The sequence below is a fragment of the Alosa pseudoharengus genome, unplaced genomic scaffold (genome assembly GCF_046254945.1).
Source record: "Alosa pseudoharengus isolate Yale_2024_CS ecotype anadromous, Long Island Sound unplaced genomic scaffold, YU_APseudo_1.1 YU_APseudo_1.1_scf_2, whole genome shotgun sequence".
Taxonomy (NCBI): domain Eukaryota; kingdom Metazoa; phylum Chordata; class Actinopteri; order Clupeiformes; family Clupeidae; genus Alosa; species Alosa pseudoharengus.
Window position 1 is genome coordinate 22,084,431 of NW_027468663.1, and position 143,881 is coordinate 22,228,311.

Below are 143,881 nucleotides of genomic sequence, written 5' to 3' on the forward strand. Positions count from 1 at the left end.
TAACAGGGGCCCTAGTACTGAGCCTTGAGGCACCCCATATTTTACCATAGTCTGGGTAGATGGTTCATTGTGAACCTGTACAAATTGTCTGCGGTTGGAAAGGTATGATCTAAACCAAGCGAGTGCTGAGTCTTTAATGCCTATCGAATGTTCAAGCCTGTGGAGTAGTATGTTGTGGTCTATGGTGTCAAAGGCAGCACTGAGGTCCAGGAGGACCAATATTGATATATGTCCATTATCGGCAGCGATGAGGAGGTCATTAAAAACTTTAACTAAGGCTGATTCAGTACTGTGGTGAGCTCTGAAACCAGACTGATATAATTCTTGGATTTTATTCATATGCAAGAAAGTACCAATTTGTTTCGACACTATTTTACAGGACATTACATCACATCTGGGTCTGCAGCTTCACTGCAACACCAAAGAACCAGGCCTGGTGCGTGGTATGGCAGTCAGAGTGCATACTTAAGCATAGGCACCCTGTCACACTCTCCTCTCCTTTGGAAAGATTGTGCATGTGCTCCAAGCACACTGGCGTCCCTCACACATCCACCAGTAGTGTTCTTGCATCCCGGGGCACCCCACACCAGTGCTTCACCCATTTCTGGGATCCCTCACACGGGGGTCAACCTATCCTGGGGGGTCCTTCATACAGCTCACACAATGGACACGCCTCTAATGGCCTCACGGCAAGCGAAGGAGGAAGATAGCAGTCACCCCACCCGGTCTCAAACCCGGATCTCCAGGGTGCCAAATCTGCAGCTTGATCACAGCTTGAGCCAAACCAGTAGCTTGAGCCAGGGTCTTTGGTATGGCAGTCAGAGTGCATACTCAACTACAGTCATGGCACCCCGTCACGGTCACAATCACCAGTGATTATACTGAACCATATGATCACATCAAAATCACTACTTTTAAAACACTAAGAAGGCTCAACACAACATGAAACTTTGCTCAACGTATCACCAAGGTCTCTACTCATGAACTTGACCCTTTAGAACATTGTTTGTGTACACAGAGTTTACTAAAAAGAAAGGTTTTGAACAACTCACTTGAGCAGTTGTTTTTTCCGCTCGCTGCCATTTTGCTAAAACCTTCCTGCCCAAAAGGATAGATGCCATACTTATTCTATTTGGTTTGCAAAACAGGTGTTGGCTCATGTGTATGGGCATGCAATTCTCTTAACTCTTAAATGAATGTTTGATGGTTTGCCGGAGCTATAATTTGGATGAGATGTATGTCCATTTACAGGGGAGTTGATAAGCTCTTTCTGACTAGCTGGTATGAAATTATATATTGGGTCATTTGGACCAGGTTGGTTGTTCTGCTACTGGCTGCTTGGCTGATAAGTAATGTGTGCACACACAGACTCCTCAGTTGGCATAGGCTCAGCCCAGCCCATCCACCTGTAGGCAGATCTGCGCAAGGCCCATGAAATTAGCTCTCTTGTCAACCTGGGTCCGAAGTGGTGGCGCTAGCCAGGCTACTGGGTCCTTAGATCACACATCCCTTTCTTTCCCCGTACTCACCATATAGGCTACCACCTTCTCTATTGCAGTTGCACACATGACAGTGCTAAAAAGTAAAGTACCACAGTGATTACAGGATAATGCCTTTACCAGCCTGACAGCTTCTGAAGGCTGAGAAATGAAAACAAAGATTTCTGTGTGTGCAGGATCACCCCGGAGTCCAACCTGCCCACTCTGAGGGTGTACGACATGAGTGATAGGCTATATAAACTGCTTTTTTTTTTACACACTTGCACATGAACTGTACACACTGCACTTTTTATTATCTCTTGCTACTTATTAAAATATTTCTCGATCTTTCTTTCTTCACACTTGCACAGAAAAAGCTAAACACCAAACGAAGTTTGCTTTACTGCTAAGTAGCCTATGTGTATCCTTGTGTGCTGGCGGGGCTGGGCCCATCTCAGATGGTGCTGGTGGACCTGCAGGCCAGCCTGCCTGAGCACAGCTTCACGCTGGTGGTGAGGACAATTTCTTAATACTTTGGGTGTCCTTTCTCTCTAATGAGCATGAATAATGGCACAGTATTTTGCTGATTAGCCATGTTGTCAATCACCTGTAGTAGCCTAGCTTTATGAATGTCTTTACCCCCGGTTTATTTCTGACCAAGTCAAAAACAAACATGACAACGTTTCGGGCATTGGAGCAAGAATGAAGGTCATTACTTTTGTATGTGGGTATGGGTATAGGCTACTGACAGATGACTGGTTTTAAGAATCACGTGGTTATTAACTCTCTAAGATCACATAAACGGATGTTCTAGCAATATGCCACAAAATAGAAATATAGGTGAAATGCTAATGTAGCCTGTAAAACATGACAAGATGTTGCCCGATTTTTGGAGGAGTTCGGATCATGTCACGTGATAATGTTATCCAATGAAGTGAAATTGCAGTCGGGAAGCATTTCAACTTAATGCTGGTATAATGAGAAGAGTATAATTATTCTCATTTTTTTTTTGTTGTTTTTTTTGTTTACTACTTTGAATTAATATAAGCCTAGACTTTATGACGTTCATGGTATTACACACTCCTGTACAGTTGGTGGCGGTATACTTCAAAAAAGTAATCTGCCAAGAAACAGAAGAAGAAGAAGAAGAAGAAGCATTTCAACTCGCGGAAACACTCTGCTTTAACAGCTCGAAATCTGTTGTGTCAGGCATCAAACTGTCATCTTAGGCACAGATTTGAGGGGATAGCCTTGGCCTATCTTGGACTACACAAGGTAAGGCAGTAGGCTATCCTTCGTTCTACAGTCTATACAGTCAATGTTCGTAGCTAAAATCAAACAACTAGCTAGCTAGGCTATAGGCCGACCTATGACATGCTCTTTAGCGTTTTATCTCTAACGAAAAATTACTTCTGTAACTTAGCCCAGCTATGTTTCAATAATGTTCTGTTACAATGTCTTTCCACTCAGTGAGTCTAGGTTAAAGAAGCAGCCTACTTCGGTATTTGTAGGAGCCTAACCAGCCAGACCAGATTGACTATATATTGTTGTGTAATCATATCATTTGATGTAATATTAGGCCTGTCCATGTCCAAAGTCCTTTACTTTAGCATGCAATAGGCTAACGTTCTGTGCAAGATCGTGCAAACCAAGCCTTTTCAACACCGTAGCCCAATATATCAACTCAGCTGGACAATAGCCTACTACTGCCCGGAGGTGGCAATCCTTCTCATTGAAAGAAGGCTACGCGAGTGCTCAGGTTATGTCACTCGTGCTACAGTCAACACTCTCTGTAGGGGACCACAGTTATGATTGGTAAATTAACCATGTTTAACCATCTTCTCTGGCTTTATTCGGCAGATGGCCTTGGCTCTGACCGACAGAGTCATTGGGGCAATCATAGGGTCCGCTGTTGCAGATGCAGCAGGTAAGCATTTTTTGACAGAATGAAAATGTGTCAACAGTGTAGCCTATTTTGCACAGCCTGATGGCATACTGATTTTTTTTTTTGAGACTCTGAACAAAGTCTCTTAAGTGTGAGGGTCTGGGGAAGTTGTTGCTACATGCATGATTGGGGTCTCATCCCCACTGGGTAGGATACTGGTGCTATGAGCATGATGTGACTCCTGAGTGTGCTGGGTCAGCCCTTCATGAGCCATGCAGGAGTCACAGAACAGACAGGAGAACAGTCGACAGGGTAGTCAGACTCACGATACCACTATCAAATCTATTATGGAAGTATCTTGTTATCTTGATGCTCTGATTTCTTTGCCAGCACAACCCCTACACTGGGTGTATGACCAGCAGAAGCTCAGTAGCCTTTTGTCCCAAGATAGTCCCCCAGAATTCCGCCCGGAGTCTGCAAATCCCTTCTACAGAAGGGCAACTGGCAATCAAAGTTGCTATGGAGATCAAGCTTATGTTCTCCTTGAATCGTTGTCAGAGTGCAAAGGTAATGTATGTTTTCATTTTGTGGACAAGTTTCTAGTCATTCATTCATTCATTCATTCATTCATTCATTCACAGTTCCTACACCCCAGCAGTTTTCATGGACCACTAAAAGTTACAGCACACTCTATTTTACTTCTACCACTTCACTGGCACAGACAAAGATATTTTATTTCCTCATAGCTGTGCTGGTATTGCAGTTAGGGTTGCTTTTAGATAGAGCGTTTAAAGCCAGTTGATGACACCCCACATGCCGACACACAACTGTGTGCCATGTTCATATTAATAGTTTGCTATTTCATAGATTTAAGCCATAGATAGATAGATAGATACTTTATTGATCTATCTATCTATTGATTGGGAAATTCAAGGTCAATAAAGTATCTATCTATCTATCTATCTATGGCTAAAATCTATAAAATAGCAAACTATTAATATGAACATGGCACACAGTTGTGTGTCGGCATGTGGGGTGCCAAAGACATTTAAAATGTGAAGACAGACAGGTGTCTTTTTCAACAGTGTAAGCATATTTGCATTTTATTTTACATACTAAACTTCTCACCACTCTTAAAGGTTTGAACACTGATGATCTGAAGCAGCGCACATACAAATTCTTTGGGCCAGGATCAGAGTATGATACCCCTGTCAATGATCCATACAGAGAAAAAGGAGGTAAATCGTTTCACTGAATCAGTTCAGTTTCATGTTTCTTTTGCAATTCATTGAGTGACTTGGAAGCTCCTTTCTTTGTAAATGTTGAAGATGGTTGTATAATGGATCATAATGGTGTATAGATACAATCTGTATAACCAATTGCTCTGTATTTAATTGTTTGTGCTACTGACGCTTTTAAGGTCCAAGACCACAGCTGCCCATTGAAGGACCATGGAGACATGCAAGTATTAAAGGTTTCATTAAGAATGTGGACGCTGGAAAAGAAAACACAGGTGATTCATAATGTTCTAGTTTGATTCCTTATCTGCAATGTAACTATCCCTCCTATAGATTTCAGTACTGGATCAGTATTAGCAATCTGGTGTGCATGCATAGAAAGGGAAAGTATGGCATTTGATTTTCTGCCTGTCTTTTAGGTTGTGAGGAAGACAACCAGATTGATGGAATTGCCAAGCTTGCTCCCATTGTAGCTCTGTATGCTGGGAAACCAGACATGCTGGAAAAAGTAGAAGATGCAGTCCGTGTTACCCAGAACAACGATCTGTGTGTGGCCGAGACACTCGCAGCAGCCAGGTGTGTATGTCATGCCGATGTGTGTATGCAATGCTTCTGATCTGTATATTCATAATGCAGAAATAAAAGACCACTGAGAACATCTTAATCATATTTTAGGTTCTTGGAGCATTTCATTTTGAAGGGTGCAGATCCAGCTGCCTTTGATTGTGTGATTGCGCAACTTAATGACCCCAAGCGTAAGAACTCCCAGGAACTGGATAAAGCTGTAGCCGGTATGTCCAGACCTCACTGTTTCTTCTTTAACATATCTTGTATCATTCAAAGTCAGAGAGAAATAGAGTTGAAGTTTTAAAAAGGTTTGTTGGATTCATAGGACACCTCTATCAAGTGAAAGAACAGCTTTCTAAGACACCTAAGGAGCTGATTCCCACTGTTTTCACAAATGCCTGAGGTATGGATGATAATGTTTGTCTCCTAAAAGTGACCAATAATTTCCATCACTTATAATAAAATCCTTGTTCCCTCCTTCTTATGATGGTCATAGTCTACTGCTGCCACTTCACCTTGTGTTTCATGTGTTCAGGTTTGCCTGGTGCATTCCAAGCAGCTCTGCATGGGGTTCTGACAGCCACAAGTTTTGAACAGGCTGTGAGAGAGACCATGAGCTGTGGGGGTTGCACCTGTAGCAGGAGCTCCTTCATTGGGGCTTGTATTGGTGCTCAGGTATGTCCTGGGAGGAAATGCAATCGTATGTACTTGTAATGTGTAGTAAATGCGTGAGTCACATGAGAGGTTTACTGTTCTTTTTTAGGTTGGACCTGAAGGGATCCCAAATGCATGGAAGACCAAGACACTGCGATACAACTCCTTGATTGAACATGCAAAGAAGATTGCTGAACTGCACCAGGCATAAATGTGCCATTCTTCATATGTGTGGATTTGACTGAAATGCTATTGTAAGGGAATGTTACGGTTTTACAGTACACTTAATGAAAGCTCCAGCTCAAACATTTGAAAGGTTGGAACTTGATGCCTTGTGTGATGTTAAGTCAAGACATGCCCAAATAACTTTCATTAAATCAGTTTGGATTATTTTTCAGTTATCACTCTTTGTTTTGTAAATGGTTATGGGATTTGGCAGATGCCTTTGTCCAAAGAGATATACAAATACAAAACAATATAATACTTAAATTTAACAGGGAACAATTTAAAATGTTGGTCAGACTATTAAGGAGAATAGCAATAATAAACAACAATGTAAATTCAATCAATAGCCTAATGGAATAATGAAGGAAAATAGCAACAATAAACAATAATGTCCATTCAATCAATAATATAATAACAATAACAATAGCATGGTAAGACTACATTAAGCAAACTACAATGTCTATTAACAGCCTAATGAAAATAAACAATACTATACAAACCATAATGCAGAAGTGCTTAATGAACTAGGTGCATGTTGAACATAAAATGGTAAATGGTTAAGGATAATCTCAAAATAGACATGCACACACACCTCCACCCTGCTGGGAAAAATATCACTGGTAATTAGATGGTTTCTGTAACCTATCCACTAGCTAGTTTTGTGGACAGACTGAGAAATCCCATATAAATGTAAGATCAGGTTTTTCAACATGTCTCCTAGTAAAAACATCAAGTGTGTTGTTTGCTAGTTAACTTCTATACATGTCTGCCGTGTTGCTGTTGCCTAGTGACGTGGACTTATTCATAATTTGCATTTGATGTCAAATGTCAGAAATACAGATTTTTTAAAAGGTTGCCAAGTAAAAAACAGCAACAACTTGCTTTGGACAGCAAGACCTAACCCAACCCTGATTTTCCACGCCAATCGGATAGAGCGTTTGACTAATTTGTTTTTTCTTACGTTCTGATATCCATCCTTATCCTGAACTGCTTTTGGGCTAAGCAAACAAACTTAAGATGATGGCGAAAGTTGAACCAACACTTTCATTATTTTTTACATCCCGCACTTTGACGTTGAAATGGGGTGTAATAAATCAATCTTGACGGCAACGCAAAACAAACAGCGCTGTCTGTGGTCCTGAAAAGCAGCACACAATTCAGAACCATCGCCTATAGTTATTTTGTGCAATGGGAAAAGAGATTTGGAAATATAGGATCTAGGCTAAAACGTGACATTGGTTTTATATAATTATGGTGGGTTAAATTGTGAAGGCTCTTAGTATATTAAAATAAAAAGAAAAACACTAATTTAAACGAGGTCTTACGGGTCTAATCTTCACATAAGGATCGGGTAGTCCATCTGAGCGGTCGACGTCCCTTTACGACCCCTCGTGGCGTGAGACCGAAAGTACAACCATGACTCATTCGAGACAACTCGGAACGGGAGTTCGAGCTAAAACACATTTGGCCAATTAGATCGTTTTACTGTCTATGATTAGACCTCTGAAGTTCACCTACAAAAAAGAACCAATCTACAATTTTTGCTCATATAAGGAGATCCGGGTCTTAATCGAAACTAACTAGGCTACCTAGGGCAAGTTGCATTGCAAGTTAGATAGATAGATAGATACTTTATTGATCCCCAGGGGAAATTCAAGGAAAGTAACAGGAAAATAACAGGAGCCACTCAAAGGCAGAGACAAAAGTGTGTTAAGCAAAACGTCTGCATTTCAGACTTCATCGTCCCCGAGAGTTTAACAGGTGCGATAGTTCAAAACCCCTATGTTATTTTCTTATAGGAAAAATCGCAACCGGATCTCAAATATGGCAGCTTTTTTGTAGGCGAACTTCAGAGGTCTATTTCACTCACTGCTTCGTCCGAATCTTCGATGCCGAGGGATCTTTTACACATTCCTTAATACAAGTGGCTCTCTAGTGCAATTTATCGAGTTGGGCGGACACATCAGAATTACGAGTTGTCTCGAACGCGGCATAATGTCTTCCTTGTGCGCATCATGGTTGAACGATGTCGCCAAAGGAGTGACAACCAATGAAGTCGCATGTAGCTGACTGACGTCCAACCCCATAACAGATGATGACAGAGAACAGTGTTAGTGTTAAACATTGATGCACAACACTGATTGTTTCTAACGTTTTCAATCGGTACTGCAAAGTGTATGGATTGCTTGTAGACATTCCACGTTCAGAGGATCAGGCCTAGCCGTTGCGAACAATCGAGGTCCCAGTCGTAAACAAACATGGATTTCGATGTCAGAAGATTGGCAGCAGACGCTGGTACTTTACTCAGCCGTGCAGTTCAGGTAGCACTATAAATTCTGATACCAAGACCCTCTGACCTTTATGCGGTTTTAAAAGGAGACAGGCTCTATATAGCGCTGTATTTAGGCTACTTTGGGTATGTTTGCGTAATGTAAGCTACACAGGCTGATAAGATGTTGGGTTAACGCTGTAATAACAGTATGTGTAAGACCACTTCAGCATGTAGTGAACCAAGCCATAACGACCTCACATTGTACAGTTCACAGAGGAGGTTCTTGGACAGGCTGAAAGAACTGAACTGGATGGCCACTTGGAGAACCTTCTTACTAAGGCAGAGGCGACCCAGCAATGGACAGAGAAAATAATGAAACAAACTGAAGTTTTATTACAACCTAATCCAAGTAAGAGTAGTCTGATCTTCCTAAAGTTTACACTTGACACGTCGCTGACATTTCTTGTATATAGCCTACTTCGACATAGTTATACGAATTCATAATGTTAAATTATACATACTACCTTGCCGTAAATGCTTAGCTGTGGCAGAAACAGGCTACCTTTAAGCTATACTGACCCAATGGCGTCATCCCAGCTAAGTGTTAAGTAGGGACTAGCGGGGCTAGCCATCTGCTCTTAAACTCGGGCACTTTGAATAGATCCACTCCAAGCAGGTCTTGTGCCATGTTGTATGTTCTCTCTAAATTGAGCCTAAATTGAACCTTTGTGAACACAGATGTCAGAATAGAGGAGTTCCTGTATGAGAAACTGGAGAAAATGCCTCCTGTGAGGCCAAACAACCTTGAGCTGCTTGGAGAATGCATGATCGACTCTGGACATGAGTTGGGTCCTGGAACAGCATATGGTGAGAGGACTGGTGCGCCGCAGGTTCTTAGATTACACTGTGCAAGTTGAGAGCGGAGAAGTTGGAAAGACATGGTCTCCAAAATGAACCATAATGTGCAAGTGTATACTGTATGCACTCTGTAGTAGTCCAGGGCAGCAACAAGTCCTTTTGAAACTAGGTGGGCAGAAACATCCATAATATTTCCAACATTTCATAATATGACAGAATGATACATGCACAAACATAAAGCAACCATCAGCCATTTAATCAAGCAGGAAGATATGGAAAAGCTAACAGATTCATGTTCATTGTAGGCTGTCAAACATGACATGAAACCTCAGTGTAAATCTGAGCTAGCTGCAGATTTTAGATAAAGGCATTCTCACAGTGATGTCCCAAACATGGTCTGTTTGTGCTGATTCTTCTGAAACTGGTTTTGATTTATGCCAGTTATTTTGCTTTTGCCTTTGAAATATTGTTTCACTACAGGAAATGCTTTAGTCAAGTGTGGTGAGGTTGAGAAGCAACTGGGGAGTGCTGAGCGAGAATATAGCCAGTCATTGGCCATCAACTTCATCACACCTCTGAGGAACTTCATCGAAGGGGACTGTAAAATTCTTGCAGTAAGACAAGGTTATGCTATCATAGAACTATATTCAAAATAGTTTTCGTTTCATGGTGTGTTTATATTGGTTACTGTTTTTGGCAATAACAACCTAAATATGCTAAACATTTTGTGCTTCATGAAATTGCACAGCACTTTTTACAGCACAGTCACCAAATATATTGCCGATCAGTATCACAGTCAGCCAGCTGTTTAGTGTTATTTGTATGTATGTATCATAACTGTTTAGAAAGCCATTGCATGTTCAATTGGAGTTATGCTTGACTTACTTATTGATCTACAATTTCACTCCCCACTAAAGAGGGAGCGCAAGCTTCTGCAGAATAAACGCTTGGATTTGGATGCTGCTAAAACACGTCTGAAGAAGGCCAAAGAAGCAGATACCCGGTCTACAGTGAGTGTTACATTTGAGTATAAGATACCCTGTCTACAGTGAGTTTCACATTTGAATATAAGGATGTTGTTGATGTACTAAAGGTAAAATGGTTCTTTTTATCCAAACTGTTCCATGATGTTTTCACAGTATTTTGTATTCCGTGCTATTGTGATTTAACATTTTACCTTAATTGAACATGACTGTTACAAAAGGCATATCTAAACAGATTTGTAGATAACAGTGATTTCTTTTAACTCAGTGAACCAGTGTCCCAAAGCTTTCATGGTCTGAAACATCAGCGTTAAATATTTTGGTAGACAACATATCTTTTCATAATTTGCTTAATTCTGCTTGTCTCTTCCCATCACTGGGGTGGTCACATTTTCCATGCTGGAATTTAACATATTTAAAGAATTCATTATGTTGATTTTATGTGATCTTTCTGGGCAGTATGGGGCACCAATTTCTGAATACCAGTTTAGACATGAAAGAGACCTTTTGCAGTTTTTATATTTTCATGCATCTCAAACTCTCCTACTCTCTATCTCCTGTCTCCTTGCGACTGGATGCCGTCCTAAAAGCAACTTAACTCCACCCCTCCACTGGGAGAGGAGTATGTGGCACACTTTTCCTACATGTTCAGCTTCTTGCATGTCAGATGGCTTAAGGTTTGTCTACTCTGCACTGGTTCCTCCACCCAGAACACATGTGCGCTGGCTCTATTGTTAGTTGTAGCTTAGCCTCATGAAGACGAGGATTTCAAAGTATGGTCATCACTGTGTCATGCTTTTACATACACAAATAGCTATAAGAGGAAAGACATTTTTTAATTGAATCACATGAGAAATGAGTATTTTTCTTTGCTCATCATTATGCTGCAGTCAGCCACTAGGAGTACTAGAGGCGAGTGAGATGACACTCTTTATACCTTTTACAGACTGAAGATTACGGTGATAAACTAAATGTGGGTAGTAAGGATTACTGTGTGGAGGGCAGTTACAATGTCAGAATCAATCCAAACACATCTTGAATATATAATTTGATTGGGATGTTGAAAAACCTTCAGATTTGCGCAGAGGTCTGGGGTGAGTCATCCCCAAAGAGCCTGAATCAAGCAAGTCTGTTTTGTGATGCACAGTCCATGTTATTGGTCTAGTCTAACATAAGTAAATGCATACATTTTCAGTAGTTGGAATTTTGAAATTCAAATGATTCTCTTGTTATATTGATCCTGCTGTCCTCAACCAGGGAACTGTTTTCTAAATGTTGGACACAGCAAAAGCTACTATTTGGTTGAGTTGTAGTTGTAGGTAAAAATGGAGTCCGTGTAATGTGTAATAATGGACTCAGTACTGTGACTGAAAAGATCCCATGTGCTTCATTTAGTCCTGTTATATGATGTGTTAACAGCCTAACAGTATGTGTGGTTTGTATCCACATCCTTTGTATGCATGCTTTGGTGCTGCACGTACCGTCTGGTTGTGTCAGGCTGCGTATCATAAAGCAGAATTGTTTGGAGTTGATATTTGAACTGGTGTTGCAGCACTTGCTATGCCAAATGTTAGAATGACATGCTCAGAGTCTTGGAGAACAGCAGCACTATACATTGATTCATCTTGTCTGTCTCTTGTAGCCTATGTGTGGCAATGAATCAAAGTAATATCCCACTTTGTGACTGTGAAGTGAGTTTGTGGTGTTTGTGTATTGTTGTTGATGTGAATGACAAGATATCCCTTCTCTCACTTGGCACTGCTCTGCTTACATGAGGCTACTTTGAGGTTGATGTAGTTAAAGTGTGGTAATGGAAGTTGCTTTTTTTAACTTGTGTCTGTCTTTATCTAAAATGCGCATCAGATGTGGGCTGAGGAGGTGTCACAGGTAAGTGATTTTAGGAGTGTCTCTAGACTTTGTTGCTTTTCTCTTTAAACTCCTTGGACCCAAACAGTCAAAGCAGTTTGAGAGAGTGAGAGCTATTTTCTTTAGTTCTGGTGATGATGGGGTGTCTATCGGGAGCTCATAGGGCAAAGTAACACAAAAATAAAAATATCTCTGACTTCTCTCACTTCTGCACCTATGGAGACATATTCTTTGTGCAGATATTTTGCAGAGGAGATGCCTCTATACATTCATTACATTCTATAACAATATTGTTATTCACTGTAGTAATAATACTGCAGGGGAATGACACGCCTTTCTACTATGACCATTTTCATTTGTAGAACACTTTCCTGTGCTTTTTCTAGCCATTAAAATATAGGGTCTGGGCAGTGGGCACTCACCGTTGGCAGTGCTCAGTCCGAGGGGCATGATAATCGGTTGTCTTTCAAATTCCCTCTGCATGCTATAGGACAGCCTGAGTCCCATGCGTTTTCCCACCAGCAGAGCTAGTTGGCTAGTTCAAACTTTTGCCAACTTAAAAAAAGCTTAACTCGTGTCACGCTGTTCGCCAACAGCAACATCCATCTTCTTTGTTTTCAAGTAGCAGGGAATTCAAGCCAAACCGTTGCAACTCTGCCATCAATCATTATGTTAAGCCCGCCTAACATCTCTATACACGATTTGATTGGCCTGATAGAAGTTTAATTTTTCCAGCTCACAAGCCAACGGAGAGTTGCTAGACTAGACCTGGCAGCAAATGTCTAGCCGCTAGGGTGCGTCTAGATTTCTAGGCTAGTGCTTTTCACTTTCTGCTATGTGCAACGCTTAACATTGACAAATGACATTATACTCTATAAAGGTGCTAGGTGTAAGAAGTGGTTACCGTTCAAGAACTGCCAATGGGCTAAATTAGTCCCTGTGCCTCATGCCTATTGTAGGCATTAATAATGCAGTTCCTTAAAAAGTGTATTTGATTAGAATTCTGAATGGTGCCTTTGAAATAGGGAATCATTTGTGGCTGTCCACTTTTGGTCTTGGTCGTCACTGGGTGTTATTTTGTGTTGAATTCTACCAACTTGTAAATGTGGATCCGCTGAAAGTTGCTCTTTTGAGATGTGCTTGGATAGGATATGCTAATGGATACTACTGACAGCCAAACAATGAGAGTTTTCTAGGCTGTAGCCCACTGATGGGAGAGTAGATAGTAAAGCAGATAGGACGCAAGTGGGAGACAGAGATTAGAAGTAGGTTTGGGAAATGACCTGAGGCTTGACACAAACCTGGGTTCCCATGGACACTAGACCCATAAGGGGTGTAGTATGCCAACGCTCCGCTTCACATCTACAATTCTGTTGGCTGTTACTGTTTCAGTCTTGCTTACTCTGTTGGTTTGTTCATGCATGTGTCAGGCAGAGACAGAGCTGAGGATTTCCCAGAGTGAGTTTGATCGACAGGCTGAGATGACCCGGCTGCTCCTGGAGGGACTCAGCAGCACTCATGTAAGTGACCGGAGTCAGCAGATACATCACTGGCTGTCCATACTGGCTCTTAAAACTTTCAAACTTAAGTGAACATTTTCCAAACTTTGGTAACCGTTTTAGATATGCCTCCTTATATTCAACCCATAATAAGGCTAATTGGGTTTATCAAATCTTTCTAACAGACACACCATCTTCGCTGTTTAACTGACTTTGTGGACACTCAGACAACATACTATGAACAGTGCCACCTGTACATGGGCAACCTGCAGAAACAATTGGGAAGGTGACTGAGTATTCATTCAACAGTGAAGTTGCATATCCACTGTGGTAGTCTTATGTACTTTATATACCATATACCAAATCTACTATAATTTTGAAATAGTCTACGTCACTGCAGTATCCCTTTTCTATGGATCCTTGTTCTATGAATTAATTCATGAAATTTCCTGAAAAAAATCTCTCATTCATGTTTCTAGTTTTTCGTCTGTGTTCTGTGCCAACAACAATCAACCCTCCGTGAATGCTGCCCTGGATGGTTCCTCTCCACCCTTAACCTCCACAGAATCAGGGGCCACTGTTCTGCCACCTCCTGTCTCTGGCCACTCCTCCCCTTCTGTTAGGGAGCTGCACCTCTCCAATGGCACATGTAAGGCCCGTGTGCTCTACAATTACAGTGCTGCATCCAACTCGGAGCTCTCTCTGTTGGCCGATGAGGTTAGTTCAACTTCCTACATTTTAAGCAAAGATGTGGTGTTCAAAGATGATCCTCCTTTCAAGTCAGCTTGTTAGGCCACTCTGGTGTGTATCTCATTAAGCCAGAACAGTATTTGCACACCCTGACAGTGCGTAATATACTTATATTTAAGTGTAAACAGGGCCCAATTGTTTTGAATGCATGGTTCAGCATGATGGCTGTTCAAGTAAGGTCAAATACATTTCCCTTTCCATTTATCTGTACTAAGGGCCAGATGTACTGTAAAGAGTACAGCCACGACTTTCTGGCTACCGATTGCAAGTCCAGTTCCTTAGCCACTATACCACCATAGCCCACATGGATTTAGGAATTTAGGATTATACTTGTCTGTTTTTTTTCTATATGTTTGTTCTTTTTTTCTTTTATTTGCGCTATACAAATAAAACTGACTTGACTTGACTTGACTTGACTTTTTAGGTGATAACTGTGAGCAGTGTGCCTGACATGGATTCTGACTGGTTGATGGGAGAGCGAGATAACAAGAAAGGAAAAGTACCAATCACCTACCTCCAGCTGCAGAGCTGAAGCACTGCCTGTTGCAGAATTGAAACTTTCCATCAATGTGATGGACAAAAGCAATAGGACTCACCTGTAGCACTGCCATATCTTATGAATGAGAAGTATCAGTATTTAGATATTGTTGGTCTGTTTTTTGTCAATGTGCCAAAACATTTTTAAAAATAAAAATATAATCTTTGAACAGACAACTGCCATGCAGTGATGTGCCTAAAATCAGTGGTGGATTTACAATTTTCCTTATACGCTGTGGCTAAAGAAAAGTTACTTTGAATCATGATTAGTAATGTAGGTTGCAGTTTATAGGATTGTTGTATGTTTAAGGGGTTCAAGAATAATATAAAAGGATATAATACTTTGCATTCATGTATCAGCAGTAATTCTGTATAATCAGGTAATCAACATTGTGACTAGTTTGTTGTTCTAAACATTCATTATTATGCAAACGCATATCATTTTATGAAAATCCAAGCTAGAACCGGCACTGCCTAAAATAAATATTTGAAAACTGTTGATGCCTACTTTGCCTGTCTTGTGCCACAGGGAGTATAAGAATTGGTTGCGTTGAACAGAAATCATACAGAAAATGACAGGAAATAGATGGACACTCAGAGCAGACATCTACCAAGGCCAAACACCGTGTCTCACAACTTTAGTGAAACCAAAACTAAACTTTGTGTTTTGGCCCTGTGATGTAGATCCTAAACGTAATGGATTCTTCCATGGCCCATAATAACAATAATAACTTGGACTTATACAGTGCCAGGCCTTCATGGTACCCATGCTACACCTCTCTACGAGATTCATGAAAATCATGAATCATTCATTTTCATCCAGAATAGGATTTTTTTTTTTTTTTGCCAAGATCTCGTATTGATGATAGTCAAAGCACTCAGTAAAATCTTATGCATCACATCCCAATGAATTTCAGTGAGGTTAAAGTCGGGACTCTGTGTTGGCCCGTGTATAATTCTTCATTCTACCTGATCCACATCCCACAATTTGAGCCTGATAAATTCTGTCGTTGTCAGACCTGGAATATACCCTTGCCAGTAGGGAAGGGGGGAAATCAATGATGGGATAACCTAGTCATTCTGTATTCTGGTAGTCAGCTGACATAATGCTGCTGCTGTGCCTAGCTGTAATAGGCCAGAAGCACTGTCAATGACCAGAAGCGAGTGCCCTCCCTCTTCCGCGAGCGTGATCAGAGTGCACTCCGTAGTGAGTCAGTGTAAGTGACAGGACCTACCGGTGAATGAACTATAGCGTTACACGCACAAGGTGTGTGAACGGCCTTTCTTGTACGTCTTCACTGAATACCAGTGCGCCAATCAGTACCAAACATTATTTGTAAAGAAAGTAAACGATATGGAGAACGATCTGCCAACCACGGGGAACATTAGCCTGGACGATGCTGTCAAACAATGGCTGCAATTTGACAAGGTAGGATATGGCATGGTAGAGTTTATGCTATTGCTGCTAGGTCTGATAACGTTAACTAAAAAAAGAAAACTAACATGTTAACGTTAGCTAGGTGATGCTTGGTAACTTCTACCCAGCTGATGATAAAGTGCAACAACACATGTTTATTAGCGGTTATTTGTTTACCTGCAACAAGCTAGCAAAGAGGCAACTCTGTGTTAAGGTTAACGTGAGTCGCTAGCTAGATGTCGCCTTGTGACGTAAGTCAAAACTTATCTGCTTGACTTGAGAGCGAAGCAGGTAACGCTAACTGTTCAACTATAGTAACGTTAAGGAGATACTGTTATTACTAGGTTAAGGAGTTCACTAAGTTACACCTTATTTGCAAGCAACTCGGTCGGTCCGATGTTGTACGTCTGAGTTAACGTTACTTCACCAGATTCTGCACTATGCGTTGTGTAATAGCCGACAAAGTCTGCTGAAGTGGCATGACTGTGGGGTTGGAAATAAGGGTACATGGCTTTTGATGACCCCCGATATGGAAACGTAATTTGGCCTTATTAGGCTTAATGCTAGTCAGAATGTTGGCAGGTTGCCAGCATATAAAAAGAAAAAGAAAAAATACGTTAATAATAGCCTATTCAGCGTCCTGTGCGTTCGGCATGTCTGATAGTAAAGCATGGAAAAGCTGAAGTCTAGCTGGTAGCCTATTACTACCACATGAGCATGTTACAATGTCTTAATTGAAGTAACGTGCTGTGTTGGCATCTGATCCTCTTGGACACATGAAAGACATTCTCAGAGCCTAAAGGGAAGTAGGAGGTTGCTGATTAACTAAAATTGGAAAGCAAATAAGATGATTTCCCCCCTTTGGCTGTGATGAGGTTAGGTGGGTTCCACACACTCAATGCTCTGTCAGTGGTAAATTGAGGTCTGTGTGTGAATGGAGGTGAGGAGGCTAAAGAGACCTCACATGCCTTCAGTTACATTGCACTACAATGAGGCATATTTTTCTGTCACGAGAAAAGCTTTGGGGGCTGGCAGAAAGATGATGACAGTGAATGAGGAGAATTTTCCATTGTTTTCTGAATTTGTCATTCCTTCATTTCTCATAGGTTTTTAGGACCACCTACATCCATAACCAAAACCAATACCAAACATGACATTCATCACACCACACTCAGCGGAGACAACCGTGTACCTTTAGCACATTTATTAGCAAAATGCTGATTTCCTTACATGCTATATTCACCCCAATGACTAATGTCTGATTTTTCTTCTAAAAGATATATATATATATATTTTGTCAACTTGCTTCTTATTGAATCAGAATCCAAAGACCATTGCTGCCGTCAGGGGCTTGCTAAAAGAGGGGGCTGTTTCAGAGCTTCAGACTTGCTTTGGGGCTCGGATGGAGTTCGGCACGGCTGGCCTGAGGGCCCCCATGGGACCTGGTGTCTCCCGCATGAACGACCTCACCATCATCCAAACCACTCAGGTGATTGATATGATGTCACCATCATTTGCACCAAACAGGTTATTTATTATATTACATTAGTATTAGTATGCTAAGTTAGTTTAGTGTGAATCAAAGATAATTGAATTACTAGGCAAAATCATTTTGCTAATTTAAAGCCATGTGCATGATCCTACTGGGAGATATGGGTACTGTAGGTCATTGTTACGGATTTCATATGTGAAAGGGGCCAAAGTTTGTTTAAATTTAGTCCTCCTTACCTCACAGTATATCCCCCAAAAACGGGGAAAATGTGAAGAAACTGCCTTAGGAAGATAGCAACCTTTTTACAGTTCCTATTTTTGTGGTATGCATGTTACAATATACACAAAATGTACCTCTGTAGAAACTGCTAGACTGTTGCTCATGTCTTGTGCTTTTCTTAGGGGTTCTGCAGCTATCTGGAGGGAAGTCTTCCAGACCTGAAGGAGAAAGGGGTAGTAATAGGGTTCGATGCCCGCGCTCATCCCCCAAGTGGTGGCAGTAGCAAGAGGTTTGCCACTCTCGCTGCTACGGTTTTCATCAACAGAGGAGTGCCCGTTTACCTATTTTCTGACATAACACCCACACCTTTTGTGGTAAGTATTTTTTGTACTGTAGAATTGCTCTAGAGTTTTTAACAGAGGTTTTTATCATGGCTGCAATTTTAGCCAACAGATCCATGTGTGATTTCAGTATAGCAAAAGCTCTTGACAGACAAGACTTTGATCCTGCTAATGCATCTTGGGAAAATCTAGGGTCGAGTCACTTTTATTAAAAACATTTTAGTCTGTGATAGTTTTAAAGAATGCGTACAAGTTAATGTTAAAAAAGTTTCTAGCAATAACGTTAGACGCAAAATTGCCGAGAAGATACTAAATCACTTTCTCACTTTTAACTGTGAGGTGGGGAGGGGCAGTTTGATGTTCCGGACCTGTTTTGGAGCAGCATGTATCGAACAGCACTTTACAGTGGCTTTGCAAATTGTATCTGAAGATTGTGAAATGTTAAGTAAAGTAAATGTTAAGGTAAAGTGTTTCTAGTGGAATTGCCTTCCTTCCTAGTCATATGATCTTAACCTGACAGAGTTGCTATAGAATAAACTGGATCACATGTGTGATAAGTAGCCTTTTTGAGTCATCTATAGGCAGTCCTTCAAGAGGCTTGATGTAGTTACAAACACTAAAGCATGACAACATTTACAAACTTTGCAGTGCTCCATGACTGAATTGGCTTCAGTCAAGTGCTGTCCACTGGCTATAGCATGGCGGTGGAATTATTAATCCATAGCCCTCCAGCCAGGCTCCCAGTACCTCCTGACCAGCACATTTCCTCTACTGTGCTTTAGAGGTTGTTATTTGTTTTCTTTCAGCCATTCACTGTGTCTCATCTCGGTCTTTGTGCTGGGATCATGGTGACAGCCTCCCACAACCCCAAGCAGGATAATGGCTACAAGGTGCTCAATATTTTTATATTTTGATTACATTTAGAATTGATTAATAGATAGATAGATAGATAGATAGATAGATTGATAGATAGATACTTTATTGATCCCCAAGGGGAAATTCAGGAATTGTCAAGTCAAGTCAAGTCAAGTCAAGTCAAGTTTATTTATATAGCGCATTTCATACACAGAGGTCATTCAATGTGCTTTACATAAACAAAACCAAACAATAAAAACAAATAAAAGCATAGAAGGGCAATATAGTCAAAGAATAGTTAAAAGGTAAAGATCATAATAAAAAGAAAACATAAAACAAGGTAAAATCATTTAAAAAATAAAGAATAATTAGTAAGCAAAACAAAGGCAAAAGTAGTAAAAAAAAGTAATAAAAGACAAAGTAGAATAATTATCAAGGCAGATTCAGAATTTGTAACTCGGCACAGTTAGCAGAAAGCATCTGAGAACAGTTTGGTCTTAAGTCTAGATTTAAAACTGGCTACAGTTGGGGCCTTTTTGATGTCATCCGAAAGTTGGTTCCACAGCTGAGCCGCATAGCAGCTAAAAGCTGCTTCACCATGTTTAGTTCTAACTGAATTGTGTTCCTGTTTATGCACATAAACAGAGGGATAGAGAAATGTGACAGATTATTGTCAAATAAATTGAATTCAGATCAGTCTGATACTACATTGAGCTATTTCTCTGTGTTAGGTGTACTGGAATAATGGTGCCCAGATCATCCCACCCCATGATAAGGGAATCTCCACTGCAATAGAAAAGAGCCTGGAGCCATGGTCCAAGTCCTGGAACACAGAAGAAGCCATGAAGAACCCATTACTAAAAGATCCTTACCAGGACATCCACAGCGAGTATTTCAGTGCAATACAGAAACACTGCTTTCACAGGTAAACACAAAAAGATAACCCCATCACCTGTCTTTTCCCTATCTGATTCATCAATATTAGAGTTGTTTTCTGTTATGAATAAAACCTCATTTTCTTCCCATACACAGAGAAATCAATCAAAAGTCAGAGGTGAAGATTGTGCACACCTCGGTGCATGGTGTTGGCCACACATTTGTGCAGGCAGCCTTTAAGGCATTTGACCTTCAACCTCCATTTGCAGTTCAGGAGCAAAAGGACCCAGACCCTGAGTTTCCCACTGTTAAATACCCCAACCCAGAGGAAGGAGAAGGGGTTTTAGTGAGTAGAAATGTGCTCTCCCCATAGAGAGCTGTATATTGCACTGGCTTTATGGCTGTACATATATATACACCCCTTGCTCTCGGTGTGGTACTTGATCATATCCGTCTTTTAAAGGTCCAACAAGTTGCTGTAAATTGATCATGACCCGTTTTACTGTTTGTTTGTGTGCATGCGCAGACTCTGTCGTTTGCTCTAGCTGACAAGGAGGGTGCCACCGTTGTGCTGGCCAATGATCCTGATGCAGATCGCCTGGCTGTGGCTGAGAAGCAGACAAGGTGTGTGTGTTTTTGCATGTGTGTGTGTGTGTGTGTGTGTGAGTGTTTGTGCGCATGTGCGTGTGTCTGTCTGTCTGTATAGGCTGAACTGAGTACAGAAAAGCAAACAGGGATTTTGATGTTGTAATGTATCATTGTATGTAATCATGTAATCGTCAACTAAAAAACTTTTTTGGCTTTCAGATTTTTAGGGTTTCAATACACATTTCAATGAATATGTCTGCACATTTTTATTTCCCTTTGTCCTTTTCTCAATTTGTCAGTGGCCATTGGAGAGTGTTTTCAGGAAATGAGCTGGGAGCTCTTTTGGGCTGGTGGGTTTTTCAGTGCTGGAAGAAGCAACAGAAAGCAGCCCAGTTGAAAGAGACTGTGAAGGACGTCTACATGCTGGCCAGCACAGTTTCCTCTAAGATTCTAAGAGCCATCGCCATTAAAGAAGGCTTCCATTTTGAGGTACAGTGTAAGAAGTTCCGATGTCTACTAGCTAATTGTGTACTAACATATTTTCTTCATTGCTTATGTGAAGGAGCTGCTTTCTTTAAACACAGGATAAAACAAATTAAATGACCAACTGGATATACTTGAATTATACATTTATTTACATGTCAATATCACACAAATATTAGTGTGTTTCTGTTGTTGGCATGTACCACTGATTTGTAGGTTTATGGTCATTTTTAGCTGTCATAATATGATGTGTGGTGGTACTTTTTAAGAAACATTCCCCAGCATCCCACATCGTTTTCATTTCTCTATTATTGCTCTACCCCCTGTTGGTCTTTTAACTTTCTTCCTCTTTGATTCACTTGTTCAGGAGACTCTCACCGGATTTAAATGGATGGGGAACAGAGCCAAGGAGCTGCTGGAGCAGGAGAAAACGGTGCTTTTTGCATTTGAAGAGGCCATAGGTACAAAACTGTACATAACCTGAACCTCCACACAAGACAGGCCACATATACTGTGCAGCATCTTGTCATTCTCACTAGGTGCTTGTAAGACCAATAGTAGACTATTTGTTTTTAAATACACATTAGATTTAACTACGTGGTTGTGGTTCTATTTGTTATTCTATTTCTCTGGGCTCTTAGATTTGAAGGGGGGATGGTAAATATAATACCAAACATAACTTCTTGGAAAAAGGGTACCCAATCTTTAAAGTCCTTATGCAACAAATTGTAAGAGTATTTAAAGGAAAATCTTTACTGTTCATGGTGAAATATTATTTCATGTTTGTAAATATTTCAGTTTTAAGTTTGTATTAAATGGTTATCGGCAGGTTACATGTGCAGCCCCGCAGTGCTCGATAAAGATGGTGTGAGTGCAGCAGCCATCGCAGGAGAGTTCATCTCCTACCTGGCAACCCAGAACACCACACTCTCTCAACAGCTCAAGGCTATCTATGAGGAGTGAGTATTTATCTTGTCTTTTTGTTTTATAATGATTGACGTGACACACTACATCTGAAATGTATTTTATCCCTCATGTGTTCCTCCTCTCAATGTGTGATTTCTTGTCCACTCATGCCAGCTGTCAAGTTCTGATTTTACATGGTCATCCATACGTACATACAATATAGAACAAGCTATTTCTGATTTTACATGGTCATCCATATGTACATATACTGTAGAACGAGCTAGTTCTGATTTTACATGGTCATCCATACAGTACGTACATATAGAACGAGCTAGTTCTGATTTTACATGGTCATCCATACGTACATATTGAACGAGCTAGTTCTGATTTTACATGGTCATCCATACGTACATATACAGTAAACCAGGCTAGTTCTGATTTTACATGGTCATCCATACAGTACAGAACAAGATGTTCATTTGAGGTATGGGCTAGGTAGCCATGCTTTTTTTTTTTGCCGCTGAGAAAGAAACTTTTCAGCACTCTGAGAAACAAGATATTTTTCCAAACACATTTTCAATATTTCAGTAATTATTTCAGTAAATATTATTTATTTTGTGTGTGTGTGTGTTAATCCTTTTAGGTACGGTTATCACATCACCAAAAACTCCTACTTCATCTGCCATGATCAGAAGACTATTAGTCAGCTTTTTGAGCGGCTGAGGAACTTCAGCGGTCCCAACACGTATCCTAAGGAATGTGGGGGCATATCTGTCACTGCAGTGCGAGACCTGACCACAGGGTTTGACAGCAGCCAGCCCAGCAACACAGCTGTGAGCTTTCATTTGTCACTCCAATGTGCAGTTAGTTGCCTTGAGGAGGTTTTATCATTATTAGATCTTCTTTTGTTCCTTCCTACAATGCTTTCTTGTCTTTATCCATAAGCTATCTTTAAAGAATAAAAGTAAAATATTAAGATCTTCAATGAATACAAAAATCCACCTGCCTTCTCCACGATTACATTACATACTTCCCTCCTGATCTTAGGGTCAAATCTCTGATAGAGCATATGCCTTTATTAAACATATCAAATGTATTGTTTTGTCATCCCTCTCTGTCTGTCAGGTTCTGCCCACCAGTAAGAGCAGTCAGATGGTCACCTTCACATTTGCTAATGGTGGGGTAGCCACCATGCGCACCAGTGGAACTGAACCGAAGATCAAATACTACACTGAGCTGTGTGCTGCTCCAGGGAATAGGTGTGTGTGTGTGGGTGTGGGTGTGGATATGTGTGGGTGGGTGGGGTGCGATTTGCCAGGGGAGATTTGGTTTTGGGCCCATTCATGATATACACAAGGTTCTAGAGACAGTGCAGCAACAACCTTATCTGATTTGACACGGAATGACCAATGTGCTTATTGCATACTACAGTCCAAACAGTACTACCATGTTTTTCTGTTGTCTCAAATGTGTCCAAGTATAATGTAATTAATGAAGTCTTCAGCTTCTGCCTTAGATGTTGAAAACATATTATAGCAATAATTCTCACTTTTTCTCTTCTATTTTTCAGTGATGTGGAACAGCTAAAGGCAGAGCTGGATAGGCTTGTTGATGCCATTGTAGAGAACTTCTTCCAGCCCACGAAGAACAACCTGATCTCACGGTCAGACTGAGGATGAAAAAGAGAGCAAATCACAAAGGACTGTAATGTTGTTAACATTGCCCTGCCATTCTGCTACTTTTATACCACTAAAAAAAAAGAATAAAAAAAAAAATTACCCATTTTGAGAGTACACCAGTGGTTCCCCGACATGTCATGGCAGCCCCCTTAAACAAAAAATAAGAAAATAATTGTTTAATTTCTACACAATAATAATAATCCAGATTTAATCCAGAAGAGAATAATGAGTGTGTGGAGATCCAAAGGTGGAAGCAGTTTGAGGGCTGATACTGAATTGCTTCACAATAGTTTGTTGAAGAGACTAGTAAATAATTCTTAATTTATTTGGAGACGCAATGTGATTCCCCACAAGGTAATCAGTGTGAGTTTCCAATGAATTTGGATGTAGTTCAGCTTTGACCAGTACCCTACTTGGTTATTTAGGGTTGATGTCCCGGCTCCACAGGTTGGGAACCACTGGAGTATAGTGAGCTCACTTAATATATTGTCCTCTGGACAATGTTATTTATTATTAATTATGTTTTTTCTAATTTGTGATGATGCTGGATTTTCTGTGAGTAATTATCTAATTACTGTTTTAAGTCTTAAAGCAACCAAAAGAGCCTTTGACCTTGACACTGTTATTGCATAAGGGATCAGTTCTATATGACTCTGCTCTGAACTACTATACATGTTTATAATGAGCAATCTCTCGGGCATGAACATGGTTGATGTGCCAGTAGATCTAGAGCAAGATTACGGTTGTTGGATTTCATTACTTGCTGACTTGATATATGATTAATATAGATACACTTAAGTGTGCTTTTGTTTTGTGTTTTGTCTTGGGCACAATTGTCATTGCTATTTTATCACCAGTAGTTTTCTGTGGTATGTATCGATAAGTGTTTTTGTTTATGGATTTAAAAAAAAAAAAAATATTATTCCTGGTATGGCTTGATGTATTCCAGACATACGCAAACATTTCATGAGAGGCTTGTAAGGACATGTTTCATATCCAGTTCATTCCATATACATATACTCCCAAGAATCTAAAATATGGTGTCTTAACTCATGAAATGGCCATTCCAGAAAGTAGCCCAAGTGTGTGTTCATGTTCCCCTAAGGATGGACACTGATCTTCCAGAAATTCGAGAAATGTGCATTGCCTAGTCATCTGGTAGACACTGTACCGTGCACAACAAGCAGTAATATAGTCAATCTAAACTGTAAACTTTTCATTTTGAGTGTATGTCAGTGTAACATTTTTTACTTTTCATCCTCACAGTAATGCAATTGATGCATAGTGAAACAACTTTTAGTCAAGTGATATTCTAGAAGAATACCTCCACCTAGTGGCGATTTTATTAATGTGTGAAATCAACAGGTGCTACTGTAGATCAATGGGCCTACAGTACAGGCCGACCAGCATACTGCACTCTATGCTTTAACCCCATTTAAGTTAATGTCATTGCTTGAAGCAACTGAACTGCTAACCAAAAACTACAAGTAGGCTACTGATCCGAACCAGGTTACAAAAAACAAAATAACCACTTTTAGCCCAATAGACTTAGGCTAACTAACTTTGCATACTGCACACTGCAGCCTTGGCCAATAAACAGTATTAACAAAAGTGACTATTGGTTTTCTTTCTCTATTGGTTAGAATTATTCTTATAACTGAGATATCAAATTAGTTATTATAAAGAAATAGGTTCTTACTAGTGCTATTAAAGCATGATATAGAAAGGTCAACTAGATGTGTGTAGGGTATAGCCTACCAGCTCATTCAAGATATTTTCAGACAATCTAGACCCAGTGATCTATTGAATGCCTTCTCCCATTGCCTCGAGTTATTTTTATTCTGCCAGGCGGAGTGGCTCCTTACCCATGTGTTATGTTTGGGGAGGGAGGGGAGAGTAGTAGGCTGTTAAGAAGCAGTCATGTCCTTGAGGTCAGGAGACACCTGCTCCGTTAGCACAAGCAGGGTAGTGGAGCTGTAAACAAAAAAAGGTAAGCTATAGCTTTATTTTCTTGTTGCTATTGTGGAAGCTATTCTTGTAAGGGCACAGTCAATATTAGCAATTGGGATTTAAATATGATCCCGCTTTAACTAGACCATTTACAAATAGCTCACATTAAAACAAGGATTACAGAGCCAGTTTATCTCAATAATTAATTTCGTTTAGTTCAGGGCGTAGGCTACTTGACTGTCAAAGTATTTCGAACAATGGTAACTTGCTTGAGATCGTCTCATAAGGACGCATACGCTCATACTCTCTACACTACAGATCATAGAATGCCGGGTTCATTTTTCGCACATTAGGCTACTGTAAAACCATTTCATTGTTGTAGCTATTTTTAAAGATGTGATTCTAAAAGACCGAAAAAACACCGACTTAAAACGGCTTTTAATGGGCCCAAATGTGAGAGACAGTGACCGAAGATCCTGCCTGCCTGCCATTCTAAGAAAAGAAGGGGGGGGGGGGGGAAAGATAACGATCACTGTTTTTACCAACTGCTAACCATAGTATGCAGGCTACTGCGATTGCTCTTGCTGTCAGTATTAGCTACTTTTTGACAGCATGTTTATGGTGTAGAACTTGCACTTAATCTGCTGTCACCCTGTGAGGAATGAACCAAAGTAAATTATGGCCAAGATGGAGGACTGCCCCTGCATGTAACTCAAATTTCTGCATGTTTTCATCTTCACATACTTCAATGGACAATACATGGTCGTTTGAATTGTAAGTAAAATTCTCTAACTTAGGTCCATCCCTGTTTGGACTCATGGGTTCACATGCTAACAGTTCCACAAGCTGAGAGGTCATGGAGGAAGTTTGCTTCAAAGTCAAGCAGAGCAAGTCAACCCTTGTCTCTACACTGGCCCAGGTAAGACAGTCAATTTTCAAGAAGAGTTTGATATTTTCATCTTTTATTAAAATAAGTATTTTTGGAGTATAGGCCTACTTATTACCACCAAATGCAAAAAATGTGATATAGATCTGATAATTTGTTTTCAATTTGGTTCTCAGCATCATTGCTATTTTTTGTAATCTTGAAGTTTGAGTAGTCTATCATGTTCAACTTTCGTTAGATTGTGTCTATGGTTGATCAGAAATGCTGTTTCCCTTATTAACGTCTATGGCTAGAGGAAGGGGAGAATCAGCCTGTACAAGACTACAGTGAACGGGAAAGTGAAGATTCAAGAATCTGTATGTGCCTCTTTGTCTGTACAGCTTGAGTCTGAAGAAGTCCAATACCGCCTGTGTATGGTCGGCTCGCTCCCTGTCCACCCTCTTACCACCATGCCCATGTTGCCATGGATTCTAGCTGAAATAAGAAAGCCACAAACTGTGGAGAAAAATCGATCAACATCTCCTTCATGGCCCTACTCAGGATCACCCATTTTGGACCAACCAGTGATGCTCCACATTACAGCCACTTCTGTGTGGTGTGTTCTTGACATCGCGGGCCCTGGGAAACCATGGGATCCATTGCAGCATGCACTTCTGTGGCGGCACCAGCCACATCAAATCACTAAACTCATTCACAACAGCCAGGATCCCAGCTACTTCTGCTGCCTTGCACGACAGGAGGGACATGCTACCTGCCATGTCTTCCACTGTGAGGACCAGCATAAGGTGAGGAGAAATATATATATATATATATATATATACAGTACAGGCCAAAAGTTTGGACACACCTTCTTATTCAATGCGTTTCCTTTATTTTCATGACTATTTACATTGTAGATTCATCAAAACTATTAATGAACACGTGGAATTATGTAGGCTACTTAACAAAATAGTGTGAAATGACTGAAAACATGTCATATATTGTAGTTTTTCAAAGTTGCTTTTTTATTTATTTAATACCATATTCAGCAAGCCATAACTTGGCAAATATTCATCTGTGGGCCAAATCACTTTGCATTCATAGTTGTGATGCCTTCAGTGAGAATCTACAATGTAAATAGTCATGAAAATAAAGAAAACACATTGAAATGAGAAGGTGTGTCCAAACGTTTGGCCTGTACTGTATATATAAATGACACAGAATCAACAACCCTTCCTCTGGTCTTGCAGTAACCTCTGGCTGGATGTCTCTGTGCATGACCTCTATAGTGTTTGTTTTGTGTACCGATCCAGTGACATGATTAAGAGACCTTGGAATGTAGTGACGTGTGGCACCATAATAAGCTCTGTGTGTGTGTGTGTGTGTATGTTGTATATTGTAGCTGGAATGAAACTAGAGTATCATGTTTATTTCTATTATTTTGCATATGATCTTTTTGATCATGAACTATTATGACTGTTGCACTGCAATGTTCAATGCAATAGTGCTTCAGCCAATGTCTTGTTCTGTCAAGTTCCAGACATCACACAATTTTACAGTGTATCACTGCTACATTCATTGGAAGCATGACACATTTTGTGAACATTTGTTCTTAAAGTGTGCTGCAACATTTTAATAGCTCGAAAACTGCAAAAACAAGTTGGCCACTAGGAGGTGCATTAACCCCTCATTATAATCCATTTGTGGATTAGTGCCACCACCTACTGATTAATAATGTTCAATGCAAACATCTACCACTTTTGATATTTGCCACTCGATATTTACCAATATATAGAGATGTAAAGGTTTAAACTTCCTGAAATTTGACACATTGCATTATCACCACATTGCATAGGGGATGCTACAACTGACAAATTTCAATATCATAACATTTTGAAATGTGGTATGCTTATACTTGCCTTTGTTTGTCCAAGAGTTCAATGCGATACAATTCAGAAGCCAATACATGCTTGCCAATGTCAATACTCTACTGCACGCTACATGAGTATTTTCATTTTCGCTACTATTTTTCATGAGTGTATAGAAGACTCTTCTTCATTCTGCATCCAAGCCAAGCTCCTCAGCAGAAAAGCTCCTCTGTCCTTTCCTATGAAGTGTATTTACATTGTCAGATCAATTATGATTCTGATGAATGCCAAGGTACTTAGGATTTTACCATCTCTGTGACATCCCAAGATGTTGACCGATAATAGGACATTTTCCCTATGGGCAACCACAATAACCCAATTTGATTAATATAACCTAGTGCTGTATTAGACCACTATTTAACCAGTGGTTGGATTCAAGTTGGGTTGTTTTTAACCCAAAATCTTTTAGAGTGTAGCCAATCAATTTCAGACAGCAAAAACTGAAGGCAGAGATATGGTCTGTTTAGAACCTTTGAAACCATGCCTCACAGTCTGCTCCTTTTGAGGTCCCTGAGAAGATCTGGCATTGGTTAGGGCATATTTTGAGGACATATTTTGAAGTCAAAATAACTATTTATTTTGATGCGACTCCCATTCCCGCTGCTAAAAACTATAAACCATTGTGTTGCTAATGCAAACAACGGTCTCGCTCTGAACTCCTGCGATTAATGTAATTTTGTAATTAATGTAACTTTGAACTCACTTATTACTCATTGATGCTAACCACATTAAATTCCTTGTAGGAGCCACTATGATGTTCTTCAGAGCACAGTGGTGCTGTTGTTGTAGGCAATTGTATGTGAAGGCTGCTTTAGGCTCAGCAGAATCCCTGTGGGTCTGTATACTGTAGATAAATCACATTTTGTCTTCTATTCTAAACTCCATTTTTTGAGATTCTGACTTAGACGAGTCCTGTCTGGTTTGGCCCAGAGCCATATAAAGAGTTAAAAGTTCCAAAAAACTGGTGCTGAATGGCTGAATTGCAGGAGGGTGCATGTTCTGGATGCCGGAGGGCTCATTGACTACTGACCAAGTGATTGGCCGTTTTCAGTTCCAAAACTCCCATAATCCCATAAATGCTTTTAGCCTTTTATTCTTTTATGCTTTTAACCTTTTCCCTCTGAACGGTAGAATGACATGTCCACTTCAGTTTGCAGGAAAAAAACAACTATTTTTTGGTTCCATCTTCGAACCAAAATGCCACGTTCCGAACCGTTTTTGTTTGGTTGAAATGCTCCGAATGGTTTAAATGTTGGTTTGCAAATAGGAACGGTGATAGGTTCTCTATCAGTGCAAAAGGGCTATCAGTGAGATACCAGTCTGGCACACGACTATAGAGCTCAACAGTCACTGCCCACTCAGATTCCTGAAGTAACAACTTAATTCATGTTGTCCTTTGAGAACTGAATTATAAACCATAAAATCATAACCGTCCAAGGTAGACTTAACACCAGCTGTGGTATGATTAAGCGATTGTACTGTATATGCTCAAATAGACACCAAAAGTTCATGGGGCATCTATCTTGAATGTATTTTATTTGTGATTTCATGGAAAAGCACTACGCTACTCAAAATCCTTACATGTAAAAGCAGAGCCTTTGATTGGGGGAGATCTCTATTGCCATGGAAATGTTTATGACTTAATTGTGTGATCCATTTGTCCATCGTGCTCATCTTACGAGTAAGCAGTGTTGCCAGATTGGGTGATTTCCACCCAATCATGTTCGAAAACCCGCCCTCTTCAGCAAAACAAAAAATGCCCAACAGCGATTTTGTCAGTGACCATTTAACTCAAATTTTATCTGCCTGAAAGCTTATTTTCCCCGGCTCAAAGAAGTCAAAAGAAACCCAATTGGGCGGACACCCAAACAAGATGTTCAAACAAGATGGCTACTTGCAATGAGATTGCTACTTGCAATTGAATTGGCTTAATGTAAGCGGTGATAAGTTAGTCATCTTTGTCTTCCATGCAAAAGGAAGTGTGTTAAACTATTGTTAGGTTGGAAATGTATCATTCGCAATGGCTGAGTTGAGTAGTTCCTTCTCTCAGAAATTAAAATATATAGGTACACAGCCTTTTTTTCTGTTTCTGTTAATTTTTGTTTGCTTATAATGAAATGTTGTATGATCACGATTCATACCAGAGCTGGTCAGCCTAAGGCAAGTCCTAAAACATTTTAGCCTACAGATTTTTCCAGAGATCGAATAGAGAAATTAACATACATCTGGAACTTACATCTGAAGCCTGGTTTGGGTTGATTTAGTTTACAACAAAAAGCTACTAAAAAAAAAGCTATGTTTAGATGTCCCTATCCCATATCTGTTGTAAAATATTGAGAGCGCAAACAAAAAGAAAACAAAAAGCGATTATGCATTTGTCGAGAGGAAGGATGTTTTGGCTGTTCTCCCTACAGATTCACAGTAGGCTATTCCGTTGCTCTGATTGCTTAGTTCTATCCAATTGTGTGCAGAACAGACTAAATAGATGCAGAAGCATTTTTGCCCTGTATCGGTGAAACGCCCCATAATCACATCAGAATGCAAGCAGTATTACATTCTGACTGAATTGAGTAGCCTACCCTATGGCTGTCAGACTAGGATGACGCTAAGTTTCAAAATGGTAAATCGTAGTAGCAACGTCTGCAAATTTATATAAAAATTAGTTTGAAGACTGTGTCTATATACAGCAGAGGCACACTGTTTCCTGACTGCTTGTGCAGTTTATTATCAGTTTGTAAAGGTTAGGCAAAGAAGTAACAAATGCCTGGTCAACGATTGGTTAGGCTAGACTAATGATTTTAAAGTTAATGCAAAGTGTACGCCCCTTACAATGCTGGAGTTGGAAATGTTTCCCAATCATGAGAGGCCAGACTCTCTTCATGAAGTGACTGAGTCTGGTATTAGCCTACCAGGCTACTGTGTTGTTTCCTTGTCTGATGATCTACTACAAAGATAGGCTAACCATCTTGCAATAGCCAGAACAAAATGGGGCTATCATATCTCAAAAATCCATGCATCCATCGCCAGAGTTGACAAGTATTTTACATGCCATGGGCCAATGATAGGCATATTATTAGGCGTAGGCTATCCAATCAAATTAATTCTTAATTGCACAGCTAAACCATTTTTGTTTAGATTTAGGGTTGTTTTTCAAGAAGGAACTTTGTTCACAACTTTTCAGAGGAGGATCATAATAGCCTGACATTATTTGCCATGGACAGTGGCTACTGCAACCAACATTTCCATCACTCCCGACTTCCTCTTGTCCAGACCCTGCTTCTGACATACCATTGGATGAGGAACAGCGGGTGACTGAAATTTTAGTGCTCGAGTATCTGAATGGCATGGGAGGAGACAGAAAAGTGTTTGAATTAACAATTGAATGTAAACTAAACGGTGGACATTGCTCTTGAGGAAATGTCCCTAACTGAAGGGATGAAAGCCCGGCTCCTAAGGTTTAACTTACTGCGAAAAGATGTCAAAATAGAACAACAAGCCGTGAGTATCTGAATAAGTTTGCCTTCTTCTGCCGGGCGGTTCCCGTTCTGTTAGGGAAAATAAGCTAACTTGGCTAACGTTACTGAAATTATGCTAGCTAGCTAACATGTTTTCGAGAATCAGGCTACAGAGAAAGTTTGGGAACAGCACGGTTTCCCGGTGGATTGCCAAATTGTTGAAATAATATCACGAAATAGACAGGATATTGTATTTATTTTAAGCAACCAATTGATTTCCTTTGTGTCATCCTTACCATACAGACGTGAACATCGTTTTCGAGTTTCATTGTCACATTGCTGTCAAAAGTTAGGTTGTTGACTGACTTTACTGAAAGCAATTTAGAAAGCAATTTAACCAACGTATAGGGATTGGTATTCGCTAGATAAGTATTGTATGTTTTGGAAACCTGTCTGATGAAAGTTCAACGATTTGCGTTAATGCAACCAGACGTTTCTATTCGCCAGTTAAAATATAAGTGACGACGTCAGAATCGTTACGACATTTTAATGTTATAGAAATTTAGCGAGAGGAATTCGGACAGCCAGTGGGAAGATATTTAGCATCCCTTGATTATATGTGCAAAGTTATAAAAAGTCTGCAGGTTGCGAATTGTTGAAACGTTGTCACATGCCACTGTGTGAAAAAGTCTGGAACCTGTTGCCTTTACATTCTCTGGCCAAGGTGGTGCCTGAGAAGTTCAAGTGAAGGTTGAATCCCTTGAAATAATATGATGAATGCAAATCTGAATTGCACTCTGTCTGATTTTAAAATAAAAAATATTTTGGTCCAAAAGTTAGAGTGCAATTCTTAATTCAAGCCCTTAATAGCCTTTTAGCACTAGTTACTAGTTACTACTACAACAAGCCCAACAGCACTGCTGCAGAAAAAGTCCTATGGGAAACACCGCATAAGTAATCATATTGAATAACCACAGTATTGATCAAAATAATCATACAGTGATGATTAATAGCTGTCAGTATTTGGAAACATCCGGTGTCCACACCTAGGGGAATAGGGGAATGCTGCATTTTGACTTCATGTCATCATGACTGAAACCCACTGGTTAGTTGGAGAGAAAGGAAGTTAGCAATGAAGTATCGAAATCAGCAAAGATACAAAGTGTATACTGACTTTAGTACAAAAGACGAAGGTTTTTGGGAGATAGTGGCTCATGACATGTAAGCCTATTTAAAACAATGAGTCAAATTGTTTTTGCTGCTCTAAGGAGCTGTAATCACATGTTGCTGAATGTGGAGTAAAGGTTCACTGGGTTGAATTTCCACAGTGCACAACTTGTTGTTAAAATGTCTTGAGGGTCTATGCACTGTGAAGGTGCATGGGAGCATGAATTTGGCTATGAGATATTTTAAAGGAGGCATTTGGTATAGCAGATGCTTTTGTACAAAAACATTTGATAGAGATGTTTCTGCACAGTGCAACACCATAGCAATTGCATATGCATACATTAATATTAGATATTATTATTATTATTATTATTATTATTATTATTTGTATTAGTTGTAGTAGTAGTAGTATTAAGTTCATAAAAACATTCCTCAAAAGAAATAACCAGAGCTTACACAAGGGACTGTGAAGCATACCGTGTGAGAGAAGCTCTGATCTTCAGAATATTGTAGGCTAGAAGTTGTACTATGAATGGAATCTCTGCTCTGTTTAACTGTGCAGTATTTCATCTGCATTTTTGTAATCTCTTACAACACAGCCAACGAGGTCTAGGCTAGTTAGGCTATTTGTTTCACCTGGCTATGTGTGTAGGTCTGTGTAGATCTGCTTTTGCTAACTTTACTAAGACTGTGAAATTGACAGCTCTTGCCAGCTGTTAATGGATGTCCACTTTATAGGTTACTGTTTTTTTTTTTTGTTAAACCACATAATGTCATGCTCACAGGCGCGTGTTGTAGGCCTAGGTTCTTTACAGGTACGGGCAAAGTTTGTACAGACAGTGCAAAAAAAAAGAAAAAATCAAGGTTTATTTTGAGCCTGAATCTGCTTAACCTGATTGTGAAACTACACTTCATAAGATAATTTAAAGTGCTGAATGTGATGGTTCACATGATGTCACTGAAGTTATTGAAAGCTGTTTTAGCACCACTACTTCAGAAGATAGGCTGTTGAAGCTACTGTACAGCACCATCTTACATGCTTTGCTCTTTTGAACGGCCTCTGCCTGAGGGACTGCAATGAGGTCTCCCAAGCCAGTCTGACGTTGGCAGCATGGTACCTGTTTGGTAAGAGGGAGTGGCTCTGCACCGGGACACAAAGACCTTATTCAGACACCGTGTGCCCTTGATTAGCCTCAAGTGTTGGACTGTGTGAAGATGTTCCTGGGCAAATGGCATTAAACTGGCATCAAGCTGGTGCCTTTTTTAGTAGCAAAACACAAACAGCTCTCTGTTCATAACATTTGCAAAGGGGAGTTATTGTCATCAACTTGAAATAGTTTGTTAATATTTTGTTAAGGTTTAAGCTTGTTAGACTGGGCTGTTTGTTTTTGTATCCACGCAAGTTAGTGCCTCATAACATGTTACATCGACTTACAGGTTATGGAAAAAGTTATGCAGAACACATGCAATACAGAAATATCTGTTTCAGGCAAAATCCAGAACTTCCTACCTACCTGAATGACAAACTATAAGGGAGTTGCTTATTCATCAGTTTCATTGATATTCAGAGGTCCTGAGCATAAACTGATAGCATTAGTCAAAATATGTTAGCTGTCATTTTCTTGTTCTTTGGTTATGTTCTATTTGGTTTTTGGTCCTTAGGTTGTTCATTTAAGAAAACAGTATTTCACTCAAGAACATTTATCCAGCAGAAATGTGGTCTTTGTACACTTTAAGGCCCCAATGCAGGAAGTCTACTCCCGAAGCATTTTGAAGCATGCAGCTTTAATGGGCAGTAACAGCACTGCACAGGCTACAAATGACAAATGAGTAGTTCCACCACCACACTACTGTTGACAGTCTGGCCCTTCTCAGGAGTGGGATAAGCAATACACAAGGGAAGAGATCTCTGTAGCACAGGGACACTCATTTATTTAGGCAAAGTGACAAATGTTTTAAAGAATAATAATGATGCAGTAGACTTAGTGCTGTAGGGGAGGCTGTTCCAGAGCTTAGAGGCCCTAACTGCAAAAAAAAAAAAAAACGTACCTCTAGTTGTTAATCTACAATCTGGAATAGCCAAAAGGCCCAGGGTGGAGGATCTGAGGGGTGTAGTTAGACAGTAGTGGGTCAGTAAGTCACTGATATATTCAGGCGCCAGACCATGTACCAACTTGTAAGTAATTAAAAGAATTTTAAGATCAATTCCAAAATGTACTGGTAACCAATGTAGAGTCAAACCTGAGCACAATGAAGAAGGCACTATGCTGAAACGTGTCTGTGCAATAAAATGAACAAAATACAGTATGACCTTTTCAAGTTTGGTACAGTACTCCAAGAACCTACTGTAAGAGACTGAGTGTAGCCTACTCCTATCCCTATGTCAAGTCAAGTCAGTTTTATTTTTAAAGCGCATTTAACATGCACAGAGTGCAACCCGAAGCGCTCCACAAACAAGACACAAAACAAAAAGACAAAAGATGCCGGATGGAGCGGCGTAGTCGCCAGCGTGCCCATGACATCAAGACATGACAAATACATTTAAAAAATAACAAATACAAAATATGCCGGACGGACTACGCCAGCGTACCCGTGACACCTAGACATGACAGACAACATGAAAATACATTTAAAAAGGGGGAAAAGTGATGTTAAAATTAGTCCAATTTCCAAACCAGCTGAAAATGTCCAAGGGCAATAATGACCCGTGAAAACTGTGCACAGAGCTGTGTCTTAACAAAGTGACAACTGACCAACCCGGTGAATTCACTGGCAGTCTGGAGATAACGTTAACGTTGGGCCTTGTAGACTGCAGTCTGGAGATCACTGGAAGCACAGTCTGAAGTTGTGGGCGATCTTGTAGATCCGCAACTCAGACTTTTAACAGCGACCGTTTATTGCTCCGTGAGATTGCAGTTCTTCACCGTTAACGTTAGTCTGCAGTTGGCATGGCAGCTCGGCAGCAACAGCTCGGCAGCCACGGCAGATCTTTCGCCTAGGTCCAGCTGTCCCGAGAGATCCCCTAGACCAGACAGTGAAGTGCACCGCTCACGGATGGATGGAAGGATGTCAGAGGCCCAGTTAGTCTGCAGTTGGCATGGAAGCTCGCAGGTCAGCAACAGCTCGGCGGCCACGGCAGATCTTTCGCAGAGTAGCCTAGGTCCAGCTGTCCCGAGAGATCCCCTCGACCAGACAGTGAAGTGCAGCACCGCTCACAGATGGAAGGATGTCAGAGGCCCAGCATTTACTTTACTTTACTTACACTTTACGTGAATAAAGTGCTACAATAGTAAAATCTTGAAGAGATAAAGGCATAATTCTCTTTGTGTCCTTTTGATGTTAACATCGATCTGATTCTTTTACATACTGCTCAAAGTTTAAGTCTGAGTCCTGGGACTTCCTGGAAGCAAGCTTGGTATATGCTGCTAAAGGGGCAGCTGTGGCCTACTGGTTAGCGCTTCGAACTTGTAAACGGAGGGTTGCCGGTTCGAACCCCGACCAGTAGGCACGGCTGAAGTGCCCTTGAGCAAGGCACCTAACCCCTCATTGCTCCCCGAGCGCCACTGTTGATGCAGGCAGCTCACTGTGCTGGGATTAGTGTGTGCTTCATTTCACTGTGTGTTCACCGTGTGCTGAGTGCCTTTCACTAATTCACGGATTGGGTTAAATGCAGAGACCAAATTTCCCTCACGGTCAAAAGAGTATATATACTTATACTTATACTTAAATTCCAAGAAAAGGCTGTGCAAGACCATTTGAGGGCTAATTAAAAGCATTTCCGTTTTTTCTGAATTTAGCTGTAGAAAATATCTAATCCTTCACATCGACAATTCAATCTCGTAAAGCAGCCAGCTTGTTAAGCATGTTTGGTATCACTATTAGGCAGAGCTGAGTCTCATCAGCATAACAGTGAAAAGAGATGTGATAATGAATTCTTTGGCTTAGAGGTAACATGTGAAAACAATATTGATTCTGGGATTAAGCTTTTGGGAACACCACATGTGATAGTTGAGGTAGAACTTACTTATAAACTTACCACGCCTCTGTGAATGAGTAAGAGCTAAGTGCAGGTTTTTAGAGAATGGTGTGGATAGAACAATCTTTTGGATCTCACAGACATTCCCCATGAAACTGCAGCTTCAACAGTTGGTTTATAGTCTAATGTGGGTCAGTGTGTTACATCATTGTAATTAAAAATAACAGAAACAAGGTTTGACCTACTGAGGAACTACACACACTTCCTAAAATAACACAACTTCTGTTTGAGAGCAGACTGTACGGGAGTCCATTTGGAAAAAAAAAAACAATTGGAAAGTCGTTCTATGACTTATGTCTTTGTTGCCATTTAAAAAAGCCAATGACTTTGCAGGTGAAGGGGTATGTCATTTGTCTTTGGCCAAGTAGACTATTCTATTGTGTTTTATGCATTGTCCTATAAATCACCACTTTGGAAGTAAGCAAAGTTTTGAATGACATTTTAACATTAAGCATTGACATTAAGCTCTGTGTTTTAAATGTCAGTTGAGTCATTCAATTCTAGTAATAAAATAGGAGCCTGTTTCTTTCCCAAGCCTTTACTATTGTTGAAATGGTTTGATCAAATATTTTAATTTGACTATGAACAGATCCTTTGCTGATTCATTTTTTTATTGTTATGTTGGAAATCAATGGACAGCTAGGGCTAGATTCCATTTCAGCAGTTTCTTGGGTTGTTTCCTGATGTTCTTGACTGTGCTGTTTGATTGTCAAGTGAATGTTTAACTGTTTATGACTCTCAACTCAACCAAGTGAGAACTACAGTGTAGAGTAATTTTCAGGCAGAGAGGAGGAAGGTAATTTTTTTCTTCAAAGGGTGTAAACATCACATGCACAGGGGAAGTCAGATATCTGTTCCATCTCTGTTTGCTTGCTTTACTTGTCTTGTTTTCCTTCTGGCCGATTTTGTGTGTAAGAACATTTGTAGTAAGCGTTCCTATTGCATAGTTATTTGCAGAATTGTAATTTTGCAGAATTGTAATTTTTTTCTCCCACCGACAACTGAAATTAAGATAATTGCCAATTAAATAGGCAACTTATTGATAAGTCCCTTTCTGTCACTTTTTTTTCTTTTTTGTCGCTTTCATAGTGTTTTGATACTATTAATGGGCTTTCACTTGAAGAGCTATGGAGCTAAGAATAGACATTAAGCTATTATCTGATCTATATGAAGTCTGAATTCAAGAGATTCTTTTCATTATTTTGTGAGATGACAGAATGTGCCCGTATCACCTGATTTATGTGAAAGGCAACAAAGGAAAACAATATTAACAGCGTAGACAATGTTTCAGAATATTACCTACAGTATTAGTACCTATTAGTACCAGTATATCACATGTTGCATTTGAGTTTGAAGTTTTGAGGAACATTTCCCAACATGCATTTATATCCATGCTCCCTGTCCCCTCTGCAGGTTCCTGAGATCATCAGTACTTTGCGCCAGGCCAGTAAGAGCTCTGAGCGTCAGGAGGAGTCTGCTGCTGCTGACAGTTCCCTTAGTTCCAGTTGTCACGATGACAAGCAACACTGTGACACGGTCTCCCCCAACGCCGTCACATTTGCCAAGAAGTTTGAGGTGTTGTTCTGTGGGCGAGTTGTTGTCGCTCACCGCAAGGCTCCACCTGCCCTAATCGATGAGTGCATTGAGAAGTTCAGCAGGGCCAGTGGAGGTATTGGTGGGTTGGCTGCAGGCATCAGACGGGCATTGTCCCTCCAGCCGACTGCTAATGGCGTACAGGTGGGAGCTGGAGAAGGCAACTTAAGCAGGAAGGCAGCGTTCCTCCAGCGGGACCCCAGCTTCCCTCCCCTGCAGGCTCAGGATGAGAATGGCCTTTCGCTAGAGCTGCAAAACAGAATTGTCCCTGGGGCCTGTGGAGTCCGTCCCACCAGCATTCTTGAGAATCGCACCATGCTCTTCACGGTAGGCACCATGTAAAGCATTTAATGTTTTAATTACTAATGATTATAACATAATCATTAAAGGTGTTCTAAGCGATGCCACACGTTTTTTTTAGGCCAAAACATGTTATGTCACTTACTGCAAACAGCACCTAACCAACCGCTAGCTGTCTGTGTCCTGAATACACTGTAAAAAAAACGCGATCTCTGTGGACAGCCCAGGCTCCAAAAACGGCAACAAAAACAACCTGGGCAAACCTAGCCCATGAAAACATAACAAACTGTTGCAGCAAATCACAGACGAGATGCGCGTTTAGGAGAGTTTCAATTGCACGGGAGCAGCACGGGAGGGAGGGGGAGGAAGTAGCGAGCTAGCTCTCTGTTTTGTTTGAAAGTCAACAGAAGTGATGTTGCCCAGCATCGCTTAGAGCACCTTTAAACTTTTTCTGCTGAACTAATAATTTCATCCTTCTTACTAGTGGACACTTATAGCTTTGTTTTTAATTAAGGTGTGTTTGTAATTAAAGTGATCTAATATATAAATAATAATATAATTTTACTTGTGGTGCAATTATATCAGAGTACAACATACTTTGAAACCATACCATGATTTATAAATGGAATAAATAGCAATAAGAGCACACAAGGACCACTTAGATTAAGGGCCCTGATTAGAACCACAAACAGGCTGCTGTGGCAACCATGCAGCAACAACAAGAGGTGGAACCAATGGCTAATTTGGTACAGAATGCAATCAAAGGATATCAAATAATCCTGCTTTGTAACACGTTGTTGACTTTAAAAGAGCGCTGGTAGGTTGGTTAGAGGGGTGGCATGGAAATACTGTGCCTTTGAGTGATTTACTGAGAAGTCCCTAGTCTGTGCACCGACACATCCAAGCACACAAGAAAAACAATAACCACCCTAAAGAAGTCACTGACGTTGTATAAGATGGACATACTATCATATAGACACTGTATACAATTGTCTCTGTGGTTATATAAACATTATGATCAGGGGCTGGTATGTTGTGTGGTTAAGACTGGAACATGACATGAGTTATATTGTGCTCCACAAAAGGTGACTATGTATTGGAAACATCTTGGTATGCAGGCGTAGAGCTCGTTCTGTTAAGACTACCATCATTCTGTTATTTTTTCTCTCCTGTCTTTCTCACTCTCTCACCGAGTGGGCACTTAAATCTGGCTTAGCACACACATACACAGACACACACACACACACACACACACACACACACACTCAAACAACCATGGAATACATCACCCTTTACCACTGCATTACCACTTTTCAAGCAGTTGTTTGCCCATGGCAGACAGTGCTTGTATTGCATTCAAGATAGATACTGTAGGTTGCTAATGAGCATAGGAGCTGTTTTTGTGAAGGACTGTGCCTATTGTTGCATATTGTTGCATATTGGGCTTCATCAAAATGAAATAATTGCTTTCACACCTGACAATGTGCCAATTGTGTCAAGTCAAGTTTATTTACAGTACATAGCGCATTTCATACACAGAGGTCATTCAATGTGCTTTACATAAACAAAAGCAAACAGTAATAGCAAATAAAAACATAGAAGGGCAAAAGTCAAAGAAAAGTTTAAAGAGTAAAGATCAAAGCACACAAGGTCAATTCATTCAAAAATAAAGAATAATTAAAAAGACAAAAGGTAGAATAATTTAAAGACCGATTCAGAATTTGTAACTCAGTGCAGTTAGCAGAAGGCATATGAGAACAGTTCTTAAGGCTAGATTTAAAACTGGTGACAGTTGGGGCCTTTTTGGTGTCATCCGAAAGTTGGTTCCAGAGCTGAACTGCATAGCAGCTAAAAGCTGCTTCACCATGTTTAGTTCTAACAGCAGGTTTTACTAACAGGTTTTTCTCCTGAGACCTGAGAGGTCGAGAAGGTGTTGGAGTAATGTGGTCATTTCTTTCTTTTCATGAGAATCCTAGCTGCTTCGTTTTGCGTCACCCGAAGCTGTTTGATAAGCTTAGTCTTTTTAGGAAGGCCTGTGAAAAGCCAGTAATCAACCCTGCTGGAGATAAATGCAAATGTGTTTTTCTAAATCATGTTTTCACATCTGCCACACAGCTCACAAATTTGGCAATGTGAGGTGGTAAAAAGCTGATTTAGTTATTGCTTTCATGTGGCTGTTGAAATTTAAGCTTAGATCACTGTCAACTAACCACTATGTTTAACAGTATCCTTTGCTTGAACCCTTTTGTGTCAAGGAGAGTGGCAACCCAAAGTACTGTACATAAGTAAAGATGAATGACCCATAATCATAATGTGTGTTGTGTGTGATGACTGTATGCTACTGAGACCCTTGAATTTCCCCTTGATAGATATCTATCTATCTATCTATCTATCTACTTGTTTTACGTTATTTACAGTAACAACTTCCCAAAAGCCCACACATTACCAACACTATCCCATTCCGTTGACTCATTCTGCAATCTTGTTATGATGTCCTGGCCGGCCTTGTGTCCCTCTGCCCCTATATTTCAGGATGGTAGGAAATGCTCAGCATTTTGGCAGGAAACAGGAAGACTTGAGTTGAGTCTCTTCTAAAATTCTCACTGTTTAAGCACAATTCAAGCCAGATTCTCTGACATGGGCATAACTGACTATAACAACCAGTCAAGGTCATTTCTCTCTGATGGTATTAATGCCACTTCAGCTGGGTTTCCTTAGGCCTATCCAAGGAGTTTAGGAGAGATACAGCGGGGCTCCGTTCTTCATAAATTGCTTACTAGTAGTTGTACTAAATCAACACTGAATTGAGTAAATTGCAGCTCCTGACTCTCAAGTTTGGTTTTATAGAGTACAAGTTGCCATGGTACCCTAACAACAGTTACATAGTCAGTTAGATAGTTAGCTAATATATATATATATACTCTTTTGATCCCGTGAGGGAAATTTGGTCTCTGCATTTATCCCAATCCGTGAATTAGTGAAAGGCACTCAGCACACAGTGAACACACAGTGAGGTGAAGCACACACTAATCCCTACGCAGTGAGCTGCCTGCTACAGCGGCGCTCGGGGAGCAGTGAGGGGTTAGGTGCCTTGCTCAAGGGCACTTCAGCCGTTCCTACTGGTTGGGGTTTGAACCGGCAACCCTCCGGTTACAAGTCCGAAGCGCTAACCAGTAGGCCACGGCTGCCCCAATATATATATATATATATATAGCACCAACTACAGACTTTGTTGCAGACTACTTTACTTTCCTTTCTTGACTCTTGGTCCTCTGAGGAGCTGCTGTTCTTTCAGCCTTCCACCAGCATGAAGAGATCACACACTCAAGACTTTTCATGTGTGGTTCCTCAGTGGAGTACTGTCCATTCTAGTGATACACACAGGGTCATACCTCTGTCTCCCTCGGTCACTCTTTGTAAAGGCCAAATGCTGGATTTATACTGTTTCTTCATAATTACTGAGTGATACACACATAGTGGTGTCTCCTAAGGATCCTGTTCACTTGTAATAACATTGTGAGTCTGTTACTGTGCATACATACCAAGAACGACTAGAGCGTCTACATTTGCTCTGACTGCCCTGTTTTTGATGCTTGAACCTAGGAGGTATTCCAGACACCCGCTGGAATGCCCGGCAAGAGACGCCGGCTCTCATATAAAATGAATGACTTCCGTTCGTTAGGGCAAGTTTTGACGCTCTAGTCGTTCTTGGGGTGTATGCACAGTTAAGTGGCACAGACACAGTCTGAAATCTGCCACCATGGCATAGCTTTGTAGCTGCCAGGATAACTCGAGCTATGTAGCACCAATACCCCCCGCCACCCCCCAGCTGGGGTCAATGAAGATGATCTGTTGGGGAATAGCTGTTTTAGCTGGGAATACCAGAAGTTATGGAGAGAATGAGTGAAGGAGTTTCATTCAGACCGAAATATTCCTGAGAGGAGGAGGAGGAGGAGGAGTAGTATTAGTAGTAGTAGTAGTAGTAGTAGTAACTAACATTACAAACGAAGAGTATTTCATATTATTACATTGCATTAAGTACAGAATTTCATATGAAGTAAGTTTTTTTTCTAAATTCTATTCAGAAAGGCTGCTGAGACCAACTTTATTAAAGGTCACATATTTTATAGCCTGGTAAACCAAACTCTTTTCACGAAGTGGATAGTGTCTGGTCACTCACGACTGGGAAATCTTTCCAACACTACGCATGGTGACGGGCGTAGACATAGCTTAACTTTGAAATCATTGGTCCAGCCTAACCAATCACATTGATCAGGGATTATCAAGGACTAACGTTACTTCCTATTTTACCTAAACTTTACAAACTGACAATAAACAGCATTAGCAGTCAAGAAACAATGTATGTGGGCCTACCTTTGCTGTAAATAAATGTACACATGCTACTGACTGCAATTTTTTAAATTTGCAGGCGTTGCCACTGCCGTTTACCCAAGCCACTTTCGATTTAGAAACTATAGCCAAACATTTTACATAGGCGGAGCAATATACTTCGTTGTAGTTTATGTCTATGGGTGCGAAATGGGGATCGATTCCTGTCTGCATAAAGAGGTGTGTCGTTGACGTATTGATGACGTTCCACCTGTCAGACAGCTAGCAACCGGCCAACAGCAGCAGAATAAATAACAGGCACACACCTGATATAAGGTCGATTTTCTCCAGACTAGAATGCTGAAAAATGCTAAATATGTACCTGAAATGGTCAGAAGGGTTTGAAGATCATGACATCGTGCCCACAATTCACATTCCTAACTCTATAGAACCAAGATCTTAGCATATGTGGTGACTGGCACTGCCTCTGGTCTGTATAAAGGGGGATTTGGTCAAAATACCAAAACGAAGAGGCACTACAATGCCGTTTTCAACCCTGTCTAAAGAGCCATGTTCAGAGTAGCCTGTTTGTGTTTCTGTACCTTAACAAACACAAGCATATTGTACGATGGCTTTGCTTCGACATTTTGGTAACAGGTCCCAAGCTTGCAGGATAAAAGCAAACCTTTGCCCGTTTGTTCTTCAGTCATGAGCAGAGACTTCCAGATCAAGGTCAAATCTAGGTGGTTTTATTCAACAAGCTTTCCTTCTTGATGTCATGAAGGGACAAGTTCTGTATGTCTCATTCCTGTCTCTTCATCTCATGTTTCCAGACCTAGGCAGCATACAAAAAATGACTGGGTTCTGTTATTTCTATGTTTTTGCATTGGTAGCCATGCCAGATACCCACATACATACTGAGTGAACTTTTCATAATATGTGACCTTTAATAGAAATACACCAATGTTATGGCTGATGGCGGTTCTCATGTACAAGCTTGATTGCAATACCCTTGGCGTTTGGTTGATTAGTGGTAGAAGGCTTAAAAACAAGCTTGTGATCACAGTCAGATTTAATGTTAAATAAATTGCTTTCACAGCATCTTATGGTCATTCGTGTGCTGCAAATTTCAAGCCCAGGAAGTCAGCTTGTACAGTTGTGGACAGGGTTAGCCTAATATTGTTAATAGTGGTAAATATACAATACAACCGATACATTCTTCCATTTTATGAAATCATTCCTCTCAAACTTACTTTTTACTGATTTCTTCTCCTTTTCATCTTCTGGCCACCCTGCCACTTAAATGTGAAAACGTGAATGACGCAGAGGAGCGTGTCTGTTCAGCCACTGTATCAGCATGGCGCTGGAACACGGTAGACTCTGAGGTTGATTCCTTACTCCCATGTAGATATATTCCTGATATTCCAGATATTTTCTGATTAACACCTCTTAGGCTTATAACCTGTAGCTTAAGTGAATCTGCATAAGTTCCAAAGCAATTTGGAAAATTGCTTTGGAAATTGGTTGCAGTGAGTTATTCCTTTCAACTCGCTGTTCTCCTAGACCTAGGTGCTACTCTTTTTGCACTAAGGCGCTTTGTTAATTACTCTGTCAAAAACAAGCCCTAAAGACTGACATGCACATGTGCTTTTTTATATAGTTTCTTGTAAATTGGCCAGTTAGGAGCAACTTTCAGCCATAAGATTCTTTGTGCATATGGGCCCTGAGCTGCATTAAATATCAACATAACAGTAGAGTAAAGGGTCACTAGAAACATCAGTGTAAAACAATAGATAAAAGAATATTGGAAATGGCACACAGTGTGATGTTTGATGTTTGAAGTTGAGATTTGAGGGATTTGAAGTACAATTCATACAAATCATGCAAGATAATTTTTGGGAGTGAGTTCTATTGTTGGGAGCAATGGTGATTTAGTATAAAAAAATGGACACATGTAAAAATAGCAGAATTTATTCTTCCAATATATCTGTAGAGAAGATCTACTGATGTATTTATTATTTTCAATCGAGCATGCTCCTACAGTATAACATTTCCACATGACACTGTAGTAGTTTATTAAGTTAGGAAGTTAGACAAAAACTCATCAGTCAGTATAGCTTGTGAGACATAGCCATGACACATTGCAAGTCACTTCTCGTTTCTCTCAACAAGTACTTGCAACTTCCCCAAACATGCTCAACAAAACCAACCCTCTTACTCAGCAATGATATCATCCAAATGGAATCTCCCGATTAATCCACAGCAAATGATCTTACTCACAGACATACATATACACACACACACACACACACACACACACATACACATACACACACATACAGACATTCTCTCTCTCTCTCTCTCTCTCTCTCACTCATACACACACACACACACACATTTTCTCTCTCTCTGTCTCTCTCTCTCTCACTCGTACTCACACTCACACACACACAGACAGAGAGAGAGAGAGAGAGAGAGAGACAGAGAAAAACGTACAGTCTCACTCTGAACAGTAGTTCCCTTATGCTTGTTTTGATGAATGGAAATAAAACATGGTGGAAGATTTGATTAACTAAACATTGATATGATTGGTTTAAAAGCTACCACAATCCACACAGCACAAATGTATCTCCCGGTCTTTGTCTGAAACTAAAAAACATTTCCCTCAATAATACAGAATCACATGTTTGCCATCACTGTGTGTATCAACATGTGTAGGTTGGGAGGTCACAGATATTCCTGGTGAGCCCTGACACTAAGAAGGTGGCCATAGAGAAAAGCTTCAGAGAGATCTCCTTCTGCTCTCAGGTATGCTAATGCAATTTAGATTATCTTGTAATCTTCCAAGTTTCTTGCATATTGCCCATGTGGTTTTTAAAACTTTATATTGGTATGTGTACCTCCCTCTCTAACCGAAATTACAACAATCTCTCCCTAGGGCATTAGACATGTGGATCACTTTGGCTTCATCTGCAGGGAGTCCTCAGAAAGTGGGACTTGCCAGTTTGTCTGCTATGTGTTCCAGTGTACAGATGAGTCTCTGGTAAAGCAAAGATGGGTGGCTTGTTTGAGTGGTGGTGTGGAGTTTGGATTAGTGGATGGTCAGTTTGTTGGGTGAATGAAGTATTTTCTCTGACTGGTCTGATCTGGGTTGTTGTTGTCTTCAGGTGGATGAGATCATGTTGACTTTAAAGCAGGCGTTTTCCGTAGCAGCCCAACAGCAGGTCTCGCAGACTCATGGCCAGCAGTGTGAAAACTGCCCCATGCTTACACTGCATAGAGTGTGTGAACGGATAGAAGGTAAGTCCTGTTGGCACATATATGTCTGTAGCCGTAGAAGATCTGGTGCACATACACGCATACTGATGGTTGCTCCACACATTTTGCATGTGTTTGTTTTTTGTTCCCTATTTGTGTGCGTGGATGTGTGTGTGTGTGTCTGTGTATGTTTGTGCGTGTGTGTATGATTGCCTGTGACTAGGTGTCCACCCATCCAAAGCCAGGCTTGAACTCCAAAGGCATTTAGCCACCCTGGACAGCCAGGAGCAAACAGCAGTGTTTCAAATAACCATGGTGGGTATACCAATAACCATGGTGGGTATATTTATCCTGTCGTAACACCTCCAATTATCCAAATATTTCTTTCGAAAATTCTAAAACAACAATGTTTTTTAATACTTCAAAATAACATTTGATAAATGACCCTTACATTTTTCAGTAGCCATAGGTGTGTAGATTTAAACAAAATCTGGTTTGGTTCTTACCGGGGCTTTTACTGCTGAAATATCCGATTTTGTTTACCACGCTCGGAGGTTAGAGCTGGCCTGGTGGGTCATCTACTTCCACCCTTTCACACGGCACATGAACGGTTAGACCGAAAATTCTTGTCGCTACTTCAAAATTCCACTGGAGCTCCAAACGGATTTGTACACGCAGCCTTACAACACTGTTTACAGCTCTTCGAGTCAGGATAAAATGTAATTTTTGGTACATAGCTAATTCAGATACACCAATGGTGTGGGTGCTTGCGTTTCTTTAGGAATCCACCGTCTTGGTTTGTATAGAAATGAATATTAAGTGACACATACACGCAAGAGGACGGAAACACAGGACGGGTGGTAATGGGGGGCGTTCCGATACCTTCCCTAACAGAATTGTGGTATCGTTCAGAAATGGCATGTGCTTTTATGATTTACATTTCACTTGTATTCTTCACAAGCCTACTGTAGATGCTAGTTTATGTTCCCGTTTACCTCAAGAAAATTGATTGTTGTCTGTCATGCATTATTTTTTATATGTATTTGTTTCACAATATGTTCAAACAGTTACTTTTATCCTGTGTTAGACCTATTATGCCCACTTACATACATTTCAAAATTATTATGACCTCTGATGTATATGACAATTTTAAGCATATATTAAGCCTTTTAATAAAATCTTCAGCTCAAATAGTATTTGGTTCTGTGAATATAGGAAACAAAGAATTACAACACCAAAATTGGGTGTCTTTTCTCCAAACACATGAAATCATTTTTTGTAACATTATTGAATATAGGCCACAATCTTTGTTCTGTTAGTCACAAAAGATACTGAATTTGAGTAGTTGCCTATTGTAAGCGCAACCCGATGCCAAACAGAACCTGTTTGTGCAGTCATTTTTTGGTGTGGGTCATTCCACGTCAATTCAGCCAGGGCCCACGCACTTAGGTCTCAAAAAATTCTGAAAAAATGACCAGGTGTACCAATGTTACCCAGGAGACACACTGTAAAATTTATTTTATGTAAGATCAATACTTTCCAAGATACAGCCAGTTTTACAGGGGGATGGGGGTGTCGATATTTTTTTTTGTCAAAGTTCACAAGCCCAAAGTGCAAGAACTAAACCATGTAGGAGGCTCAAATTTTGCATGCTGGTACATAAATAGGAATAGTATGTAGCAAAATCATCAATTTTGGACTGGATTTTTTGGCTGGGCTCTGTTTAGGCCTTCAGAAGACATATTTGTACTCAACATAGGCTCTTGATTTATTTTCCTTATTGAGATAAGTAGAAACACTCTCACAAAAAGCAATGAACAAAAAAGAAATCCCTTCAGGGTCTGAACAGCAGACCTCACAAGTCTGAAAAAACATTTTGGTTCTCATTTTCAGAGCACCCAAACACCTTGTGGGAATATACAAAGATTATTTTAATATGTCTTTCTTTATTCTCCATGATCCCTTCTTTTTAAAAACACCAATTTGACTTGTCTTGCAAATCTTTTATTTTCCACCCTGAACATGGGCAAAATGCCCCATTGAGATCAATATGTTTTATATAATATAAGATTTCAATGGTGCATTGGTGTTTTTAAAAAGAAGGGATCATGGAGAATAAAGAAAAAAATATTTAAAAAAATCTTTGTGTTCCCACAAGGTGTTTGGGTGCTCTGAAAATGAGAAACAAAATGATTTTTCAGACTTGTAAGGTCTGCTGTTCAGACCCTGAAGGAATTTCTGTTCATTGCTTTTTGTGAGAGTGTTTCTACTTATCTCAGTAAGGAAAATAAATCAAGACCCTATGTTAAGTACAAATACATGTATGTCTTCTAAAGGCCTAAACAGAGCCCAGCCAAAAACTCCAATAACATTTTGATCAACTTTGAGGGACAGCAATGACCATGCAGGATCATTCAGACCAAACGTGACAATTTTGCTACATACTATTCCTATTGATGTACCAGCATTCAAAATTTGAGCCTCCTACATGGTTTAGTTTGTGCGCTGTGGGCTTGTGAATTTTGACAAAAAAAAGAGGCCGAACAAAATCGACACCCCCCTACCCCTGTAAAACTGGCTGTATCTTAACTCTTTCCCGACAGCCCATAGAGAAATCAGTACGTACGTACTGATGACGGAAATTAATAAAAGTATCATTTTTCTTCACTGAAACCCCGTGAAAACGTCTTTGTATGTCAATGAGTGTCTAAGCCAATCAAATAAATAGGTTTTCCTTGGATATGTGTTGTATTTTTGCTATTGGTTAGATTTTATATTTTGTGATTGGTTGTCAAGCGCCAATCGCGATATTTCAACATGGCGAGTAATGACAATCGACCGAGGTTCAGTGGTAGTAATGACATACTGTTCAGCTGTTTTTAAAAGTACATATGCCCATGTTGTCTAGTGATATGAAACTGTGTGGTGTGAGAGGGTAGGGGCCAAATCTGTAGTGTAACTCCGTGTGGGAGGTATCTGAATCTGTTGGGTCATTTTCAGCAACACTGACTCTGTTGGGTCATTTTAACTGTTCATCTGTTTTAACAGTCTAAACTGTTGATGATTATTACACATTGACAAAAAAAAAAACATGATTATTAACCAAAATAATATGTATGAGATGAAATTGTAAGTTATTTTTTTTGATACAAATGTGATATTGCAACTAATTGATAATAAAACTATATAATGGTTATTTAGGCTCGTCTGTATACATAATTTCAAAATTAGTTATTTAGAGTTCCTTTCACCCAATTGCTACCAAACTTGGTATTTATTTAGCCAACAGGTAAATGCAACTTTCTGCTATTTCACTTTTTTTATAACATGCTGTGTTGAAGCTGAGGAGCTTCACAAACTCAAAAAATGTGCCCGAAATATGCAAATGGTATGCTAATTTATGCTAATTAGTATATATAAATAATACATAATTGTCATGTCAAACATATATTTGTGTAGCCTAACTATCTGGCTTCAAGAGAAAATGGATGGTTTCTTTGAGATATGCTTAGGTCACCCACAGCAGAATGAAATATCAAAGGAGTCATTTTTGGCCTGTTTTGGCCCTGTCGGGAAAGAGTTAAGTATTGATCTTACATAAAAGTCATTTTACAGTGTGTCTTCTGGGTAACATAGGTACACCTGGTAATTTTTTCAGAATTTTTTGAGACCTAAGTGCGTGGGCCCTGGCTGAATTGACGTGGAATGACCCGTGTCTTTGCTGGTGCTGGTGTCTTTGCTGGTGCACCAGCAAATGTCAGGGATTGCTTTATTTTTAGTTTTGTCCTTTTTCTGTCCTTCACATGCCCTTTGCCATTTATTTCCCAGTAGATATGCCCACAACAATTTGGTATAGGAACTTAGTTGTTCCCCTTTGTGTTGACTTAGTTTTGTTACATGTGGTTATCTGTAGATGCAAACTCTTCCCAGGTTAAGACATGTTAAGATAAGAATTGCGTCATTTACTTCAGTTAGCAGAAATTTCAGACACATGAAGACAACAGGAAAGGTTAGTCTGCAAACTGAAACCTCTAGAAAAATTGTATCGTAGGCTTGTGGGACACCCAGTGGTGATACAGTGAAATTGCATTTTAGAAGGGAAAAGGAAATTGGCACATTTTTTGTACAGTTGTCGGAGCCAAGGTTTGTTGTGTATGTTCCAGAAAGCACAACCCAAGTCAGACCAGGAGGAGAATGAATTGCTGGTATCATGTCTGAGAAGACTGTATGAAGAGAAACAGAAGAGTCACACACACACGTATATCAAACAGGTACAAAAATGAAAACATCAGGTAGATACAGACAAAGTATCTGTCTGAATTATCTCTGTCCTGTGCTGTGCTGTGCTGTGATGTGATGTGATGTGATGTGCTGTGTTGTGACAGAGTGCAGTTGCAGAGGAGAGAGGAGATGCTGGTTTGAGTGGCAGCAGGTTGCGTCTGGAACAATTCAAGACTCGAGCTAAGAGGTCTTTAACAGAGTCACTGGAGGGCATTTGGAAGGTGCGTTAGAGCAAAAAGAAGGCCTTTTACAATGATAAGATTCATAGTACCACTGACACCCAAAAACTCTTTTTCACCTTCAAAACTCTACTCAATTCTTCATCTCATCCACAAGCTACCAACCTCGCAGCTGACATATTAGCTTCTTTCTTCTCTGGCAAGGTAGCAGGCTAGCAGCCATCAGTGGCCAGTTCTCTGAACTCTGCATCATTTCCCTCATTTCACTCCTTTTACTGAGAGTGAAACTTGCACTCTTAGGAGGTGTCTAAACTCCTAACATGTCGCCGCCCTACTACATGTAGTAGTTTAAAAGTTTGAATCTTAAAATGCTTAAATGTTATAGCTACTTAAATTTTATACTATTGTACTATAGTGTAGCTCTGTAGCTTAAATCTAAAAATGCTTAAATGTTAATAGCCTAAAGTCCCTTTGAACAAATGCGTCCGCCAAATGAATACATGTCAATGTAAATGTGTGAGGGCAAGGTATTGCAGGTATCTTTGGCTGATGTGTTCAGACCTGCACAAAATCTGACCTGTAGGATCACTATGACTATATGAGTTTCGTGGAATTCCGTTCATGGGGGGGCCATACAATAAATTAATTTATGTGCACATATAGTGACTAGTACACAAATCGGCCTGCAGATGATGGTGTTGAGTGAAGAGTTGCCAGATGAAGTTGAAATCTACACACACTCACATACACGCATGCACACGCACACACTAGGGATGTAACGGTATGAAAATTTAACCTCACGGTTATAGTGACCAAAATTATCACGGTTTTCGGTATTATCACGGTATTTTTAAAAGTGTGTTCAATATGTTCAGAAAGCACTGATAGGCCTACACAAGCTGAAATAGTTTCAAAAAGTGTCCCGTTCAGTTTTTCATGTTTAATTGGCTATGTGCTTATCGCTTAACTTACCCTACCATGACTTGGAGGTTGCTATTACTGTTATTTGGATTCAATGAGTGAGACCAGGCTTGGAATTTCACCATTCTGGGGGCAAGGCCACTTGGCCTTCAGTTGGGCATATTTGGTGGAGGGCACAAAGGCCACATAGGCTATAAAAAATATCAAAGTTGTATAGCCTATTTACTGCAGTAGACCTGCATCACTGTATGAAACATTACAAAAACATGAAACATGACATATTATATAGAACTGCAAATCATCTGAACATCTAATATTTACAGATATCTAGGCTATATTTAACATTTATTTTATATTTGGCCTGTTATGAAATCATGTATTGAACAATTTAAGCACAGTTCAGCTTTAAGAAACTCAAATAGCCTAGATGCATGCTTAGCATTTTGTGATCTACTTTCACAAACTCTTAGTCAGCTGTCCTCTGATTTACCGATATATAGGCGATATTTGTAACATTTATTTTGTAGCCTATTTGGCCCGTTATGAAATCATGTGGAACAATTTAAACACATTGTAAAACTTAAAGCCCAAATTTGGAGACATCCATGCATGTCGAAATGTAGGCCTACTGCAAATTCAAAAGTGGATTACTCTAGAACGGCTAACTGTACAGGGGACTGCTTTACACCTTTATGTTCGGTAAGGTCTGCTGTTTATTCTGATATATGGTTTGTCGTGTGTTAAACGAAAGGTTCGTGAAGTATTGCACCGAGAGGAATGGGTAGGGAGATGGACTAAAACAGGACTAAAACATTCAGTAGAATTTATGATTAAATTTAATTATATTATTTACGTTTCTCGCGAACCGTTCACCACAGCAATTCGCGGCTAACATCGTTTAAAAGCTGAGAAAAAGCTTTTACATGTGATACTTGTGATGTCTGTGTGATGAGTAGGCTACTTCGCGAGTAGTTCAACTGAGAAGAATAGGTGAATTTAGACGCACTTTCTTTCTTGCGCTGTCACTTTCTCCACTGCGTAAAAGAAATTAATTTGCGCTGTGAATGCTAAGATTATTTTGACAGGCCATAGGCTAAATAAAATTTGCTATTAGTAGGATGCAAAGCAGAATATTGAAAGAAGGGCACCAAGGGCACCGTGGCCTGTAAACCTCTGATTTTCAAAGGGACATCACGGCCAACGCAAGGGGCAAAAACTTGGCCGCTGTGAAATTTCTACCCTGAGTGAGACCAAAGTAAGTGTTCGAAATAAAACTTTAGGCTACTGTGTTCTTCTGATAACGTGAGTGGAATGGATTTAATGTGCACGCGAACATAAAAAGACGCAGAGTGCAAATGATACAGTGCAAGTTTTGCGGTGAAAATGTTCCGCCTTTTAAAATCAGGTGTAGCCTAATCCAATTCGCAGTTAAAACCATCAATTAGACAACAGAATCAGTAGGGTACCAATTTTGCTTCATTGTACCAGGCCTACTGTATGTCAAAAGCAGGCTCGGATGAAGCTGGGAAGGATTAAACACACGGTTTCAACACCGTGATAATCAACCGTGATAATTATGATATTTCAAAAGAAAACGGTAATTGTTATCGTCAACATTTTTATCACGGTTTATCATTATACCGGTAATCGTTACATCCCTAGCACACACACATAAACACACCCACACACACAAAAACCCCCACTCCCCCACAGACACATAAAGACATACACACATGTCGCACACACACACACACACACACAGGCATGCACACAGACACACAAGCAAGCACACACACACATGCACAAACTCATTTATATACACAAAAGTTGCAAGAGTAGGAGATGGAGACAAATTGACAAGCGTGATTTTTTTTGCGGAGACAATGTGCAGGACTGGGCGGCGGTCATATTTTGTACCGTTCTGTGGTACGTCTAGTTGAAGGTAGTTGCTAGTCACTGTCCAGAAGAATGAAAGGTTATGTATGGGAAGTATATTGCGATGAGATAGTTGGAGGCGTAAATCCAATGACTTGTGTCATTGTTGTGAAAATGGCCAACTTTATCATGTGTGACATCATTTACATGGAACATGGAGATCTTTGGACAGACACGCACAGATATTTTTAATAGAAAGTTATAATATATATTATAATACTGTACATGCAATATGTTGCTGAATACCTGATTAGTCCACTCTGTGTGCATGCATGTGTGCTCATCTCTATGTTTCTTCCAACACAGGGCAGTAGCAAGTCTAAATGTCAAAGTGAAGGAGATGTCAGCTCCTCTGATTCCACGCTCAATAATAGCAACCAGGTAACATACACAAATAGAAGGGCTGTCTGTGTCAATCTCTCTGTGCCTAAAACATAAAAAAAACATCCAAAACATAAAAAAACAAAATACTGGTCAAATACACTGTGTGTGATGTGGTTTATCCCATAATCCTGCTTGTGTTCTTCTGTCAGGACTCCTTGCTGGATGAACACTTGTGCTCCCCTCTTCCACTGTCCAGCCCTCTGCGCTCCCACAACTCTACAGGTGACCTGAAGCGTCTGGAGTCCAGCTCTCCACTGCAGGAGACACAGCAGCCAGCCTTCCGCAGAAGGGCCAGCACCATCAGTCACTCCCCCACGCAGTCTTCCCCCTCTGGCCCCCTGGGACAACCACAGCAACCCTCAGCAGCCACCAAACCCAAACTGGTCCGACACTACTCCGTCAGCACGGACAGCCCACACCAGAGCAAGTACGAGACTGCCGAGTTTCAATGTGTGTAGGGAATGTGTTATTTCTATACAAATGGGATTTGTGTTCCAAAGTAAGCTCTAGAGAATGAATTCCCTTGAAATTGCATGAGAGCGGAATATAATTTGTTATAGAGTATAATTGTTATATAGTATAGAGCATGTTATGTTATTATAATCAAACATTAGGTGGGTGACACTCCAAATGTATACTGTTGCTGAGAATATGTGAGAGAGCTCCTAGTTCTAGCTTCTAGGTTTTTTTATTGGTCACATGATGAATCAGTACTATCTGTATATCTTGGTATGTCTTGGCATACTTTAATTAGACTAGCACTCCACTGCCTACCTCGTCCTCTCTGCTGACTTTTCTGGAGGCAGAAAGCAGAGTGTCGACCCTTCCCTGCTGACTTTCATGCCTTTCCCCCCTACATCTCCTTTCCCCCCTACATCTCCTTTCCCCCCTACATCTCCTTTTCTCCCTCCATCTCCTTTCCCCCCTACATCTCCTTTTCTCCCTACATCTCCTTTTCTCCCTACATCTCTTTTTGTGTTACCCTGCTAGGTCGTTGTCGCATGTTGATGACATGAGCACTCCCTGCATCTCTCCTTCTTCCTTATCTTCTCATTTCCCAAAGTCAGTCAAGCTTGCAGTTGCCGGGGGTGACGCACATATACCCCGCTCACCCAAACGCAGGTGCGTCTCTCCCCCCTTTCCCCTTTGACCCACTCATAACCACTGAAGCATGACTTCTCATATACTAGCTTTCCATGGAACTAGAACTGTGTTGCTTTCTCTTTGTATTATTGTTTGTGTGCCTGTTTTTGTTTTCCCTGTCTCTATTCTCATTCTCTCCATTTTCTTTGTTTTCCTCGTACTCTCCCTTTTTCTCTCTGTCTGTCAGTCTGAGGGGCTTTAGAGCGAGACTCCACTCTTCTTCTTCTGTGCCAAATTTCCTGAATTTTCTGGCTCCTGTAGAGGAGAATGAAGATGACCAACAGAGACCAAGGTACAGAGAGAGAGAGATAGAGAAAAGAGAGAGAGAGATAGAGATCAAGAGATGGAGCGAGAGAGAAAAGAGAGAGAGAGAGAGAAAAGAGAGAGAGAGAGAGAGAGATCAAGAGATGGAGCGAGAGAGAGAGAGAGAGAGATAGAGAGAGAGACTAGATAGGGTTTTGTTCTGTAGAAAGTTTAGGCTAGCTTGAGGTACAAACAAGACTAATATGGCATTCATCTAATGTGTACATTTCTGTGTGTGTGTGTGTTTCATATGTAGTGATGTGGCTGCCCTCTCCAGTCCCGGGGCATTGTGTGTGGTTGGTGAGGACAGTCCAGTCCGATCCCACAGGTACTCCTGGAGGCAGCAGATTTTCCTGAGAGTAGCCACTCCACAGAAGAGCACAGACACTACAGGTTCGATGCACACACACACTCCACTGCTCACGTTAAAAAATCAATCGTGTATAGAACTTGCATGGTTATTCTTAATTTGGCATTAATCATTGCATAAACACTACACTGCACTAAATTTAATAGACAGCAAATAATTTATTATTTTTAAAAGAAATTTATAACATGCAATATATATCTGTGCATGATCAATACAGGTGATAATAGCATTCATTGTTTAGTAAATGTAAATTATAATGGTAATAATATTATGTGATTTAGTCAGTGCTGAAGAAGCAGGGCAGAGAGTGTTCCCTCACATCTCTTATTCCATTACTTTTACTGATGTTTGGGGTTTCTACCATGGTATTGATTTAGTATCAGTATGGAGATGTTAATTGCCGGTATCATAGCAAAGTCATAATTTTGTTGTTGTGGCAGCACTTGAGCAATATCTTCAGATCTACCAAATGTCACGGTCAATTCAGTCTCGTTTGTCTCATGTGGTATTTGCAGTGTTATCCTCTAGATGGCAACGTTAGACTTGCACATGCAGCAGTGAACCACTGCAAAATCACATCACCTGAATAATGAAAAGTGTCTGGGTATGGTAATCAGTAAATGTAAGATTGTGTACATACCCAGATGTTTTATGTAGTTTGTACAGTATTTGTACACAATTGTACTTTTGTAATTTGTACACACTTGTACATTTGTACTTGTGAGGAACCAATTAACATGGACAGGGCAATACTGCACAAATGAAGAAACACAGGGGTTTATGATCTCTGAATCAAAATCAGGTTGCAATTACATCCCTACTGTTATGGACACATTCAGACACAACTCAGACCTGTATCCATTGGGACGTGATTATGAGGCGTGTTTCAACCGATACAGGGGAGAAACTGCATCTGCACTCAATAAGGATAGACCTAACCAATCAGAGCAACGAAATAGCTTACTGTGAGCTGTAGGAAGAACACCCGAACCATCCTTCTTCCTCTGGTCATTTTTTGAAGTTATTCCGCTGTCAATATCTTTTACAACACTCTAACTACCAGGCTAGCTCTCTGTACTTATTTATAGAGATATAAAAATGCCTTATACCTTCCAACTTTTTGAAAAAGAAAGCTCTGTTAGTTACTCTTCACTGGCTTCAAATCCCTCCCTCTGGCCTATAGGACACTTACTGGATCTGCACCTTGCTATTTGAATTCCATGATTCAGCTCTAAGTCCCCTACTGCTCACTGCGGTCCACTGATGTGGACACTGATAGTGTTATGGTGGTTTTGGGACTTTCAAGAAATGTTTAGAGACTTACCTTTCACCTGATTAATTAATTATCTTACAGAGTTATGGCTTGTATGTACAGTATATGGTTCTTGTTGATATGAAAACACATTATTTGTCATTGTTGATATTGTCCTTCTCTTCTAAAAAGGAAGCTTTAGGCTAACTTGTGTAACCCACTTCCAGTCAGTTGTGCTAGGCTAGGCTAATTATGTGAGACTGGGTTATTATAGAGAAAAGTATGTACTCTGGGGTAGACGGCAAATAAGCTAATATCACAAAAGTTACCAATTTCAAGTCTTCAATAGACTAGGTATAGGTTTTTAACTGATCCCAAGTGTGAACTAGTTGAACAAGTGTCACCTAGTACACACTATTCAGGTTTCATTGGACATGTCTGGGAAGTTTGGGAAGTTTTCATTCTAAGTCATATTGAAGAACAAATTATTCTCATTCTGTGTCTGGGTGACTAGTCGTGTTTGTAAACTGAGACTGTGCATGTCAGTCTCTTGAGCTTTTTAAGCTGTATTTTGAGGAAGACTTGTTGTGTTGATCATAAGTAAAATTATGCTGTTTGGGACATGTTTTTCAAACTGGTAGCTCACCTTCAGGTGTGATTCTATAGGATATTCTGATAAAAGACAAGCATAGGTTGTTGGTACAGACCCGAGACAGCTATTGTGTTCTTTGAAAGAAGATGCTAGAGACTCAGAGCTAGAAGAGGCTGGTCTTCAGCTGAACTCATATTCCCTAGAAATAGTCTGAATTAAAAAGACACATTCCACTCTGTGTGGCTGTAAGTGTGTGTGCGCGCGTGTATGTGTGGGTGCACGCATGCCTGTGCTTGTGCGAGTGTGTTTGTGTGTGTTTGGGTGTGGTTTAGTATTCATTGTGTATAAGTAGGTCTTACCCAGTCCCATTGCAATACAAGTGAGGTTGAAGTCATGTTGACCTAGTTTGAGTGGTGTTTTTTCACTGGGCGTTGGTTGGTGAGACTGGCTGTTTGCAGAAGATGGGATATGGTATTTATTTGGTTCCTACTTACGTCAGTGGCTCTCTTTTGTGTGATGCCTTTGGGATGGCTGTTCTACATGGATGGGAATGTATGTCTTGTCATTGCATCATCAAATTCTTAACATGTTTGCTTGGAGATGTTAAGAATGACATAAAGAGGAAGAGACACAAAAAGATTATAAATGGCCATGAGCTCCACTCAAAGGGGTCATATGAGAGTAGGGTGTCTTTGTTTGCTCAGAACAGCAGTGTGTGTGCTGAGAGTTCACTATTTGCTCAGTGAGTAAAAGTGTTTTCAGTAGACCTTGAAAGGCCACACGCTTGTGTGTGCTTGTGGAAGTCAGTGTGTCAGAACATGTTTAAACACCCTTACACATACACCTTTGGACTTACTGAGCCAAACATTATTTAAACATAATTTAATCTCCTTCCTACAGTTGTGTAATGATCACACAGAATGCTTTCACGTATAGAACACACAAAGGATCGTTTTCTGAATTCTGTCAGTTCTGTTAATGTCTTGGTACTCTGCTCATTGTCTGGAGTCCCAGTGAATTTGCACATGCTTGTGTTCATTGTCAGATAAGAATAAAGTGAACATTAGTAAAAAGTCTGCACACTAGAGCTCCAATTGATAAGACGGTTTAATCACCACAAGTGTAAAATTTTGGGCCACATTACCCTTCCTCAGACATGAGGCCCGAAACGTTACACTTGTGGTGATAAACCATCTTATCAATTGGAGCTCCAGTGTACAGACTTTTTACTCATGTTCATCTAAGTCTCTTTGAGTCCAGCACCTACTTTAACCTCTGGGATGTGCGTGCCTCTTGCACAAATTTAGATAAGAATAAAGTGGCATTTATGAAAAAGAATTCTGGTCAAGTGTTGTGTGAGTGCATGTGCATGTAGGTGTTTGAACAAATGGACACAAGAGCTTTGATTGGTGAGCCCATATGTTCAAGCATTTACAGTGTTGCACTGATGTTTTTGGTAACAAAACAATCTCTTTGTGAAATGTCTGTATTTGTTTATTTGAATTCATGAGTTTGAGTTGGAAGGTTTGATATAATTCTGAGGTCTGTTGCAATGTATGTTTTCTGCCGGTTATTTAAAGGAAGTGGATTATATTTTGAAATCCTAGCCACATAATACAACAGTTTGACTGCAGTAGTTATAAGCAGTACAGTGCCACTGTAGAGCTCATTTTATTACAGTGAAATGGTCTTTTCTCATTAAATCTTTGGCTCCTCTACTCAGATAGAGGAGACTCTGCTCTGGATGTGGGTGCCCTGGCCTTGGGAGGTGTGTCTGGGAGTGGGCTCAGTGTTGACGGACAGCTGGGGTCTGTGCCAGAGAAGCGCAGGCGGCGGAGTGGGCCGGAGATTAGAGAGCTGTGGAGGAAGGCCATTCTGCAGCAAATCTTATTACTGAGAATGGAGCGGGAGAACCAGAAACTACAAGGTAATGGAGACACACAAGCACACACAGACAATAGGCGAGAGAAACCACAAAGCAACACAGACCCTGGTAAACCCCCGCCTTTTCCTGTCTGAGATAAACTACCTCCGGGAGATTTCGACACACCCAGTTAGCCATAAACAGCCTCCATGAGTTGATAGGGTAAAAGGCTTGCCTTGCTGTACTTCCTCTATCACATAATCAACGACAAGAATGATGCCAACCTTGCCAGCTCTACTGACCCAGAAAATTGAGTCTGGCAGCAAAATTGAGCCTGGCGGCCTTTGAATAATTTGTGTAGACATGCCTTTCCTCTCTGTTATTGCCAAGGAGCTCTCACCTGCCATAAAGTCTGATTTCTGAAATTTGACAGATGTATTAACACATGAATCAATTTGTCACTGAGTAGGATTAGGTCAGATTCAACATGTCGACAATATAAATGGGGTCCGGGTCAGCTAGCTAAGTCCCTAGCCAAATTCAAATCCAATGAAACTGCTCATGACCATAATTGCCGTAAATATGGGGTTGAGTAGGGGTTAGGCTAGACATTAGAATATCAAATGGAAGAACGTTTGTAAAATACAAGACCAACTGAAGAATATCTATGCCTATCTATCTATACGGTTTGAAAGGAGGCTGCACTGCTTTAAATTGCCAATAAGTATCCCATAAGAAGGATATGCAACATTTGCAAACAGCACAGGAGAGCTTTATATTTTACATTACATTTAGCCTTCCTTTGGTCTATGCAATGTCTGTTTATAATTGGGCTTATCCACACACATGACAATGTTGACTTTTCTTTTCTAAAATATCACATTATGGGATAATGAACAGTCAAGTTTTACTCATTCCCTGACGTTGTCTTTGCCCTTATGTAGTTGTTGCCAAAAAAAAAACAGAAATGTTGTAACAACTGCCCACATGCCCAAAGTCCATTTCAGATGTTTGCATGAGCCAAAGAATTCCATGACACTTAAATCAACCTATTGTTTCAGTTTGGAATGTGACGCATCTCTGTTGTAAAGTAAAGATAAGCCCAGTTGAAGAAATCAAGGATGTTATTTTTAGAGGTTTACAATGTCATCTTTGTCTTTGTCAATGTCATCATTATTCTTTTTAGCTCAATCCTGGCAAATGGGTGTAGTTCACTGACTACACTGGACATGCACTTTTAGTTTTTACCAGGATTTGGTTCAACAGTCCTACTCAGCTAAATGTTTCTATTTGTACAGCCTCGGAGAGTGATCTGCAGAGTCGGCGGCTGAAGTTGGATTATGAGGAGATCACTCCTTGTCTGAAGGACGTGACACTGGTGTGGGAGAGGATGCTGGGCACACCTGGGAGGGCAAAGGTCAAGTTTGACACAGAGAGCATCCACAATGCTGTAGGGCGGGGTACGACAACTGCGACCGTGTCAGTGTGTGCAAACTGAAATAACTGATCAACTGTTTCCTTTTTTTCGCCTTTTTTTAAAGCCCTACAAAGATTTCTGAAACATATACTGTAGTTATCATTATCTGTCTTTCATCAGAGCCATTAATGTGAGAGGTTGTAAGCTGACAATATTGTAATGGTGCAATTTTGTGATCACATGTTGGGATATTTCTATGATGATGCATAAAACATGCTTATGTCTACAATGAGGCTTGACTTATTAGGGTGCTGGTAGTTAGTATTTGAAGATGCACATTTAGTTTGTGCTGGTGGGAGAGAAGGCAGATACGTTTTCATGTGTCATTATGACTATGGTATAAGGGCCTATGTAAAAACTTGTCTGCTGTGCAAAGATTTTGTAAGTTCTTTTCTTATTCATATGAGATTAAAATCACAGTACCTTGGTATTTTATAAGTCCTTATGAGTTTTATAAGATTTTGTAAGTTATTTTCCTATTCATATGAGATTAAAATCACAGTACCTTGGTATTTTACATGGAAGGAGTTCCACGCCAGCATCGCGGTGAGATCTGGAAGTTGCTATCAGAACAGTACCACCTGAGACAGCAGGTGCCCAGCAAAAGTCCCAGCACTGATACACCTTACAAAGAGCTACTCAAACAACTCACCTCTCAGCAACATGCCATACTTATTGACCTAGGTAAGTGTCTGGGCAGACATACACACACTTTCATCTGTGTCTTATAGCTGAAGAATATTTTGATAACAGGATAATATAGAAATATCCTCATCAATGCAGATTAACCATAAATACAGTAAATAAGCACACACACACGGAGACGCACTTGCACACACACACAAAGCACATAGCTGGACCATATTTCACAATAGTGATGCTACGGAAGACACCTGTGCGACTGTGGATTACATAAGTGAACTTACATACAGCCTCAATAAAAGAGAAAAAGGGGATACCAAAAACATTAGCTGTATTAAGTATAAGTATATATATTCTTTTGATCCCGTGAGGGAAATGTGGTCTCTGCATTTATCCCAATCCGTGAATTAGTGAAACACACTCAGCACACAGTGAACACACAGTGAGGTGAAGCATACACTAATCCCGACGCAGTGAGCTGCCTGCTACAGCTGCGCTCGGGGAGCAGTGAGGGGTTAGGTGCCTTGCTCAAGGGCACTTTAGCCGTTCCTACTGGTTGGGGTTCGAACCGGCAACCCTCCGGTTCCAAGTCCGAAGTCCTAACCAGTAGGCCACGGCTGCCCCAATACTGTAAATAGTGTGTTTTCCTTCCACAGGCCGCACCTTCCCCACACACCCATATTTCTCCACTCAGTTGGGTGCAGGGCAGCTGTCCCTCTACAACCTGTTGAAGGCCTACTCACTTCTGGACCCTGAGGTGGGCTACTGCCAGGGCCTCAGCTTCGTAGCCGGAGTGCTGCTGCTGCATATGAGTGAGGAAGAGGCCTTTACCCTGCTCAAGTTTCTCATGTACGACATGGGGCTTCGCAAGCAGTACCGTCCAGACATGATCATACTACAGGTACTACTGACCCAGTGTCCAAATGGCACCACCTTTGTTCAGTAACTGTGTCACACAAAAAACACATGCTGCACATGTGCGCAGCTGACAATCAAGGGCGTCGTAGTGGGGGGACAAGTGGGAATAAATTACCCGGGCCCCAAGTGGGGGGAGGGCCCCTAAGGAGTTGAATTTTATTTTCCTTAATAATAAACAATTTCCTTAATTTAAAGATCTTAATAAATGTTATTAACTAATATAGATGCAAATATTTCGGGTAAATGCATCAGTTGATTGATGTATTAAATTGTGTCCAAGCCAACATTGTTTGAGGGCAGGCACCCTCTCCCTTGCACGAAATGGTTCAGTCCGCCTTCCCCTGCTAGGCGCATTTTTGAAGTAACGTTCATTCTGCCGAAGCGGCAATGCAGACGGTCACGGTGTGAAGATGTGTAAGTCTAAGAAAGCTAAATCCAGTTCCCAGAAAAGAAAAGAGAGGCAAGAAAGGGAGAAAAAAAGAAATGAGGGAAAACAAATGTTAACAGCCTTCTTTCCCAAGAAAGGTGAGCCCAATGTGAAAGCAATAGTCTACAAATGAAATGAACTCCTGAAGGTTACAAAACACTTCAATACCACCGCGAATCCGCGATTATCAGTGCTAAAACAGCATTAACACAAAATTAGAAATAAAATGATGCCTGATTTATAGCCTACCACAACATTTCAATAGCCTACTAATTCGAAAATTATTATGAGCTAATAGCTTAACTTAGTAGGCTCAATGTTATATAGGTTCATGAGGAAAGGCTGTCAAATTAGTAGCAAAGCTAACTTGTGAAACGCATCACACTCAGTTAGATAGCTGTTCTCTCAGCCAAAAGTGTTCAATTTGTATAGATAGCTGTTCTCTCAGCCAAAAGTGTTTTCATTCATTTCATGTTCTAGCTTTTAAACATTCTTCAAATAAAACAGATATTCAGTGAAGTCTTGGGTAATAAGATTATTTTCTGTTATACAGTACATATAAGAGTTGTTAGATTAATAATGTGTGATTAGATAGTTGTGAACCTCATGCTTCATGCTTACAGTCGGTGGTTGGTTGGTTGGTTGGGGGGGCCCATGGCCACCACTTGTGCATAGGGCCCAGAATTTGGTGCTACGCCCCTGCTGACAATGCTACTGGTAATGTTATCTGAATGCAGTTTACCGGTAACCACATGGGCCTTAACGCTACTTTTTCTTCTTTTAGATACAGATGTATCAGTTATCTCGGCTGCTTCATGATTACCACAGAGAGCTGTATAACCACTTGGAGAAGTATGAGATTGGGCCCAGTCTTTATGCAGCCCCCTGGTTCCTCACTGCTTTTGCATCACACTTCCCCCTGGGCTTTGTAGCCAGGGTCTTTGGTAAGTGCAGAAAACTCTCTGGGGATTAAGCAGGTTTAGACGGTGTGTACAGATTAGGGCTGGAATGAAACATCAACATAATTGATTATGTCAATGATTTGAGTTGAATGTGTCTGTGTCACATTGTTTACGAATATCCCCAATGGTGGCTGCTACCACTTAAGGGCAAGCTTTTGAAATTAGTTGAGTATTAAAGGGGTGTTTTAAAGGGGTGGTTCAGGATTTTGAACATAGGACCTAATTTCCAAGTTAGCAAGTGTGATATTTATCAGTGGAGACCGATTTCATCACGTTTCATCCAGTCCTTCTAGTTGCAGAGTTCGCAGGTGCTAGGCTAGCGCAAGTCATCAGTATGTGTTAGCCTGCCACTAAAAACAATGTTACCCACTCCACAGTACACCCGAGGCAAATAAATCAGACTATCAATGTAATAGTCTATCGATGTAATATCTGTCATTATTATTGGTAAATCATCCAAATTCTTAAAAAATTCAAAATTAGATTAATAGATGAATTGACTTATACAAAACGTATCCAAAACATTTTTGTTAATAGAAGCTTCAGGTTGCTTCCTGGAAAAGAGTCAGGTTTGGTCACCACTGGTCCGTTGAATATGAGCCATTTGGTAACGTTCCAGGAAAGAATGTGTGTAATATTTTGATGCCTTCCGGTGATTTTGATCTTCCTGTGAAACTATTTATCGTTCTTCATTGCTTAAGACCTAATCTAAATCTATCATGTCTGATGAAGGGCTGGGGCCCGGAACGTCACATGAGGGGATATAGCACTCTTTAGACCTAATCTAACCTGTCTAATCCTGTTTGACACACCTGGGTTTTCATTTGATAACTTGCGAACTCGAGGGTCTGGTGGAAAAATCATCACTGCGTTGGGTGTAACATAGGAACAAAACTTGCTTTGGACTTGGCACCACAATGCGCCAGGTGTAAAATGTGGCCAGTAGTCTTCAAATGTCTGACTTATCTCTGTAGAAAAGTCATCTGGAAAACCTGTATTTATTAATCCCTATTGTATATACAACTATACTCTACCTGCACTTGGTATTTAATGCTTCTTTGCACTTCTGGTTCGATGTCAACTGCATGACAATAAAGTTGAATCTGATCTAATCTAATCTAATTTATAAGGGGGAAAATGCCATATGTTATTTCCATTGTGTGCCTAGAATGCCTGCTATTGCACTATGTAACTTTGGTGTACCGTGCAGGAAACGTAACACTTTTCAGCACACTGTGCCTTTACAGGGCACAATTCCTTTACTTACCTTTACATATGTGAAAGTATAGATACACCTTGTCAAATATTACTCCAATACAAGTGAAAATTGCTAAGTCAGATTTTTACTTAAGTTGAAGTACAGAAGTACTTGCTTTTTTAAACAAATACTTAAGTATTCAGAAGTACAAGTATTTTTCCTTTTTAATGTATTGTAATGTAATGTTTATTTGGTCATTAATATGGTATACATCCTTTGGTCGGTCATAGGACTTGAACAGAACTTTAGTTCCTTACATCCAACAAAAAATATTTTACCTATTTTTTTTACTTTACAACTGTTCAAATTGATGCAAATAATATAATTTAAATAATTATTTATTCTCTGTTCACAAATCTAAAACATTTTCACTGCGGAATACAAAACTAGATAACTCAATTATGAGTAGATTATTTATTGTTTAATGATGTAGGCTAAAGATCTAGCTATGCGGTGAATGTCAGGTTTTTCACTGCGCTTTCAGTTTTCATTTTCTTTCTTTCACTTCTTGGGCTGGATATGAGCCAGTTGGTAACCTGCCAGGAAAAGAATGTGTGTCTAATATTTTAATGGCATCTTCCTGTGAAACCATTTATCATCACTAGAAAACATTTCATTAGAAAAATGCTTTTGTTGATAACCTGACAAGAAAAGAATGTGTGTGAATTTTGATCCTTTCTTCCTGTGAAATAATTATCCTCATTGAAAATCATTTAATTAGAAAAATGCTTCTGTTAGAACATGCCATTCCTGTAGAAAAAATGTAGCCCAATGACAACCTCAAATCAGAAAAAGTTGGGATGTTGTGTAAAATGCAAATAAAAACAGAATGTAATAATCTGCAAATCTCATAAACTCATATTTAGTTACCAAAAGGACACAGACAACAACATATCAAATGTTGAAAATGACAAATTTGACTATTTCATGGACAATACATTTTGATATCAGCAACACGTTTCACAAAAAGTTTGAACAGGGGTAACAAAATGCTGGAAAAGTTGCAATGATAAAAACAAAACAAAAGGAGGAATATTTCACAACTAATTAGGGTAACTGGCAACTTGATTGGTTATGGAAAAAAAGCATCCCAGAGAGGCAGGGTCTCTTAGAATTAAAGATGTAGGGGTATTCATCACACTGTGTAAACCTGTTTGCACAAATGATGAAACAATGTAATTCAGAGAAATCTTTTACAAACAAGGGAAAGAGCTGAAAAACAAATTGGATGGCTGTGGTATTTTGGACCTCAGATGGCACTGCATCAACACCAGACCTGTTTCTAGACCTGTCATTGTATGGGCTCAGGAAAACCTCTGATAACCATTGTCTATGTGCACAGTTTGATACTCAATTTAAAAACAGAACAAAATACTGTCTTATCTGGGCCTAAGCTTGTTTAAAATGGACTGAGGTAACATGGAAAAGGTTCCTGTGGTTAGATCAGTCAAAACTTGCCATTCTTTCTTAACCAGAAATCATTAACTCATGTGGACTAAAGAGGAGAGGGCCTATCCAAGTATCCAATCTATCCAACTTGTTTTAGTACTCAGTTCAAAAACCCAACATCTATGACGGTGTGGAGGAGCATTAGTGCCTACAGCATGGGCATCTTACACATTTGGCAAAGCACAATCAATTCTGAATGATGTATACAGGTTTCGAGCAACATATACTGCCATCCAGGCAATGTCATTTCCAGGGAAGACCTTGAATATTTCAGGAAAACAATGTCAAAATGAATTCTGCACATATTTAACAGTATATTTCCATAGATGAAGGGTTCAGGTGCTAAAATGGCCTATCTGCAGTCCAGATTTGTCAAATTAGGTGCATAATGGAATGGAAAACATGACTAAGAATACCCCATACTGTTGAGCAACTGAAATCCTATATCCGGGAGTAAACATTTCATTCTCAAAACTCTAGAAACTGGTCTCCTAACTGTTCCTAAACATTTAAAGAATTAACATATATTTTCTATGAAGTAGTCCAAATTTTCATTTGTTGTCTATGTCCTTTTTGCTACTAAATATGGATTTACGCGATTTGTATATTATCACATTCTGTTTTTATTTGCATTTTACACAACGTCCCAACTTTTTTCTGTTTTGGGTTTATTAAAGATAAACTATTTTGTAGAAAGATGCATCATCATAATGAGAATGCAATGATGTAACTCAAAAACAGTCGTTGGTAGCATAAGTGACATGTCGCTCTGTCTGCCACTCGTCTAGCTGTGTGGCATTCTGAAACATTGTTAAATTTGGGACTATTAGGCCGGCTGCAGACTGCCGACGTGGTGTGAGTGTGTCAGCTGCGTGGCATAATCATTTTCATTTCGGCTCCCTTGTTAACAGGTTAGATTTTGCACACTGCCTGCGTAACATGCATGTCTCAGGCGTATTTTATAGAATATAGAATTCTCTATTTTATACAGTCTATGCATTCTCCGAAGCAGTCGCATGAGTAAAGCATTCCTGAGCACAATTCCGTTTTCAACTGTAAACCTAATAAAGTACATTTTTACGGCTTGTGAAGGGTGCAATCCAGTCCTTTATTTGGTGAACGCAGGTGCAAATAATCTCCTTTACTTTCTTTGGTTATAGCGATTCACATTAGTTGTTGGCTATCACTGCAAGTGCATAGGCTACTAAACACTAGTAGGTCTACCCAAGTTCTAGACTATTCTGTCGCCACATCCCAGACTTTCACATTACATGTTTGTTTGCAATGGATGCAAAACAGCGTACAATGCTAAATGTCTATGGCGGGACGAATGAAGCCGCTGTATTCCCATGTATTCTAAGTAATTGCACACATATATGTGTTTATACTATATTTTATGCAGGTGAGACATGGAAAAGTGGTTTTAGAAATATGTAAATATATTTGGGGCTATAGGGCAGGGATTCCCAAACTGTGGTACGTGTACGCGAGTATTATTTCAGTTAGCCTATTAGCTGGTTTGATGCTCATTGAGCTCAATGCAAATCAATGTTTCAGTCAAATGTTTTTCACATGTGCAGGCCTATATTTTTTTTGCACACAGACAAATTAATTCCACAGCTACAAAACAGTTCTACACATGTTCAAATCATATCCTCGAAGACTATTTTTTTTCGCACATGCACAAAATATTTCTACAAGTACAAAGTTTGCGTGCACAAGCACAAATTGTTTTATACAGCTGCAAGACTCTATTACACATGTGAATATCTTTTCACGGGGTACAAAATATTTATGGTGTTGTTTTGATTCCACAAATATTAACGTTATTAAAAGTTACTTGCAAAAATTATGCCATTCAAAATTGACGTTCAGGGGTAAATACCAAATCATATTGTTTTAAAAAAAAATCTGTCAGGATGGAACAGTTTTTTATTAAATACTGTATATACCGTACATCTGAACACAACATTGGGGGAATCTGTATTTGACTGTGGGTGTGAATAATTAGACAGTGCACTGAGTTTGACATTTTCAAACCAATCTAATGAAGGTGAACCTCAAGGGGGTGTAGCCTGATCCGAGGTGTATTTTGAGCAACCAACTACCATACTTTTTGAAAGACGTTTTCAGAAAGGCAAAGAAGAGTCGCCATCGGCCCATTTCCCCCCTTGCCACTGAAGCACAAAAAATGGCGGTTAGAATGCTTTGATATGGCAGTGATTGTGTGTGTGTGTGTGTGTGTGTGTGTGTGTGTGTGTGTGTGTGTGTGTGTGTGTGTGTGTGTGTGTGTGTGTGTGTGTGTGTGTGTGTGTGCGCGCGCGCCTGTTTACGCATAAGAGATAAATGAGGCTATGTCAGGTTAGCTATGTCAGGAGTGGCAACAGGCCCAGTCCCATAATAATCTCACATGCCATCTCTGGTCTGGGCAACAGGGTAGCAGCTCAGGTTTCACTGCTGCATCTGCCTGAGACACAGCACTGGAATTTTGAAAATGCTATATCGTGCTCATTGTACATGAATATCATTGTTCAATATATGTGATTATTTTACTTCTATAATGTGCTGTATTATTTCCTTTAGACATGCTATTTCTCCAGGGGTCTGAAGTCATATTCAAGGTTGCTCTAAGTCTTCTGGGTAGTCATAAACCACTGATCCTGCAACACGACAGTCTTGAGTCCATTGTAGATTTCATCAAGACAACGCTTCCCAATCTTGGCCTTGTGCAGATGGAAAAGACCATTAATCAGGTGATCAATAATCAGCTCTGTAATAATTAAGATTGTGTGTGTGCGTGCATGTGTCTCTGTGCCCTGTGTTGTTTATGGATAGATCCCCTATAGATACCAGCCTGAGGTATGATTCTCAGTGTACTCAACACATACTGATATGATGACACAGGTCTTTCCTTGAATAGATTGTTGCCTGCTGCCATATCTCTTTTGTTTAATAAGGCATCCATTCCATCTTCAGTGACTTGCTACTCTTTCAATTCACAATGGCATCTACCATTTTCTGTGTGTATCTCCTGAATTATATTTTGCACACAGCGATTTCCAACAAATGATTTGTATGTGTTTGGGTATCTGTATGTATTTTGGGTGTGTCTCTTTTAAGAGTTTAGTGGTGTACCACTAACACCTTTACTTCACCCCACCCCATATGAACCCATGCATTGGGTGTGTGTGTGTGTGTAAAATGTGCATCTGTGGGTGACAAAACACACACTGGGCTGGGTGTGTGCTGTCTGTTTTCCTGTGGAAGACACTCAGTAGGTAGCGGAGTGAACCCATAATATAGTAAAAAATAATAAGGGTGAATATGTTGATTGTGTGTGAAAGCAACCCTTTTCCCCTTCCCCTTTCTGTCCATTGATTCTAGACCACTATATACTATTTAATTGTAAGCAAAGTGTTTAGAATGTCCATATTGCCCTTACTTTGTACACAGACACATACTGATGCTGAGTGATTGTGTGCCTGTACTTATCTATGAATGCGTGGGCCCCCCTAGATCATGTACTGACCCTATACTTCATTTGTCATATCTCGGGTACCTACAAGATGGTCAAGTAGGTCTGACAATATGTGTGGTCCTTAGTCCTTGCCCCCTCCCCCTCTCTCTCTTTTGCAAAGGGCCTACATTTTTGGCTTCTTTTGTCACACACACACACACACACACACACACACACACACACACACATACACACTCAATTACGTAAGTATGCAGGTATTGCTCTGTGTCGGTTACTATGTTCGTGTTGTTTATCCTGAGACGTACAGTATAGATGGTCTTTGTATCTACACATGTCTGAACTAGCCACACTCACAGATTCCCTTTGTCTCTCACACATACAGAGGCGGACAGAGTACACAGCTTCATTACTTGAGTAAAAGTACAGATACCCTTTGCTAAATTCAAAGTCAAAGTCTCAGTCAAAGTCTGCTTTATTGTCAATTTCTTCACATGCCAAGACATACAAAGAGATCGAAATTACGTTTCTCACTATCCCACGGTGGAGACAAGACATATTTTACCAATTAAGTCCAAAGACAAACATAACATTCAAGTAAACAAAAGTAAATAAGAAGGCACATACAATGAAGAAATAAGAGCAGCAAAATTGGGTTGAAATTGTGCAATTGTGCATAGACAGTAAATTTTACTCAAGTACAAGTAAAAGTACAACAGTCAGATGTCAGATTTTTTTTTTCAAATATTGCATTACTATTGCCACAGTGCTTACATTTATGTACAGAAACGTCCTACATGGAGTTATGAAAATTTTTAATGTTAATACCTTGGAGAATGTAAAAGGAATTGAAAGTAAAATCAAGTCATTTTCATCTTTTTACCATGTTGCCAAGGATGGGCAGTATTTCTAATGCATGTATTTAAAATATGTATTTCAAATACAAAATACTATTTTGTAATTGAAACACTTGAAGCAAAAACTATCATTAACTTGTTCAGAAAATTTAAATAGTCTGGTCAGGTGTGGCCACAGGTTGGCACATTCCCGGGATGGACCTGCTGCGTCTTCATCCATTGTTTCGTCCATGGTTTTATCTCTTATCTAAATCTGACCATGGAGTTGACTGGCGGAAAGCTGAGGTGATTGCTGATAGGCTGTCCCAATCAGTGGCGCCCGCACAATCCAATCACGTTTGAGAGGGAAACAACAAATTGAGGATTTCCAAGATTTTTCTTTTTTCCTTTTTTTTTAGAAGAAGTAACGGGTACTCACGGTTATGGATAGAAATTTAGTGGAGTAAAGAGTACAATATTTGCCTCTCAAATGTACTTGAGTAAAGTCATGAGTACTCCCCAAAAATGATACTTGAGTAAAGTACAGATCCCTCAAAATTGTACTCAAGTACTGTACTCAAGTAAATGTACTCCGTTACTGTCCGGCTCTGCACACATACAGAAGCATTCACTTCCTTTAAGACATTGGTTCTCAAAGTGGGGTCCGCAGCACATTGTCAGGGGGTCCCTGACAAAGTTTGCTACAAAATATGAAATTGTCTTATATGGCGAAAAATGCTACAGTATCAGTATTTGCCCAATTGATCTGCTGATACGTTACATTAATACGTCAAAACACTTTACTTTTACAGTTTTTTTCTGAATGCTTAAACACAACTGTGATTCTTATAGCACAATTTCTAAAACTATTAATATTTATAGCAAAACCACTCACTGAGTTCGCAAAGCTAAAAGCACAAACATTGCTTTGAACTCAGTTTGCAATTTTGTAACACACACTTTGCACAACTTGTAAGCACAATTCACTGCACAGCACTCTTTGCGGAACTGTAAACACAACTCACTGCTTTACACTCAATTTTCAAATGATCAACACACTCCTGGCAAATCATACACATGTATGGCTATTACAGTATTTACACTATTTTGCAGTTTTCTCATGTGAAAACTGTTTTAGATAATTAGTTCACTTTGCAATCAGCCTAAGCACTATAAATAAGCCACAGGTAATGTACAATGGGTACAATGGAGGGCCAGGAAGTGAGAAGAGAAAGAAATTTTACAGACAAAAAAAAACAGTCTACATGTGGGGATATTGTCATGTCAGGCCTGGATACGTCATTCCAGAATATATTTTTCCCGGTGCCTTGGACTAGGACATTGCATGTGATGTAGACGTAATTTTGAGAGAGACGACCCAATGTAGACTGATTTGTTTTGTCTCAGTGAAATTGCTATTTTGTGTTTTGACTTGGAAAAACACACTTGTGTTTGTTTTGATGTGTGTAAATAAACACCAATACTTGAAGTTTGGATCCCTGTATGTTTACAGAACTATGACAAAAGTATGACCTCAAACTGACATAGTCTACCTTGTGCACAGAGAAAGCAAAAGCCAGATGTGTTTTTTATTCAGACCATCAGTGTGTAGTTGCCACATTGTGTGCTTATTATTGTGATGGCTTGTGTTTACTGTTTGATACGAAAGCATAATTTTTACGAAGGTGTGAAGAGTTAAGCAAGGTGTGTTGCAAGAGAACTACAATGTTTTGCTGATTGGGTGAAAGGTTTTCCTATTTGTGTGTAGAGTTTTGCAAAAAAAGCCATAGTTACAAAAAATGTGCTTAAGCAATCAGAAAACACTGTAATTAACTGCCAACAAAATGAAAGTTATGTTAAGCAAACACTATGAGTTCAACACAGTGGGCCTACATTTGACAAAGAAACAACAAACCTTTAAAAAAATCCTACATACTGTCAAAGTTTGCTAACATGACTATTGTGGTATTTGCACTCTATGTTTTTAAAATACATATAACATACAGTAAGCATCTAACAGAAAAAAAGGCTATTCAGCTACATGATTAACTTAAATTTTATGTGTTGCGATTAGGGGTCCTTGGAGAATTTTCCACTCCATGAGGGGTCCCCGGCCCACAAAAGTTTGAGAACCCCTGCTTTAAGACATGTTACCTGTATTGATGATTCATCAACCTCTGTAAGCACCAGCTCTTACTTCTGCCTCTGCCATTTAGTCTTGGTTAATCTGGTTTTCCATATTTCTCCATCCAACTGTGTCTATCAGGTGTTTGAGATGGACATCAGTAAACAGCTGCAGGCCTATGAGGTTGAGTACCATGTCCTCCAGGATGAGCTGGTTGACAACATCTCTACCCTCAATCAATCACAGCGAACTGCCCAGCTGGAGAAAACCAATGGCAGTCTCCGACAGCAAAATATGGACCTATTAGAAGAACTTCAGGTACCAAAAACATACATATGTTTTTACGTTTCAGAAAAATGGTTTACTCTGGTGTAACAATGTTATGCAATATCAGACAACCACGACTAAAGTCTCTTTTCTGTTTTGTAATGGCCTCATTACACCATGTCTGTGTTAATTACAGGTGGCACATGCAAAAATCCGGTGGTTGGAGACGCGTGTCGAGGGTTTGGTAACGAGTGAAAATGCTCTTCAGAAAGAGGTGTGCTGTCTCCAGCAGGATAAAGCCTCCCTGCAGGCCACCATATCCCACCTTCAGACTCAGCTGCTAGATCTCGGCCTCCCTCTGGACCTTGGACCTGAACACTACCACGAGGACTCTGATCCAATCCAGTTACACAAGCAACATCAGTCTCAGAGAGCAAGTCCTAAGCTATGACCAACTAGAACACCGCTCCTTCCAGAACTCCTCAAGCTTCACTGCCCCACCACCCCCCACCCCCCTCCCTCCGAGGCACACTAAATGATTTGAAGTGAATGTTGGTGCATCTGCTGTTCTACCCTGTTCACTGTTGTCACAGTGACTGTGGCACTAGATTACTTTAACTTCTATGCACTCCAGAGATATAGTGATGAAGAGCAGCCCTGATTGACTGTTCCTAGATGTCTGTGATGGCACTTTTCACATGTGTGAAATGCCTTCTTCCTGGGCAAAACAAAAGAAAAAAATGTCTACACGAGAGGACTCAGTGTGACCTGACCTGACCCTGCTTTGCACAAGTTCTGTTTTAAATTAAATTTATTTGTTTCACTTTTCATATTCTTATATACATATATTTCATATGCTTTGACGACTCGGAAGATTCTTAGTAAGTTCTTGCACCCTATTTGTACAAGTAACAATAATACCTATTAAAAGTCAAAGGAATCTTCATGACAAAGAGTGTTATAAGACCGTTGGTGTTTGTAGTGTCTAATGCATAACACATATCAGTAGAGGAGGAATTTTGGCTAATGGATTGAATGTTCTGCATAAGGCTTCTTAAATGTATGAGTCCAGTTTTTTTTTCTGTGAATGCAATATTTTATGACTTTTTGATGTTTGTACACGTAAATACATTCATGTTTTCTGTATTTATTAGACTGCAGCATGCAGAAACACCACAGTATTTTCATATTAGAAGGCATTATGTAAGAGAATGTCGTCGTCGTCGTCCCACACACACACACACACAACTTTGAGAAGGAGTTGCATTACCAGAGGCCTGCGGGTCATATACCACAAGAACACAGCCAGGGAACACATATTTTAGCCACAAAGGTCTCTCTGTCTCCCTGATTTGTATATAAGGCCATGCCATGTTAACTCTCAGACGTGTTAAAGCTGATGGAGCCGCCATGATGGCTTGCAAATCTCTTTCTCTCTGTTTCGTATGTTTTTGTCTTTGCATGGTGTTACTGATCATGATTGCCAGTGTAACTGCTGTTATTTGCTGTTTTTTTTTATATATAATATTTACGTTGTTGACCACAAATAGCACCATCCCGATGCAATAGTTTCTGGAATAGTGAGCTGTAAAGCAATTGAACGTACATGAAGGAACACAACTGAAAAAGGAGAAGAATTTAAGTCACAGTGCAGTGTTTTGTATTGCAACTGAAACTTCAGTTAGCCAGAAACCCATAGCTCCATATCTATGGCTGAGTGGAATAGCATCTGGTGTGGATAGTAGCGTGTAGCTGTACGCTCGCTCCGTTTACTTAATTCAGAATTACAATGTAGGTATGACAATGCACTATGCAATGCATGCATAATGATCAAATACTAATTGGTTCTGGATACAGGAGAATATTCAGTGTGTGTATACCCAGAAGTGGAACAGTGATCTAGTAATAGATCTAGACTCAGTCTTCAGAAGTGGAACAGTGATCTAGTAATAGATAGATAGATAGATAGATACTTTATTGATCCCCAGGGGAAATTCAAGGTCTCAGCAGCATACAAACAACACAAACACATTCTTTAACAGCAGAAAGAGTAATTAAAGTATATAATATAAAAACACAACTAAGCAATAAGGACAGTAGAAGATAAAGAATATGCTAAATATACTAAAATACAAATTATACTAACTAACACTTAATCTAAACCAATTCTAAAAACAGTATCCACATAGTGGTGATTAATCAATCAGAGGCGCTTGCAATGACTGAGGCAGGGACTGAGCCTGTGATTCTCTGTGCATAGTAAGGTACGGTATGGTGCTCTGTGTGAATGAGTGTCATGGTGATAGTGCAAATGAGTAAGTCCAACAGTGCAACAATGCAGAAGTAATGTAAAGTCTATATATCTATATATTTAACTATTTTAAGAAAAGGTATAAGTGTGGCCACAGTTTGGCTGCGCATGGAGGGAGGGGTTATGCATATGTGCTAATATAGCACGCAAACAGTGAGGCAGAAAGACAGTGGTAAAAGTGGCTAGTGGACAGACAGTATCCAAACATGGAGGGGGTGATAGAGCTAGACTCAGTCTTTCTCCTTCTCTACTCCCACCTCTGCTTGTGGGTTGTTTTACTATCAGCCTCTAATGCTCCAGGGAGGAAACATAGCACTGCGGACACACCCAAAGCCACACATCCGAAACCCCTGCATTTTGTTGTACTTCATTCCAGGAAGATCATAGCTTTCATGTCAGAGTGAGACTCATGTCCGCAGGGTGTGTGTGTATGTGTGTGTGCATTTGCGCGCTTGCTGGGAGGGTGTTGGGGACGAGAAACAAACAGATGTATTGACTGAGCCTATAGTCACACCCAAACTGTGGCGCCTGACCCTGTCCTGAATCTACACTCCACTCTGCCTCCACTCCCACAATCCTCTCCACACGTCACCTCACCCCGCATGTGTTTAGCACTCATTTGTTTAAACTTTCTTTTCTGAGATATTCTGATGCTTTACTCAGTTTTTTAACTTTAATGACCTATATCTCACAATTCACCAGTAGTGTGTCTGTTCATCAAATTATTATCAAAAGTATGATAATTATGTTTTGACTGGAATGTGTGTGGACCAAGAAGCAAAACCACAAATACGTTGGTTGCCTTATGCAACCTTCGTACCTGTACTGTGTATTCTTGGCCCAACAACTCTCAATCTCTATATTTTTTCATATAGAGAATCTGTCTATATGCAAATTCTGTGACAGCATTCAATCATGTAAGATTTGCATATACTACTCAAAACTAAACCCCTACATAGATAGCACGTTGATCTTACAAATTAACTCCTTTGGTTTGCTTCAGAATTTTACACAGCCAGTAGGTGTTAATGTCAGAATGTCAGCTCAAACAATAATTCCCCACTAATTACATAATTAAACATCATTATAAGTGAGCAGGATGATACATGTCTTTATCCTGACCTAGTTTAGACTGTCTTTAGATTACTGACTGGTGTTTTGCTATCAGCTTTTGCAATTATTCCAGATTTTACAAGCATCATAGGTAATTATTACATTATTTGGCTAACTGGGGACAGTTCCCTCGTGGCTTACCACTAGACCACCACCAATGTCAAATGTTGTTTAAATGCTGAAAGTGTTTCTCAAAGTGTGGTCCGCAAGCTATCCACGAGCAGACGTGGTATAATATAGATGAGTTGCTTGCAATATTGAACCAACTTGTATGTAAATCCAAACAGTTCTGAAACACTGCCTTTGTAAGCTACGCCAGTTTAAATGATATGAATCCTCTGACACAATAAGCAAGGTGCAAAGACAATAAGGAAGGTGGTTCAGTGAGTAGGCCTATTGTGTAATATACTGTTGAAGTAGGTCTACTGTTTTTTTTAGCTAGGTGGTCCGTGATTTTATTTTTTATTGGCTAAGTGGTCCTTGGTCTGAAAAAGTTTGAGAAACACTGCTTTATATCATCCAGTCTAGTAATATTGATCCAATGTTGTTTTAATTATGACCTACACAAGTCAGTTTCCTTTCATTCTAGTTTATTTTTAATGTTTGGTCCACTTCAAAATATCAAGATATTTGGGGTATATTCCTGTGTCTCTTGATCAAGAGGCAAAGATCTGAACTCTCTGAGATGAGCTCTGGTATGATATTTGCCATTACCTTTTTTCCCCTCTTTCTCTCTTGCTGCCCAACCCAGGCCATGAAATTTCCACTGAACACACCAGGAAAGCTGGCAGGCTTCACAGGCACCGCTGCCAACAAGGAAAGCTGGCATACGTTTGTCACAGGAACTCCCTCCACCCAGTGTAGGTATAGTGTGGAGTGGGGTGAAGTCAGGAACTCCCTCCACCCAGTCTAGGTATAGTGTGGAGTGGGGTGATGTCAGGAAGGGAGTCTATACTGTACGTAGTATGTGTGCGACCTTCACCAACTCTGGCACTGTTGTTTTATTGTTTACCTCTGGGTTTCTGCATTGTCACACATCTACTCACTTATAAACCCACCAAATATAACGGCTGTTATATTGAAATGATTACCGTGACTTTGCAGTGGCTTGTGTATGCAGGCATAGATATTGTGTATGTGTGTGTTTAACCAACCACAGGCCTGGACTACCAGGACTCAAAGCCGCAACTTGGGGCACCTTCAGATTGGATGGCGAGCGCGTTAAGGGAGCTAAAACGGGTGCTATAGCATCTCTTGACTACCACAGCTGGGTCATTGTGCACCATCAGTTTGTTTTTTAGCATTCTAAAGACGCAAAGCAACGTAGGAAGGCTTTTGTCGAAGGAAGGCTTTTGTTGACCTCTTTTGTCGGGCAGGTGCGTTGGAAATGACCAAAGGTCGCAGATCAGGAACTAAGAATCCTGCACACTGACCATTCCGCATGCAATTATTTATTAGAAATTACAACGTTTCAGTCTTAGACTTTCAGGCAAAATTAGGTCTAAGACCGAAACGTTGTATAATTAATGTAGGCTAGCGTAGGCCTACTGCACCTATAGTACCAGCTGGTATCATATATGCAGTTGTCTGTCATTTTATATTGGATTCATCTGTATTTAAATTCTAACTGTTCTGAAACTATTTTGAAATATTTTCCATAATTTAATTAGGTCTGTGTGCAAACTGTAAAGTTCCATGTAATGAAACTATATTAACAATGTTAAAGGATACCACTCCTCTTTGTGACATGTGCTTGATGTGCTTACATATCAGTTACATATTTTCACAAGAATTCAATTTATTTAGGCCTAACTAAATATTCAACATCACCTATTCCCTTATATCTTGTCATATCGGACACCAAGTGCTTTGGTCTCACAATATTACTTACTTACTGCCAGTTTTGCCTCCTGGCTCTAGTCTCACCAACACATGCAAGAGAAGACAGCATGCCAACAAGACAGCATGCCAACAAGACAGCATGCCAACAAGACAGCATGGCAAATAGGGCAGCAACAAAGGTTCTCCACTCTGGTCGATTCTGGGCTGTTTTCTGGACACCTTCCCATGTCAGGTTCATAGACTTCATTTCCTCTTCTACTGTGCGCCGCCAGCTGTTCTTGGGTCGTCCTCTCTTTCTTCTCCCTTCAGGTGTCCAGCGGAGGGCTATTCTTGGGATGCTGTCTCTTCTCAGAACATGTCCAATCCAGTTCCAGCGCCTCTTTGTTATAATACTATCCATCCTGTCTTGTTGGCATCTAGTCAGTAGATCTTCGTTGGATATGTTATTGGGCCAAGTCCTTGACATATCCTTCGTAGACTTTTTGTGTGGAAGACTGACAGTTGACACAGGTCGCTTGCTATCATCCATCCATCCGGAGCATTCTGCTCCATAGGCCTATAAGGGTGGATAGCACACAACTCTAATATATTCTCAGTTTAGTCTTTGCTCTATATTGCTGTGACTTCCATAATGTTGTTCAACATTCTGAACGCATTCCTGGCTTTATTGATTTTGATTGATTGATTTTTTTTATGTCATTGTGTGCACCCCCATCAAATCTTACAGTACTGCCAAGGTAGGTGAACTCCTTTGTTGTTGTTAGAGCTTCTCCATACACAAGGATTGGTGGTGCCATCACCTCCGATTTCCTCTGATTTATTTTCAGGCCAACTTGCTGTGCAAAGCAGCTGAGACGTGATGTCTTCTCTTGCATGTGTTGGTGAGACTAGAGCTAAATCGTCAGCAAAATCCAGGTCTTCTATCGTTGAGAAAAGGGTCCATCTTATACCTGTTCCTTTTTCTTCTGTTGTGCGGCGCATCACCCAGTCTATAACGATGGCTAAGAGCAGTGCTGACATCACACATTCTTGTCTGTCTCACAATATAGATATATTCAGAAATCCTATTGTGTGTGTGTGTGCGTGCATGCGTGCCTTTTGCCCTCCCACACCTTGGCCCCACCTTGACTTCTCTAAAGTGTGTGGCCTATTTCTCCTATCTCTTTCATCCTCATAGTCCTGTGGCTACCAGTGACATTTCCTCCCTGCAGGTTCTTGTTCAGTTAATGCCATACTTGACATATGAAGCATACAACTTGAAGAGAGGAGGGAAACTGCACATAAGATTTGGGTAGGCCTGGGGTCAGAAAAGTCTTACTAATGTCACATTCCACAAATGTTATTTATCAATCAAAGCAGAAACAGATCTGATGTCTTCGGTGGAAAATGTGTTGGTAGCCTGTGTTTTTTTTGTTCATTAATGTTTTAACCCATATTCAAATAATTTAGCAGATGCTTTAATCCAAAGCGATTTACATATCAAGATACATCGCAAAAGGAGGCCTTAACATGACACCTCAAGACAATCAGAAGGACTGGAATGTATTGGACTGGAAGTATTAGCCAGAGAGGAACCAAAGGTGATATTAGGGTAATCAAAGGAGAATATGATAATAAATCACTAACTGGATACAAATGTATAGTGCAACTCTGATAGCAGTTATGGCAAAGGGCCTCAACCAGCTTGTGAGATACATGACCTATGACCTGGCTATGCAAGTTTACCCCTGCTGTATGCAGATTAGTCTGTCAATTGCCAGGTTACTGACAATGTGACAAAACAGTAAAGATTTTTGTAATTTTATTTTCATCACTTTGGGGGGAATATTAATTGTCTTAAATAGGCTATTTTAAACTTAGAACTCTTTCTGAATATTTGTCTTGGCAATTAAGGCAGTCTTATGCAGCGTGACACTACACACACACAGACACACACACACACACCGGGAGCCAGATTCGCGCCCCACCCTCGCCTCCAGTGGCCGCCGGTCTCCGCCCAGGAACTTAGCACGGTCCTTCCACTGATCATATGACAAGCGCTCTTCGTGGAGGTAAAGCACTTTAAAGAAAAGTTTCGTAACTTGAGAAAGATTTCAGAACCATCTGCTGGTGGACGGTTTGTTTATGGACTTTTCGCTAAACATATTCCTTAGCGTTGTCTAAGCGCAGATGTGAGACACAACCCGTCGTTATTTTCTGCGTCACCTTTTCGCCTGTGCCAAAATCCTGATTTTTCAAGAATCCACACTATTCACTTGAACAACGGAATATCGACAATTTTAGACCTATTTTTCCTCCTACAGTCTTGAAGAAAGGGTCATCAACAAGACCAAGAAATCGCGTGAGGTAGGCTAAATAACATAAGTGTGTCAATTGTGAATATTGTCGCCGTTTTATTTTGTTTTTTAAGAATTAATCACATGACACATACTTATTTCACAGATGCCAGAGCATCGTTGGCTGTCGTTGTGTAGCCTACATTTTATAGGCCTAAACTACTGGTTTACTTTATCCATCAGCCCACGTCTGACCATAGGCCTTAAGCCTAGATGAACGTTCTATTAAGAACATGATTATAAAAACTTTTGGTGATTTTATGATGCCTTGATGTAAGACCTACTTTATTGCTCACAATGAGTCCAACTAGTTAGTTCAAGTACTAGTAGGCCTACTTAATTCTGCTGTTATATTAATTTATTCAGTAGATTGTTGCGGCCTCTCCTGATTTTTAACAGCAGTCATATGTGCCACATATGGGAGAGGAACACACCATTTAATCAGTAGCAAATGTTATAATCAAGAAGTGTTATCCATTTTTACAGACACGATCTGAAAGGACATTGTGTACAGCATTGAAACGAAACACTCAGAAACTCTGATGCCATGCTGCATGGTGTGTTTGTAGTTTATTCTGGTCCTACCTGATTTTTTTATTATAGGCCTACATATGTGTTTTGTTGTTGAAAATAGGATAGTCTGTGTGACCACCTCCTCACATCTGTAGATGTGGACATTTACGTTTTTGAACATGTAAATGAAAGTGTTAACTGGAAATCGCACTCCATGTGGAGATTGAATGTCTGTTATATCCTCAAAAAGGAGTGAATGAAGCATCAGTGATATGAGCTAGCTCCCAGAAGTGAAGCAATTACTGTAAATGCCTGTACTCTGGCTGTCAGTCTGTCCATAGTGCTCATGCAATCTCTCTCTCTCTCTCTCTCTTTTTCTCTCACACACTCACTCACTGTGCCTGCTTGCCTCTCTCTGTCACCTTTCCTCAGCTTTTGTTTCCTGACTTTTTGTCTCAAGGCTACCGCTTGCGTCAGACATTCCACTTGGCACATAGAGGCTCTCTTCCTGTTTGGAGCCTCTTAAGGGAGACTGCCTTTGTTGGGGGGAGGGGGTGGAGAAGGGCGTGCTCTTAAACACTCACTCTCACACACACACACACACACACACAGAGAGAGAGAAACCCCACCCTCTTACACGCCTTTCCCCTGGATCAACACCCTGATGTTATCTGGAACAGCAGACACACACACACACACCATTGCTCAAAGGGCATGTAGCTGGGCATACAGGGCTAAACATTAAATGTTTTTTGTGTCAGTACAGGCTAGGCATCATAGAGTATTTTGGGCTAACAAAAGGTCTTTACCAACAGATTAACACTTAACTTGTAAGTTACAACAGCCTGCCTTCACATTCTCCTTGTATTATAGATCAGGTGATACAGAAACCCACCACCTGCATATGTACACACACCGGCTCATAAAAGCATGTCCTCTCTGATCCTGCCCACCCATGTTTCCAAAGAAACCCACTTCATCCCAGCTTTCAAGTCTTGGTTTTGCAACACAACCTAAATGATTGGATGAATGCCATGGTTTTGGCCTTTGTGTTTGACAAGCCTTGACAGCCTTGACACTTTTCCCAAGATAGCATGTGCATATGTAACACATGAAGGTTCTATACATTAGAAGTGTTAATAATATTTCAGTACCATATTTATACCCTCTTCAGTTTGAGGTAGTCTGCTGGCCTTATTGACATTTTGGACTGCTGGCCCCAGTGAGATCCTGTTAAGTTGGTACATGTGTTTGACTTTCCTGTTAAGCAAGGAGGAGGGGCAGTTATGTCATATCAAGCCTTTGTTCAGTGGTATTATATTATGCTTGATGCATATGCTGTATCACATCACTTAGTCACACACAAACACACCTTCTAGAGTTGAAGTTTATTTATATATATATATATATATATATATATATATATAGATATATATATTTATATATATATATATATATATATATATATATATATATATATATATATATATATATATATGAGAGAGAGAGAGAGCAATGAACAAGTCAGAGAGAAGGGGACAGACAGAGAGGGAATGTTTGCTAAGTGGGCTGTCTGGGTGTTTAGTGGTAATGCGCTGATAACATTGCACTTCAATCTCAAATGTACTCCTGATGCATGTTCAGTACATGTTCCCCCACAAACCCAACACACACACACACACTTGTACACATGTATGCATTTACCTTACCAGTATTCTATATGTAGTATGTAAAAGGAGAACATGTCAAGGTTATTCTTAAGTGTGTGTGTGTGAGTGAGTGTGTGTGTTTGAGAGAGAGTGTGAATGAGTAAATGTTTTTGTGTGACTTGATGTGAGTAGACCTTGTCTCTCGGCAACTGTTCTGGTTACACCCTGCTTGTCACCAACCTCAGACTAACAACGACTTTTTGCATTTTGAAGAGCAGGTCTATGTGGTCAATGCAGGTCAATTAGTAGACATTTTTGTCATGATGTGTAGGAGCAAAGTGCTGTAAGCATGCTCTGAATCCTTTGATGGGAGTTAAGCTTCTGTGTTAATGTTTAATTGTAAGACTCTCTCCATGATCGATAGACTTTGGTCAAGATGTAATTTCTTCCCATCATATATTTACCTTGATCTCCCGGTAGTTATAAAAAATAAAATCTCCCGGTAGTTATAAAAAATCTCTGATCACTGATATACATTAACACACACACATGCACACAGACACACGGACAAGTGTGTGTAAAAAGCAAGATGTAAATCAGTTTACCTGCTTTTTAAAAAATGTGCAGTTAGCGTCTACATGACCACATTACATTTGCACATCTGTGCTTGTGAGACACTAGATCAACAAACGAAACAAAAAACAAAAATAGTCAAATAACATCTGCATGTGATGCGTACTGAACAGTGAAGTTTCAGTTTTCAGTGTAATTTTTCTGTTTGTCCGTTTGTGCTCATGTTTATTTTGGTTTGTTTTTTATGTTTAAAAATACTCTAATGGCTGATTGATGGTGTCGGTAGTAGACCTGGTGGCCCTGCTGGTGGCTTATGCCTGATGCTTCATGTCTCATCTCACAGGTCCACTTGTGCCAGCCATGCTCATGTATGACTACCCACTAAAGGACATGGAGACGGTGAGTTGCCCAGGGCTCGCTTTACGTCATATTTGATCCATAGGTTGTGCAGTTTTGTTTCTCTTTATCTCTTTGTTGATGTTAATGGATAGAATGGTTTGAATGTGTTGGCACCTCTTCCTCAGGGGTTGTGCCATAATGGAGCTGGTGGTGAAGGGAGTCACTGTCTCTTCCTCTTTTACAAACTGTTGTATGGTACAGCTACATACATGTATAGGCAGACTGGCAATCAGCCAGCTGGGATATAGGAAAAGGATCTGGAGTTAGGTACTGTACAGTATGTTGTGGACTTAGAGAGTAACACTAGTGTCCTCTCCTTCTTTTCCTGTTTCACTGCAGCATGGGTTTGAGTCTGAGTGTTGGTGCATTGCACACTGACTGGGCTTGTCTCTGTGGGGTGCTATGTGCTAATCTAGGTTTGAGAAACATGTGATGCAACAATAGAAAAAAAAAACACGACCCTCCATAATGGTCATCTCTTAACCCAAACTCATTCTGGCCCTCTCACAGATGGACACACATTCCTTAAGCATGACTTGTGCAGGGTGTGTGTTGCCGTCTGTCTTAGAGAGAGACAAAGCAATATTTGGGTTTAGGGAGGGTATTCTTGTGACATCAAAATGCAGTCTGTTGTTAGATTTATTTGTGTGTTTGTGATCATGATCCTCCTCGGTCATGTTGTACCTTTATAATATATCTCATATGACCTTTTTGTCATCCTCTGTCATGTTGTATGTAGCCTACCTTTATAATATATCTCATATGACCTTTTTGTCTCCCATTCCTCCTGCAGTCGGTGTACCAGGGCTATTCTTCAGTAATGAAGCCTCAAGTGGAAGCTTATAGTGTCATCTTCCCTCCTCACATGGGTCCCAGTGCTGCTGGTCATCTCTATCCATCTCAGTACCCAAGTCACACTCACTATCAGCCCCACTACCCTCTTCAGACGTACTCTAGCCCCCACCAGTCTGAAGCCCTGCCCCCCTCTACCACGCAGGTGGAGCCAGTCGATCTGTCTCTCAGTAAGCGCTCCTCATCCTCCTCTCCTTCCTCCTCCTTCTCCCCATCCTCTCCGTCCTCCACTCGAAGCTCTCTTTCACCTCCGCACACGTACAGCAGCCCGCACACACACACCAGCACACACTCCCTCTCCCAGACACTCACCTGCTCCAGCTCCAGCTCCTGCTCCAGCTCCCCCAAGCCCAGGCACCAGTCTCCAGCAGCCATGGCCATGTCCTTTTCAGCCATGATGCCCGTCTTGCATGCCCCCTCCGGAATGATCCCTGTCATTCTGCCCATCATGTATCCCTCTACTATGCACCCACCGATCATGCTCTCTGCAGTTGCCACTGATGACCAGCATGGCGGGCCAGTTGTATCCTCACACAAGAACGGTAAGTGGACACACTTTGTCTGTCTGTCTCTCGCTGTCTAACCCACTGTCAGTTTGTGGACATGTCCCAAGCTGCCAAATAGCAATGCTACAAACTTACACACACACACACACACACCTATTATCACAAGTTTCTCTTATTTTTTTTGTAGCCTCCATGAAATCTCCTAATTATTCAAATGACATGGAACCAGTGAAAATCAAATCCGAGCCTGGCTTTGAAAGTTCCCCAGAATCCTATGATGAGGAAATAACATCATCAGTGATCAACAGACAGCTTTCTTATGAGTGAGTGTGATCTGTTCAAAGCATGCACTTCTGTATTTTCTCTTACACCTGAATGCATCTTCTGCTCACATACAGTAACCACAGAATGATGCAGGTTCATTTACTCTCTCCATTGACTTATTAAAGCTTGGACCCCTTTATGTCTGTATGTGAACTATGACCATAATGGATTTATTGTGTGTGTGTGTTGTTGCATGTGTTAAGTATAGTATACGGTAAAACATGCCCTTTCTTGCCCTATCTGGTGCTGTAAGTGGGGGAATTTTGTGGATTCTTTAAAAATGCAGCCAAATGTCAACATTCCACTTTCAACACTGTACACGTGCTACCCAACCCCCATCACTCCAAAACACACCCTGTTATTATTCCTGAAACTCTCTGACAGACACACACACAGCATATTTAGTGTTGTGTATTTGCATGTCTACATCGTTGGCTAATGCTATCCACTGCACTGTAGAGATGTATCATCTCCTTAGAGCCCTATTATGGGTGAGAGTTTTGTGTTGCATTAGAAATGTAAACCTGGGTGTATTGGATGATGAGAGTAGCTTAGATTAGCTTTTCCAGTAATTTAAAACAAGCACATTTGCTTGTTTTAAATTTGTCTTAAAATAAGACATGCTGCTATCAAATTAAGTCAAAATGATCTTACGAGAAAGCACTAGGTAAGTCTCCTAATATTAAAAACAATACCAACTAGATTTTCTTTATCTTAATATAGCCTAATATTAATAACACTTGGTTAGATAAGCAGTTTTTCCAGTGTGGGTCGAGATAGATACCAGAAGATGTTGAATATGCACTAAATTAAAGAGTATATTGTCCAAAAATATCCCTTTAGAGAAAATTACTGACACAAAGGGGGTGTGGACAGAAACAGACGCAGATAGCGAGATTCAGGAAGTCTTAATTACAGTGTAATGTAAGGGGGTGTGGCAGGAACTGAATGGGGGTGTGGTAGCATATCTGCATTCTGTGGACCGCTACAGGCTCCAACTTGTAAAGAGTAAAAAAAAAACAACAACTGAAAATAACCTTACTATTGAAAGTTAAAGGAGAATTCCGGTGTGATATTGACCTAAAGTGTGTTGAAACATGATACCGAGTGTGAACGTATGTCTCATAGCTCATCTCGGCTTGTCCCCCTCACTCCGAAATCTGGCGCTAGTTAGCCAATGCTACCAACAAGGCGGGCAATGGTGGTGCCTCGGCATCGGCATAGCCATGCAAATAAATCACTGTTTTACACCATTTACAAGGCTCAAAGTAGCTCCATTCTTCATTGGTAGACTTCCGAGGGCCTTGACATTTAAAACGAGACATTGAGAACTTTAAAAAAGCACTGGTAGTTTACTTACAAGACAATTTATACAGACAGTATCTTCACGGAGTTTACGTTTGCAGCCATCTTGAATTTAGTCACGATAAGTCGAGCGACGAGTATGAATGAACAGGTATGATAAGGGATCAGATTCCAAAAATAATTCTGTGGAAATGCATAGATTCCAGTTGCTGCTACTGGAAGAAACTGAAACTGGAACAAGCAAAGTTGGGAAAAAAGCAGGATAAAACTCAAGCATACTGTGATTGAAAACAATGCTGCCATCTAATGGTCATTTAAGGGAAATGCCGTAAACTGTGAATTGATTTTAACTAATTTGTTTAATGTGCATATTTTTTCAGAAAAATAACTCCTTCTGTGATCATGCGTCCTGTCAAAGCTCGGCATGTGGAGTCCCCAGATCCGCTGAAGAAACGCCGCATCCATCGGTGTGACTTTGGGGGCTGCAATAAAATCTACACCAAGAGCTCCCACCTGAAGGCCCACAGGCGCACTCATACAGGTCAGACACATGCAAACACATGAGAAAGCAGCAGGGGTAGAGCAGAAGTATCTCAATCAATATCTTTGTTCAGCTCAATTGGATGCATTCATTAAATACTCACCATTCAAGAAAATGCCTCGAATGCTAAAAGCTTGGCCAGTAGAGACCAAGCCATCACAGTGTGTAACTTGTGTGTAGAAAATACAAATGGAAACGATCTTCATAAGTTCAGTGTATTTTAACATGCATTCTTTTTGCTACAGGAGAGAAGCCATACAAGTGCATGTGGGAGGGCTGCACGTGGAAATTTGCACGTTCGGATGAGCTGACGCGACACTTCCGCAAACACACCGGTGTCAAGCCCTTCCAGTGCCCGGACTGTGAGCGCAGCTTCTCCCGCTCCGATCACCTGGCCCTGCACAGGAAGCGCCACCTGCTGGTCTGACCAGGGACCACAGGGCTCCCTTCCACTGCTTCTCTTGTAGATAGTCAACCCCTGAGCCATCCTCTACCACTGACATGAGCAGAGTGGATCTGTTCGTGCTCAAAGGTCCTCGTTCAAAAATGCAGTAACTTCTCTCCATATATCTTTCATTTTTATTCTTGTCATTTTACTTATGTGTGCTTTGTTACCGTAAATATTTGCAGTTTGGTAGTTGTGAACTTCCTCTGCTGGTCAGAGGACAGACACATACACAGAGATACACAGCTTTCCGTGCACACGATAATACACAGGCACACAGATACAAGAACAACATTTGCAACATTTGAGTCAGACATAAACAGTGTGAATCTTGTTTTTATCATGTACACAAAATAATTTGGGTCACTCACTAAGTGCTGTTTTCTATTATTGCTAATTGTTCAATACCTTCTCATCACAATAACTGATTATCTTCCACCTGCCTATTTGAATGGGTGATTTTGTATATAGAGATTTCCTTGGGAGTGTGTGAGTGAGTGTGAGTGTGAGTGAAATCCTCATGTAGAATAGAACTAATCATAGAGTATCAGCCATGCAACACCATCAGCCACTTTTCTTGCGTAATGCATCTTTATTTGTAAGTCAAGATTTTTAGTTGCAGAAAATGATATTTTATTATTATTTGTCTACAATATGTCCACATTTGTTCATGATCTATTTATTTTAGGTCACATCAGACTATGTATGGCTCATCGTATCTATTACCTGAAGGGAAAACGGCATTGACTTGTAATTCAAAATGTGAAATATTTCTGAAAGGGCATTATTGTCAGTTAATGAACTGAATGTTTTGGTATTGTTTTGGTTGTTGTGCATATTGCTTTATGTGTGTATATGACACTTGTAGTATGTAAAGGAATCGTGGAAAACAGGGAGATGCCTTTAATGACGTTTGTGCTAATACTTTAGGACCATTTCCGAGGAAGACATTTGTCATTGTGATGGATTATGTGCACTTTAAAACTTTTTAAAACTTTTTAGAAGCCAAGGTCTTCTGATATGTTTGAAATGTTGCATTTCTGAATGCTTTTGGAAGGTAATACTCAGTCACAACTACATCACTTCTTCATTCAATATGTCACTTCTATTTAAACAAAGGATTGTTTTGCAATATATCTTCCAAGAGGGTGAATTTCAGGATAGGTGCCTGAAATGAATAGGTGCTTTGAAAGAATGACAGTCCAGGCAGAAATTAGGGAGCGGGAAACATCTATGTCTGAGGTAAATCCCAAAAGTCACAGCAGCAAAATAATGCAGAACTGTATAAGACTTATAACACAATTTTACAACTTTTATAATAGAAATTATAATATATTTTTATAGAATGATAATACTGAAGTGGTGAGATGTTTTTTTTATTTTATTAATTGCATGATTTTTATTTTTTTTTTACCTGAAATTACAAGTATACATTTCTTTCAAGATGTGAATCCTAAAACATATATTTTCACAGTTCAGAGGGAATGGATTCTTATCATTGTACTAAACTGTGAATGGCTTATATACTGTACAGGTGCATATGGTTTTTATTGTCACAATAAACATGTATTGATAATGTTTTGCATCAAGAAGTGTTTTTCTTTGATTTCAACATTTTACACTTAAAGCAAAAACAAAATTCAACTGGATGAATTCCACTACATATGTAGGCTACATGTATCCATTTCAAGGGTTGATTTTAGCCTGGAAACCAGACTCTGACTTCGCAGAGTACTGTAGGGAAAAGAAAACGACCGGAGGTACGTAGGCAGGCCGAGGCCAGGCTAGGTTGATTTGATTCTTTCAATTTATGTTCAATAATCTCTAAAAAATCTAATGTCAACTAATGTATGTCTCTTTGTTATTACAGCCCGGACCTATTTTAATTTGTTATTATTATTATAATGTAGCCTCTTTTATTACAGCCTGGACCTATTTTAATGTTTTATTATTAACAAAACAGGCAGGAACTCTTTTTTTTCGATATTTGCGATGTAACACTTTAATGTACACGTCCAGCAAACTGCGATATAATGGTATTTTCGCCCACCCCTAACTGGAGTATTTATTTTTCTAAGAACTTTTCACTTTACACCCCTACATTTTTACAGAAATATCTGTACTTTCTACTTCTGACATTTTCTGAACTCTTTTCAAAAGTCGTGTTACTTTTGTGTTAATGCATTTGAGGCAAGTTATCAATGATTTTTTATTTGTCATTTTGTGCTTTCCCAATATCAAGGCTGATTTCAACCTAAATCGATGGGACAATAGAGATGCAAAAAGGGGACTGACTTTGCAATTTTAACACTTAAAGGGCAACTCCAAACAATGGATAAGCTACATCATATTCAGTGCATTATTACAATACATACAATACATACAGTACAGACATCAAATTATTGTTTGCTTTTCCATCTTAAAAATGTCCTACTAGGCCTATTCTGCCAGCGAGCTTACCTCAAACAGAATGTGTGTTTCTCTGCATGTTCACCCCTTAGTGGAGCGGTTAACCACATTTGATGATGAAAGGAAGAGAATCTCACAAAGGGGATCTGATCAGATTTAGAATCGTAGGCACCTCAGATTTGGTGCCTTTTATTAGGTGGAAAAGGATAGAAAACAGAAACTAACAACTAATACAGTTACATATTTTACCATAAATCAATCAAATCAAGGTTGTAATCATAATCCCAATATTCAACTATGCTTGCTCAACAACACTCCCCCCCCCCCCCCCCCCCCCCCATATAAAGACAAAAATAACTTTTTACAATAATCTGTCACTCAATACTGTCTGAAATAATTATTTGGAGATGTAATCACAAACTAAACTTAACAATTGCTAACTAATAAATTCTATAGGTATATACATAATTAGCCAGAAGTTCATTGCGTAATGTAATTTGGATCCGTTAATGTTTCCATCAATTGTTGATGGAACATTTGATGTTGTAACACCATACCGATACTGATAGGCTACTGATGCAAGGCTATAAAACTGTGGTAAAATAGGTTTTGCTCTTTCCAGGGATAGGATGTAATTAACTTACAAACACACATTTACAGTTGGCCTTGGGTGTTGGCATTTCTGTAAAAAAAACAACACAAAATCTGATAGGTGGATTACCTATGGTGATGCCCATGTCTAGGTTATGGCTAGGTTATGTCAGTATATGTTTTCAGAAATCCGCTTAGAATAGGGCAGAGTATAGGGAGGAAGGAATTTAATTTAATTTAATTTAATATTGGCCTAATTTACAGAGAGATCATACAAGACTGAAAGAAAACATTCCACGTATCAGTGTTGCATTATATTGTTTTGCCATTGTTTTTAACTTACATCTCTATATAATCATCTCTATTTACATTATTCACACAGCGGCCATTGTGAACCAAAACTAGGCTATGGGGTACGCAAACCATTTGCTCTATGCATCTGCCAGTAATTGCTGAGAACGCGTTAATGATAGTCAGTGTACCCCGTAGCCTCCTTTTGGTGTACACATGGCTGCTGCGTGAATAAGGTAAATAAAAAAGCTGAAGATGTCTGCATGCGGCTGTTATTGGTTAATCTGCGTTCGATGGACAGGGCTTCAATTCAATTCAATTCAAAAAACTTTATTTACCCCCGAGGGGCAATTTCCCTATGTAGGCGTAGTGACATATAAGACATAAGACAGGACAAAAGAAAGAACAGGACAGACAGGGGTGTAAAGGGGGGGGGGGATCCAAGAGAGGGAGGAGGAGGGGGCTGGGAGCATTCAAGTTCAAAAGGCAAATAGCCTCAAAAGTAAAGGTAGCCTTCCTCCTGTTAGTCCTAGCCAGAGGACAGCCATTCAAAAAATCTACAGGACATGTGTAGAGTCTTCTAAGATGCAGTTGGCTTTCCTTAGTGTTGCCTTGTCGTGCAGTGATGTCAAAAACTGAAGAGGGTGGCCAATGATTTTAGAATGTGTACACAATGCTCTGGCGGTGTTTCTTATTTTTTGATTGAGAGGGAGTGAAACCAGCATATTGATGAAATGGTCAGTATACTTTCAATACAGGAGGTATACAAAATGTTGAGAATCTCCTGCTAATTCCAAAAGAGTATATCTTCCTCAAGAAATACTGCTGCTATTGACATTTTATAAGAATCACCTCTGTGTTAGAGTCAAAACACAGTTTGTTATCAATGACAGGTATTTGTATTCAACTTCAACTGGTTTGTAGTGGATTGTCCTGTATCCTCCATGCTTGGTTAAGTCAATGAACATCTCCTTGGTCTTCATAACATTTAGCTCCAAAAAGGGGCTATATCACATATCACACCATTCCACAAACTCACTGAGGACAGGCCAGTGATGTGTTGTCAGCAAACTTCACTAGATGACGTTTCAGCATGGTGGCTTCTACAGTCATCTGTGTAGATGAAAAGCAGTGGTTTTAATGCAGGGCTTAGCAGTAAGCGATAGGTTTTTTTTTTTTTTTTCAAAGACTTAAGATGGTCTTGGCTCTGTTTCCAAATTACTGTAATTATCCAAATAGCTTCAGGCAGTCCAACTGAAATGTCAAATGAAACTTTAATAATTGAGCCTAGCCCAAAACAGCCCAAACAAGATTGTTGTGATTCTGATATTGTGGAGAGTGGGCACAATGGCAAAAATAGTAGTATAGTATAGTAGTACAGTTTTTTTCAGTCGCTAACAAGCGTTTGTCTAACCAGTTTTCACATTTTCCAAATGTGGCGATACCAAGAACTGGCAAGAAGTTTACTTTAGTAGCTGACTACGCCACCCTAGTATCAAAACCAGGGAACAGGTTTCTGTTAATCAAAAGACTCGACAGGCTCACAGGTTCAGGCATGAGACAGAGACAGAGTTCCACAAAATGAAAGGTTTTTATTTAAGCACAGAGGATGGGGAACAAATTAAGAGAAACCTAGAGAGCTGTAACACAAGACTAAGAAAATATTAATTTATTATTAAAAATGTACAAAATGTACTTTGTGCCTCATAGAGTGGGGAGGTAACAAAGCATGAGACAAGACAATTAGTTGGACAGGAGGAGGGGTGGCTTACCAGAGGGAGGCAGGCTGTCCTGAAGAAAGGGATGTCAGGATCACACGTGGATATAGGAGGATATAGTAGGCCCGGATGACACAGGCTGACCCTTAGAGCTGATTGAATTTTCCCGTTACCACAATAAATACAACTAAACTAAATCAAAGACCTACAAGACATTCACACAATAAGGGAGTGGATGGCCATCCAAACAACAAATTCAAATTGACAGACAACTGCTTTGAGAAGCCCAGCATCAATAGGAGGCCTAAACTATGTGTGATGATGAAAACATGTGGCCTAACCCTGAAGATTGCAGAGAGCCCCCCGCCCCCCCTTTTTACAGTTTTTTTCTAGTCTCTAACAAGCGTTTGTCTAACCAGTTGTCACGTTTTCAAAACTCTAAACACAATTAACACAGCATCGGTCTTTTGTGGCCATACCATTCACACATGTTGTTTTCACACAATATGCAGTCAGTGAACACATTTCCACAATGCTTACATTTTCTTAACAGACAAGCTATACCTCCCAACAAAACTATGGATTGTTTCTGTAGTATTTATGAATGTTAACACACAACATCCCACAATAGCAAACACAATATTCCAAACCTTAGATACACTATAAAAACATCTGCTTCTGCTCTGCTTCTGCTACCAAATGGTTTTATCCCAGGTGCATCGCCTTGGATAATATCAGATGCGATGCTGATGAAAACATGTGGCCTAACCCTGAAGATCGCAGAGATTAGAAACAGTAATTTTGTGTTTTTTTTAGTTCCCCCCCTTTTTATCTGGGCTTTTTGCTGTTATTTTTGGTTCAGAATGCTCTTGTGTGTTTCATGAATATTTTGTTCACTCTAAGCAATACTGTAAAACTTTTTCTGTTCTATCATACTGTAAACAGTATTTCTATTGTACCTCCTGTAGTAAACAGTAAAGGGAAAAAAAATGATTTGCTTTTTACTGAAATGCTTTTGAATGTGAACATTACATGTGGACATACAGTTCCCAACCAAGAAATTTAGTGTAAAAACGGTGGATTGCATGTTTTGCATGCAAATACCTGTAAAACTGAAACATAAAAGTCTATACAGCTTTTGTAATATCAACAATTGCCAGTATTTTGAAATCTGGTGTACTTTGATTGACTGCATGTATCTTGTGAAGTGAAAACAAGTGTTTTTCTTTGACAGAATAATTTCATTTTAAGTCAGATTTCAAATGTTTTGATAAAGTTAGTGTGTGCAGAGAAAGATGTGTTAGTATATATTTAACAACATGTGTTTTTGAGAAGAAAATTATCCATTTGGCCAATTGTGTTTTGTAGGTGTGAGTCTGTGTTAAGAGTTTAGAAAATATATCTAAGTATCTAATATAAGTAAGTTTACATGTGTAAGTTTGTGGTGGAAAAAAACTCTACCCTCCAATTAAACACTCAGAAACAATGCAACCCGCGGAGAACGGTCTGAGATGAGAAGCAGCCACTAAAGGCCTTTATTCACAAATCCTCCAGTATACAGCTCTGAACACGCAGAGACTACGTACAGCCAGGCAGGAGATGTGAATCGATGGATGTCCTCTGCAGCGGAATCCAGGAACCAGGCCTCTGGTGAGAAGATGCGCAAATTCTGAAGTCCGCTCGGAGTCAACTTTTATACCCGCTAAAGCTGGTGTTAGAACGCCTTCTCAGTAATTTTGGCCAATCCTCGACCAGGTGTCTGCTCCATATGCAAATGGAAGACACCTCTTTAGCCAATCAGCGTTTACCCAGTTATTCATATTGGTGGATAAGTTTATTGTATTGTCCATAAAAATAATGTGCACCATTTATTTGGTACCAGACGAGTCTATTAGATTACATACAGCAGGCCTGTTTCCTGTTTCGGCCTATGCATGCATCATCCCTTGATGCCTGCCTGGCCATACATTCATCTTCAGAAATTCACCACAAGTTCACAGAGCAAAGAGCACTGACAAAGGCAACCAGTCCAATTGCCTCTATGTTAATCCGGTAACACTTTCTATGAAGGTTGTATATATAATGCCCTATGAATGCATTCATAATGTTTTATAAGGTGTCTATAAAGCATTGTAATGCTCATTATTACCATCTAAATGTATTCACAAGTTGTCATAACCAACTTCATGATGCATTATGACGACTAATTGTGAATGATTATAATTTTAATCTGAATAATGCATTATAAATATGTCAAGATCTGCCTACTCACTCAGTTTTATGATGCATCATAACTACTTTGCTTTGCTAAATGCGTATAGTGATGCATAAAGAGTTTTCACTTCTACTGTAGTCCTATATATCCATAGCTATAAGTATATGTAATAAAGTTATAATAATTTATACATCTCCCTATAGCACACAATTATAAACAGCTATGCAATATCAAGTGTTATTTGTCAGCTCTAAGTAAAGTGAAAAGAATATGACCCTATTATTAACAGATATAAGTTCACTGAGTAATTAAAGGGTGCAATGAACTAAGTACCGAGTCTGCCATCTTTACTCCATAATCACAATATTATAATTTACTATGTTAATGTCATAGGTGTTATTTGTCAGCTTTAGGTAAAGTAGAGCAAATGAGGTATTGTTATAAATAGATATAAGATCATTATAAACAAATATGAAGCACAATGAAATGAGAGCCTGGACAGACAAAAGGAATGCATTTAGTTCACTTTATTTTCATTTCAACAATGTTCTTGTCACTTTACTTAGAGCTGACAAATAACACTTATGATATTGCATAGCTGTTTATAATTGTGTGCTATAGGGAGATGTTTTTATTATTAAAATTATTATAACTTTATTACATACACTTACAAACGCTATAGATATATAGGACTACAGTAGAAGTCAAAACTCTTTATGCATCACTATATGCATTTAGCAAAGCAAAGTAGTTATGATGCATCATAAAACTGACAAGTGAGTAGGCAGATCTTGACATATTTATAATGTATTATTCAGATTAAAATTATAATCATTCATAATTAGTCGTCATAATGCATCATTAAGTTGGTTATGACGACTTGTGAATACATATAGATGGTAATAATGAGCATTACAATGCTTTATAGATACCTTATAAAACATTATGAATGCATTCATAGGGCGTTATAAATACAACCTTCATAGAAAGTGTTACCGTTAATCCTTTACAGAAAAAAATGACATATCTCAATGAACCACACAGGGGCGCTGCCAAAACATTTGGGCCCTATGACAGACAATAACTCTGGGCCCTCCAATTATATATAGTATTACCGGGGCCCCTGTCAGTGCTAGGCCCTTAGAATCGTCTTAAAGTGCATATGTCAGGTTAAAAAAAAATTTTGACAAATGAAGGGACATGAAGCAAGATAGTAGTGAGTAGTGATTTTTCTTGAAAAATCAACTTTAAAGTCCACTTCAATGTGAGTTTTGAGCGTCAAGAGCTTGAATTGGAAAGTTGAAGCTTGATGAACTTAATGGTAATGAGCTATGATGCGGATCAGCGGCAACAACCGGCAACTAATTCAAAAGTAAGTGTAGACAGTTGACCTGCAGTCAACTGTCTCAGAGATTTTTCCACAGGCCTCTGCCTATTTAAACGAACACCGCGAGAAACTAGTCCTCTTGGCCTCCAGCCCCGCTTGACTTACTGTTGCTCCTCTTTCAGATAAAATTACGGAATTGTTCCTTATCTATAGGCCTATTATAAGTGCCAATTTCCTAGGGCAGCAGAGGCTTTCTAATGAGGAGACAAAACACTCAAAGTATCTTCCATAGAAATGCATGGGGTTAGTTCGTAATGCCAATATGGCAGTAGTGGTAGTATGGCAGTATGACTGCGAGTTGAACTGTAGTGTAAAAGTCTCCTTTCAGTACTTTGAGTAGGATGCATAAGCCTTCTAATAAGGACAGTTGATGACGCATCTCCTCCCTCATGTCATCTCCTCCTCACACAGCGCAACACTGACAGAGAGGAAATGGTAAATAGACCAGACATCAGATCAGTCAGTCACTCCAGTCAGCATTACCAGATTCATTACTTATGAGATAATTATAGTTCCTGACACTGCTATTGGACAACAATAGGTTCGCCCTGTCGGGACCTATTTTCCCAATAATGACCGTCGTTTATACAATATCCCTTACTTTACTTATCTAATTAAGCATAAAACTCCCACTATGTCATTTTACTGTTCTCAATTTCCTCCCTCTCTCTGTCTCTCTCCTTGTCTTTCATACCCCCACCTGATCTGCTGTTTCAGTTGGTCTAGTCAATTAGTTCTGAGTTTCACACTAACTCAGTAAGACTTGAATCAGACTCTTTGACTCAAGTCTAACTTTAGTCAGAGAGGGTGCAGGGGGGTCAAACTGGGGGTACTGATTACCAGGGCCCAAGAGGGGTGAGGGCCCTTGAAAAGTCTGGAATATATGCATGAGGGGGGGCATGGGAGCCCATCAGGACTGCCTATAGGGCCCAGGATCTTGTGCTACGCCCCTGAGGGTGTGTATCTTTTCACAGATAAAAAATATGTGAAAAATATTTGGCACTACTATTTTTTTTAGATGACACATGGTTGCAGTGCCGCTTTAGCCTCATGCTTCATGGAAGAGTGAATGCTGTTAATGTGGGCACTGAAATGAAAACAGACAAGTAACACAGCTGACACACACACGCCATGCATCTGTGGTGAATTGGCCTTTAAACTCAATAGCCTAATGCTAGTTTAGCGTAGAGACATACTCTTTTAAGATATTTATCATCAATGTCTATCTAGCTGATGTAGGCCTAAGCTATGTAGCCTAAGTAGCAGTGTTAGTCTTTCATAGGACTAGGCCTGGGCCTATTCATTTATGGTCTATTAGTAGAACAAGGACATTCCAAATGCAAAGTTGCACCTTGCAATGTGGGGTTTTGCCTCTGGAGTGGGTTAGATGTTTGATGCTGGTAAAAAACAATGCATTCCCACTCAGGGCTGAGACGATGTTCTACTTTGAGATTGATCTGTCTTCAAGTGGACGTTATCGCCTGGACTGGCTAATACTACAAACTTTGGTCCTAATGACACCATAGCCTATTCCCCCTGACGTCACTCACAACAACACATGGCACCAGATGCCGACGTGGCGGACGGACTGACTGACTGGGCGGAAAACTCGGGAGAATCAGAGACTGACCAAGGAATTGGTAAGGCATCTCAGACATTACAGTAAACGACAGCAAACGTCTTTGCTATGTTTTAATTGTGAATAGTGCGTATGCTATCGACATGCACTGGATTTTGCTGAATTGCTTTTTGTCTGCGCAGCTCCATTTTAGAAGGCTAAAATGGATAGTTCGCTTATTTGTTGATTTTGTTAGGCTATGTCTGCTTGGAGGCCTATAGCCTATGAGTTATTCGGCCTATGTCTAGAAGCAAAAACAACACCATAACCTGATTTACGAATAGCCACATTAATGTCCAGAGGTAGCCTAGGCTAAACCGAGTAGTTTCGTTCAAACTAACTTAGTTGTCACGTCCGATAATAATGCTGTTGGGTTTGTTTGTTTTGACTCCCAGACTGCCGTAGCCTAATTTACGAAATGAACTGTCAGCTCATTTGGATAGGTTATCTTCCCCTTAGCTTGTGTTGATAAAAAGCTTCCGATCATGATTCTTCACTTTTTATTTATTTATTTATTTAGTTAGTTAGTTAGTTTTGTCGCTAGATGGAGACATCTGACAGTTAGGCCTAGTCTTATGGCCGCGACTTTTGAGGATGCTCATTTGTAGACTTTTGCGCAAATCAGGCATGAGGCACAGTTATGAATCTGTTTTCAAATGTAGGTTTAAATTTAGATAGGCTAGAATTTGCTCCAACTTCACAAGATGTGCCTATTCATGTTCATTTCCTTCTTTTCCCATCTAAGAGCACCATGTCACAGACCAATGCTGGGGAGGATGCCTCCTCTATCTCTGACTTTGTATTATCCGAAGACATGGGCCCACCCAAAGACAAGACTTCTTCAGAGCAGGATATTCCTTCTTGCGCAGATGACACAGCTCCTCCCATACATCCAAAACCTTCACTGGCTGGAGATGAACCACAAGAGACTGATTACCATGATGAGGGCAACTCCGCTAGTATGCCACTATATCCTCAGGATGACCAGCCAGGCACTGAGGCTGAGGGTCAGGTAGCTGAATGCGGAGAGTCTGTGAACTTGGAACCTGATGGATCAGAGGAACCTGAGGTAGGATACGGTTTGTGTGGGATGATGTGTGATGTATGCCAGCTAATTGACTTGCCTCAGGGGTTAATAGAGACTTGTTTGAGGTAGAAACTGCCATGTATGTATAAAAAAAAAATTGTACACACTATTGAAATGTATTATTAATTATATATTTTGAATATGCAGTTTTTTTTTTGAAAGTAAGAAATCTACTGAATGATAACAGCTAGTATCTGAAAACCATTTAAGAGCATAGCAGTTGAGCAAGATAGGCTAATCAAAGCAACAAGCCTACTTAAACTCGCTATTTAAGATGAGCAACCTCATAGACATGCTGTAAGTTTTTGCTTGAACTGAAGGAAATCTGTAGCTGTCTTGAGTTCGGGCTGAGTGATGCAGATGTTTCTCCCATGAATTCTATCTTCTCAGCCATGTTCAGTTAGGCCACACTGCATTGGTAATGTTAAAGGCACCTTCACACTGGTCACATATTCTGTGGTTACTAACTCCCAAATATCCTGTTGATTTTATCCCAGCTTCCCCTCAATTTAAGAACTTTAGTTTAGTTTAGTTCTTCTGTCATTTGTGTGCTGTGCAAAGTTGACTTGTGAAATCACAAGTGACTCCACATATTAAAGTTAGATGTCGGGAAACATGTTTTAGTAGATTAGTTAAATCTACTGAGTGCTACTGGCTCAGCGTCGCTACTCCCTATTGGGAGCTGTTTTAGGAAATGCTGAAGACTTTCCTTGGTTACCGGATCATAATGCATTGTATCAAACCAGCTGACAAATACAAGCCCTCTGGATATGGATTGTGAAAACCCAAATGTTCACCGGAAAGATGCAGCATGTGTCAACTGATTTTTTTTTTTTGATCTCAGTATCCTTTTGGCTCAGCTGTGAAAGCTTCTGGCTCATATCTTGTAGACTGTCACCAAAGAGACTGGCACATGCTGTTACCTCTAAGCCAGCTGGCTACTGGACAATGGTGATCTACTGGACAATGGTGATCTTTGTCTATGTCAAGGGGACCTTGCCAGTGTTTTGAGATTCAAGGGGCAGTCTTTTAAGACCAGTCAAAACATTAGTGCAATAGGTTGTTTAGTAAACAAAAGCTTAATATAATATAATGATACTTAAATGTCATAGAATCCCATTTTAATCCAGTTTTCCTTCACTCTTTATTAACTGCATGAATAGGCAAGTACCTTGTTATTACACAGTGTTTACAAAGTTAACTCCTACTTGTGTTTTCACGTGCTAGATATATTTAATTTGAATTATGACTTAAATCCCACTTTGAATTAGCACTATATAGGTCCTGTATGTGTCTGTCTGTAGAGTGGTGGGCTAACCTTCTTCTGTTTCACAAGTTTGCATTCTGAACATCATGAGAGAATGTAGGTACTGAATCTGTGCAACATTTTGTAATTGATAGAATTTATGACCATCTTTCTCTTGTATGGGATTTGATGTGTGTTTGTTCGTACAGCCATCCGTTGACACTGCAGGCAAAAGTTGGGGAGGCTGGGGTGTGTGGGGGAAGTCCCTTCTGACTAGTGCCACCTCCACTGTTGGTGAGTAATCGTGGCAGCTCAATTTTGGGGAGTCCATTCATCTCTTTGGTCCGTACAAAATGTATGCTTGACTTACTTTCAGGCCAGAGCCTGAGTTCAGTGCGAGAGAAAGCGGGTGTGGCCCTGCGCCTGCCACAGGCTTCTTTGTGTGAAGAGGCCGAGGAGGCCGCAGGGTCCTGTGCAGAAGGCAGCAGACCAGAGGAGCTCACTCCACCCTCCACCTTGGCCTCTCCGCCGGCCAAAGGCGTGTTCTCCACCATCACCAGCGCTGTGCAGAACACTGTGAGTGGCCGTCCGTCCGCGGTCGCCTTCGCTGCCCCATTCATTATTTCATCACTTAGTAACCGTCTTCTGTCATTTGTGTGCTGTGCAAAGCTGACTGACAGAAATCACAAATTACTCCACATATTAAAGTTGGATGTCGTCAAGCATGTTTTCAGTTTTCATCCTGTATCGATCACTCCATCAGGGCAAGTCTGTGATTTCTGGTGGCCTGGATGCTTTGGAATTCATTGGGAAGAAAACCATGACCGTCTTAGCAGAGAGCGACCCGGGCTTTAAGAAGACCAAGACCCTGATGCAGAAGACTGTGTCATTGTCTCAGGTAAAGAAGGGAGAGAGTGTGAGAGAGAGAAAAAGAAAGATAAACATCTTATGTATAAATTCTTTTTTTGTGTTTTGCTTTGTAGTTTTTCGTAGATTTTTTGTTTTGTTTTCTGTATCGGAAAAATGTTTTTTTCTGTTTGTGGTTAGAGGTTGGCAAGAACTGTAATTAAACAGGTAATTTAACAAGTAAGCAATTAAACATTTTCATTTAGATAATACCACTTTGTGTGTGTGTGTGTGTGTGTGTGTGTGTGTGTCTGTCTGTGTGTGTGTGTGTGTTTTGGGTATGTAGATGCTGAAGGAGGCAAAGGAGCGAGAACGGGAAAGATTAGGCAATCAGTTGGTGTCTGAACCAACAGCCCACTATAGCATCCTGTTTGATGACTATCAGGGACTGTCTCACTTGGAAGCTCTAGAGATCCTGTCCAATGAGAGTGAGGCCAAGGTTTGCCACACACACCAACCCACATGCATTCTACCGGAGCACACACTCTCCAGATCAAAAAACCATACTTAAGTGTTCAGTAGTCCAAACTGACCAGATAGTGGTCCAGACTGAAACACCTACCAAACCTATTTGGAACACTATTTGGAACACTTCATGTGGGACTAGTGGCATAGTTGTAACTGCATGTAACTCTCTCTCTCTCTCTCTCTCTCTCTCAGGTGCAGGCTGTACTGTCCAACCTGGGAGAGGATGAGTTAGATAAACTGAAGACAGAACTGGTTGCTATAAAGGAGATCTTCATCAAAAGAGATGAAGAGGAAGAGGCCCCAGCACTAGAGGAAAACGGTGATCTACTTTCTTCCCAAATAGGCTCCACCACCCACTTCTGTGAGTCCCTCAGACAGTCAGGTCTGGGGCCCTGTCATACGTAGCTAGATTGGGATAATCCTATTGCAATCAAAGGAACAGTATGTCTCTGATTGGAACAACCAATGGTGCAATTCTGTGGGATTTAATTTAAGCTGTGGTGGACATTTCATACCCATTTACTGCATGTATACTTGAGAGGAGAGACAGTGAGAGTGAAATGAAATGATCTCATTCTCTCTCTCTCTCTCTCTCCATCTCTCTCTGTATTGTGTTTGTGTGTGTGTGTTTATTTGTTTTTATCAGCTAATGGGGAAGAATTCGTCAGTGTTCTCACAGAGCTTCTCTTTGAGCTCCATGTAGCTGCCACACCAGATAAACTCAACAAGGTGCAGTTTTACTAAACATGGCTCCCCCTCTATCCTGCGCACTGTTACAGCGTGTAGTATACCAAAATATTCTCACGTTAAACATTCTGCAGTACTGTAGGCATTCTGCTGACACTCTTAACACTTCATACTTCACACAGGCACGGGTCAGGGCACATGACTGGGTGAAGGAGGTGGAGCAGCCTGTTGCCATGGAGGCTGTTGAGGAAGCTGTTGTAGAAGAGAAGAGTGAGGAGTCCGCCCCCTCCACAGACTCAGGAGAGAATGTGGAAGAAGGAAGCGTTTCTAGCGAAGGAAAGAATGAGGAGAGGAGAGAGACCAAAGAGGATGCTTCTGACTGCGTGGAGGTAAAAAAGCCTACTTTGTGTGCTGAATAAGGTAGCATATGAACCATCATCCTTGGAGAATTTTACTACAAAATAAGTTTTGTAAACTGTGTGCGTGCGTGTGTGTGTGTGTGTGTGTGTGCACTCATGCATTGTGCAGCACGTGTACCTCTCCTCAGTGGGTAGCTTGGCTGAAGTGACAGCACGCAGCATAGAGCAACTTCATAAAGTGGCAGAATTAATCCTCCATGGACAAGACTTGGAGAAAGCAGCGAGTGAGCAAGCCTCCATACTTGTCAGGTAAAGTGTGTGTGTGTGTTTTAGGATGTGTGTTAAATAGATTGGCAGCTGTGTATATTTTCACAGATTGGGAAGCAAACAAAAACGTCTTTTTTTAATAAAAGTGTCTGCTACAGTCAACATTGCAATATCGTAACAACGAGTCTCAGTAGCTTAGTATTGCTCCCCTCTGTGATCCTACAACGGTACAACGGTTCACTTTAAAAAAACAAACAGCTGTGACCATGCCTTTCACAGTGTCTTATTCTGGCTTTGCTGATGTTTCAGGTTGACATTGGCTATGTGTAAGGAGGTGGACTGCCTTGCCAGAAAGTTCTGTGATACTTTACTAAGTATGGGGGTAAGTAAGACCATCACAAACACAAAACAGCAAAATCAAATCTATGCTATGGCTCTTCACTAATTCTTTGTATACTGCAGTGTCACAGAAAAGCAGAAGAGTTGAACCCCCTTGTGGATAGTGTGACTCTGGAGGTAAGTGGATGGCACCATACATCCTTGTGCACCACCAATCTGAAACAAATGTGTATATACAACAGACTTTGACTTTGGAATGTGTGGGATGCAGTGCCATTATTATTAAGACATTATACTTGTCAATGCAATCTCCCATATTGGCATTCACTTATAACATTTTTGGATAATTCATAAGTCTTCATACAATAATAGCCCAAAAGCACATCATGTTGTTCCTGTCCATACTCTACAGGGTTCAAACAGCACCACCTACATCCACAATGCCTTCCAGCTGCTGCTGCCAATCCTGCAGGTATCACACATCCAAATCAGCAGGACCAAACAGCATCCAGATACAGTCAGCACAGACTAGCATGCACACACCGTGATTGTAGTAATGGATAGATTCTGTGGCTATAATATTTCTCAGTTGATTCATTGTGTGTGTGTGTGTGTGTGTGTGTGTGTGTGTGTTTGATGTTGCTTGTGTGTGAATGTGTTTGTATGTACTAGAAGAGCTTTCTGCAATAACTAAAGAAAATGTAGATTAATGTCGGACTTTGTTCTATTGCATTGCCAAGATTTCAGAGTTTTTTGTAATTACTAAACAGTTGCTGGACGGGACTACAGTGCCCTCACCATGTACTGTAATGGCATGGTAATGTTGACTTAAAAAGGTATAAAAATCATCTTTTGGTGAGAAAAAATAATATCTCGTAAAGAAATACAAACTTTTATCAAAAACATGTGCCACAGTTACTGGCACCCCTAGAACATTATAAACAAAATATTTTTCTTTTTCATTTGTGCAGAGGTCAAATGCCCTAGTCATTCTTCAACATGTGAAAGACAAGAGAATACACAATTCAAATTAAGGGAGTGTGTTGACCTCTGTTAATTAGGAAATGGCTATAAAAATAGGTACTTGTGTTCTATGGTCAGACTAAATGAAAAGTAAGTGTTTTGGTATTAAAACAAAGAACACTGTTGTACAATACTGTGTCATCCTTAAATACAGGGGTGTCAATAATCATGGCATGTGTTTTGGTAAAAATATCTATTTACTTCAGGGTTGGATTTTTCCTCATAATAAATGACCAAAAGATGCTTATTATACCAATTTTTACACAACTTTGGCCAGGATGCCAATAAATGTGGAGGGGCAGCTTTGGCCAAATCCAGTATAGCTCAAGAAGCATATGCCAAAGGTTTTAGGTTATACCTAAACATTTTTGAGCCTTAATTCTTGATATTGACATATCCTTAATTCCATACACCCACTAAAACTGAAGAAATGTACAGTGACTCCATTCCATAAAACATTTATTTTACATAAATTATATTTCTCATTTTTTTAAATAATACTATACAATATTAATGTGATTTGCACTTGTTTACTTATTTTGTTTAACAAAACATGAGAACTCCCTCCATACAATATGGTGCCATTTGAAAGCTACTACTCTGTCTATGACATTTCCTTGAATCTTAAAATATTTTCATTGGTCTAACTTGCATTTCAGAACCGCTACTTGTAATATAGACAAAAATGTTACAATTGGTGCCTAAGCTGTTTAACCATCATGAAATTTAGAAATTGAATTGGTTCCCTTCTATGTATATGTTAGGTGGAAAATGTACATATCGCCAATGTTTTTCTTTCACCGAAAGAGTAAAGATTTAGATATAGATAAAAGTTTTGTTGTTTTACGACACAGCTGTGTCTCCAATAGGAACTGTGTCTGTTCACAAGAATACAAATCAATCAGATCATGTCGTTACTTTTTCTTGATTGGCTTAAGAATTTGAATTGATGGCAAAACTCATTATCAGTATTCTATATTTTGATTCAGTATTGAATATTTTGTCTGGAAGATTTCATCTTTATATTATGAAGGGAAATTTAGGAAGTGAATATTATATTAAAGATGGCTTAGGCAGTAATCATTAAAGAAGCTTATCTAAGCTTATGTATTTCACTCCAATGTAAACTAATACCTATGTAAAAAAAAAATGAACTGTATATTTGATTATTCGGATTGAAGCATCTGCACAACATATATATTGCCCTCAGACATGACTCCACATGGAGGACAGTGACCTGATAATGGGGCAGGCTACAGCAGATGTGTGTCTGTATGAGCGCATAATGCCCTACAGTTGCTTCTTGCTTATCTACTCCTCCTGTGGACCTTGTATGAGCTTGTAGAAACCCATGTTTTAATATGTGAATAAAAACAATCCCACCTACAGTATGTTTCTATTTTAAAGTGGTAATGTATGTGTACATCACACTAGTACCATATTCTCCATCATTTTTAAGAAATTTGCCATAAAAACGGTCCCACCATACAATGCGTCCACCAGAATGTTTTCCTGATAATGAAATCAAGAGCCATATTATTGAAGATGAAGGATGTCCGCAAACACGTTCAGTTATACCAGTCCTCCTCATCCTCTCGTGTGACAGACATCAAACTGAGGGGTGGTGGGTGTCCACGGTGGTGCAGCTGAGCTAATACAGGAAGAAGGGGGAGAAAGAAAGACACTTGATCAGCTGATGCTCTGTCCTGCTCTGTAGTCATAACAGAGGGCAGATGTTTAAATATAAATAAATACAAATCATTTCTTTAAAACGGATGATGATGGGATGAATAATATGCCATGGCAGTAAAGAGTACTAGAAATGCACCCTAACAAAATAAGTACAAAGTCTTCAGTCAATCCTCCTCATTGCTGTGGCCATTTATGATCCGAGAAGCAACGTACTCAGACAAAAGATTTCAAAATCTCAAGAGTCAATTCAGGTTACAATGACCCCAAGCACCTCAGCCAAAACCGTTGGCTTGCCTTTTCAGCAGCTGATGACTCTTAATCATTCAAGGCTAAAGGCTAAATGAATGGCTAAATCATTTAATCAAATGCATCCTTGTAACTAATCCACCACAATAACTTCTAACGATGTTCTATGGATTCACTTACACAGTGGTCCCCACTGACTGTGACTGAAGTCTTGGTTCAGCAGCAGTGAGCCCCCACATTCTAGAAGGTAGTCAGACAAAACTATGACAGGTACTTCACTATAGTCTATTCATAGTCATTTCACTACACTACTACTATTTCAGCTATTTGAGAATATAATTTACTTTTGTGTGTATGTGTAAGGCAAGCAATAAGACACATTACATTACAACAATTTAGTTGTGAATTCAGAAATTAGATATTTTTGGGAACACACATCACAAACACATTATTTTGAAGTCACTTACCTTGTACCTCGCCACTGACTTCATGATTTTCAACTTCACGAATAGGTGAGAGTCCTGTTCAAAGTATCCTAAGTTAGAAATTAAGCTACAACTCTCTTTCTCTCTCTCTCTCTCTCTCTCTCTCTCTCTCTCTCTCTCTCTCTCTCTCTCTCTCTCTCTCTCTCACACACACACACATACACACACACACACACTTTTTAAGAATAGGCTATTCTACTATCTTCTATATTGTGGTAACCTATATTAATGTCTTATCAGTAAGCAACTTTACCAAACCTTGAATGAGTGTGAGGAAATAAAGACCAAATCTGCTTGCACACACACACACACACACACACACACACACACACACACACACACACACGTGCGCACGCATGCACACACGCACGCACACACACACGCCAAACACATTTGTTAACAATAGGAAAAAGTAACAAACCTTTCCTACACCTGTAGACTTTAAGAAGTGTCTCTGTTGTGAAAAATGACAAGCTATATTAGTCTTATTTGTTCAATATTTGTTGTATGGTGATTTAGAGATGAGGTAAACTGTATGCACATCAGGACCATTAGGAAGGAGGGAAGGCCAGATGTTATCTTCTGCTCCCCCCTGGGGTGAGGCTTCAGAGAACACATCTCCTTATGAAAATATAAACAGACAAAATAATGTTAATAATGTAAATAATGTTAATAATGATCAAAATCATAAAAATTCATTAGTAATTTCCAAATTGACTGAAGTATTGTGCTAACATGGTTTTGGATAGATGCACTCAGAGCCATTTAAAGGTACCTTTATATGGCTCTACTCTCTCTCTCTCTCTCTCTCTCTCTCTCTCTCTCTCTCTCTCAACATGGAACACTGACTGTCTATCCATATAGTGTAAAATACAAGTCAACAAGTTAGTTCCAGAGCACATTGTTGGAAAGTCTTTTCTCAGGATGACCCTCCCCCCATGCATGCAATTCTCCAGTTGTACACTAGAGGGAATCCGCACTAAATATTGTTGCTGGCTGTTGAACAACAGCATGTGTTTACTATTCCTTCCAGGGCTGAACATTAACTTTTAAAAGTGGTTACAAGTGGTTGTCAGCTTGGCAACCAGGCATGAGGTTTTGGTTGCCAAAGCAAACCAAATCACAATTTGGTAGCCAAGGGCAACCGATCAACCATTACTGTCGAGCACTGATTCCTTCTAAGGCCCTGCTATATGAGAAAGTGCCATTATAGATCATGCTTGTATGTGATAAGGCAAAGAATATGCTTTGTGACTGCTTCAAATGTACATGTGTAAGCGAACTGTAAAAAAGGCTGGAACCTGCGGAGCCTCTGGGTGGTAATGCCAGATCTGGTATGTCAGCACATGCTGAGGGACAGAGCATAAGGGAAGTATAAGCAACAGTGTAAACATGAATATAAGATGCTCTGCAAGACCAACACATGATTACATTCATGATGGCACTTTCACCTTTTACATATTATCTTCACTGTTCTAACTAGAATTCTTACATGTACTTCTTCTGATGGTAAGTCGACGACAAGGTTGGTCTACACTGTCAGGAAGACGCTCAACTCTCCCTGTAACAAAATAAAAAAGAGCGTTATTTCACTAAAGAGCACCAACATGACTTACACAAAATATTTATGTTGTTCCTGGTGCCCATTTAGCATAGAATTAAGATAACAAAAACATAATTTCTACAAAAAGGATATGGTGAAATTGTGTAGAAATACCCAACACATTTTTAAAATTAACCACTTCTGTATAATAAATAATAATAATAATAATACATTTTATTTAAAGCGCCTTTCAAGTCACCCAAGGACACTGTACAATAAGACAAAAGGATATAGACATAAGAGTAGCATAAAAACATCAGACAGAGACAGTATACAAGAGAACATAGACAAAAGCAACATATACAGGGACAGTACAAGTAGACAGTACACTTAGTAAAACACACTATACATTCAGCAGGAGACAGACATTGCCAACAAAAGTAGAGTAAAATAAAATAAAACAGTAATAGAGGAGCAAGTGGGATGGACGAAGTGGCTGGATATCAGCGTCATCTAGCTTTATTGACTACACGCAAGACAATGCAAATAAAATAATCCACAAAATGGCATAAAAAGGAAAGGTCAAGCAAGAGTAGTGTGAAGTGTCCTATCAATTGAGTGATTGAGTGACTAAACATGCCCCAAAGCATATCTTATATATGCTTTGTACATACATCTTACAGGAATAGAATCCAAGCACTAAAATTGGTTGAATGTCAAAATTAGATAATTGCTGGAACCAGAGCCATTATCATAGCCATCTCTCTCTTTATCTCTCTCTCTATCCCTAATGCAAAAGAATATGTCTTCATGAAATTATTCATCACTAGATTAAGTTAATAAAATGGAAACCATTAGGATCATACTTCTTGTCACAAGTCCCCACCTTATTAAGAACTAACATCTTCAATATAACTTACATCTGTGATTGATAAATTGATAAGACCATTTAAGTATACAGTATATCTACATTGTTTACACTTTGCAGACACTGCACGAGTATCAGCGTGTTTTATAGGCCTAGGCCCAAAATAATCTCCAGCCAAAACAAGGGTACTTACTCTTCAGAAGCAGTGTCCTGCAGAGAGTCTGATAAACAACAGTCACCACCGTTATAGATATCACAACAAGGACAAGAGCAAGCCACACACGCTGGCTCACACATTGTCCATTTCCTGGGTAAAAGAGGAAAGGAAACAATCAGTTTCAGTTTTGTGTGTGACTGCATGTGGACGTTTTATTATGACTGGTTAAATCAGCATTTTAAGGAACCCTGTAAGGCAGTGGTTCTCAAAGTGGGGTCTGTGACCCATAGCCAAAGGGGACCGTGAAACAATTAGCTTTGAATGCTAAAGTTGTGCTTTATCATTAAAAATGCATATTTATGATGATGATGACGATGTGATGTGATGTGATGAGATGAGTTAGATGATCTATGATGACACTTTCCACCAATAAAACAAACAAATAGTGTGGGAGAGAGCAAGAGACATTTACTCTGCCAAATGAATGAATAAATGTCTATTGCTCCCACCCATAGCCTAACTTTGATATGATTATGACAAATCACGTCAATCTGTGAATGAATGAATGAATCACTTGAATCACTTTACTCAGGTCACGATGAACCATTCTTACTGCTGCTTAGATTTGCTTATTTGCCAGCAAGCTAGCTGATGGCAGTGTGGAGAAATGTCAGTCCATATTGTCAACACAAAATCCAAAGTTGAAAAAAGACCAAGTTATCGCGGGATAGCGAAGCTGGCCACAACTTTAGAGAATACAAATGCCATCTAAGTGTACAAGTGGTAGTAAGCATATGTTTAATTGTTACGATTATGAGGGGGTCCCTGGAATATGTTCTCCCACAGAAGGGGTCCTTGGCACCATAAGTTTGAGAACCCCTGCTGTAAGGAATCCTTTACCTTGGTAAGGTTTATTTAAGAGCAAGTTTGTTGACCATGTATATATGAAGACAGAAACAGAACATGGCATTTCCTAATAAAGTGATTTCATTAACCAGTATTTAAACATTAACCAGAGCCTGCATTCTCAGCAGGTTTGTCTGCATATACTCACTAACCTTTCATTTGATGAGGGAAGTAAAAGGTTTCTGTCTGATTTCTTCGTTGAACATGTAGGAGACAGTGATGTGGAGTAGGAGTGCTATTCTGTAGGAGGTTCTGGGTTTCATTGGGGCTCATACAGCAGTGGAAGAGCCCCTGATGGGTTTCTGAGCTTATAAGAGAACTGGCATTTTTCAAATGATAATGGTTGGTCACATTACGTGCTGAGGGACTGTCAATCTGGACCAAGAGAGACACTTCCAGTTGGTCTATAACAAATGGGAATGAAGAAAGAGAGACAAAGTCAGCTATAAAACACACACACACACACACACACACACAAACCAATATTGTCTGATAGTTGCTTCACAAATTACATTCATGTAGTATTTCTCAATTATTTTAGGCTCATTTATTCATTTGGCAGACACTTTTATCCATAGCGACTTACATCATGTACCTTTCAGGCTACTGCATGCTAGCCAAGGTCCATAACCAGTACACTACCACCGCCCATAACACAGATATTGTATAAAGCAGTGCCATTTACATGAGTGCCAATCAAAAGCTTACTGTATATGCACACCAAAAGGCTATAGGCGTAACACCCACCTACAACAGAGCCATTTCCAAAGAGATTTGTTAGGTCGGTCTGTGTTTCACACAGCCAGTATGAGATGTTCTGCTCTGTGGTGTTTGTCTCTCCACTGCAGGGTTGGTCCTTCACCCACGTGCCCACTGACCTCTCACACCCACCATCAGAGCGGTCTGCGCAAGGCTTGAAGCTCTCACAGCAGAAGGATATCTTTAACCCTAAACAGGAGATAGACAGATTGGGTGTTGACTGTTCACTGAGAAGTAAAACTCTTGTGTATCTTGACGATCTAACTGAATTCCAATACAAAATGTGATGGCATGAATTGGTGTGCGCTCAAAAGAAAGAGATATTCTGTTGCTGTATTAATCTGGTCTATTCATAATAGTGCCTTTTAAGCAGGTGCATAAATTTCAGATTACGAGATATTCATTTTCAATATCTGGGAGTTCACTTCACATGCAGAAAAATATAATCAGAGAATAGCTCACTCCTGACAGAATTATAGTATAAGTGAATGTCACAAAGACAAAAATTAGGAGATCATTTGATGATGTCGCCGTCTCACAACCCATCTCTTCATGATGCACCTATCTTTAGCAAAAGCAAAAGAATCATTACAGACATTTGCTTAATCCTACTCTTTTTCAGATGGTTTCCCCACAAATAAAGTGTAGAACTCTGTCTTTGTCAAATAGGATTAGATAGAAGAGTCAAGTGCTCAGCCTAGCCTGGCTAGCTGTCTAAATGGTCTAATGTCAGACTCAGACCATATACTGTAGGGACCTGTTTTAGTATCTTTGTGGGTGGAAATGAGGTAACAGTTGCAGTACTGCCTGTGACGACCCAATGAGGTGAGCTTTATCACAAAACATATGCCCAACTTTTCTTTATTTTCCAGATGTTTAGATTACTGAAAGCATTAATACAGTTTATATAATGTATGACAAGAAGACTACTTTGGATGGCTACATTTTCAGGATTAAAAGACAAAACGTGATTAAATATCTAGTAATAGGTGTAGCTATTCCACAACAAAGTCACATGCCTTCAGGACACCCAGTCTAAATGTTCCATGTGAGGAGCTGCATGTCCCACATACCCCTCTGAGATACCCACCTCGGGGAGAGAAGAACTCTGGCAGGCACAGGATGAATGCCACGAGAATGACCACGAGGAGTTTGGTAAGTGCCGCACATGTCATGACAAACACGAGGGAAGAGAGACAGACTAATATGCTCTGAGACTGACAGGTGCTCACATCCTACATATATAGAATTAAAAAAAACACTCTACCCTAAAAAATGTAAAATACCTGTAGTCCACTGAAAACATGCATCTGTTCTTTTGTGTCCCGCATTTCAGTTACTTCATGAAACGCCACCTCAATGCTCTGTTTCCTGTCTTGACAAACTTCCTGTTTTATGCAACTGATAAAGAGTGAAAGAGTGTGGTGTATGATGCATGAGCAATAGAGAATGTCTCTGTGAGAGAGCATCCCCCCCCCCCTCTTCCTCTCCCTCTCTGTATATAGGGGTGTAAAGGTACACATATTCGTACTGAACCATTTAGGTTCAATACAGATGCATACCAAATACCTGATGCAGGGCATACCAAATAGTCTTTACAGTAGGCTTTTTTGCTTGCAAACCATGTTTCAAATTTGAGTTCCCACACAAACATTTTATGTTGCGGATGTCAGTTTAGTCAATTCATGTCAAAATACTATTCCCATTGCGCATTAAAAATATTGTCAGTGGTACACCGGTAAACCGAGTAAACCGGGGTACACATCATACCATGATTTTTGTATATGCTTCACCCCTAGTATATAATATATATATATACAGAGAGAGAGAGATAGAGAGAAAGAGAGGGTTCTTTAATGATCTTTGCGCTCACAGATGTTAAATGGTTCCATATGACAGCCTAGCCAACAGATATCCTATCATATGATATAGGTAATGATATAATCATATCATATGATATAGGTAATAATATAATATCATATGATATAGAACATAGGACCCAGGGAACAGGGATGACCCCATATAATATCATATGATATAGGAAAAGTAAATCAGTGACCATTGGACAGACCATAGTGCCTGGAAGTTTGCATCCATCAAAATGTTATTTTTTTCTGTTTTTTTCCCTCAGAGGTGCAATTGTTATCGAAGTGCAAGCCCAAAGTGCCTGAAGTTGCCTTACATGTCATAAAGCGAGATATCTTGCAGATTGCAGAGTAGTCCTGCTATTGACTATACTGTTGAGTTATATAGGATATACCAGAATAGGATTACCAAACAGGGCTTAATCCATTGTGTTTCATCTACTTACTAAACAAATGACAATCTGGCTTCAGAATTGTCTTGTCTTTTGTAATGCATAGGCTTACATGCATCATCTTCAATATAGAACAAGGCCCCAGATTCATGGAATTAATCTTTGTTGTGAAACAATAAACAAATAAGTAGGCTACATTGTCAGCCTCTTGTGGGGGTGGAGGGTGATGGGGATAGGGTGTTGCATAAGGAGGACAAAACGAAACCCTGAGCGGCCAACACATTTAGCCTGAGAAGCCCAGTGAAGGTCACTCAGACACAGTTGGCCATCAGGGAAGGTAAAGATAGCGTACGAATGGTCGATGTCCACCAGGGGAAGACTTAAGCCTAATTTACTGTAAACTCCTGTAATCAAATCATTAATGCATTATGGTAACAGGGTTCGCAACCTTAAGACAGGCCTATAATGAATGATTTATGCAAACTCTGGATTTTACGATAATTTGTAAATTTGAATATGTCATTTTTTATTGAATAAAAATAATAATGTCCCCATGGGTTATTCTGCCACCTGATTTGAAGTTACCGTATTAACTCTCCAGGTGTTAGAGTAGCCTAGGCCATCATGTTGCCTATGACTAACGCAACAGGTTTGAAAAACAATAACACTAGGCTATTCATGGTCTATAAACTCATTCATCAAACACCGTCTCTCGTCAGTTTCAGTCACCTCGGATGCCCAACCCGCGCCTTTTCTCGCTCTACAAAGCGTCACGCGAATGTAAGTAGCATAGTAAAAGCGAGTCGTGAGTGGCAACCAAATGATTGAAAACTTTTCATGTCGCCATCCCCATCTTCAAACTTGTTTGAAAGCAGGGTTTTTATTGCTTTTACCTTGCTAATGCCATAGAATGCGCTCACTGAATCACAGAAGCAGTGAGGCCAATTAGGGCATCTGAAACTTCATCTCCTAGCTGTCTGCAGATCTTTTGAACATCGACAGTGCGCTTGCTTTCCCCCTTCCCCTGTGTGGTTTACTCCAATGGCTTTGCAGAATGTCAGGCAAAGTATGAAGACATCTGTGTCAGGACTGTTGACTACAACATTGGCGCTGTACTTGGAGGCATCGGCACAGTGAAGTAGCATTCGGGTGTCTGCTTCCTCTTGAATTGTATAAAAGGCTGGCACTGGGAATACCTCAAGTTCTGTGCACTGCCGTTAATTCTGATTGAGTGACACTCAGACCCATGCCCAACAATCAGTGTGATGTCCTTAATGTGGTCCTTCCCAGATTTGCTCCATGATTCATAAATAAATTGTTGTAATTGTTCCTTGTTGGCACCACAAGACAAGAACTTGGACCATTGCTTTGGAGTTTTCTGGTCAGGGGAATATATGGTAGTTAGCTGGCAAAAAGTTTTAGCTCGTCTGTGGCGTTCTGCATTTTTTATGCTTATTGTTTTGTAGGTGTCGGGAACAAAATGAACAACTTTAGATTTACTCAATTTGGCTGCATTGATCAAGTACTTCAGCACACCGATTGCAAAGTTTCTGAATGTATTTTGGGGTTTCATTGTCTGTATTAATGCCATTGCATCATACACCAAGGTTGAACCGTCTGGTATCTGAGTTGTGGTTGGGAGCGAGTTTGATGAGGATTCATCAAACTCGCTCCCAACCACAACTCAGATACCAGACGGTTCAACCTTGGTCTAGAAAGTGCATTCATTTGGCCTTGTCTGTTTTAACCAGAGAGCCATCAATGTTTGCAATGGCTGCAGGAAAGGGCCCAAGACAAGCTATAGACAAGCATTCCTCAATGTCTATCTTCCACACTGTGCCAACCACAATTAGCCTTGCAAAAAGTTCTCTGTCTGCTTTGATGGCAATCTCTCAGTCTCTCACCTTGGTGACATGAAATTCTACCTCATCTGCATTGAGGTGCTGTTGAAAGAATTGCGCAAATGCCATCTCTCCTTTCTCCTTTGCAGTTAAGAGATCAACAGAGACTGAGTCTGAAGCTATTTGACCTGACGTAATGTGGGAAATGTTATCTTTTTGTAGTGTTTGATCGAATGGGTTAAGCATGTTTTGAATGGTTGACATAATGTTCTGAACATCTTGTTCGTCCTGAGTCATTCTTTTCTCTTCTCCAACTCCAACATTGGAATGTTTTACTCCCTTGTTGTTTGTTGAATGTGTCATAGCCCTCAAGGATAGTGTTGAACTCCTTTGTTTGAATGATTACTTGAAAATCCTCCTTAGGGAAGGCCCTCTGGAGTTCAGCAGCAACACTTAAAGCGGTTTCTCTCTGGTCATAAGGTAGGCTCTCCATGTATGCTTTCCAGCGTAGCCTCTGTAGCGCTTCACACAGCAACTTTTGGCTCCAAATGCTTCTGTTGTATTGGTGACCTGTTAGAACTCCAGCAGCAACAACATCAGCTTCAATTAAAATGTCTTGTAGGCCAGCATCCCCAAAACGCTTGCCAATGCAGGACAGGAAAGCCATACAGGTGTGAAACTCACCCATTCTGATAAACAGTCTTTTTTTGTATGTTTCATTACTCCACCGTATCTCTTGAGCATAGATGGCTTGATCAAAGACGAGAACTATTTCTTGAAGATTTCATTTGTCTGCTATTTCTGTTGACCTCTTCAGAATGGTTTGTACAGTTCCCAGTTCTGTAGGACTTGCATCAATCACTGGAAGGTATCCAATGTTGGTTGGTGGTGGAATTTGAACCTCCAAGGATGAGTGTGTTGAAGCCAGTCCATCCAGGAAGGATTTTAGAGTGGGTGGTAGTCTTCATCAGGATGTAGGCAACATCTAATCTCTGTGCTTTCCTGGATGTTGTGTGGTACTCTAGATTTAAATCCACACATTTTCCAAAATGTTCTGTTTTTTTAGGCTCTGATTGATAGGTGTAGGTTTATGAAATTGTTTTTTGAATTATAATGCCATTTGTGTTGTGTGTCGTACCCTTTCCAGACAATGTTTCCTATCCAAAATCATTGTTATCCCAAACTAGAGTAACTTGGCTATGAATTTGGATATTTTGGGGGATGTATGTTTCACCCCGTTCTATTTGCAGCTGTGCCAGAGCTGTGTCGTGTTCAAGGACCAGTGAGTTTGAGGAACAGTGCCCCAGACCATTTAGTAAGCCGATCAGCTGTGCTGATCCAGTCAGGTGTCTCACTGCCATAGCTAATGCACAATGTTTAGGCATAAGCCATCTCCCCTTTGTGGACAGACTCAAAATGTCCTGACATGTTGAGACAATCTTCTCAGCCTCCTTTTCACTGACTTTCACTCGTTCATTCTCAGTGCAAGGTTCCGTTTTCATGCCTGTAGTCCAGGCAATAAAGTTAAAGAGCCTATTTGGGATAAGGCTTGAGGCAGAGGCAAGTGTTAACTGTTCTGCTGTTGGTGGCCATACTGTATAAGTTTAGGGGTTGACTTGAAGTTGTCCACTATGACCTCTCGTAGGATCATAGCTGCATGAAACAAGAGTCTCCTCTCATTTGTGTCATCAGTTTGTATAGTCTCGGTTTCATCTGATGAGTATTCCGATGCAGATGATGAGTCTGAAGTGGTTCTATCTTGTACCACTTCGTGTGGTGTCAAATCATCTACATATACAAAATCATGCTTTGACAACCTTTGAAACTTTAGGAAAGGATAGGTCTTTTTCAGTCTTGCTTTTAAGGCTGAAGATTGGTGGGTAGAGATATCAAGTCCTTCCGTTTCATGGACGCATTTTTTAAACAAAGCATTTAACTTACTTTTTTTCTTACTTAATTTCACCACCTGCTGCTTCCTCAGCAGCCTCTCCTCCACAACCACTGTGCTAAACTGACTGCATCCAGTCTCAAACTGACACTGTCCTTTGAAGTCTTGGAGCTCTTTTTTGTAGAGGAATGCAGTGGTAGCACCTGCAATTAATAGTATAACCTTAGTAAACTTATTTCAATGTGTGTGTCAGTGTGTATGCTGTCAAATATCCATGTCATGGCCCTAGCCGTGGCGCAACTGGCTGGGGCACCGTGCACCGGCGACCCGGGTTCGATTCCTGCCCTGTGGTCCTTTCCAGATCCCACCCCGACTCTCTCTCCCACTCACTTCCTGTCATTCTCTACTATCCTGTCAATTAAAGGCATAAAAGGCCAAAAAAATATTCTTAAAAAAAATTCCATGTCATTACATCCCTACCTGAAATGGTACACCGCTTCTGAGGCAACAAGATCCCTTCCACGAATGTGAAGAAGCAGGTCTTCATCTTTTCTTAACTCCGCTGCTAGAAGCAGCTTGCCAGCGGTGAGTGTCTCGCAGTGCTGGAGATTCTCCTTGACCCTCTTCCGGTCATGTTTTTGAATAAAGAATCGCTCACGTCTGCATATGATATATTGTCTTGGGAGGAGATGTGGTGCTCTCTTTAGGCGATTTGTGCATAGTATTATTTAGTTTGTGTTCTTTTAGTTAGTCAGTTAGTCTGGCAGCTCATTAATGGTTTAAAATGTGTTTGAAGTGGTATAGTATGTGTTAAAATATAGCCTATTTTACTTTGTTCAAAATGCTCCAAGCTGCCAGACTATTACTGTTTTGTTGTTCATTTGTTCTTGTACAGTGTTTGTTTTGTGCTCCTTATTGTCACTGTAAACTGATTTCATCCTTTGTAAATGTAAATGAAGACATAAATGCAATAAAGACATAAATTCAACCTTTAAGTTCATTACTGTTTTTGTTCTATTAAGTTTACTACTGTCTCGGTGTAAACACATCCAGGTTAACTCAGCCATGTACACTTTACCACCACCAACAGCTATAATTGCCCTCTGAACCTGACCTGATGCGCCAGCAACATGTTCAAATATTATCTTCAAACTTTATGTAAAAGCATCAATTTGAAATGCACATTACAAACCTGTAACACTCTCGACTGTTTTTACTCTCTTCTTCTGGGCTCGTTCTATGTTTCTGATGTTGGTGTACATCATGTAGCATTCCCTATGGTAGCCTAGCCAACATTATAGCTGGAACCTGAACAGCTGAACAGCGCCTGCTGCAATTTGGCTCTCCTTGGTGTTCAAACCAAGCCACTCCAAAGAACACTCCACAAACCTTGACCAAGTTTTGGTCAAGCCTCTTGTGGGGGTGGAGGGCGATGGGTGTGTCGCATAATGAGGACAAAACGAAACCCTGAGAAGCCCAGTGTCACTCAGACACAGTTGGCCATCAGGGAAGGTAAAGATAGCGTACGAATGGTCGATGTCCACCAGGGGGAGACTTAAGCCTTAAGCCAGGCCTATAATGAATGATTTATGCAAACTCTGGATTTTACGACAATTTATACATTTGAGTATTTAGGCCTAATTTTGTATTGAATAAAAAACAATCCTCCTAATGCCCCCATGGGTTATTCTGCCGCCTGATTTGAAGTTACCGTATTAACTCTCCAGGTGTTAGAGTAGCCTAGGCCATCATGTTGCCTATGACTAACGCAACAGGTATGAAAAACAATAACACTAGGCTATTCATGGTCTATAAACTCATTCATCAAACACCGTCTCTCGTCAGTTTCAGTCACCTCGGATGCCCAACCCGCGCCTTTTCTCGCTCTACAAAGCGTCACGCGAATGTAAGTAGCATAGTAAAAGCGAGTCGTGAGTGGCAACCAAAAGATTGACAACTTTTCATGTCGCCATCCCCATCTTAAGCGACGTAGTAACAGGTAAGGGTGCACATTGAATTGCAGTATTAACGGATATACGTTTAACTGTCGGGTATCAAATAACTCATTAAAAGGGGCCAAGTCTCAGCCCTTTCTACCCAAATTAGGGAAACATAACGCCCGCATGTTTTGCAGGAAAGTGGCGTGTTAAAAACTGGCCTCATTGATCGTAACGTTAACGCCAGATCAGTTAAATTTGTGTGACAAATTTTGTCTGGAAACGGCTTTGCTTCACTGACACCTTGGAATTCCTCTTACTACGACACTGGTATTCCTAACTGTACTTATTGATTGGGGAAAGTGGGTTGTTGCTGGTGTGAAACCCTAACTAGCCTCTTTGTTAACGTTGCTAGATATAGCTAACTATGCTATCATTACTAACATCTTTCAGTGACATTCATCTACGAAGACAACATTTTAACTTTAGTCGGTTCCCGTCTCTTCGTACTGTCCATTTTACCTAACTAACTTTAGTTGGTTCACAATAAACTGGTGATCAGTTCACTGTAACGATCAGTTCACTTTAACTGTAACAGTACAAACATTGCTAACTTGAAACCCCGAACGCTAATTGTTAGTTAGATTATAGCAATTGTGGGAGATAAACGACACACACACCACATCACATCAATGTGAGTCGAAAAAAGAAAACAGTTGCTCATATCTTGGTTGTGCTTGTGAATAGTTGTCTACTTGTACCTGTTGCAGGTGTTCTCAGTGACAAAATGACACCAATTGTGTCACTGTGCTTACCAGTGGGTTTAACTTAATCTATGAACGGCATTGCATGAACGTGTTGCCATTTTAATCAGATCGCGTGGCTTGTTGGTATTTTACAAGTTGTCATTCGCGTGGGTCTAACGTTACATATTCGGTCGTAAGAATCAGTGAGTGCATCATACGGCAATAGTCAAGAGTGATGAGAGAATGACGAGGCTCTTAATCTTAATCTCTGGCGTTGACAGAGACAGTGGGAGATGGAGGGAGGGGGCCAAGGAGCACACTTTTTGTTGTAAGCAGAGGAGGATGAATAGGGAAATAGAAGACCGCTGTGAAGCGTAGGCTAGGGCACATAGGAACGGCTGTGCAGAAATGTCATTGTTAACATCCTGGTGTGTGTAACACAGATTGTGTACATGAAACAGTTGTGTACATGCTGCAGGGATCTCATGGTTCAACAGAGATGTGCTGTATATCCTAGAAGGGCACATGTAGCGGAAACAGCTGAGCACACGGTTTGGAGGTTGTTGGCTGAGGAGCTGACAGCGGAGGCTGCTAGGTATTGTAATTTTAATGAAGGCAATGACCCAGAGCTAAATATAACTGCCAGACGAGCTCTGAAATGCATTACACTTCAGAGAAAGGTCTGGGTTCTCTGAGTTGATTTGCTTGGGTGTTGTTTTGCTATATTGCATATAAGCATGAAATGATTGCTCTTGCGTTCCAAACAGACGCTTCTACAATGACAAAATAGGTTAGTGAAATATTTATCATGTAGCCTATTGTGAGCCTAGACACACAGTCAAGGGCAGACATGAACTTAACTGTGGAAGTATCGTTTTAAACAGGATTGTTGGGGCCAAACTTTGGTTGGAAATGACCGTGTAACCCTAGGATACATTTGCAGAAGCTTTTCTAGGACTTAATGATGGGTTGATGAGATCAATAGTTGGCTGCCTACCAGTGTAATCCTTTGAGGCTGTAATTCCTTGCATTGAATGAAGTCACTATTTCCTTGATCAGCGAGTTAAATCCAGCAGTTTGACCTCTTGTGATGACAGCAGAACACCAGATGACAAATGTGGAGGCTGAGCTGTTGATTTAATCCACTGGCCCACCATCTAGGCCTAGGCTATTCAGTAACCGGGCAACCATTAATGTGGAGTCCTGTTTCCATGCACAAAAGCATAACAGTGGAAAAGAATGGCTTGAGACTGTTGGCCGTTGAACATTTTTGTTGTGATCTGAGAAAGAAGTAAAGATGTGGTCAAATGTAATTTATTTGCCATTTATTTCCAAACTTCTTGAGCGCACTGTAGCCTCAGAACTCCAAGAATACCTGACTGATCACAGCCTATGGGAAGTGTTTCAGTCCAGTTTTAGGGCTAAGCACAGCACCGAGACGGATAAACAACCTACTCATTGCGGCTGATAAAGGCCATGTCAGCATTTTATTACTGCTGGACCTCACAGCTGCCTTCGACAGGTCTTTCACAACACACTGCTCAGCTGGTTTAAAACACTTTTGGGTATCACTGCCACTCCACTGGGACTAGGCCTAATTCAGTGAAACACAGATGAAGAAAGGTGCCTGCTTGATAATCCCAGTGAAATGCTCTCGTACGCTATTCTGTTGGTGATGTTTTTTGTCCACAAAGGTTGCTCTGTTACCTATAGCACTAGTGTATATTTGAAATTAGTCTTTTTTTGGTAGGTATACCTTAGCCTGGGAACACCCAGACCTTCACAATAGTAGCCTATTGGGACTGGGTGTGGAAAAAGTTCAATGACTTACGACTTCCAGCAGGGGCATAACTAGCAGTACAATTAAACTTAAATTGGTACATTAAACTACCAAATTGTTTCAAAAGTGTAGCAATCTTGTAAACAAAGCTTTTAAATGCAGTTGTTTACTCAATTCCAAAGAAATACACGTCCATGCCGGATTAGCAATTGTATGCGTGCCCGTGTTTTAGGGACATTAGAAATGGGCTTTAATGGCCTCTTGGCCCGACGGACCTGCAGATCAAATCTCAAATTTGCCCAAAGTTCGTATGGGTATTCCCAGGCTACCTTGGCAACGTGGCACCTTGCCCTGTTAGCATCACTTTAAGCCCATTTAGCGATAATGCAAATAAACCAGGATTAGTGTGTGCTTCACCTCACTGTGTGTTCACTAATTCACGGATTGGGATAAATGCAGAGACCAAATTTCCCTCACAGGATCAAAAGAGTATATATACTTATACTTATACTTAACTTAAAGGGAATAAAATTAAGGCTAATTAATGTAGCCTATTCATTTTTTTTTTATTAAGTGAAGCACACAATGTAACACAACACATGTAGGCCTGTGTCACTAACATGACATTTCTTGACGTTTGTTTTATCTGAAAATTGTGGTTTAGGTATAGCCAAAGTCCTTTTAGGCAAGTCCCTCCACTCGGCGGCCATATACCAACGTTTTATGGGCACTCATTGGGCACAGTCTTTGGGTCGAACTGTGCGTGCGCAAGGATTCACGACACCAATTTTGCTCCAGCGGCAGTTCACAACACATGATTGGCACGATGTCTTCACAACACACCATATGATTGGCTCAATGTATTCACATCACACCACATGATTGGCTCAACGTATTCACATGTCGACGTTTTGCCGAGGAAGGGGTGGGATATGTGTAGACAACGGCCATATTGGCGTGACAAACTAGCCCCATGCATTTCTATGGAGTATTTTTTGAGTGCTGTGTCTCCACATTAGAAAGTCTCTGGTATAGCTTAGGTTTAGTCCAGACCAACCTTATGAACATATGACTTATAGAAACAGAACAGAAACAACACATTCATCATGGGTGGAAATGTATCATGGATGATATTTGTTTACCGGACATGTATTTAATTTAAGTCGGACAAATTAGACCACACTCTGTCTTCAAAGGGGTTTAACATTTTATTACTTTTAAAAGATGCCAGAATATACATTTTGAGGATATCTGAGATGGATAATTGCCTTAACCCACAACATGGGCACAGAAACATTCTTATATGGGAATATGATATTTATTTTTACTAACTTGGCATCTAAGAACAACTAGCCAAGTCTTTAGTGTGTGTGTGTGTGTGTGTGTGTGTGTACAAGCAGATTTTCTCTTTATTTTCTGTTACACACTCATTCACTGCTTAGTAAAGCTGCTTAGTGATAAGACATTAGTATAAGCTACAAAATAGTAGAATAGCCTATTCTTAATCCTGACATACATTTGTGCATGCTTCCTTTCAGTTGTTTTGGTCTGGTCTTCCCTTAGTTGTCTAGATAAAGCTGATTGTGTAAGCGTAAGCGCCTATGTTTTGTGAACATCAACACAGATGTAACGTCTTCAAATACAGTGGGGGAAATAAGTATTGAGCATTTTAGGCTATTGAATGCACCACCTGAAATTTCTTGTATACTTTGTGGAAAAGCCTTTTTCTGTAATGACCGCTTCAATACATTTCATGTATGAAGAAATTGATCCGTCACAGTATCCAGGTGTGTTTGGTCCATTCTTCTAAACAGATAGTCTTTAAATCTTGAAGATTCCAGGGAGCCCTTTTGTGAATCTTGATCTTTAGTTCCTTCCACAAATGTTCTATTGAATTTAAGTCAGAGCCTTGATTTCTTTTCTCTGAAACTAATTGGTAGTTTCCTTTGCTGTATGCTTTGGATCATTGTCCTGCTGGAAGGTCTCATCCTCATCATCCTGGTGGATGGCAAGATTCTTCTGGGGAAAAAATGGCTCCATTCATCATTCCTTCAACTGTATGAAGTCTGCCAATGCCATGAGATAAAAAAAACAGCCCCACAACCATAATGCCTCCACCTCCAAAGTCCAGGAGCTCCTGTGCGTGGGCGGTTGATGATGAAGTGATGTTCCTTCCACTTGCAAATAATGGCCCCCTTACTGTTAGATCCTGAAGTTTTGAAATACGTCTGTAACCTGTTCCATTGATATGTTTTGCAACTTTAAAGTTGCAGATTTTTTGGCGAGCTCTTTTTACCCATCATGGATGTTTCTTGTGTGACACCTTGGTAACGAAAAATCTTTATAGCCCATCAATATGTACTAACCCAGCTGAAATTAATTTGAACATACAGTAGCGTCACTGCCTGATGTGAGTCAAACGTAGATGTGAGTTGCGTATGCTCAAGCATAAACGGTTACAGCAAAACTTCATGATGTGTGAACATTCGGGTACAGGAAGATGGTGTGCATACTCTGTCGTATTTCACTAAAAGGCAACAAATCATTGCGGTTCTGTTATTAAACAATGAATGCACCACTGTCATTCTCCTACATCAATAAATTAAATAATAATTTAATTATTTAAATATTTTTTTTATTAATTTACCAACATAAACCACAGAGCAGCAACCATATAGGGAATTTCGTAAAGAGAAAAGTGTACTATTTAGCTCGCTTTCGCTCTTATTGGAAAAGATTTAAAGGGACACCAGGCAACGTTTTGTGTTAATTACTCATCTTCGTAAGTCGGTATATGGTTAAATGACTCATTACAGGGCGAATGAAGACTCTCTCGCCTGGCCCTACTGCCTGTAGGAAGAATATCCCGCTTGCAAGTTCAGTGTATCGTACCTGTCGACCGAAGCAGGATCAGTTTACATCCTGCATCCACAGCACAGAGGCAGGCTAACGAAACGCTAGCGATTGTTGCAAATGTGTGTATAATGACAGAGCCGGCGAAGAAGCAGCGAAAACCCTTGACGGAAGATGCAAAGAAAAGGAAAAGAGCTTCAGACCGAGCGAGGGGGAGTTTCGTAGAGAAAAAGCATCAGGCTTGCCTGCTGGCCCTTTAAATACCCTTCCTAAATGGCTTCTTTACACGATTACGGTGTAAGAGTTCAAAGTTGTCAAAATGACCTGAGCCCATAGGCCTATTTCATTTAGGCTACTATACATAGTGACAATAAGACGATACTTACATTTAAATACATAGTGAACTGCCTTGTTTAGTACAGATTTCCATAAATGTGCGCACAGGATTGTAGGTGTGCCTAGCACGCAGAGGAAACACACATGCATCCTCGAAAATTTGGCAAAACTAAGGACTTTGGTAGAATTTGGTAGACTTTGATGGATGCTTGACATTGGAACAGTACTTCGGAGGGACATGATGATGTAACAGTCTTCAAATAGCAGCCTTGAAGGATCCCACCTTGACTTTGAGAAACAGCCAGTGACTGAGCAAGTGAATACTAACAAAAGGTGCTCAGGCAAAAAACATTGTGAATCAACTTTTTGTTTGGTCTTAGTCGTATGTCAGTCTTATGCTGTATAAATACTGCTATGAATACACACACTTTTAGGCTACACACCATTGGTGTAGGTCATTTAAGCAATAAGCCCCAAGAGGCTGTAGATCAGCGATTGTAGAACAGCTAAGTGTTGTTTATATTTTAATAGATGTTTAGATGTTTTTGTGTGATGTGTTATTTCTCCTGAGTAAGGGATGAGACACATTGCTTTTGCTTAACACTGTTTGTCCTCAAGAATAGAGCTCCATGCATTCTGTTTGCAAAATGCCAGAAAAAAAAACTCACAAAAAAGGTCACTATGGTTTTTTTTTTGGCAGTTTGTAAACAGAGTGCATTACCGCCATTTGCTACAGAGGTGTGATAGCAATACATTTATGGTTAAAATGGATAATAATTTAACTTCAAGACTAATTTTAGTTGTGTGTAACCCTTCTTGGTTTTAAACAAAGACACCATCCCCTCCCCCAATGGAATGCTAATGTGCTGGTTCAAGGCCTATCAGTTACACAGGACAAAGGATATTACCTTGATACAATGTATCCATGTGTCATGAAATGTAAACATATTCATGTTTGGTATCATTCTGACAGTCTCAGTACAAGGATTGTAATGATTTGATTGTGAGAATGTTTGGAACATTCTATAAGTGATATTTCTGATATATATGATATCTCTCCTCATGCTATTCTGATAAGAATGGATAGGTGTGAAGTGGGTGTGAGTAGGTGTGTCTGATACCAAGTGGAGAACCAACCAAGTGGGCTTGTTTTTGGCGCCATTTTCTTCTTTTTTTAAAGCATTTAAAAGTAACTAAATTGCAATGTTTGTCAGATTTTGGATTTTTAGACTTGGACTCATAAGATGTAGAACTGAAGAGAGGAGAGGTTGGCTACAGGCCAACCTAGGCCTTTCAGGCCTGGGCTAGGCCTACATAGACCATAGACCTTTTTTTGTACTCTCTCTGCTTGTAACAGAATAAACTTGATTACTGAGTTTTTTCTGAAGTTCGCCAGTCTAAGATTAATATTAAGTAATTATTCACCACAATTACTTTCAGGTGTGATGGCAAAGTGTAGCCTACCCCGTAGCCTTGTTCTGGCTTATAATGGCTGTGCACTATACTTAAACTAAGTGTGCAAGTAGGTTGGTTGATACATAGACTGTGTGTGTGTGAATTGACTGAAACGTCAAGAAAAATGCCTACTAGTGCTACTTTTTTGTGTATATACACACTGGGCTTGCCAACCAGATAGCAGTAATGCGAGTCAATGAATCTCTGGCCACTTGCTAACGTCACACCCATTCTGTTATCAGCTCAGGATCAGGCAGACAATCGCTACTAGCTACGACTAATTTATTAAGGTAGCCTACGGTTCGTGGTCCTGGGGTCACAGTGACATACCTTGACAGCTCAACATGTCGGTTTGTTAGCTGCACCATTTTTCCGCACCTAACTGAGGCTCTGGTTGTTTAAAAACATTGAAGGGGTCTATTGCCTAACAGTCATTGTTGATGTGACAAAACTTGCTTCTCACAACGTATGTTATAGCCTCTTTATTTATGAAAGGTAATCCATACATCCTTTCCCCCTGCCACTCGAAATTTAGCAAAGGCTACAGCTACACTAGAGTTTTAAACTATTGTGATTGGCTCAGCAGTAGAAGACATGAATGTATAGATCTCTATTAATTGGCCTAGTGATTTTGTTTGAAGACATTTGGCAAAGTTTTTAATGTCAACATGTTTGTTCAGTCTTTCAATCCAGTCAATTTAGTCTTTGTGTATTTTAGAGAAATTATAAACCCAATGACATGCAATTGTATTTTTTCTCATGCCATTAAGTAATCCAAATATCTTTATAGCCTACCCATTTGGTAATTATTTACAGAATTGGATAGGAAAATAAAATGTGAAATTAAATAAATGTTAAGAACTGCAGTTTGGGGCTCTTACATTGTATCGCATAGTATCGAATCGAGCCGATGTATGTCTATCCAAACATTTTGTTTCTGAATGTATCGTCTATCGTCATCTAGATAGGTATCGATACATTCAGACGCACACCCCTACTGCCTATAGTGCTGCGCTGCTCTGCTATTATGTACGTCCCTGTAGTCACTGTAGGCTACAGCTGTGTTACACATTGACCTATCAGCTTTCATAAGAGAGGGAGAGGGAGAAAGGCTTTGAAGTTTGTGTGGTTCTCAGAGCGCTAGTTAGCCACAGAGAGCAGCTCTCATGGAAATCGAACTTGGCCAATAGCCAACATTCCTCACAAAATTAGCTTTCTTTAAAATATAAAATAGGTAATTGTATAAGGCCTATCTTTACAGCTGAATTATAATGCGTTTCCAATGGACCATAAGGTTGAGCAAACAACAAAAAATGGGATGCGTGTCCTAGATCTAGACTACCTCCTAGGCAATCAATTATCTGGACTAGTGGGAATGGTCCCATTTCCCATTTTAGCGTAGCTTACGATCAGGTTGTGTAGCCAAGGTGTACGCTTTGCAGCACGCATGTCACCACAATACTCGAGCACTCGAGGGAGAAAGAGAGCAAGAGAGAGGAGTGTTCTCTCCTCATCCATCCTCTCATTCCCATTCGCTACCTCTGTGTGTAGCAGTCAGCCTCCTCAGTGGTCTCGAGTTACGTCTCAGCTTGCGGTTGCCAAGACGATCTCGGGGCTGTCCACCATAGAATTCCATCTTGTTCCGTCGAGTCACTGGATGGAATGTCGAGCTCCAGAAAGGAGTTCGATGTGAAGCAAATTCTTCGAATCCGATGGAGATGGTTCGGTCACCCCACATCACCACCACACAATCAGCCACCATTGGGAGACTTCTTCAGTGGGAGAGGAACGGCAGGATCTTCTGGCGACCTACCCTCCGTTAGTGGCTGTTCCCCCTCCACTGGAAGTGCTCGTAACGGCAACAGCACAGGCTCAAATAGTGCACGCACCGGTGGTGGCTCTGTGGGCAACCTTAACAACAACAGAAAGTTTGGAGACACTGGAAGTCAAAGTAACGGACCGGTGCCCACAGGCGCCACGGCTTGTCCCCGCTCGTTTAGTCAGCAGGAGTGCCGAAGTCCCCCGGCGTTACCCTGGGTGCCTCCGCCGCACTCTCGCTCGATTCTCGGTGTGACTACTGAGGTCGCATCGACGAATTCATCGGTCGAAAAAGCCACTGGTGACGAGGAAAACAACAATAACGTGGATTCCGATAGCAGCTCGTGCAGGTAATGGGTCAGTTTGCCTGGTATTCATACGCAAATGTCAGTGTTTTAAATCGAGTCACAGCCGTGTGGGCTAGGGGCAGATGTACATAAAGGCAGATGTTTGCAATTTACTTCTTTGTCGAACTTGGTTTCATGTTACCGCGAGCGTAGGGGAGTAGTAGGCTGCATGTGGAATTTCAGAGGCTATTATAGACCAACATTGTTGTGGTAGCTACAGTGCATTATGAGCGCTTGGGGCGTTAAGTTCTAGAGATGAGCTTGAAATGTAATTATTAGGGTACAGGCGTTTCGGCATCGTTTATGCGTGTGTTTGGCTTTCATCATTGTGCATACACGCTTTGTAGTCTGCCGTTTTATATTGGAATAAAAAATCGCCTTGCTATCCAATACCATTCAGCGAGTCTTGGTAGGTTATGCACCTTGGCCAGATAAGGCTGACTGAGAACTAAGTTGTAGTTTAAACTGACTTAACAGCTGGTTTAGGCCTGTGTGACTGGTTGTTTTTCCATCTATCATGACGAAACATCCTTCAGAGCCAACCCGGCAGTAAAGCCTCCAGTAAAGCTACCAGTTCGGCATATCTTTTACGTCGTGTTTTTCATGTTAAATGCAGTTAAATAATCATCTTTCCTAATGGGCGTGGCGTTTAGGTTCTGAGTTTCGGTAATACTTAGGCTAGTTGTGTAGAATAAAATATTTTTGAAATGAAGAATGGCATAAGCTGCATATCGGTTGTTGTTTCGAGGCAATGATTCATCCGCTCTTGATTGAGAATGTCATAGTATATTGCTGCCAATATACAAGCAGTCCATGCAGTCTCAGGAGTACGTGCACATGGTCTGTCAGACACGCACATATAATTAGCACACTGCCTTTGTCATCTTTCACATTACAGAACATCAGTAGTTTGGCATTTGTATAGAGGTCTCATCATATCTGAAATGAATAATAATGCATAATAGTGCATAGTTGTGTGTATGTTTGCGTCAGTCTTGAAAGGAATACGGTTATAAGTCTCTCGATTGATAAGCTTAGAGACCTTGTGATTGGTCTGTGACCTCATTAGGGTTCGGACACTAAAGTCATGATTCTGCGTCGTCTCTCCCAGACTCGGTATGGGTGTGTTAATTTAGAGTAAAATGCAGACTAGTTTCTTTGACTGATAGATTAGTCTCATCATTTGACTGTGCCATGACTCATCACACCTCATAAATGATTCATGCACCACTTACATCTGCCCATGTGAAGACCGGAGTCTGTGTATGTGTGTGTAATGTCTGTGTAGGGCTGTACACATCAAGAATATGTGAAGATATAGGCAAGATATGTTGTGGAACTGACACAGTCTGCTCATTTTGCCTCAGTCTTTCAGCAGCTTATTGGTTAACCATACCCCCTTTTGTCAGAATCTATATTTGAATCTTACAGAAGAGGAACCAACAGGATATGTCTATTTTCCATTCATTGCTTATGGATTAAGCTTTTAAAGCTGGAGAGCACTCTGTCACCAGACTAGAGAGAAACAGGCAGCTGTGAAGAAGATCATGAGTAGAGTGATGACACATTGTAGTAGAGGTAGATTGACATAGGAGGTGTTCCATTCTGCAGTGAAAGATCTAATGATGGACAGAGATAATGTTATGACCTTGCTGAGAAAGACTCAGTAATACAACTGACTTGTTGTATTACTGTTGTATTACTCTTTATATCTGGCCTGTTAAACAGTGAAGGGAATATTTTGTATTCATATTTTATGTGAATGGTTTAATGATTCAAGTCTTTATGACTTGAAGACTGTATAGTTCTTATGGTCATTTGTGATTGTGTACCCATGTGTACCCTGTGTGTGTGTCTTTGGTCTGTATGCAGTGTATCCATTGTTTATGCCTTTTGCCCATCACCAAGGTGTGAATGTTTGTAGAACAGCATGTGTCCAAGCCTCTGAAGGACTTCCCAGGAAAGGGGGTAGTTTTAATTAAAAGATAATAGAAGCTGACCAGACCTGATGAAGGCCTAATCCTCATCCTCCCTTTCTATTGCATATTCAAACTGGGTTGGACCTAGAGGTCACTCCTTCTTTGTGTGTAACTTTAAATATGGTCTCTGTTAGTCAGAGAAGTTAGAAGAGAATATTGAGAATCTGGTGAAACCCATGATGGGGTGACACAAACATGTACTTTTCTCCCTTGAGGGGCACTAGGCCCCTCATTGAAAAGAATAAAGCCTGGATTCTGACCTGCATCGTCCTGATTAAGTCTCAAGAGAAATATGGTAGTAAAAAATATACTATCAGTTATGGAGGTTCCAACCGTGAGATAAAAACTTTGGATTTAGAATTGGATTCAACGTTTTGCTGAAAGAGATCTTCAACATCGTGTTTTGACGGCACACTCTTAAGGTAAGGCAATTGATATTTTCTGGTGGTGAGATTGGGTAAAAGTCCTATATAGTTCTTGTCAGACTATCGGGCTCCAGCAGGGAGCTCTGTTGGGCGTTAGTAACAAGCTTGTTTTGTTCCTGTAAATGGCCCGTAAGTATCACTGAGAATACTTTCGTCTCTATGAGACTGGCGTTAGAACAATAGTTCTGGAAATAGCCATGTATGTTTTAGACAGAAACATATTCGGTCCTATGGACACAATCTGGAGCTTATCGGATTAGCTGCTAAGCTTTTCAGGGGTAGCCGGGGTTCTTGGCCAGTCCCCATTTTTACGGCTACATTGGGGGACTGCTTGCCTAGACTCTCACCTGAAAATGAAATTGCATAAGAGTGTTGCTGGTCATAACAGATGTATGAAACCATCTCTAGATTGTGTAACTAAGATCACAGTTTGAAGTAGCCTATAAAGATGTTGCACTGAAAGCGTAAGTTAATAGTTGGGGCGTCGAATGACGCTTTCCACCGTTTAAAGTAAAAACATTGGAGTGGATACGATACTGTGTTCTTCAAATTGATAAAATACAACTAATTTGAAATTGGATTGATAATAATAACTTTTTAAATTATGGAGACTTATGATGGATGATCAAACTAGGATTCATGTCGTAATAACCTTTTTCAAGTGTGCAAACATAGCATAACCTCAAGAGAGCATGGTTAGGCCTCTTTTAAGTACGCCTGAGCTAACTAGCTGCCGCTAGAGGCGCCTCGATGTCTTTGTCTAGAGCTAACATGAGAGCACATAACGAAAATGCCTTAAACTTCTTTTGTTCCGTTTTTTTTTTAAGCAGGAAATATTCTTGCAGCCCGTTTAAAGTTGTCCTCCAGCTCCATGGAGCTGTGTGTGTCTGTGTGTGTCCAGTATGAATGAATGCGCGTGTGGGCCGGCCCTGTGTGTGTGAAATTTGTTTATTTCTTTCTATGTGTCTGTTTCCATTTTTGTTTCAAGTCCTTATGTTTTGAAATGTATGGGTGAGGAATTGTTGCAAGTTTATAATCTTAGCAGGATCAAGGACTTAGTATCAAGTACCTTTTCTTTTCCTGTAACTTTTATTTCCCAGCTGAAATGGATTGCTGTTTATGATGTTTTAGGCCTACTTTATTTTAAGTCTTGAACTGTTGAAATTATGTTCTTTCTTTTGTCTGTTTTCTTGGGTCAAAAGTTTTCACACCTTTTGCTATCTTATCTCACTGCCTTTGTTTTAGCACCACTGTATTCTATAACCAACCCCCCAGCTTCTCCCCCATGGACACAAAGGAACTTCACTGGGGAGATATAAACCATTGTTGATTTCAACTATTTGTCTTTCTTTATTTTGTCTTTTGGGGTTTAACATGTTAAGACAGATTTTTATTTTTGCTTGTATGCCAATGGGAAATGTTTGCTACATGTTTAGGCCTTGTTTGATGTGGGCAAATGTTCAATTGAATGGATTCATACCCACAACTTGAGTTTCTTTATGTTTGAAATGACTTTTATTTGGTTATAGTTAAGAAACTATAAAAAGGGGGAGATAGATGGTATTGACTTGAAATACTTTCTTATCTAAGTTTACTGGTTTTATTGCTCAAATTGTCATTTTGTTTTAAATGCCTAATGTTTTGTTTTACTGACCCTCACTTCTAATGCAAAATCTCTTTAAAAGCTGTTTGGAGGTAAATAGCCCTGAAAACATTAGCATACATTAGCATTAGTTGACGTGTGAAACTGCAAGACACTGCTTGACTCTGTAAGACACTGCTTGACTCTGTAAGTTTCTGTTGCTTTAAAGCACCTAGGCTGTACAGATGCTTGTAGTAACTAATATCATTTCTATACTTTCTTTGATTTGATTCTCTTTGACTTTGAATTTTATTTTTGTTATTCTATTGCACCTTTTATTTCTTTATGCTACGGTTTATTTCATTTGATTTCCTTTTCAGCTTGTCCTGACTAGGAATACTTGTTGCTCAGATGATATGGTTACAGATTTCCCAATTCCATTATAGGTGCTAAGATAACAGGAGGATAATTTTATATAATCCTCATTTGAGCCTTTTCTGGCTGTGTTGCTATTTTATTTTAATTTTATTTTTTCCTTGTTCTCATTGGTTTAATTTCTGATGGTCTGTTTGCTTGCCTTAACGGCTGATATATTTTAATTTCATTAGAAAACATATGGTTGAATTTTCATTTTTATGTTGTTTGTTTGTTGTTTTGTAATGATTTAATTCATACATTTACAAGCTTTTCTCCTAGCCACCCATCACCGGATGATAGTTGATGTCTACAAACAGACCCTTACCATGTTGATGGTTTTTAACAATGGTGATGTGTGTAAATAGCCTGTTACATTACAGGTTGAGGACTTGAACCTTGTACTTCTCAAGAACACTGTTTATTAGATTTGGACGAGATGTTTTGTTACCCGTCATAAGAAATGTTTACATTACTAGGAATTCTGTTCTGAGGCATCACAAGCCTCAAAGTTCATGTACTGTATTGTTTGCGTGTTTGGAGGTATAACTGAGAGGTCAAGACAGACCTGACTGCAGCTGACGTCATCTTTGAAAAATGTTGAACTCCACTGAATAATAATTTCCTTATTAGTACTGGAATGACAGCTTAAACCTTTTGCTCCAAAGCTACATGTATTTGCAAGATCTGTTTACAGACTCAGACAGTCGCAGACCCAGAAACATCCTAACGACGCATATCTCACTTCCCCCGCTGGCTTCAGAAGTGTGACGAGACACAACTTATCGAAAGGGGGAAAGCAACCAACACCTCCCCTGGAGACCCCAGCAGACTTCAGTGTTCCTGGGAGAGCAGCATTTGGAAGTCCTGTGTAACATCCCACAAAAGGACCTTAGTCAGAACATCACGAGAAAGATTGGTAGAATAGTGGACCTGCTGTGGGCAGAATAACCCCCAAAAACAGCAAGGATCCGAAGGTTCCAGGTAGTCGACCCTGACCTTCAGACTAGAGAATTTTTATTTTGTTGGTATACTTTAACTGGAGAAGGAAACATTGAAGAAAAAGAAGAGGAACACAGGGTGTGGGGGAACGCCCCCTATTAATAGAGCCAAGCGCCGCCCTAAGCACATTTTGCACACACATACACATACTAAACATTGTGCACCACACGAAGAATGGAAACTGGCTTTGGTTGCATTTTCTTAGCTGTTTCTATGATAGACGATGTCAGTCTTTCTACTGTTGTTATTTTTATCTGTAACCTCCTTCCACACCCTAAAAGTCCTCTATTGTTAATAAGCTGATTCATAATTTATGTAAGCAAGTTTAGATGTTCAAGTCTTTAAGGACTTGAAAAGGGGGAATTGAAGGGAATATTTTGTATTCATATTTTATGTGAATGGTTTAATGATTCAAGTCTTTATGACTTGAAGACTGTATAGTTCTTATGGTCATTTGTGATTGTGTACCCATGTGTACCCTGTGTGTGTGTCTTTGGTCTGTATGCAGTGTATCCATTGTTTATGCCTTTTGCCCATCACCAAGGTGTGAATGTTTGTAGAACAGCATGTGTCCAAGCCTCTGAAGGACTTCCCAGGAAAGGGGGTAGTTTTAATTAAAAGATAATAGAAGCTGACCAGACCTGATGAAGGCCTAATCCTCATCCTCCCTTTCTATTGCATATTCAAACTGGGTTGGACCTAGAGGTCACTCCTTCTTTGTGTGTAACTTTAAATATGGTCTCTGTTAGTCAGAGAAGTTAGAAGAGAATATTGAGAATCTGGTGAAACCCATGATGGGGTGACACAAACATGTACTTTTCTCCCTTGAGGGGCACTAGGCCCCTCATTGAAAAGAATAAAGCCTGGATTCTGACCTGCATCGTCCTGATTAAGTCTCAAGAGAAATATGGTAGTAAAAAATATACTATCAACAGCCCACACATGGTAGCTAGATAACCCTTTGCTACTCTTGACACAACATCCGTGGCATTCTGTTAGTCATTCACACCTCTTTATTTCCTCTGTCTTTCACGTCATTTGACAGGCACACACATGGGCGTAAGTGCTGCGGCCGAAAGGAATAAAGATGTATTCATCTTTATAATATAAAATACATATTAATAACAAGGATATCTTCATAATAAATTCATGGCTGTAATAGTGGAATATTGTCCCTGAATGAGGGTCCACAGAGTCATCTCACCTGTTATATAATTGTAATGAACCTGCCTCCAGCAGCAGTCAGTGCAATGACTTAGCGCTTCATAAAGAATTTATTCAGGATGATCATTAAGACATTTCGCTCAGCAGTTGAATGATGTGTGAAGTGTGTGCTTACGTATGAATAAATGTTAGCATGGGAATGACTGGAACTCAGCAGTGGTGAAGGGGGCTTCAGTCAAGTTTGGCCTTAGGTGTTACTTTGATGTGGTGTCTGTAGGAGGCAGACAGACTCATAGATTCCATTAGGGAGGCGTGCTCCTCCTCTAAGCTTTTAGCACTAACACGGCCCAGAGGTCTAGAAGGAAGATGCGGTACAGGCCAGATTACTCTCCCATTACTCAACTCTTAAACAGAGACACAATTCTCTCTCAATTCTCTGTCTTTCATATTTCAGCCTGAGAGGTGTCATTGCAAGATATTGTTTTGTATATTGAGAGATTTTGCACTCGTTTTTGTTAAATTGTGCGCTCATGTACACTCAATGGTGTGCTCGTTTCATTAGCCTAAATCATGCATTTGTTTTACCAAGTCTTGGACATTTTATTCACAGGAACTGAGGAGAGGCAGCAAATCAAACTGTTCAGTAAAGCTGGAAAGTTTTGGCTATCCATACATTAGACATTCCCCCTGATCAATCCATACATTAGACCAGGGCAGTGAAAACATAAGGCCCGGGGGTCAGATCAGACCCGCCAGCAGGTTTCATACCAGATGTTTTGGGTAGGAAGGGAAAATTAAAAAAAAAAAAGATATTCACATCCAGTTTTCTTCAACAATTTGTTATAAGCAATATCTCTATTGAACTGATTAACCCTAGCACTACAAACCATCCTCAGGAAGGAAGAAGCAGAAAAACTAACATGGACAGCAGTACATTATTGTGTACTTGTTTGCTCATAAGTGATATAATCAAACACTCTGATACCCATGCAGAGAAATTATAATGACCATGACAATGACGGCCCCCCACTAGGTCTCATTCCAACAAATCCGGCCCACTACCTAATATGAGTTTGACACCCCTGCATTAGACATTCCCCCTGATCAATCCATACATTAGACATCCCCCCTGATCAATCCATACATTAGACATTCCCCTTGATTTATATATCAGAAGTCAAACGTTGTTAAACCACAAATGGCACAGATTTTTACAGACTAAAAGAGACAGACTGCTGTAGCCAATGTCTTTTCCGTTTTTCACTTTGTAGGTGGTCTCAGTTTCTATGAATGAAACATGGGAACGAAATCATTAAAACGAGTGCACGGTTTGATGAAAATGAGCACACATTTTAGTAAAACGCTGTCTCTCTCTCTCTAATTCAAATTTAAATTTAAAGGTTCTTTTTTGCATGACTGATTTAGTAGTGTTGCCAAAGTTAGTCTTACAAATAACACAGTAGGATCACAAAATAAAGAAAATAGAGAGAGAGCAATGTGGCTCTCGATCTCTCTGTCCCTGGCAAGCCCGCCGGTGTGTCTATATCCATCAGGTCATCACACCTGGCTGCAATTTGAGCTCTTTATCCTGATACAACGTTTGAAAATAGTATGGAGGCTGGTGGAGTTAATCAAGTAGGCCTACTAAGTTGTGTGTGTGTGTGTGTGTGTGTCTGTGTGTGTGTGTCTGTGTGTGTGTGTGTGTGTGTGTGTGTGTGTGTGTGTGTGTGTGTGTGTGTGTGTGTGTGTGTGTGGCACAGGACGTCTAACAGCAGTCAGACGCTGTCCTCATGTGCCTCTATGGAGCCGTGTGTGCCAGAAGAGCTGTTCCAGGCACTGAGCCACGCCGAGCACACCTTCAGACGGATGGAGTCGTACCTGAGGACGCGGCAGCTGTGTGACGTAGTGCTGCTCGCCGGAGACCGCAGAATACCTGCACACAGGTAGAGTGCATGCAATCACAGGATAACAGGTGTACTACAAGCCATATTGGGATTCTTTGAAGCACACACATTCATTGGGAGAAGACGCTTGTCACCATTAACTTGCAGCCTGGGCCTTTGCTCTCTCCCTAACTCTGTTCATCGTAGCCTGGGCCTTTGCTCTCTCCCTAACTGTTCATCGTAGCCTGGGCCTTTGCTCTTTCCCTAACTCTGTTCATTGGTCAGAAACAAACTTTCTTGACTGAATGAACGTGTATATGAAGGCATAATAACATTTGCACTTATTTAGATATGGAATTTAAATTGGAATGCGCAGAATCGCTGCTTCTAAAAATTGACACATTCCTATAATTTAAATGTGCATGTTACTGTAATACCGGTAGTATGTGGAAGATGATGCCAACACAAATGGGAAGTACACACCACTAAACATAAGTGACTCATTTTGAAAGGTTTGATCAATGTGTTGAATCTCTCTCCCATCATCACTAACAACCTGTTGAGTAACACACACACACACACACACTTACACACAAACACACACACACACACACTCACACACACACACACATTTTGACTAGACTGCATTTCTGTACAGTAGAATGCATAATGCTGCAGTATTTGTGCATTGAATGAGTTGATGATATCAAGTTTTACTGAGAATCTGTTATGAGGAGATCAGTTCTTTTAAAAAGGGATGTTTGTTGACTCACCACACCGCACCAGAACCACCACAACACAAATGTGCAATGATGCATCATGGTGGCACTCAACACAAATGTGCAATGATGCATCATGGTGGCGCTCACTTTTGCAGACAAGAGCAGCTGGTTCTCCACAGGCAGGAATCACAGCCCTGGGGAGCAACAGCTTCAAGAATCAGATAGCTGATGAAAGGAGAGGCTCTCGACTCACGCTCCAAATGGGCTCATGTATCACTGGCCAGAATGGTAGTTGATACTCTGAACAAGGCACTAAATCCCCAGATTATTGATCATTGTTTTTTCCCCTTCAGATTATATGGCGATAACACTCTGACTGTATGTGCCACCAAAGCATCTGGTACCAAGTGATGTTAGGACAGTGATCATATGTGTAGGATGTTTGTCAGAATGTCATTATTTTGTACAGGCTCATTTTTAAAACTAAAGGTTTAGGCTATATGCACTGCACTACACAATGAAGTATAAACAAACTCTTCAGACCAAATGGATCCATGTGACTTGATTCGTTATAGTTTGGAACTCTGACAAAAATATTGATTACTAATAGTTGATTACGGTAATCATGTATTTTTTTTAATGAATAAGTGCTCCATTTGAAATGCTGGCATCTTCCGACACAAGCACTAGTGAACTTGTAGCTAACTACTTATACTATCTCCCAACTCTACCTCTGCCCTCCTCTCTCTCCCACTCTTATGTGCAGGCTGGTTCTGTCCTCCGTGTCCGATTACTTTGCTGCCATGTTTACCAGTGATGTGCGAGAAGCCAAACAGGAGGAGGTCAAGATGGAAGGTGTGGACCCAGATGCATTATGGGTCTTGGTTCAGTATGCTTACACAGGTAAGGCTTCAGTGGTTCAGCGTCAGCACAAAATATATTTTTCTTGTTGAAGCACACCAGTTATACGTGAATATCAAATCAGCAGACATGTTCAAGATGTTTATGATCAGTCAGGAGAATTAGACATCCTCCAGGCTTTTGTACTCTCTGCACTGTAGATGAAAAGAAGCTCTCTCTCTTCCTTTTATCTCAGACCAGATGCCCATTTCCTTTAACATGCTGCTCCTGTAATTGCATGACAGAGTTTTGCAAGCAGTCAGCCAAACATGTCCTCCTTTTTCTGTAGCTCACCCCAGTTATTAGACCTGCTGTCTCACACATACACACAGGAGGACGCATTACCTCTTTTTCGGTTTTCTCTGAGGAATTCTGAATAGAACCTTTTAAACTTTAAAATACATTTATAGCCAACTGGCCTCTACATCAGAGAGCATTGCTGCATATCTATTTACATGTACGTTTCTGTGTGGGAAACATAATTACACATATTCAGGAAGATTGATTTTGTGTTTTTATAATTACAAATATGTAGTTTCTTCATCGTTGTTGTGGCCATTTCAAATCTGCATTTTACTATTCATAATTTCAAAGGTATGACTTCTTTTCCATAGTTAAGCATTTGCAGCTGTCTTCCTGTTGAGTGATGCAGACAACACAAATCCCATCACATATTGTAGACATGGAAATGGCTTTTGGATTATGCTACTTACTTTACATAGTACATAGAGTTACTATAACACATTATTACACGGCTCTTCATAATGGTGCAGAATGCTCCGTTCCCTTGAATGGGCAACGGTTGTATAACAGACCGTTGCTAAGTATTACAGACTGCTGTCAAGGAAAATGGGTTTTGTGCCTCTGATTCACATCTTTCATATCACTCCGCAAGTAGTCCCGTCACTTCTTGCAATGGAACTTCATTCAAAAGTGAAAGCAGACGGTTGATCAGCTGTGTTCTAAAGAATGTTTGATTCAAGTTCAGCTTGTGTGTCGAACTACTGTATTTTTTTCTCAGCAAAAGCCACGACGAAACGGTAACAAATAAATGTAAAAAAGTCATTACATATTTTCCGTTTTTTGCAAGTATTCGTGTAACAAGCGACCCATTCAAGTGAATGGAGCATTCTGCAGCATTCTGAAGAGCCGTGTAATAAGCTTCGGTAACACGCACAGATAACACACATTCATGTTCCTCCACGTTCTCACCCAGTGTGCTGTGCTGTGCTGTGCTGTGCTGTGTTGTGTGAGCAGGGCGTCTGGAGCTGAAGGAGGACACCATTGAGAGCCTGTTGTCTGCCTCGTGTCTGCTGCAGCTGTCTGCAGTAGTGCAGGCTTGCTGCTCTTTTCTCATGAAGCAGCTTCACCCCTCCAACTGTCTGGGCATCAGATCCTTCGCCGATGCACAAGGCTGCCAGGACCTACACAAAGTAGCACATAACTACACCATGGTGAGATACATCTGGACATTCTGATATGCACCACCCATTCTGACCATGTTATGTGGACTCAAATACACACCTCCATATCTATATGCAGGTTAAATGGCATTTACACTAATGCAGCCAAATTTACACTTTGCGCTAAACAGAGCTAGTGTGTGAATGTTTAGCTGTGCTGTGTGTGTGTGTGTGTGTGTGTTTGTATGTATGTGTTTTGGGTCAGACCAGTCTGGCTTTGTCCTGTTTGATGTTGTTTTGCTCTGGTGGGAATCTCATTCAGAAAAAATAACCCATAATAGAACACCCAGTGTAACCAGTGGGGTTACCATGGAAACTGTGGGGGGAAAACACTTAATTTACCCTATTTCTTCTCCATCTCTTCTGTCCTCTCTGTCTCACTGTTTCTCTGGCGTGCACTTTAATCCTACTGGTGTGTGTGTGTGTGTGTGTGTGTGTGTGTGTGTGTGTGTGTGTGTGTGTGTGTGTGTGTGTGTGTGTTCCTACTGTATGACTTCCTTCTCATTTCCTTGTCTACACAACACCCCCATATTTCCCTCTCTCGCTCTCTTCCGCTACGCCTTCTGTTCTGGTGCTGGAGCCAATGGAGTTCCATGCACAATTTAGAACAAGAACATCCTAGTGCTCCATTGGTAATCCTTACTTTTGTAAAGGCAGTCACTCCAGTTAGAGCTTATGAGAATATGCACACAGACCCCGGGTAGACTTGCTGTCTGTGTCTCTGTAGGAGCACTTCCTGGATGTGATGCGCAATCAGGAGTTCCTGCTGCTGCCTCCGTCTGAGATTGAGAAGCTGCTGGCATCTGATGACATGAATGTGCCCGAGGAGGAGACGGTGGTGCAGGCCCTGCTCAGCTGGGTGCACTACGACTGCGCCGGCCGCCAGCCCCACCTCCCCACCATGCTGGCCCACATCCGCCTGCCACTGCTGCATCCACAGGTCAGTCAGCAGGACTCATTTATACAGCCAGCGCCCTACCACAGACCTCACTCATGCAATATAATTGGATTTTAATGAACAAAATACACACCGTGTCATCAGTCATCATGTGTGTGCATGTGCGTTTTATTTGATGCCTCATATTCTGGTGGGTTAAAGTATCGATATGACATTCAGACTGGGATGGTTATGTCCATAAAGTAATAGATTAGAGAATATTGTTATGTGCATGTGTATGTGTGTTGACTTGACGTGTTTGCTGTGTTTGGTGCTTGCTGTCTTATCAGTGTTTTTGAGGGCTGGAGGAGCTGGTATTCTCTCTCCTCACCCCCCTAGCTGCGCTAACCTGCTCCTGCTCTTCGCATCCTCCACTGGAGGTCTAAAGAGGATTTCCTTATCATGCACACTCACCACCTCAGGGATCTATCAACTGGAGAGCTAAGAAAACAAACCAGACAAACAGACGCTCGCTGACATCCGACACACACACACACACACACACACACACACAGACACACAGACACAGACACTGAAAAGATTAGAGCATACAAATAAAACACATTGGAAGTGCACCAGCAGTATGTGCACTACTGGGCCAGACACCGCAGTCACAATGTCATAGGCAAGTTCCAAGCACACTGACCAGGTGTCTGTTTTACTGAGCTGATGTGTAGATTTGATGAGGGTTGCACTGCTGTCTGTGATAATAGGCTACTATTTTTTCACTGTGTTGACAGTTTTTGTGGGAGAGAATAAATGGGGGCTGAGCAAGAATGCTGTTGGCTCTCCCCTGCCTCCTTGTCATGAGGTGATTGATTTGTTGGGAAGGTCATCTGAAAAGTAAACAAGCATCTCATAACTGGAACTTCAAAAAATATAAATGATGGCCAAGTAAGGCACTGTGACCCTTTGCTGAAGTGTGTGTGTGTGTGGTTTGCTCCACAGCGCAGCTCCAATAAAAATGTAAATTGACTATTCTCTGGTCCCTGGTTGTGGTGGCAGCTTTTTATCCTCTTCTGTAGCCATTAGATCGTTTTTCATCTCTCTCCTGCATTATTGATGGATTCATATATATTTATATTGGGCTCTTCTGTGGAGCGGGCTGTGAAGGTGACGGCCTCTACCACGTCGATGCTAATGAGCATAGTGTGTCAGCCAGCCTACGTGACACCATCACATTTGTGCTTCAAAAGATGGGAATGGGAAATGAGAGGAGCGATGGAGGTGAGGGTGAGGGAGGGGAGGAGGAGCTTGATGGAGGGATTGACAGGACCACTGGATGGAGTGATGGATGGATGGCTGGATAGACAGCAGTTGTAAATCTGACAGTGTGACAGTAAGGAGCCGATGGAGGAGCTGTGTGATGTGGAGGTGCGGGTGGTGAGGGGCACAGAGAGTGGAGGCTACATTACGCACTGGGACATGACAGAGATGACGTGCTGAATCAAGGGACTGAGAAACAGAAATGATGAGTTGAGAATGGAAAGGGGCCGAGACATAGGAGCCTGCAATTTGGAATTTGGAAGATTGGTTTTACAGCTTATGTTATTAAGGGACACAAAGGGATGAATAAAGGTGTTGCACTCGCCACATTAGTCTTTTCTGTCTCACACCTTTGTCCCTCTGTCTGTCTGTGTATCTGTCAGCTGACCTGTCTGTGTTCCGTAGCCCTAACTACTGTAGAGGTGGATGGGCCGGTCTGTGCGAAGGCTGCTATTCATTAGGAGTGGATCAGAGCAGCAGAGCGTCTTTTCCGTAATTAGAAGTAGCCGCTTAGCGCTGCGCTGGAGCGAGGGAGGATACGAGCAGGGAAGAGAAGCAGGAGCACCGAGCGGAGGGCTCATTAATGGGGCTTGAGAGGTGTCATCTTCACATGGATTAGAGGGCTGAGCCGCCAGGGGACCCAGTACGTTCCTCTGATGTTTATGTATAAGTCAGGCTTGGATAATGACCCTGTTTCCTCATTCTCTTGTTTTTTCTGTCTTGACAGACAGAGGGAGACAGAGAGAGAGAGACAGAGAGACACAGACAGAGAGAGAGAGACAGAGAGAGAGAGACAGAGAGACCGAGAGAGAGAGAGAGAGACCGAGAGAGAGAGAGAGACACAGAGAGAGAGAGAGACAGAGAGAGAGAGAGACAGAGAGACCGAGAGAGAGAGAGAGAGACACAGAGAGAGAGAGAGAGAGAGACACAGAGAGAGAGAGACAGACTACTTTCTGATGCTACAATCCAGGTTACCATCCAGCTCAGGGAGTCTGGGAATAGTGTTGTTGGTATGTCTGTGTGGGCTCAGGACTGTTTGTTTCCCTCTTATCTCTTTAGTTGATGCTTGTGTGGTGCACACATCGGTGACTGATGACTTTAGACTCTTTCCACAGACGGGTGGGATGTTTAGAGCTAATTGGGTATTGGGTAATGGAGTGTTTTCCTGTGTCTGGCTTTATAGTTCTTGGCCGACATGGAGTCCAACCCGCTGCTGAGGGACAGTGCGGATTGCCAGCGGCTGGTGATGGAGGCCATGAAGTACCACCTGCTGCCCGAGCGCCGGCCCCTGCTGCAGAGCC

The 143,881-nt window shown here is 40.4% G+C and overlaps 8 protein-coding genes across 17 annotated transcripts in view; 7 read left to right on the forward strand and 1 right to left on the reverse strand.

Moving 5' to 3' along the window:
- The first annotated feature begins 2,622 nt into the window (after positions 1–2,622).
- Positions 2,623–6,214, forward strand: LOC143134091 (crystallin J1C-like). The gene is made up of 10 exons (XM_076294192.1): positions 2,623–2,753; positions 3,339–3,405; positions 3,754–3,930; positions 4,503–4,601; positions 4,784–4,876; positions 5,021–5,177; positions 5,277–5,392; positions 5,494–5,571; positions 5,704–5,843; positions 5,932–6,214. The coding sequence occupies exons 2-10, from the start codon at positions 3,339–3,341 to the stop codon at positions 6,031–6,033; spliced, it is 1,029 nt and encodes a 342-aa protein (XP_076150307.1). The 5' UTR covers positions 2,623–2,753; the 3' UTR covers positions 6,034–6,214.
- A 1,886-nt stretch (positions 6,215–8,100) lies between these two features.
- LOC143134092 (endophilin-B1-like) lies at positions 8,101–15,309 on the forward strand. 2 transcript variants are annotated; one of them, XM_076294194.1, is made up of 10 exons: positions 8,101–8,368; positions 8,587–8,728; positions 9,058–9,186; positions 9,658–9,791; positions 10,095–10,187; positions 10,751–10,837; positions 13,457–13,546; positions 13,711–13,811; positions 14,005–14,242; positions 14,700–15,309. In XM_076294194.1, exons 1-10 carry the CDS (start codon positions 8,306–8,308, stop codon positions 14,805–14,807), a joined length of 1,185 nt encoding a protein of 394 aa, XP_076150309.1. In that variant the 5' UTR covers positions 8,101–8,305; the 3' UTR covers positions 14,808–15,309. The 2 variants fall into 2 exon arrangements, with proteins under 2 accessions (XP_076150309.1, XP_076150308.1); XM_076294193.1 differs by lacking the exon at positions 10,751–10,837 and having other exon boundaries at positions 8,105–8,368.
- Positions 15,310–16,013: 704 nt separating this feature from the next.
- Positions 16,014–25,256, forward strand: pgm2 (phosphoglucomutase 2). Its single transcript, XM_076294196.1, has 13 exons — positions 16,014–16,241; positions 17,551–17,718; positions 18,123–18,314; positions 19,088–19,171; positions 19,868–20,061; positions 20,169–20,358; positions 20,539–20,636; positions 20,900–21,089; positions 21,451–21,544; positions 21,913–22,042; positions 22,633–22,822; positions 23,115–23,248; positions 23,560–25,256. The coding sequence occupies exons 1-13, from the start codon at positions 16,167–16,169 to the stop codon at positions 23,660–23,662; spliced, it is 1,842 nt and encodes a 613-aa protein (XP_076150311.1). The 5' UTR covers positions 16,014–16,166; the 3' UTR covers positions 23,663–25,256.
- A 220-nt stretch (positions 25,257–25,476) lies between these two features.
- tbc1d1 (TBC1 (tre-2/USP6, BUB2, cdc16) domain family, member 1) lies at positions 25,477–75,038 on the forward strand. 6 transcript variants are annotated; one of them, XM_076294197.1, is made up of 23 exons: positions 25,477–25,658; positions 26,416–26,537; positions 26,885–27,289; positions 38,483–38,989; positions 46,010–46,099; positions 46,230–46,334; positions 46,459–46,591; positions 46,773–46,864; positions 50,713–50,820; positions 50,935–51,051; positions 54,172–54,246; positions 54,399–54,676; positions 55,240–55,371; positions 55,580–55,684; positions 55,952–56,088; positions 59,633–59,836; positions 61,072–61,233; positions 61,776–61,934; positions 62,549–62,793; positions 64,022–64,181; positions 69,490–69,659; positions 73,484–73,660; positions 73,806–75,038. In XM_076294197.1, exons 2-23 carry the CDS (start codon positions 26,475–26,477, stop codon positions 74,058–74,060), a joined length of 3,879 nt encoding a protein of 1,292 aa, XP_076150312.1. In that variant the 5' UTR covers positions 25,477–25,658; positions 26,416–26,474; the 3' UTR covers positions 74,061–75,038. The 6 variants fall into 6 exon arrangements, with proteins under 6 accessions (XP_076150312.1, XP_076150314.1, XP_076150315.1 ...); XM_076294199.1 differs by having other exon boundaries at positions 26,456–26,537; XM_076294198.1 differs by lacking the exon at positions 25,477–25,658 and adding an exon at positions 26,222–26,325.
- Positions 75,039–80,884: 5,846 nt separating this feature from the next.
- Positions 80,885–89,896, forward strand: klf3 (Kruppel like factor 3 (basic)). The gene is made up of 6 exons (XM_076294203.1): positions 80,885–81,221; positions 84,290–84,345; positions 85,139–85,739; positions 85,891–86,026; positions 87,713–87,873; positions 88,119–89,896. The coding sequence occupies exons 2-6, from the start codon at positions 84,307–84,309 to the stop codon at positions 88,298–88,300; spliced, it is 1,119 nt and encodes a 372-aa protein (XP_076150318.1). The 5' UTR covers positions 80,885–81,221; positions 84,290–84,306; the 3' UTR covers positions 88,301–89,896.
- An 8,590-nt stretch (positions 89,897–98,486) lies between these two features.
- Positions 98,487–106,317, forward strand: fam114a1 (family with sequence similarity 114 member A1). 2 transcript variants are annotated; one of them, XM_076294205.1, is made up of 13 exons: positions 98,487–98,569; positions 99,293–99,616; positions 101,090–101,174; positions 101,257–101,456; positions 101,644–101,778; positions 102,073–102,225; positions 102,447–102,615; positions 102,901–102,983; positions 103,124–103,330; positions 103,470–103,609; positions 103,877–103,949; positions 104,030–104,083; positions 104,319–106,317. In XM_076294205.1, exons 2-13 carry the CDS (start codon positions 99,299–99,301, stop codon positions 104,436–104,438), a joined length of 1,737 nt encoding a protein of 578 aa, XP_076150320.1. In that variant the 5' UTR covers positions 98,487–98,569; positions 99,293–99,298; the 3' UTR covers positions 104,439–106,317. The 2 variants fall into 2 exon arrangements, with proteins under 2 accessions (XP_076150320.1, XP_076150321.1); XM_076294206.1 differs by having other exon boundaries at positions 102,447–102,573.
- Positions 105,372–112,913, reverse strand: LOC143134097 (uncharacterized). The gene is made up of 12 exons (XM_076294207.1): positions 112,872–112,913; positions 112,676–112,693; positions 111,574–111,774; positions 110,979–111,230; positions 109,957–110,070; positions 108,845–108,913; positions 108,654–108,701; positions 107,902–107,973; positions 107,774–107,806; positions 107,335–107,388; positions 107,048–107,107; positions 105,372–106,580 (listed from the first exon to the last, which is right to left on the reverse strand). Exons 4-12 carry the CDS (start codon positions 111,097–111,099, stop codon positions 106,498–106,500), a joined length of 654 nt encoding a protein of 217 aa, XP_076150322.1. The 5' UTR covers positions 111,100–111,230; positions 111,574–111,774; positions 112,676–112,693; positions 112,872–112,913; the 3' UTR covers positions 105,372–106,497.
- Positions 112,914–119,133: 6,220 nt separating this feature from the next.
- The window catches only part of klhl5 (kelch-like family member 5), a 33,144-nt gene continuing 8,396 nt past the window's right edge, over positions 119,134–143,881 (forward strand). Inside the window, exons 1-6 of one of the 3 annotated variants that reach the window (XM_076294209.1) lie at positions 119,134–119,570; positions 137,170–137,352; positions 138,781–138,917; positions 140,172–140,368; positions 141,105–141,317; positions 143,764–143,881. The exon at positions 143,764–143,881 is cut by the window's right edge and continues 69 nt beyond it. In XM_076294209.1, coding sequence (XP_076150324.1) covers positions 137,210–137,352; positions 138,781–138,917; positions 140,172–140,368; positions 141,105–141,317; positions 143,764–143,881 — 808 coding nt within the window. In that variant the 5' untranslated portion in view covers positions 119,134–119,570; positions 137,170–137,209. Of the gene's footprint in view, positions 119,571–128,340; positions 128,847–137,169; positions 137,353–138,780; positions 138,918–140,171; positions 140,369–141,104; positions 141,318–143,763 lie in introns of those variants that run through there. The other 2 variants (XM_076294210.1, XM_076294208.1) reach the window with 2 other exon arrangements.

What these genes read in the sequence shown, in the direction of transcription:
- fam114a1 (XM_076294205.1), top strand. Translation starts at nt 99,299, where the DNA reads ATGTCACAGACCAATGCTGGGGAGGATGCCTCCTCTATCTCTGACTTT. An exon ending in AGACTGTGTCATTGTCTCAG is followed by an intron (nt 101,779 to 102,072) that starts GTAAAGAAGGGA and finishes TTGGGTATGTAG; the next exon opens with ATGCTGAAGGAGGCAAAGGA. An exon ending in CACCAGATAAACTCAACAAG is followed by an intron (nt 102,984 to 103,123) that starts GTGCAGTTTTAC and finishes TACTTCACACAG; the next exon opens with GCACGGGTCAGGGCACATGA.
- LOC143134092 (XM_076294194.1), top strand. Translation starts at nt 8,306, where the DNA reads ATGGATTTCGATGTCAGAAGATTGGCAGCAGACGCTGGTACTTTACTC. An exon ending in TTTATTACAACCTAATCCAA is followed by an intron (nt 8,729 to 9,057) that starts GTAAGAGTAGTC and finishes TTGTGAACACAG; the next exon opens with ATGTCAGAATAGAGGAGTTC. An exon ending in AGGGACTCAGCAGCACTCAT is followed by an intron (nt 13,547 to 13,710) that starts GTAAGTGACCGG and finishes TCTTTCTAACAG; the next exon opens with ACACACCATCTTCGCTGTTT.
- LOC143134097 (XM_076294207.1), bottom strand. Translation starts at nt 111,099, where the DNA reads ATGAGCCCCAATGAAACCCAGAACCTCCTACAGAATAGCACTCCTACT. An exon ending in ACCACCCAGAGGCTCCGCAG is followed by an intron (nt 107,974 to 108,653) that starts GTTCCAGCCTTT and finishes TATTTTCATAAG; the next exon opens with GAGATGTGTTCTCTGAAGCC. An exon ending in AGTCAGTGGCGAGGTACAAG is followed by an intron (nt 107,108 to 107,334) that starts GTAAGTGACTTC and finishes ACTACCTTCTAG; the next exon opens with AATGTGGGGGCTCACTGCTG.
- klf3 (XM_076294203.1), top strand. Translation starts at nt 84,307, where the DNA reads ATGCTCATGTATGACTACCCACTAAAGGACATGGAGACG. An exon ending in CACTAAAGGACATGGAGACG is followed by an intron (nt 84,346 to 85,138) that starts GTGAGTTGCCCA and finishes TTCCTCCTGCAG; the next exon opens with TCGGTGTACCAGGGCTATTC. An exon ending in TGTATCCTCACACAAGAACG is followed by an intron (nt 85,740 to 85,890) that starts GTAAGTGGACAC and finishes TTTTTTTTGTAG; the next exon opens with CCTCCATGAAATCTCCTAAT.
- tbc1d1 (XM_076294197.1), top strand. Translation starts at nt 26,475, where the DNA reads ATGGAGGAAGTTTGCTTCAAAGTCAAGCAGAGCAAGTCAACCCTTGTC. An exon ending in AGTGTGTGAACGGATAGAAG is followed by an intron (nt 46,592 to 46,772) that starts GTAAGTCCTGTT and finishes GCCTGTGACTAG; the next exon opens with GTGTCCACCCATCCAAAGCC. An exon ending in CGCTCAATAATAGCAACCAG is followed by an intron (nt 54,247 to 54,398) that starts GTAACATACACA and finishes TTCTTCTGTCAG; the next exon opens with GACTCCTTGCTGGATGAACA.
- pgm2 (XM_076294196.1), top strand. Translation starts at nt 16,167, where the DNA reads ATGGAGAACGATCTGCCAACCACGGGGAACATTAGCCTGGACGATGCT. An exon ending in CAGAAACACTGCTTTCACAG is followed by an intron (nt 20,062 to 20,168) that starts GTAAACACAAAA and finishes TCCCATACACAG; the next exon opens with AGAAATCAATCAAAAGTCAG. An exon ending in TGTGCTGCTCCAGGGAATAG is followed by an intron (nt 23,249 to 23,559) that starts GTGTGTGTGTGT and finishes TCTATTTTTCAG; the next exon opens with TGATGTGGAACAGCTAAAGG.